Source organism: Phaseolus vulgaris, chromosome 9 (assembly GCF_000499845.2).
Source record: "Phaseolus vulgaris cultivar G19833 chromosome 9, P. vulgaris v2.0, whole genome shotgun sequence".
In the NCBI taxonomy this organism is placed as follows: Eukaryota; Viridiplantae; Streptophyta; class Magnoliopsida; order Fabales; family Fabaceae; genus Phaseolus; species Phaseolus vulgaris.
In genome coordinates this window covers 16,361,650-16,505,828 of record NC_023751.2, presented here as the reverse complement: position 1 = coordinate 16,505,828, position 144,179 = coordinate 16,361,650, and the positions used below count along the sequence as shown (strand labels likewise).

At 29.3% G+C, this 144,179-nt stretch overlaps 10 protein-coding genes and 1 non-coding gene across 16 annotated transcripts; 6 read left to right on the top strand and 5 right to left on the bottom strand.

Moving 5' to 3' along the window:
- Positions 1–5,830: 5,830 nt before the first annotated feature.
- LOC137821000 (signal peptide peptidase) lies at positions 5,831–11,192 on the bottom strand. 2 transcript variants are annotated; one of them, XM_068625386.1, is made up of 12 exons: positions 11,028–11,192; positions 10,700–10,806; positions 10,295–10,410; positions 10,050–10,201; positions 9,856–9,941; positions 9,099–9,226; positions 8,760–8,810; positions 8,290–8,376; positions 8,085–8,154; positions 7,019–7,155; positions 6,753–6,830; positions 5,831–6,056 (listed from the first exon to the last, which is right to left on the bottom strand). In XM_068625386.1, exons 2-12 carry the CDS (start codon positions 10,737–10,739, stop codon positions 5,982–5,984), a joined length of 1,020 nt encoding a protein of 339 aa, XP_068481487.1. In that variant the 5' UTR covers positions 10,740–10,806; positions 11,028–11,192; the 3' UTR covers positions 5,831–5,981. The 2 variants fall into 2 exon arrangements, with proteins under 2 accessions (XP_068481487.1, XP_068481486.1); XM_068625385.1 differs by having other exon boundaries at positions 10,893–11,112.
- A 3,540-nt stretch (positions 11,193–14,732) lies between these two features.
- LOC137822266 (uncharacterized) lies at positions 14,733–15,793 on the top strand. Its single transcript, XM_068627154.1, has 2 exons — positions 14,733–15,348; positions 15,765–15,793. Exons 1-2 carry the CDS (start codon positions 14,733–14,735, stop codon positions 15,791–15,793), a joined length of 645 nt encoding a protein of 214 aa, XP_068483255.1.
- Positions 15,794–24,574: 8,781 nt separating this feature from the next.
- On the bottom strand, positions 24,575–29,578 carry LOC137821576 (proline-rich receptor-like protein kinase PERK15). Its single transcript, XM_068626233.1, has 8 exons — positions 28,101–29,578; positions 27,326–27,757; positions 27,053–27,139; positions 26,844–26,914; positions 26,315–26,400; positions 25,823–25,967; positions 25,505–25,663; positions 24,575–24,932 (listed from the first exon to the last, which is right to left on the bottom strand). The coding sequence occupies exons 1-8, from the start codon at positions 28,852–28,854 to the stop codon at positions 24,672–24,674; spliced, it is 1,995 nt and encodes a 664-aa protein (XP_068482334.1). The 5' UTR covers positions 28,855–29,578; the 3' UTR covers positions 24,575–24,671.
- An 11,947-nt stretch (positions 29,579–41,525) lies between these two features.
- On the top strand, positions 41,526–47,385 carry LOC137820714 (uncharacterized). Its single transcript, XM_068624929.1, has 13 exons — positions 41,526–41,828; positions 41,928–42,001; positions 42,109–42,195; positions 42,313–42,444; positions 42,569–42,655; positions 43,289–43,342; positions 45,091–45,181; positions 45,262–45,332; positions 45,418–45,487; positions 45,935–45,987; positions 46,114–46,207; positions 46,461–46,558; positions 47,113–47,385. Exons 1-13 carry the CDS (start codon positions 41,549–41,551, stop codon positions 47,200–47,202), a joined length of 1,281 nt encoding a protein of 426 aa, XP_068481030.1. The 5' UTR covers positions 41,526–41,548; the 3' UTR covers positions 47,203–47,385.
- Positions 47,386–58,321: 10,936 nt separating this feature from the next.
- Positions 58,322–61,339, bottom strand: LOC137821536 (glutathione S-transferase F9-like). The gene is made up of 3 exons (XM_068626175.1): positions 61,175–61,339; positions 59,572–59,620; positions 58,322–58,845 (listed from the first exon to the last, which is right to left on the bottom strand). Exons 1-3 carry the CDS (start codon positions 61,316–61,318, stop codon positions 58,388–58,390), a joined length of 651 nt encoding a protein of 216 aa, XP_068482276.1. The 5' UTR covers positions 61,319–61,339; the 3' UTR covers positions 58,322–58,387.
- Positions 61,340–73,248: 11,909 nt separating this feature from the next.
- Positions 73,249–80,566, top strand: LOC137820138 (uncharacterized). Its single transcript, XM_068623988.1, has 15 exons — positions 73,249–73,336; positions 73,771–73,962; positions 74,055–74,152; positions 74,233–74,331; positions 74,441–74,470; positions 74,563–74,712; positions 74,802–74,888; positions 76,969–77,022; positions 78,334–78,427; positions 78,503–78,573; positions 78,665–78,734; positions 78,927–78,979; positions 79,107–79,200; positions 79,355–79,452; positions 80,276–80,566. Exons 2-15 carry the CDS (start codon positions 73,872–73,874, stop codon positions 80,363–80,365), a joined length of 1,179 nt encoding a protein of 392 aa, XP_068480089.1. The 5' UTR covers positions 73,249–73,336; positions 73,771–73,871; the 3' UTR covers positions 80,366–80,566.
- Positions 80,567–83,250: 2,684 nt separating this feature from the next.
- Positions 83,251–92,870, bottom strand: LOC137820137 (beta-adaptin-like protein A). Of its 3 annotated transcripts, none has more exons than XM_068623983.1 (12): positions 92,679–92,870; positions 92,350–92,479; positions 91,081–91,597; positions 90,098–90,222; positions 88,520–88,718; positions 87,111–87,339; positions 86,801–86,967; positions 86,430–86,639; positions 85,612–85,722; positions 85,338–85,514; positions 84,308–84,772; positions 83,251–83,979 (listed from the first exon to the last, which is right to left on the bottom strand). In XM_068623983.1, exons 1-12 carry the CDS (start codon positions 92,749–92,751, stop codon positions 83,689–83,691), a joined length of 2,694 nt encoding a protein of 897 aa, XP_068480084.1. In that variant the 5' UTR covers positions 92,752–92,870; the 3' UTR covers positions 83,251–83,688. The 3 variants fall into 3 exon arrangements, with proteins under 3 accessions (XP_068480084.1, XP_068480085.1, XP_068480086.1); XM_068623984.1 differs by having other exon boundaries at positions 92,350–92,529; positions 92,679–92,804; XM_068623985.1 differs by lacking the exons at positions 92,350–92,479; positions 92,679–92,870 and adding an exon at positions 91,898–92,079.
- A 1,178-nt stretch (positions 92,871–94,048) lies between these two features.
- On the top strand, positions 94,049–97,881 carry LOC137821241 (GTP-binding protein At2g22870). Of its 2 annotated transcripts, none has more exons than XM_068625741.1 (5): positions 94,049–94,610; positions 95,424–95,493; positions 95,795–95,957; positions 96,752–96,999; positions 97,253–97,881. In XM_068625741.1, the coding sequence occupies exons 1-4, from the start codon at positions 94,166–94,168 to the stop codon at positions 96,968–96,970; spliced, it is 897 nt and encodes a 298-aa protein (XP_068481842.1). In that variant the 5' UTR covers positions 94,049–94,165; the 3' UTR covers positions 96,971–96,999; positions 97,253–97,881. The 2 variants fall into 2 exon arrangements, with proteins under 2 accessions (XP_068481842.1, XP_068481841.1); XM_068625740.1 differs by having other exon boundaries at positions 97,161–97,881.
- A 3,135-nt stretch (positions 97,882–101,016) lies between these two features.
- Positions 101,017–106,121, top strand: LOC137820418 (uncharacterized). 2 transcript variants are annotated; one of them, XM_068624501.1, is made up of 8 exons: positions 101,017–101,185; positions 101,307–102,335; positions 103,620–103,670; positions 103,756–103,863; positions 105,077–105,172; positions 105,360–105,458; positions 105,532–105,591; positions 105,689–106,121. In XM_068624501.1, exons 2-8 carry the CDS (start codon positions 101,331–101,333, stop codon positions 105,752–105,754), a joined length of 1,485 nt encoding a protein of 494 aa, XP_068480602.1. In that variant the 5' UTR covers positions 101,017–101,185; positions 101,307–101,330; the 3' UTR covers positions 105,755–106,121. The 2 variants fall into 2 exon arrangements, with proteins under 2 accessions (XP_068480602.1, XP_068480603.1); XM_068624502.1 differs by having other exon boundaries at positions 101,055–101,185; positions 101,284–102,335.
- A 2,387-nt stretch (positions 106,122–108,508) lies between these two features.
- TRNAF-GAA (transfer RNA phenylalanine (anticodon GAA)) lies at positions 108,509–108,581 on the top strand. Its single transcript has one exon. It is a non-coding gene; the product is annotated as a tRNA-Phe (tRNA).
- Positions 108,582–121,631: 13,050 nt separating this feature from the next.
- Positions 121,632–125,402, bottom strand: LOC137821997 (indole-3-pyruvate monooxygenase YUCCA6-like). Its single transcript, XM_068626836.1, has 4 exons — positions 124,174–125,402; positions 123,089–123,337; positions 122,680–122,802; positions 121,632–122,571 (listed from the first exon to the last, which is right to left on the bottom strand). Exons 1-4 carry the CDS (start codon positions 124,864–124,866, stop codon positions 122,347–122,349), a joined length of 1,290 nt encoding a protein of 429 aa, XP_068482937.1. The 5' UTR covers positions 124,867–125,402; the 3' UTR covers positions 121,632–122,346.
- Between the last annotated feature and the right edge of the window lie 18,777 nt (positions 125,403–144,179).

Here is a 144,179-nt window from a genome sequence, read left to right as displayed (position 1 = left end):
TACCAAAATGACAATCACTTTTTCTTAGGGTTATAAAAAGCTCATGCGAGGTGTAAGAAGAGCTTTCATCTAAAAGGTTTTGGGGTGCCCAAGGATACAAGGTTTTGTAGTCCATTGCAAGTTATATCTAGAACACAAAAACACAAACGCAAAGCAGATACAAACATTGTTCAGACTAGCAATATGAGCAAGTTAAGAATAAAATAAGAGCATGTTCTAAGTTCCTACAATGCAATCAACAAGTAAGCAATAATCACCAACAGAAAATGGTGAATCCAGAAAAAATCCCAACCCAGGCAGTATAATCGGTAAATGAATGCTCGATGATAGAGAATGGTAAAGAGGAAATACTTGTTATGATAAGTGGGTGAGAGAAAGAAGTTTTCTTTATTGTAGAAGATCTTGATGGTGCAAGAGGAAAAGGAAAGGCTCTAGAAAGAAGTTTGAGAGTGCGAGGAGTTTTCTAAAGAGTGAAAGATTGCATGAGGAAGAAGACAGGAGGAGAGCGTTTTAGAGATTTTTGGGGAAATGGAATAGTGGAGTAGGAGTGGGAATTTCAAAGGAAAATGGAATATTGACAATGCTTTCCCACCGTTGATGGAGGTGCCACATGTACGCTTGGGATTTAGTGTGGTTAGACGTCAATTCATAAACGCTTCGTATACTGCGCCACACCTACCCACTGAGAAACTGTCAAGTCAGCCACCAAAGCACTTGAAAGCCTTTTCGCTTACCCAAGCTCAGCTCGAGCCTGGGGGCTTGTGTACTTGGCAGGAATGCTCGGGATCTCGGAACCTCGGTCTAGGCATGTAGGTATTTATCTTATTTTCATAAGCTCTCACTGACTTGATCGTCGGAGTGTGATCAATAGGTAGGGCCTCTCTGTCCCAACAGAGTCATGTTCCAGTGCAACAAGAAGACGCAGAACAAAATCCTGAGGAGACAAGTTAGGAGCAAAGCTTTCCACTCAAGTCAACCTATAAAAAAGTCAACCAGCAAGAACAATATTTATTGTATAGATGAATTAAAGATTAAAAAATATATATTTTATAATTGTTATTGCTTTTAATATATATGAGTGTGTTTTGATGTTAAAATGTTTAGCTGTTAATGTAACTATTAAAAAAATATTACAAATCACCAGGCTAGTTTAAAATGAGATTGTGAAGTAATTATTAAATATCAAAACATATTTTTTATGAAATTAAGACCTAAAGATAAATGTGCTTTATTAAAACCCAGAACTCAAAACATCCAACACAACCATTGAATTAATGTTTTTTCTTGCATTCATATTTGTCTTTTAACATTAACAATTTTGATCACATATTACATACTTCAATGTGACGTATAACTAAAGCTTATTTTTTTAACCTTATCCTGAAGAAGGTTTCAAAAGATATTAACCATTGGTGTATGAGTTAAGTTTGCAACGGAAATATGATGATGTCAATAACTTTCACATCTAAACTTTTCATAGCATAAAAAAAAATCCCAACTATACATTGTGAATAACGCGGATAATGCACAATCCACGATTTCCACGTGATTGGTAAAAGTTATACATTATTGAAAATTTCATGATTTTATATTGTGTTTTGACTTGAACAAATTTAAACTTTACTTTTATAGTTAGGACGGTAATAGAATTTTTTTCTTTTTTTGCAACAATTGTGGTGAAAGAGAAATTTTAACTTCTGTTATTTCAATTTTAACTTAAAACATATTTTTGTTATATATATTAGCAAAAATACATATAATATTACGTATGTGTATTTGCTTTTTTCTCTTCTTCTTAAAATTTACAATAATAAAAATTTAACATACAAATTTACAAAGTTTTTTCTTTCTTTCAATTGTTACCCTAAAATAAAAAATAAAAAATGAGTAGAACATTAGTTTGCATATAAAATTGTCCCTTAATATTAATTTAAAAAATTAAAAAAATAGTTTTACTTTTAAATAATTCATATAAAATAACAAAATATTCAATTATATTAATAAAATAATAAAATAATAAAATAAAAAATTAGAAAAAATCAGAAAAAAAATTGTATACACCACAATACGAGTATGAAAAAGAATATATATATATATATATATATAATACTTTACTTTTTAATTTTTTTAAATTATTTCCATTATTTTAATATGTAAAATATGTTTACGTTTACAGCAAATAGTACGGACACTCACTTTGGGACTTCATATTTTAATTAAACTTTCTTTAAGAACATGAATTAAGAAAAATATATTGTAAAAGCTATAAGATTTCCAAAATTTATTCCATGGGAAAAAAAAATAAAATAGCTAAATAATTGAAGAAACAAATGAACTCAAGAACAATAAATGATGATATTAATATAATATTTTTTAACAGAAAAAATATCATAAATTTTCTTGATTTTAATAAAATAATGGCATATTTTCCTATTTTACTTATTTCTCTCCTTATATAGCATTGTAAATACTCTTCTTCTGATTTTTTAAGTGTTGTTTAAAGTTATTTTCTGATAAAATATCTATAATTTTTTATTTTATTCTTTTCCTATTTACATAACAATATGATAATTAAATAAAATATTTTTGAAAATATAACATTTTAAAAGATAAGAGGTAACATCATAACATTTATATTGCCGTTGACAACAAAGTACTTTTGTTGCGTCCTCCCCAAGATTCACATTATAATAATGTGCTGACGCATGTACTAAAATTATTACTTTTCATTATTGTGTTCAAGTTTGCAATCCTTGAACAATGAAAAAATAATTGTAACTTTAACATGTGTCATTAATTCCACAGATATTTATAATTAGAATGGAAAACGGATTCTTAGATGATCATTAAGAAATTAATCAAAAACTAAAATTCATGTTAGAGAGATATTAAATTACAAAAAAGTGCTTTTTTTGTCCTTACGGTTAACATTTATCTTATACCTAATATCTTCCATTTTAAATACTTTCTGTCTAATCATTGGTATTTTTTTAGACTATGAGGTGTTTGGTTCATGCAAACAGACATATTTTAATAAATTGAGTAATTTTACTTAAGGTGACAAATATAATATATATATATGTAAACCATATACGTATAATCTTAAACATTATTATTTGGAAACTTTATATTATCAATATATATAATGTTTTAACTTTACTCTCTCATAGTCTATGTGTTACCGACACAAATACGGACACGGACACATATCTATATATTATATAATTATAAATTATATAAATTGACAATAAATATTTATGTGCACAAGTATATTTCAGATGTTTTTTTTGGAAGGAAGATGTTTTTTATGACTGATTCAAAAGAAATTGTTCTTTATTTTTATAATCATAATAAAAATTTATACAATAAGTTTAAGTTTTTAGAAAATCATTGTATTTATATTTTTAAAATTGTGTTAGAACCGTGTTAGAATTTTCATAAATGCAATAAATATTTTTTTGAATTGAATACTTCACCAATAAGTGTTTTACGAGTCTCATACGAGTGTCGACACCGATACGTATGTCCAACACAGACATGCCATTTAAGAGAAGTGTCTGAGCCTCATAGTTCATAGTTATTTCTAAAGTATCACAACTATTATTTGAGTAATATCATTTGTTATAGAACTCTTCATGTTCCAAAATAACTTCCAAAAAAACTCCAACTTTTCATTGTTTGCTTCAAAAGTAACAATAAAACAATAAATATCTCATTTTAACTTTTTTTTTTATCAGCTTTAGTAAGTTTAAACACATCACATTCAAATCATTTTTAACTTCGTTTTGTTGAAAAAACCTCTCAAACTAATTATTACTACTTCAAACTCACAATTTAGCAACAATTAGTGTAATATGAATGGATGCATTCTAGCATAATTTCAAATATTTCAACCTCAATCAATACAAAATCAACTCTTCAACATTACAACACATTTCTAACACATCTAACTAAAATAATAGAAAAAAAATGTAAATTATTAAATCCTCTTATATATAAGTAACTTGCTTTATAAGAACAACAACCTTAGTATCCAAAAACTCCAAGTAAGGTAATAGAACCTCCAAATTTCAACATGCACTACCAATATCACTTGTTCAAATTATCACTACATTCCTATTTTTCAATAGATGAAGACACATGGAGTTTGTATAGCTTCCCAAGCTAAAAAAAAAGAGAAGAAAGGGGATAGGATTGTCGATAAGGAAAACAAGAACGTATTCTGATTAAAATTTAATCATTCTATCTTGATTTACTCAGTCATTCTATCTTAATTTACTCATTGCTACCTACTTTGTAGTGTAGTTGATTGTGAAAAATTATCCATTAAAAAACTTATATATAAAGTAGATTATTTAGAAGTTTAGAAATGAGGCAGAGTAATTAGAAGGTTAGAAAGATAAAAATAAAATAAAATTGGGGAACAATAAATTATTTTTAAAATTATTTATGAACATTTTTTTTCAAAAGATACACTAATTTTCCATTTAACGAGATCTCGTAACATAAATAAACTGGGTCTTACATTTCATTAAAGTTTGTTTAAGGAAATAATAAGACAATGTATATAAAATACTTTTATATAATTCTATATTGACAGAATTAGCGAACTACCTTAATAATTTTAATCATCCCCACTCGTTAAAAATGAAATTCAACTAATAATTATAATTTCATACATTAATCTATTTTATAATTAAAAAATAAAATATATTTTTAAACCAAATTTAATTTAGTCAAACATAAAAATCATTAAATAATATATTTCAATTATATCTCTATACTGATAACACTTTAAAACAATTTGTTGCTTACTACTAATTTCTACTGACATTTGTTAAAAAATTATATGAAAATTCTTTTAAATTTAACAAAGTAAGCTCTTTTTTATATATAAGTATAAGTAGTATACATTACATTTAAACTGAATTAAACAATAGATGGTGATGATATTTTGAAGAAAAATAAGTTGTGAGAAAGGAGACAAATTCATTTATAATACTTGTTTGCACAATAAAAAATAACATTTGTAATCATATTTTTAAGACATATTTGACAGCTCTTAAAGCACATTTTCACAAATTTTTTTTTCTGAAAAATCTTATTTTAGAAAAATCACTAGATTTGCAAACTCAGCCTGAAATTGAAATTTATCTTACACTTAAATTAAAACTTTAAATTCAATCATGAACTTAATTGTTGAGAAAGGAACTGAATAAAGAGATGGAGTAAATTAACAAAGATGGTGAAAGCAGACAAACTAGAAATGTCAACGAAATTAACTGATATGTGTCAGCATATAAGGAATTCTTTGACCGCGAATTGCAAATATTTCTTTAGTTGCAAGACTTATTTAACGGCTTAGGAAGTAACAACTTCCAACTGCTAAAACTTCAACCTTAATCTGTGAACAAACGCGTCCTAGTTAATAAATCATCTAAGCCTGAAATAGTTTGACTAATATGCGGTAGAAGCCACGTCTAATTAAACATGGTGTATGCACTATACAAGATTATTTTGTACGCTTCATACGTATAAAATTATTACAAGTAAACAAACTAATGCGAAATAAACTAAAAACTGCAGATCCTACAGAATATAACTAGACATTGGATTTCAGAATTATTTACAGAACACCACTAAAACTGTCATTTTCATTCTTAGGCTAATTTTTTTTGTAATGGATGCAATTTAGATAAAGATAAACATTAAATTGGTTAATAAGTTTTCCAGAAAAACACGGCAGAAGCATAGGAATAACATGCAATACTTAACACAGAATCAAAAAACATAATGCATGTGGGTACCGAGAACAGAAGCAAAATACCAATTTGAAAAATAAAACTAATATATTTTTTTAAAATCACAATCAGTTACAGAGGGGTGCTGCTGAATAAGTTAGCTTTTAATGTAACGGTGTTTTCAGAAGAAAAAAAAAACAGTATTTCTTCTCTGACTAGGAAGTATTGGTAAGCTTCAACTTATTCAACCTTTTTGCTAGACTTGTCATCCTCTTCAGGTGAATTGGCAGCCTTTGACTCATCGAACTCCAACAACTACATTGATAGAGTATGAAAAACTGTTAGAATACATGTTACGCATAAATCCTAACCATCTTCAAGTCTTAACTCGTAACTATTTAAAATAAAAAATCATATATCCATGACTTCCAAAACAAAGTCATAATCCATTGCAACAAAAGATATTGCATGAATCTTTTAAAACTGTTCATAACAAAGCGAAGTTCTTTTAGAAGGTAGAAAACAGAAGTTCATCTTGTGCATCCATGTATCTTCAGTTTTCTTAAATTGCTGGTATTCATAAACTAAACATGGACAGCTTTAAATGTGAAAACGGTTGTTCAACAAACTAGTTAAAGGTATATATAGTTAGTGGAAAACAGGTGCTAACGATCATGTCAATTAATATTCTAAAGGATTTAAGTTTTAGTCTATTGTCAATGACTAAATCCACAATATTAGTGACTTTCACGGCTCCTCCTAATAAAAAATTCTCAATAGTTTTACAGAAATATTAATGGTCATCCTATGATACATTGATGGGGTAAAGAGTTCAAAAAGTGATAAATCAAATTTGCATATTTTCATTATACATGGTAGGTATGTAATACAAGTGAAGTAGCGTTATACTCGAGCGAAACTAATAATGAAACACACTTGACCGATAAAAAAGGATGGGTTAACATTGATATGAGAACGAAGAAACAGAAAATATAAGCAAAGAAAACAAACCTGTTTGACATCACCATTCCATATGCAATGAGCAGCCAAGAATCCAATTACAGAAGGTACAATATACAAAAGAGCAGGCTACCAAAAGGAAAACAATTAAGGACAAAAATCAGTATAGGAGTTTCATCACCAAAAATCCATGGTAGTACAAGTTCAGCCAGCCATGTATTAGAAATTAGAATAGTAATTGGCATTAGTGACTAGTTAGTACAACACACATCCCCCAAACCTATAAAAGAAAAAATTACATGAAACAGATCAGTTACCTGTGCAGCCTGAAACCAGTTCATCACAATAATTGTAAGGACCAAGCCAACAGTGTATCCTACAAATGCACTCTTGAAATATTGGGGCTGTTTGCCTCTGGACACATCAAACCGCAAAGCCAGTGCTACAAAAATACCTGAAGGAAAAAAATACGTAGTGCAAAACCAAATAAATAGAAGTAACAAGTAACAACCAAATTATTATAGAGAAACTTTTTCTTCTTTATTGTCAAAGATGTTCATACAGCTAGGGATAATATTTATTTATCACTCTAATTCAAAGTTGTAACTGTAAACTAATAACAAGCAAAAACACGAAGTTGTGTCTACTATATCTGACCTACCATTTAAACATGGTATTTGGATTTATGAATGCAACAAATATGTAAAAAACACTCTTAATCAGTTAGGCAAACTCAACAAATTTAAGAGTTTAGAGCAACAAAGAAGTTATTCATAATAATGGGAAAAATAAGGATCAGAACAATGTCACTTAACTATAACGCCAACAAGACATTTGATATAATAGGGGAGTGGGATAATTACACCACAAGTGTTTTTTATTTTGAAATTTAGCTTCAAGTCTCCTTATAAGGAAGCTTAAAAATTCGTGTAGGGGAAGAGAAAACCTGAAAGAGCTACACCCTCAAACTCTCACTTTCTGTTCCTCCACAAATAGGGGGGGTTATAATAATAAAATTTAACACTCATGACCTTTAATATTCCTCTATCTTCGCTCATCTAATCAACCAAGAAGGAGGAACATGGGAGTTAATCTCTATTCCATTCTATGGCATCCATTTATTTTAGTAATATTACAGGCTCTAGAGCACCACACAGTTTAAACATGTTTTTCCACACTAAGCCCAGAAAATTCACTTGAGTTGCAACATGACTGCAAAGTGAAATGCAGACTTACTTTACATGCGTCAAAATCATTTAGTCCTTTATCTTTTCCAAACCATTTTCTCAAAATCTTCTAAACATACGTTACAAAATCTGGTACAAGATATAAATTAAAAACTGAACTGTATTATATCAATACATAAATGAAGAGTCATCCTACCAGGGATAACAATATCACCAAGTCCAAGCATTGAAAATGGCCTTACAGAATCTGCTGTGGGGAACAAAAGCTGCAAAATAATTTGAATGACAATATTATGAAGAAATTTATTATAATTTTTGTCTAATATCGAACTAAATACACAATTAAAACTCAAACAAATATGCACAAAGAAATTTCAATTTCATTCAGCTAACGTTTTAACCTTTATTGGAGCATCAAATGATTTTGCAACGCTGACCATAACTGGCGTGAAGAAAACCCAGAATATGTCATATACAAATAGACCAGCCTGTAAAATACAAGAGTATAAGAAAGTAAATGACCATATTTTAAAAAAAAAAACTGTACAACAAAAAAATGTCTTCTATCTTTTGGAAAGTAAGACTAAACTATTATATCTGTAGGGAATAAAATATAATTTCTCTCAGGCATTTTACGAGCTTGCATTAATTAAAAAGGTCAAAAAGAAGCTAAAGAAATCAGAGGATAGAGCAAGTCAAGGTCCAAAGGCCTTTTAATTGTACTTTATTACAACCAAAAAGGGTAAATGTTTCTCTTCAAAAACGATACAGACATATGATCTGGTTTATCCACAGCAAAAGGATTGTTCGTATATAATTCTTAAATTAACGCTTTGAGCACCATTAATTACAAGAGAAAGAAAACACCAACCAAGAGAATAGCACCAGTCTTGAAAGACCCAAGAGAAAGCATTTCAATTCCCTGCAAGTGATAAAATGTAGTCATTGGTGTCAATTACAGTTTACTAATCAAAAACTGATTCAGAATTCTACACCTTTATAGCTTTAAATAATAGAATGGTTTAATTTATTTATCAAAATTCATTTTCTAAGCAATAAGCTTAATTCACACAAGATATTAGTTCAAACCACAGGAGTGGATACCACAAATTTTGTATAAAAAATATAATAAATTGATAGGTTCTGTGGATAAAAACTGTATTATAAAAAATAGTTGATAGAAACATTTATATATAGAATATTAACAAACCTGAATACAGAAAGCAAGACCCAATATATTATTTGCCAGCCAATGCTTCCGCAAAGCATACCAAGCACAAAAAAATGTCCCAGGGATTCCAGCAACGACCTGTGACCTTGTAAACTCAATCTCCAAAGCTGTATGAGAAAAGTGTAAGAAAAAAGAAATTGATATTCTGCATAATGGAGGAAGGTCAACTTGATCAAGTGAAAATAACTAACAACTCAAACAATTCAAATCAAGAGGATAATCATGTAATGATAATAAATAAAGAATTAAAAAGCCAACAAGACACATAGTAAAGCATAATAATTAAACAAAGACATTAGAGATGATAGTTGATCAAGAGAACTTAAAACTTAAGTCAAATCATATAATTAGTGAGAGTAGCTAGAACCACCAACAGGTCAACAGATTTCACAGTAATCCGAAAATGACTCCCCTTTTGATAATTGTGACAAGCCATATGGGTCCATGAGGTAAGAATATTTATCTTTATTTTGTGTTCTAATGGGTTGAATTTCTAATCCCTTCTCTAGAAAATAGTTCAAAATCAGGTTAAAATTTACATATAACTAAAAAAAGTAAAGTAAATCAATTGTCAATAAATAAAGACCTCGAGCATTTTTTATATTTCATTGGGCACATGACAACTAGTACAAGTGCCCAGAGGCTGTATTAGTTGGACTTTAACTAGATACACCGCAGTCCAAAGAAAAAATATTGTCATCAACAATAAGAAAAAAGTAGCAAGGATGTCACATACATCGGAAATATGGAAATCGCCAGACTATGGTGTCCTCATTCCAATTCTTTGGCAGAAAACGTTTAATAAACGGTAATATTGTTGCCCTGTAGACAATTGAAAAGAAAGTGTTTGATAAAATACAAAGAATGTTAAGAAAAAAAGATTTTATTGACACTATGACAAGCACATTCAACATGAGGAAAATAACATACGAAAGCGCAACAATCCCAAGTACAAAGAAGTAGCCTGTCAATACAGTGTTCACCAAGTCCTTGGATAGAAACTTGAAGAGTAAGAAAAGTGACAATAACATCGCACTCCCAACAAAGGGAAAACGCATGGCATGTTCATTCGACATTGTCTCCTGCAAAATCATTTGCAACAGAATTCACAGAAATCAGATTAACCACGAAAAAACACAAATATAAATAAGATCATAAGCAGATTAACTACTCACAGTTGGTGGGGTTGGTTTGACAGAGCGGTAACATCCCACGAACACAGTGAGGCAAGCAGTCAGAATAACATTTAAATTCGGATCTACTTTCACAACAAGCGGTGCTAAGGTTAAACCTGAGATAACAAATAAAATTGCAATAATATTGAGAAAATGAGGAACAAAAAGAAACTCACTCACGCATTGATATTCTTAAGATTATTATTAAACAATGCCCAGATACGAAAATTAAATACCCTAAAATTTCAGAATTTAGAACCAAATTTCAATTCAATCCATTTGAAAATGAATGATACAGCAACTACATTCTACTAGAATGCCGAAAAAACTCTTTATGAATAACACTGTAACTCGAAGGTTTCTCAATAAGAGTATCAACCGGAGCATGAAACAGGATAAACATACCTGTTAAAGCCAAATTCGCAATTCGTTCGGTTTTCTTCATCCTCCTTGACCTCTTTTCTGAACAATTTTGGATCTAATGAACTCAGATGTTGCGATAATGGCCTCCACTGCGATTAAAAACCAGCACGAATCACAAAAAATGAAAACGAAAATCAAAATCATGGATCAATCTTGAAAAGGGAAAGAGGGAAACCTCCAATCGCAAAAGGGAATTGCAGGAGCGGTTGGCCCCAGTACCAAAGCAGATCGAAGAAAGATAGACAGAGAAATTGATCTGGGAAATGGAAATAAAAAAGTATTGCAGAAGGGTTAGGGTTTTAAGATTTACCGTGAGAATGGGAGAGAGAAGTTACAGAGGTCAGAACCAAAATCAAGGTATCTTGGCAAACGGTAAATTGACGGTGATTGTTATTGCTTTGTGTTCTCAGGAATCAATTGGATTTTGCCGTTACTGTGACGACGATGTGAAACGTGACTCTGCTAAACACGACCCACGTAATTTGAGCTCTCTCACCCAATCAAATATTTCTGAATTGCCACGTAGGATTTCAGAATTTATGTCTGTCAAATCCGTATTAAAAAGGAAAAAATTAGATATAATTATGATAAAACGTTTATTTTTTTAATAAAATCTTTATTTTCTTAGCTCATTAGGGTAAGGAAACGTTTTTTTGTAAAATCTGAAATTAAATATATTCGTTCCTTACATTTTAGTTATGTTTTTCCCAAAAGTATGCAATGAAAGATATCATAATTTAATTTTTATTGATCTGAAAATAGCATGTTATTTATTAATTATTTAATGTGATAAATAATTAAAATTTTATAATAAAGTATAATGCTACCTTTAATTCTCATAAAGTTATATAAGAGAACATAAATATCAAATTTTTATATAAATAAGTTATAATTATGTATTTTTTAAGACAAGTAAATAATAATTAAAAAGTATATTTACATAGACAACAACCTAAAGATATTCTTTAAAGACTGGATATTACAATTAATCAACAATTTTACTTATTATTAAAAAAAACTTCATATACTTTAGAGTCAAGAGTTTCATATGTTTATAAAAAATAGTTTATACATTTATCATAAATTTTCTAGAGAAAAAATATTAATTATACTGTAAAAATATATTAAATCGGAGTGAGTAACGACGCTATAACTCTTACCGTAGTCAAAATTATTAGAAATATTTACTTTCGTATTGTTAAGACTTAAAAGAAAATCTAAAAAGTTATCCTTTGAATAGGATAAAATGAGAATATATATATTTAAAATGTATTTCACACAAAGCGAAAATAATAGTTATTAAAATTTAATATTTTTTATTTTACAAAGGAATGCAAATCATACTTTTTTAGTGATGTAACTCTTAGATAAAAAAAAAAGTTGTGAAAAACTGATTTATAAATCTAGATAAGAAAGTCTAAGTTGAAATTAGTATTTTATTATTCAGATTATAAATTTATACATAATATAATATAAAAAAATTATTATTTTTTAAAATATTTGATTTTTTAACTCTATAAAATATTTACTTTTTTCAAAATTTACAAGGTCAGTTTTTTTATCATAACACAGTGTAGAAGACAATAAAAGTTATGATAATCTAAATTAATTATATTTTTAATAAGTTTTTTTTTCAATATCTAGTTTATTGTTTTTTTCTTTAAATGTATGTATGGTTTAGTATGTGACACGTGTGATTTTGATTGAAGATATCTTTTTATATTAATATGGTTTTATAGTAATATGTTTACTTTTTTCGATCAAACCTCTTCAAAGTAAGCTATGACTTATCTAATTTAAAAGGCAATGAAATTTATGAAACTTAAATTGAATAGTCTTTTTCTTATAGTTTTTTTCCTTTTCTTTCAAATATCTACTTCATTATTTTTCTCTTCAAACGTATGTATTTAGTTTTTTAACTTATTGGAAGTAAAATATAACTTATATGTTTTATTAATTTTTAATTTAATTTTTTATTAATAATATATACTAATTTAAATATTTTTTTAAATTATATATAATTTAGTTAATATAATAATTAATTATTTTTAATATCTAAAATTGATTTTTTTTAGTAATTTTCTTTTGAATATATCATCATATTTCGATTTATTAATTTGGAAAAAAATATTAACTTTTAATGAATTAAGAAAAAACACATTTTTTCCATATGTATATTCACATTTTTATTATATTAATATATATTTTTATTTTTATCATGTTTACATATAATTAATTGAAAAATAAAATAATACAATTTAATATATACAATTTTATAAAAATAATTAAATAATTTCAAAATAAAGATAAATTATTTATTTTATTAAATAAATAAATAATTTATTTCTTGTTTATTAAAAAGTAAAATTGTCTTATTACAAAATAACGTAAAAGAAAGTGACTGTATCTTTTTATATAAAAAGTATAATATTGCATTTAATATTTATTGGTAGCTTGACCATGTCACTTCATATAATCCGCAGTGAATATTAAATTTAATACAAACGTGAAAACATACGTGGCATCTACTAAATGTATTAAATAACTGTTTTAATACATATTTATTATTACAAATAAATGTTTAAGTTCTTTAAATATTCACATAGTAATCAAAATGAAACCTCATTCTTATTTCAGACAACTAATTCTTTATTTATTTTTTTATTGATTACTTCAACCTTTTTTATTATTTTATTGTTATGTTTCTATTGTTTTTACAAACGTGATGCAGTAACATCTTTAAATATAACATTAAATAACATACGAACATATCAATTTATATTCATATTATTTACAAAATCTTTTAGATATTATATTTAAAATCAAAGGAAGGTTTTCTAAAACATTTTAGAGACATAAATATTTAAACAATCCTTAAAAAAATTAAATGTTCGATATTGTATCAATTATTTGCTCCTGTACGCTAAAAGATAATATAAATCACACATGTTAAATAAATTATATACAAAATAAATAATTATTTAAATACATTTCATCATTAATATTTATGAAACTCTTTCCATCAATTAAAAAAATTCATATAGATTATATTGTCTTTTAATATATATGTGAAAAATGTTAATTTATTTTTGTTAGTTTATTCTATGGATTATATTTTTTTAATATTATTCTATCTACTGTATTATTTTTTAATATATTTTGGTTATTGCTAACACGTAAAGAATTTGTTCATATACTTACGTTTTAAAAAAAAATTGAAAAAATATTATATTGTACCATTTTTTTACTTTAAACAATAATTAAAAATATATTGTCTAAAATTTAAAAATGTGGCATAAATGATTGACTGTGATTTTTCAAGAGTAAAGCATGTAATATAGGGAGTTGCTTAAAGACAATTATATGATCACGTGATTTTACAAAAAAATTGTTATTTTAGATCGATATAATAATTCATGTTTTACTACCAATCTTACACCATTTAAACGACAACGAATAACTATTGTGTTTATGTATAGACTGTAATCTTTTAAGTTGTAAATTTTTAACACTTGTAATTGCATTTATATAATTTTAAGTAACACTTTTACAAATATAATTTATTATTTTGAATTTACATATTACATAACAATTATAATAAAATCAGGTGAGTAATGTAACAATTAAAAGATATATATAGTTAGTTTTTTTTATATTTCTTTACTCTTCTTACCATTTTATTTTCTTTTTCTAAAGTTATATCTTTCCATTTGTAACATCCCTAAATTTATATATATATATATATAATAAGCAATATCTAGATAACATATGAATATATACAATTATCTCATAATTGTATCTAAAAAAGATATCTCCTTTCATAGGGATTTTAATATATACACAAAAGCTTTAAAACAAAACAAAGCACTCAAATTAAAAGCATATCCTCCTCTAGATGCTCACTGATGAGCTTTATTACATGCAACTTCATTTGCTCCTGTGTAATTACACGAGCATAGGATTACCTGATATGGTCCAACAAACTTATAATAATAGTTATCATGCCATTAATGGGATGACACCATATGAAGCTCTATATGGGAGGAAGTACAGAACTCCTTTATGTTGGTATCAAGATGGTGAAACAGTTTTGGTTGGGCCAGAGTTAATTCAACAGACCACTAAGAAAGTGAAGCAGATACAAGAAAGAATGAAAGCTTATGAAAGTAGACAAAAATCCTATGCAGATAAGAGGAGAAAACCTTTGGAGTTTGCAACTGAAGACCATGTGTTCATGAGAGTAACACCAACCAAGGGTGTAGGACGAGTTATTAAATTGGGGAAGTTATCTCCTGAGTTTGTTGAACCATATCAGATCCTAAGGAGGATAGGTCCTGTGGCTTATGAGATTGCTATACCTTCTCAATTAGCAAACCTGCATAATGTCTTTCATGTTTCACAACTAAGAAAGTATATCCCAAACCCTAGTCACGTGTTGGAAGTGGATAATGTGCAAATCAAGGATAACTTATCTTTTGAAGCAAAACCAGTTAGGATTGAAGATCATCAGAGTAAACAACTCAAAGGAAAGACTATCAATACGGTGAAGGTGGTGTGGGATGATAAATTTGGTGATTCAACTTGGGAATTAGAAGAAACCATTAGAGAAACCTATCCCTATCTCTTTTTTGGTAAGTCAATTTTCGGAGACGGAAATTTTTCTTGTTGGGGAGAATGTAAAGATCTAGAAAATTACCTTAGAGTAGAAGTGGTATATTTTAAATGACACCTGATATTTTATTATTAAAAATGAAAAGAACATATAAATAGAAAATCCAGTTATTCAGGTTTCATTTCAAAAGAACCATCATCTCTCTAGAAGTTCCTTTTTTCCTTTCCTATCCCTTCTCTCTAAGATTTTAACCTCTTCACTCATCAATTTGATGACCAAAGTCCGTCATTAGACTCCTGGTAGCGAGATCTACAAGAATGCTCGATCAGAATCTCTGATAGAGTAAGTTCAATTTTTCTCTTCTCTTTGAGTCAAATTTTGAACTTATAGATCTGTTTCAATCTAAGTTTACGCATGTGACCCTTTTTGCTTTAGGATTAGTCTTTGTTAGCTCAGAGTCATAGTGAGATAGTTAGATTTTTTATCAGGACTTTGTGGTGCAGGTTAATCTACTCTTAAAGTTTTTGGTAGGTTTGGAGCTTAGTGAGCATCTGCTCAAGTAAAGGTAATGGAAGCTAGCCTTAATTTCCAATAAAACACTAGGCTAGAAGATTTGGATGTGAGGGTGACTTGATCACCAGTCTCAAACTTTCTTGCAGAATTGTTTGTTTTAAGTATATTAGAAATTGATTGAGATTTGAATGTGAAATTTGATACATGGTAGATGTTATAAAATTATATTGCTGATTTGAATAAGTAAATGAATGTATTTAAATAGTTTGATGAATCACTTAAAGGATAATGTTGTTGAGTATTGGTTGTTTGAGGTTGATTTAGAGTAATTATTCAATTATAGTAGGGACTTTGTTATTTTGGTGCACTCTGGTGTATTTTAACTCACACTAAAATATTTTCGTTCAAGTCAAAAAGTCCTGAGTGCACTCTGGTGTATTTTAGCTCACACTAAAATCTTTAGCTCAAACCAATAATATATATATATATATATATAATTTACTATTATTATTTTAGCACGATTTATTTTGGATTATTATTGTTAAATAAATTTTTGAGATATTTGGATTGTTTAGAAAAGTTTAAAATATGATGTTATTGAATGGTGCATTGATGTGTTACATGAGATGTGGAATGGTGTAATAGTGTGATCAAGACATAGTATTTTCAGGAAAGGAAATATTGTGTTGAGATCGGTGTTAGGTTGTATTGATTTGTGAGTATCTTGTGAATGAGACGATCATGACTCTACTGATATAATGTAATTACATAGATGAAGTTATTCAATAAGTGAGAGTCGAAGGAGATTCATTTGGCTGAGTCTGATGTTTGAAAGAACTTATCAGAGCAAATCAAATGGATTTACCCTGTCATATGAAATGATGAGATGACGAGATATTGAGATGTTTATGCGCATAATTGTGTGGATTTCATAGCGAGTAGTATGACATGTGCAGGTCTCTGAATGCTAATTTCAATACACGAGTCAGTAGAAATCTGACATGTGAAAGATGAATTATAATTTTTTTTAGACATTGGATGATTTGAGAAATTGTATGAGACTTAATGAAATATGTTCATTAATTTGAAATTGAAATTTTATAGAATTTTTTATATAGCTAGCTTACCCTGTTTTTTGTGTGTGTTTGTTTCCTTTAATCTATGATGATTGTATAATTACACGGGAGCAAATGAGGTAGCAGGTAATAGAGCTCATTAGTGAGCATCTAGAGGAGGAGATGTTTTTAATTTGAGTGCTTTGTTTTGTTTTAAAGTTTTTGTATATATATTAAAATTCCTACGAAGAAGGATATCTTTTTAAGATACAATTATGAGATAGTTGTACATATTTTTATATGCTAATTAGATATCACTTATTTTACTTTTATTATATATATATATATATATAAATATATAAATTTAGGAATGTTACACACTTCAAACATTTTTTTTAAATTTCTCACTTTTAATTCTTATATTTTTAAAATCACATTCTACCTGGTGTAAGTGACAAGTACAACATCATTTCTATTTGGACATCTTTGATTTTAGAGTAAGTGTTTTTTTTTTCTCTAAAAATCTCTTAATCCCTTTTTTTTTGTTAGTAATTAAGTTTAATATTAGTTAGGTTAGTTGTGAAAAGTAATCATATTAGACAATATAGTTTTTTACTAAAAGTTGGATTTGTTATTATATTATTTTGGTGCATTTTTCATCTTTCTTAACCATTATTTGGAGTACACGTAATTTTTAGGTGAGAAAAGTTATCCTTAATACATTATGACACTTTGAGTCCATCTAAAAATTGATATGAATGTTGATTTATGATGTGCTATGTGTAGGCTTAAATTGAAATTGAAAAAAACTTTATACGAGTTATGGATATTCAATTGATAAATGACTTATTATTTGTGCATGTTAAAATAGAAAATCTTTGTTGATGGTTTAAAATTGGGTAGATGAATTAGATTTAGTTGCAATTGACGTATATAAAGTTTATGTGTTTAAGAATTTATAATGATTTTGAAATGGATAATGACTTGCAATGGTCAAAATGAGTGCTGTTAGTTTTCTCGAGTAAAGTGTGTTTTTGATAAGTATAAAACCATGTTTTAAATTTGTTACAATAATTGTTTTTGCTAAAATAGATTTTCAATTGAGTTTGGTTAGTCCTGGAGTTAAGTAGATTTTTTTTCGCATATTGTAACATCTAATATTTTTCATACACCATGTATTAAAATTATATTATTTATAAATATTTTATTTTAAGATTTGAATTGAAGAATAATAATAAGTGTTAATTTTAAAATAGTAATAATAAAAATAATAAATAAGTGTTAATTTTAAAGAAAAATAATAATAATATTACTTTTAAATGATAATAACAATAATAAGTATTAATTTAAAAAAAGTAATAATAATAATAAGTATTATTTTTAAAAATAATAATGATAAAAATAATAAAAGTATTAACTTTAAAGGAAAAATAATAATATCAATAATAAGTATTAATTTTCAAATACTAGTAATAATAACAAGTATTAATTTTAAAATAAAAATAATAATAATAATAATAAAAGGTGTTAATTTAATAAATAAATAAAATAAATTTAATGAAAACAAAGTAAGATAAGACGCTTACCTTTTAGAAGAGGATAAGCTTTGTTGAGAAGATAAGACTGCATTGAATGCAGTAAAAGACGCTTATTTGAGTAACATTGATCTATTTTTATTTATTTTATGGTTTCATTTTATTAATTTATATTATTTATATTCCATTAGGTACTGATTTATTTTAATTAATTATATTTATATTAATCATGTTATCTTAATAACATGTATTTTTTGAATTGTAATTTTTATTATTTCTTTTATTCAATAAATTAATATGATAGAAAAAAATTAGAAAGAAAAAATTTATTGTACAAATATAATAAATTTAATAATAAATAAAATTTTGAAGACATTGTAAATGAAGGTTTGATCTTGAGAATTTAAATGAGTAAATATTATTCAAAATGAGATAATTTTTTTTAGGATAATCATAATAAAATTCATTTATTCCAACTTACCACTACAAAAATAATTTAATATTTTTTATAAAAAAAATATATTATCGGGTAAAAAAAGATTTTACATTTTTTTTATTAAGATATTATTTTACATTATATTTATTCTTACTTTCCTATTTGAATTTTGATGCATGAAAATAAAATACATACATTTGAAAATATTAAATAAATAGATGAAGACTACAAATTATCCCAGCTTCATTCTCGTTGTCATTATCGTCGTTTTTTTAAGAACAAGTTGGAACATGAATATGATAGACAATTAAGTTACCTTTTGTGGGACGAAATTCTCCACCTTGACATTTGTAACATAGATGGATGCTTCGACCATACTAGAGGGACCATCATAATCACTTTTTACATCGTCTACTCTTTACATTAACCCTCTGATGAATATGTTTTCCCCACCACTATAAAAAAAAATAAAGTAGTACAAAAGGAAGAATTTATTGATAAATAAAACTCATTCTTTCTCTTTAAGGATCAAGAAATTAAACATGTAAAATAGAAAAAAAAATATAAAATGTAAAAATTGTAACACACAAATAGGACATAAATCTTTATATCATATATTTCTCTTACTATGATTTAATCTTTAGAAAAATAAATTACCTATATATATATATAGAGAGAGAGAGAGAGATAGATAGATAGATAGATATATACACACACTTATTAATATGTTAACAAAAGAGAGAGCCAAAAAATATAATGTTACACATATCTTATTTGAGCACTAAATTGTTGCTAGAGAGACATTTAAACGTGTGAGAAGACAATGACTACCCCTCTTTTATGAAGAATCCTCACTCAGGTGATTTCTAATCGCTCAAGCAACCTATTGTAGTTTGAGCAAAGAGGTACCCAAAAACACACTTGAGAAAAATCACTAGGTTTAAGTAAGGGTATTATTGCTTAAGTGTTAGCCAACTCTTGTTTAAGTGAAATATTTTTCTCAAGTGATACAAGCTTTCTCTCAAGTGATACAAGTTATCGCTCAAGCAACATCACATAACATGAGCGAGAAAATTCTAGTAACATTGACTTTAAAGTATCTATATGTAAGTCGCTTAAGTGTCTTGTTCTTGCTCAAATAATATTTTTAGAATTTAGTTTACTATTCAATTCAAATGTTTAATGTAAATAAAGAAATTCTAAGATTTATTTGTGATATTCTACTAATTAAAACTCTTATATGGATGATAATATTTTTTCAATTGAGCTCACAAACCCGAGATAAAAACGTGAACCCTTGTTTAAATATATGTAAAGTACAAACACATGTTTAACAGAGATATTTTAATTTTACTAAATATTTAAATTATGTGAATTAAGACCTCAAGTGGTGAGAAACTAATAAAGAGTTTATTATACATATAAAACCCATACATGTGTCTAGATGATGGATGTCTTTTTCCTCAACCTTTGAAACCTAGGATTATAGACCTAATGAGTTTAAAATATGTCATGTATTAATCTCTAGTAAAAGATACTTTATACGAGTTTTCATTTGAAAGATGCTAATAAATATTCATTATGAAATATTAATTATGTGTTGATATATGATGAATGATTGAAAGTTTGAATTATTTATATTACATGCATATGATGTGGTTTATGTTTTAAATTATGAATATTATTATCTTTATTTTTTATGATTTACTATTTTTTTATATCCATAAACTTTTCTAACTGTACCTGATACATAAGTAGATGTGATGATGATGTGTGTGTGGAAAAGTAGGTAATTTCATGTTATGGGAGGTGTGTTACATACTTGGATTATTTCCATGACTATGAGATGTCTAAGGGAAATTCTTTACTTTTAAAAAATGATTAAAAATATATTCCTAATCCTCTTTAATATTGGATATGAACGAAAAGTAAAAGCTTCTCCTCTTTTGAGGGCTATGACAACTTCTTTCATTTCTCCTTTCCACCATTCCTTCTCATCTTTTGTCGTCCCTCCTTTCATCATTTCTATCGTCTCTTCTTTCAAACCATTCTTCCCTCCTTTCAACATACCCTTTACCTCTCGGCTCTTGCTCTAGACTTTGTCTGATCCTTAACAAAGCGTTTGCCCAACTTGAATCAGTTTTTCAATTAGATCTTTCAAAGCTACGCACTCTTCTATATGATGACCATGATTCTTATGGTATTAAAATGTTTGCTTTGATCAAGTTGATCTGGTGTTCTTGCTTTCCTTGGTGGCAGAATTACTTTGGTTGCCATCGTCTCTTGTAATATTCGTGCTCTGGTGGCGCTTAGTGATGTATAATGCTGAAATATTAGACCATGAGGTTCCTTTCTTACTCTTCTATTTTGATATCCTCCTTCTATTTCATTTGTCTTCTTCTCAATTCCTACATCCACCCTCACTTGATTTCGAAACTCCTTCAACTCCTCCATCTTCATAAACTTCGTTGCACGCTGCCTTAACTCATCAAGATTTGTTGTCGGTTGTTTACAAAGGCTATTGGCTAATGGTCCCAACCTCAATGTTGTAATCATGTGATGTATAGTGACCTCCGGACTAAGATTTCGGATACTCAATGCTACTTTTCCAAAGTGCTCCATGAATATTTTTAATGATTTTCCCTTTTCATGTCTTATATTCACCAAGGCAATTGACGTCAGATGATGTGATCGGCTCGTAACAAATTGAGCTCTAAACTTCTCCACTAAAGTGTCAAAATAATCGATAGATAACGGTGGCAACTGAGTAAACCAACTCATAGTCGCTCCCTTCAAATTTTTGGGAATACTCGACACAGAATGGCGTCATTCCATTATACAAACTTATATGTGTTGTATGTACTGCAATGTGTTCATCAAGATTTTTACTTCCATCATACTTCTCCATGGTTGAATTCTTCCAATTTTTGAGTAGTGGGGTTTCTATAATGACTTCAGAGAATGGATGTATCCTAACAGACATTCCGACAAACGTACCAGAAGTCTCTGGTAATCTCTTCCTTGTAACTTCAAAGCTCTCCTCATTATGTACCCTATGGTGGATATGTGTTCTTGGCTGAATAGTTTCAAATGATGTGTTTAAAACCGTCTCTTCATTCAACTTCCTCTTCATGTACGCATGTTTATCCCTTAACATACTTAACTTTTCTTCATTGCTCTTCTTTAGTGTTTCAAACTCTATTTGTAGCTGGATGAACATAGCCATTGACATGACATTTTGATTATCTCCCTACTCCCCATACTGCTCTCCTCTTATACTCATCTTTGCTTACTTCCTCATCCAAATTCTCGGTCCCACGGTGGATGCCAAAATGTTCATGCAAGGGCTTAGAAACAATCTTCTTTCTTATGATGTTGTTGACGTGTCATTCTTTTATCTCGGTTTGGGCTTTCGGTTTGTTACTTTTCTATCTTGAGCTTGTGTTTAGGCTTGTGCTTGGGCTTAGATATGACTTGTAGACTCTCACTTCTCTAGGCTAGGTCAACTGGATCTCTCAGTCTTTGATCTCAGTATCCTCTCACAGATGGGTGTGTGTACTTGAAAGAAGCTTTGATGATAAAGTCATAATCAGTTTAATTAATGATCAGATAAAATTCACCCCCCTTACCTCTTGGGTTGATCACCTATTTATAACACTTTCTTATTGAACTTAACCTAGTTGGACTTTTAATCTTTGCACTTGATCTTCTTTAACACACCATTTATGTTTTGGGCTTTTTAAATGAGCTATGTCAGTATAACTATTTATTTATTCGTTTCTTATTTTTTTATTTGATTTCTATTTTTCAGCTAACCTTTCAATTTACCTTTGGGTCAACCTTTCCGTTAACTTCTCGACCTAGATTGTACAAAAATGAAATTAATTACGATACTTGTTTGAATAATAATTAATTAAATTACTAAAAAAGTAGTTTGTGTCATTATTAATTCAATTTTTAATTAAAAAGGTAGTTTATATCACAAAATTATATCCCACTTAGCTCATTACTATTAGAAAAGTATTTTTAACAGGATTTGTATCACAATTAATTTAATTTTCATTGAAAAGTGTAGCTTATATTGTAATCAATTAAATTTGAATTAAGAAATTTGGTTTTTAAAAAATAATTTGTGTAGATAGTCAATCACGGAAACATATTTGTATAGTATATTTTCAAAGTATTTTGTTTCAAATATACAATGAAATACATTCATATTACTTTTTAAAAATTAAAGAGTAGTCTTGACATCCACTAAATAAAAAACATTCACAATAAAAAAATAATAATATTTTAATTAGATTTATTTTATCTTTTAATTAAAAAATTTAATTTATATTATTATATTATTAAAATGAGTTGTAATTAAGATGAATGTATTTTTTTAAGAATATTAAAGGATTAATTTTCAAAATTAAAGTAGCAAAAACAAGTTTTCATCAAGTTTTGTTTTGTCAAAAATGCATTTTTGAAAAAGTTGGAGCTAAATAACAAGAGAAGATGAGAATGGCATTTTTTTAAAGTGAGTCTTCACACTTTTTCAAGCAAAAGAAATGCTAAACCTAATAAGTACATCTATCAAAAAAATACATTCGCTTGACAACTAATTTAATAATATAATAATCTATATATAAAATTAAAAATTAAAACAAATTTAATTAAAGTATTAATATTTTAAATTGTATAATAAATATATTTTATTTTATGAGTGTGAAAGTATCATCGTTTCTATTTTAAAAACGATATACACTAGTTTGATAAAGAATAGTGATGAATACTGATAGGTTCGCACCTTATTTTCCTGTATAGAACAATTTAACAATTTTCTTTATTAATATAATAATAATAACAGTAAACATGAATAAACATAAAATTTTATAGATTTTATTAATATTTATTATTATGTTAATAAAATAAAATGTTAAATGATGATATTTTGAAAAGAAGTTGATATATTTTTTCTTTGATAAACTAACATATTCTGTTTAGAAACTAATTAAAGAAAATAGGTTGTAGAAACGGATTGAAATTCACGAGGTTGGAAAACAGTTACTGATTCTTTTATTTTAATTTACTTCAATAATATATATAATAAAATTAGAATTACTGAAAGTTATAAAATAGAAATACTAATAACAATAAATAAATAATTTAAGAGTAATAAAATCAAAATTAATAACCAACATTTAAGACTAATAAAATCTGAATTAATAAACAACATTATTTTGATCTATCTAATATTTTGCCACATTTTTATTTTTAAGTTATTCAACTATAGAAGTTTTTAAAATAAGGATTATAATAAAGAGGTGAAATGAATTACATGGTTTCAACCTCTATATTAAATGTCCATAGATGCCTCTATCTAGCCATTACGATTTTATATATATATAGATTAATATAGAGGTTGAACAAAAAAAAGGCTCTAAGTTTAGGAATTCTCCAACTTATCAAAATGTATTGGTGCTGCTGTCATGTGGTGTTTTCTTTATCAGGACTGTCATATAGTGTTGACTCAGAAAAAAAGAACTTAAATTTCTTGCAAGTGCTTTTGTGTGCCTGTTAGTGTGTTTATGGACCACACTTAGAAGTGTCAATCAACATCATTCTGCGTAGACCATCTCTAATTACGTTTTGAAATCTTTAGTCCAGTGAGTTGAGGTACCTTTTTTTGAATAAAAAGTGGTTAAAAAATTTGAAAACCAATTAAGAATTTGAACGAGCTTTACCATCTTGAGTAGAACATAATTACCATAGTTCTGAATTCCAAGTTCACAATACAATTCACCATCTTAAACCTCTTTTATATTATGTCTCGAAATGATTGGTGAGCCTCACTACCTGAGCCTGATGAGTAAAGGCCACAAGCACTAGTTGTTTCAATGTACCCACTGGAGCTGTATTTCTGAGATGATAATGCCAAATCGAAACTTCTGAAGTCCTTCTGGTCTTGGTTGGCACCATAATCTAAATAATCTGACCAATTGTGTACTGTGGTATGTCCCGGTGTAACATCTCCAACAAGATCAGAAAGAGAAACCACTCCTTCTAAGACTCCAACAATCTGTTACAAATTGTGAACTTATTGGTCAGAGGCTCATATGTACTTATACTACAACAACATACCATGTTTATCACAGCTGGATAAAATTTTAACTAAGGAAATCTAGATACTAAGAATAAATTGTCTAGTTGTATGTCCTAAATGAAAGTTGAAATATCAATACTGTTTTTAATTATGTAACTGTGCCTATCTATTTAGGAAGGTTGAAGCAATCTAAAGGATTTGCCCAAGATTTTTATATATTGACAAAACATCAGTCACTTGAGTGTTTTTCATTGTTATTTTCCATCATAATTAGAGTTTATTTTGATTATATGTTAACCAGTAATACAAGCTTTTATTAGCCATTACTAAAGTAAAACTTTAAATGCCCCTAAAAACGTCCTAAGATTTTTTCTAAAAAGAATTTTTCTTTAGTTTATTTCCATATTTTTCTATAATCATCATACTTTCAGAATCACTGTCCTGATCTAGTGACGGATTGACGGAAAAAGTGCTAATTAGCTTAATTTTCCATCTTTCTGTCCTTATGAGATGCTGATGAAAATGAAACACAATGAACAGATGATTACTTGGCTCATACGAGGTCGAAGGGTGGATGACTGGCGCACACAAGCAGCTGCACATGTAATCATTCTAACCATCCCATCAGCATCGTAATTTTTCTGCAACCTTGGATCAACAAGGTCGAAGTTATCATCTTGTAGTGCTCGAGAAAGCAATGGCCTAGCCTGTAGAGCCAATACACAAACATATTCGCAAGGTCATTTTAATACTCTGAGGGTCAGGATCAAAAGAAATTTGTCCCTCAAATTTACTATTACTTTGAGTTGAAAAAACATCTAGTATCATCCTTAGATATGTTATTGGAAAGAAATCAGTCAACTCACCCAGTCAACCAAGCTCTCATTCCCTGATCCTGCTGCAGTGATTGGTGGACGTCCGGTTATAAGTTCTAAAAGCATGATGCCGTAGGAATATACGTCTGATTTATCTGTCAATTTACCACTTGATGCATACTCCGGAGCCAGATATCTGCAACGAAACTTTTGGCTTTGAAATTCTATACTTGGCTAAAGCTGATCTTGACATATGTTATAGACAGCTTTGACAACACATGATCGATGTACAAAAACATAAGAAGTGTGTTTTTTCAACCGTTTTTTTCTGTTACTTGGAAGGAGGGCGCTGCTTATTTACTGAAGAGCTAAAATGACCAATGTTTACTTTGTGATGCTTCCTTAATGGGAGAACAAAAATTCAATGTTTACTTAAAATGCGTTTTAAGGAATTAACATCACTTTCTATTTCAAGAAAACGACGAGGCTAATGTCAAGTAGTGCACATACAATACGTGCAGTAAGATGGAAAAGTGTCCTTACCCAAAGGTTCCCATCACTCGGGTGGTGAGGTGACTAATGCGACTATCGGTGTTTGGTAAGATTTTTGCCAGGCCAAAGTCAGAAACCTGATACAAACAGAAGCTCAGCATCAATATGTCTCGAGAGAAAGGTCTCAGATCATCAGTTATTAACATAGGAACACTTCATGTGCTGTATGATGCACTGGGAACAAAATCAGGAAGTGATTTGAAAAAAACAGAGTAAATATAGGAGACAGTTTTGTTTAAAAGAGTAATAAGCAATATGAATAAGAAACATAGGTGAATCAATAGAGGGGAGAAAGGCATCTTCAATTAACTTAGCATTCTGATTTTCTGAAGGACGCATTTGATATTAACTATATTAAAAAATGCTCCTATTATTATCATCATCAATATTTCCTTTTAAGACTTGCATTTCATGAGAAAAAGGACACAGAAGATTATAACAAAAGGAAAGAATAAAAGACTGTATAAAAATTAATAATAACATCATCATATAATAATCAAGGGAACAAGATTAGACTTACCTTGGGTTCAAACTTAAAATCAAGAAGAATATTAGATGCTTTAATATCACGGTGAATAATTGCTGGATTACCTGTAAGCATGATAATCACGATTAAAAACCAATTACCATTTCCTATCCTTATATAAGATTTATGTAAAATGAAGGAATGATATATGTTAACAGCAAAATCCTGAATCAGATTCTAACTCGAAAGTGAAGAATTCTCACAATCTTCATGAAGATATGCCAGCCCTTTTGCAGATCCGAGGGCAATTTTAATTCTCGTTGTCCATCCTAAGAAGATATTCCCCTCCCCTGCAATACAAATTTATGTCATCTTCAGAACCATGCAACTGTTGTAGATAACCATTGAAAAACATGTCCATCTAGACAGGGCAAGACAAGGATACTTAAAAAATAACTTTTTCACGAGAAACCACCAGAACCATCAACAACAGTGAAGAAAAAGTTTCGGTGGATTACCATAAATGACAGACTTACCATGCAAGTGAAATTCCAATGTGTTATTTGGAACAAATTCATAAACAAGCATTCTCTCTGCCCCAATAACACAGTAGCCAACCAATTCAACAAGATGCTTATGATGCACTCGGCTAATTGTCTCAACCTCAGCTTGAAATTCTCTCTCTCCTTGTTGGCTTCCTGATTTTAGCTGCTTAACCGCAATTTGCTTTCCACACGGGAGAACTCCTTTGTACACATAGCCAAAACCACCTTCTCCAAGAAGGTTGGACTCAGAGAAACAACTAGTGGCCACCAATATTTCATCATACGTGAAAGTATCATTCCCGGGACCAAAGGCTGCCCTTGGAGCATGGTTTGGAATTGCTTTAACAGACACTGAATTAAAAGAACCTGAAGTGGGATGTGGTGGCAGCGTTGGATTTGATAGCACTCGAATGACATGAGATCCTAATGATGAGATCATGCAGTGTACAAGCAGATTAATAATTATCCAACAAATCAAATGAAACATGAAATGCATTGAATTGAACTCTATTATCCATCAATAGAAGAGATCATGTAAACTATTAAACTACGCCTTTACATTTAGAGGAAAAATTAGCTACTCCTTTGTTATTATTGAAGTTTCATTTCACTAAATATGCAATCAAGATTTGCATTGAGTTAGTATGAGTTATTAAAATGAAATTTTGATTTGATTAAGTGGCAAAAAGTACATAACTGATGTTAACTTTTGTCCCGAGAGATTTATCCCAAATTTAAAAAACAAAAAGAGGTAAGATTTTCTAACCCTTGGATTCAACGGACGGTGGTGATTCCTTAGAGCGACGCGTGCATAGATTCTTCTGTTTGTTTTTCTTCCTAATCCTGCATAGAACTAATCCAATACTAAAAACAAACACCAAAAGGATTGCTCCAATTACAAGCCCAAAAATGAGCCCACTTGACACGTGGAATGTTGACGCCTTCCGAAAATCCACAGCCACCGGCAAATTTACTTCCGGCGCAGATAACGGCAACACGGGGCTCCACGGCGTTGCCAAGGTTGGTTCCGTCGTGAACGAAGGAGGTAAAGGCGGTGGAGGAACAGTCGACGTCGTCACCGCTTCCGGTGCCAGAGGCATATCTGGCAATGCAGGTTGAAAATTGGCGGTCGGAGACGGAGGCGATGGCGCAACTGCAAACGGCGGAAACGACGTCGTTGAAGGCGCTGTGGCATATGGAAACGGCGGTGGCTGGGCTGCGGCGGTCGGAACCGGAGGCGATTGTGAAACTCCGAACGGCGGAAATGGCGGTGTGAGAGATTCCGGTGACGGAGACGGCAACAACGGCACCGTCAGAGGAATAGGCGTAACTGAAGATGGCGGTGGCGGCAAACCTTGGAAGAATAAAGTTTCCGGCGACGGCGAGGACGGGGCTGGAGGCGTCAGAAACATCGATGGTGACGGCGGGGAATGGAATGGGGGCGGTACTGGTTGCGGAAACGGCGGAGGGATGACGTCAACCGGCGTGGTCGCCGGAGAATATGGTGTAACTGCAAACATGATAGTATTCGTTTTCCTTTTCTTCGTGTAAAACAGTGGCTACGAGTTGCAAGGTGAAGACGAAACTCATGCACGTGAAGAAGCGAAGCAGCGCATATACGAATATTTTAGTGGTCGATTTGCAATGAAAATTGAAAAAGGAAACTATGACATAGCAACTCTATAAGCTCTAGCATGTAGCCACAAATGGCTAGTGCAAGTTAACACCTTTTTTTTATCAACCACATGTGTTCTTGTATTTCGATTTCGATAAGACAAAACTACCAAAAGGAAAGAAAAAAAAAATGGTTTCACCAACTATTAGGATAAATTTCATAATGAAACATTTGTAATTTTATGTTTGGTATAGTTGTAGAGAGAGTGAGGTGCATGTGGTGGTTGACCTTTTCGAAAAATTTAATGGTAATGGTCCCATAGAGTGACCTTTTTTCAGAATGTAAGATAGAAAAGAAGAGGCATACAGAAGAGTGGATGAGACTGAAAATAAATAAATGAAGGAATCATGGTTCTTTAGTGATGGAAAAAAGATCAATGGCAGAGTGGCAATGAAGCACTACCAACTTCAACATTAGCTGCTAAACACTCACTTCACTCGAGGACAACTGTGTTGCATATTTACTATTGAATAAAGCTGCATTTTGCATCATTAAGAATTAATATTCAATTTATTACATTAATTTTTTAAAAAATCAATTTAATTTCTATATTTTTTAAATATATCTAAATTAACTGTTAAATCTCATTTTACTTCGTCAAGTATTATTTATATAATAAAAAAAAAATTATATTACGATGATATGATATTGAAAATTATTATTATTAATAATAATAATAATAATTTTTAATCTTAGTTCTTCACACAAACATCTCTTTCTGCCACCACATAAACATTATATTTGATGCTGTAAGTGGAACACTTAACGAAAAAATTAATTTACATACATTTTAAAAAATATATAAAATAATTTTATTTTATTTTAAATTATTGTACGAATTTTGATTCAAATGTGAGAACAAATAAAATAATTAAAATATAAAAAAAAGCATATGTTCACAACTCATATTTTTTATATAATTATATTATAATTTTTAATATTATAATTTTAATTATTTTTCATATCATTTAATTTTAAATTTATCTTATATTATATATTTATTTATTTTTAAATTTATTATATTAAAAGTTATGTAAAACTCTAAGAATATCAAAGTATCATTTTCCTTACAAAAAAAACATAGAACAAACTCAGATGCAGACACTTAACAGCAGAGTCTATGTTTTCTTTTTTTCAGTTTGCCGATATGTCACATGTACCTCGTAACAGCCGCTAAAAGTAAAAATTCTAGCATCTAAAAAAATTCTTAGAAAATCCTACCCTATAATTTTATTTTACTTTTAAGTTTTCATATTTATTATATATTTTTAAGATTTTTTAAATTTTTTATTGTGGTGTACATATATAAAATCTATACTTATATTTTTTTTTGTAATTTTAAAAAAATAGTTTCATTAAATATTAATTTAACGCCATTGTAATCATATAAAAATATAATATTGTAAACAAATTAATTGTTATAATTAAATTTTAATTCAGTATTATTAAGCACAAATATAATATTTTTACTTGCATAAAAAATATATTTTATTTGGTATTGCTTATAGTTTTTATTGAATAGTATTTTATTTTCAAGACCTTGAGTTTTTACTTTCTTGAAATATTACATTGAAATGTTAAGTTTTTTATGAGCTATAGTCTTTAACTTAATGCCATTCTCAGAGGCAATTTAAAATATGTCATATTAACACAAGTGACTTTCTGACTTAGACATTTTTTTCAAAATTAAAGAAAATTCCTACTTACAAAAACAAACACACTTTTCACAATTTTGTTCAAAGCACATAACATCTGTAAGAAATTAATAAATCTTACTAATCAAACAATGTTCCCTCTAGAATACATGTTACACTTTTTACTTTTACAAATTTGTTCTATCGTCTAAATAACTGTATCAGGGTAAATTCCCTATCTAACACCATTTACATTTTTATTTCCCTAACTAGCATCTTTTCTATTTTATTTCCCTATCTAGCACCCTTTTATTTTTATTTCTCTATCTAACACCCTTTTATTTTTTATTTCCCTATTTAGCACCATTTCAAAAATAAATAAATAAATAATAAATTATTATTTTTTTAATAATTTTAATTTTGAATGCATTAAAAAATAAATATTTTTAATGTTTAAAATAGTTAGAAATATAATTAATGAATAAAGAAATGAGTTTTTATAAAATAAAAATAAAAATATAATAAATTTAAAATGTTTAGTTTAAAATTATTTTTTTAAGAATAAAGAAAATAAAAAATTAAACCCTATAACAACATAAAAGTTGAATCTATAAACATAAATTAGTATTTATTTTTATTATTATTGATGATGTAGTCATGTTAATTTCAAGTAAAAAATACATGACATAATTACAAAAAAATCAAAGTTAATTAGTATTAATTAATAGTGGACATACAAATAATATTGAAGTGTCTACCCTAAATGCAAAATCCTAAAAAAACTAATGCAAATGTTACAATTAATGCTTAAAAATGAGAAGAAAAAAATGAAAAAAAAGTCTAGAAAATAAAAACAACAACAATAAAAAAATATGGCAGAAAAAAAATAATAACTAAAAACATAAAAGATATAAAATAAAGACTAAACAAATTAAGATAAAGATAAAAGATATAAAAAAAATCCAAAATAAGATAAATATAAGAGATATAAGACGATACTAAATAAGTATATGTTGATCATAAAAATGAAAATAAATGAAAGATGATCATTTATTTAATATTTTCTTCAATGGTACATTAAATAGTTTGTGCGAAATGAAACATAATTAATGACGAGAAGTGCACAATCCAGTAATGTTGGGACATATTCTTTATGTTTGTCCTGGTGTTTGACAATATGAACAATTTTTTTGTTCGATCATATTGTTCTCTTACGTCCATATTAGTCCTTATTCAACTTGATTTTTTTTTTTATATTTATGTCCTGTATTTTTTACTTGAAATTAACATGATTACATCATCAATAATAATAAAAATAAATACTAATTTATGTTTATAAATTCAACTTTTATGTTGTTGTAGAGTTTAATTTTTTATTTTCTTCATTCTTAAAAAAATAATTTTTAAACTAAACATTTTAAATTTATTACTTTTTTATTTTTATTTTGTAAAAACTTATTTCTTTATTCATTAATTATATTTCTAACTATTTTAAACATTAAAAATATTTATTTTTTAATACATTCAAAATTAAAATTATCAAAAAAAAATTAATTTATTATTTTTAATTTATTTTTGAAATGGTGCTAGATAGGAAAATAAAAAATAAAAGGATGTTAGATAGGAAAATAAAAATAAAAGGGTGTTAGATAGAGAAATAAAGACAAAAAAATGCTATATGAAAAAATAAAAGTATAAATGGTGCTAGATAAGAAATTTACCCAATTGCATTCACTTCTATTCTACACTTTACTTGCATAGGTGAATTTACTAGTCAATGAAAGAAAAGTGAAACATCTTCAAACTAGTTTTGCTTTTTCTTCCCTTCTTTCTTACTTCCTTTTCACTATCTTACTTTCTTACTTTCTTCCTTTGACATGGTTCACTGTGCTGATTTGTTTGAGTGAACAACGTGGCATTGACTGACGATATTGGTTATTTACGTTATTGTGTTATATTACATAATAAAATAACAACAATAATATTAATAATAAATAATAATACAATGTTAAAAAAATAATGAAATAAAAAGTAGCTAAAAAAGTAATATACTAATAAAAACAATATAAATGTTAAAAATAAAAATAATAAATAATAAGATTATTATTTAATAATTAATTAAAATTAATTTATAATAACATAATAATTTGCTCATTCTATATTTCTCTTTTAAAAAATTATTATACCTATCAAGTTCAAACAATAACATTTTATGCTCTCCACTCCCTTTTTTTGTCTTTCCTTTCTTTTTCCACTCCTTTATTTATTCATTTACCATCTCAATCCAAACACACATGTAATACTAACATTATTCTTAGTAGATAATGATTACAATTTTGAGAAATGTAGGGGAAAGAAAATAATTTTTAATGCATTATAAATTTGCAAATCATACTTTATACTTTATCTAAAGAACTAGAAAATAACGTTATAATAGAAGTGTTATATTTTAAATGACATAAATATTTTGTTATTAAAGTAAAAAAAAATATTATATAGTAAATTCAGATATCATTTTAAAATAATCACTATCTCTCTAAACTTTTTTTTTTATTTTTTCTGTCTTCTTTTTAACCTTTTGAACCTCTATGTCATCAAAATGATGATTGAAGTCCATAATTGAATTCCTGACATCAAATACTACAATTGTCCTATCAGAATTTTAAACATAGTCAAGCTAACATTGAGCATTTGTAGGATTGAAACTCTTATTGAACACCTGCTCAAACCTAGGTAAGGGAAACTTGTTTAAAATTTTCAATAGACACTACAAAAAAATCATCAAATTGTAACTAATTTTAGAGACCAAAATAATTAGTTACTATTGCACTAAATTAGAGACTATTTTAAAGACTAAAAAAATTATTGGTATCCAAAGCAGTTTCTATTATTAATAAAAAATTATAAAGTAGTTTTTAAATTGGTATCTAACTATTGGCTACCAAGACTTTATGTACTAATATTTTAGATTCTAAATTAGTCTCTAAAAGACTAATTGAGACCAATTTAGAATCCAAAATTTTAGTAGCTAAAATCCTAATAGCAAATTTAGAAACCAATTTATAAATTTTATTAATAACAGAAATCACTTTAGATACAAATAATTTTTTAGTCTCTAAAATAGTATCTAATTTAGTTAATACAGTGACTAATTATTTTTTGTCTCTAATTTTGGTTACTATTTAATGAATTTTTTGTAGTGAGAACCCTAGGTTAGAAGATCTGGATGTGGGGGTGACATGATCATCAATTCCAAAAATTTTTTTGTAGGATTGTTTGATTTCGAGTAAAGTAGTGTCTTGATTGAACTTAAATTGTGAAATAGTTGATTTTGTATAGTGAAAGTTGTTTTTTTTTTTTTTATGAGAATAAGTATTGAATGTGTTTTGGTTTAGGAAGAAAAGTGTTGAATTGTTAGTATGAATGAGTGAATTGTATAATGATATAATTGATGTATAAGATATTCTAATTATTAATTGGTGTTGATTTTGAATGATTTTGATTTAGAGATGTTGGATATATATGGAATTATACATTTAAAGAGTGACTATATTAGAGTAATTATCCAACTCTAGTAGAAAATTGTTACTTTGGTTTGATATGTTTGATAACATAACAACATAAATGGATTTTTTCTTGTGTAAAATTGTAAAATATATAAGATTTTAGAAACTTTTCTTTTTGCATATCTCGGTTTAGCAAATATTTCTCTCTCAAGCGAGGGTAGAGTGAGAAATAGGATGTTTTCGGGGTCGTTTTCGCTTAATCCAAAAGGAATATCGCTCATACAAGACCCATTTTTGCTCAAGCGAGAGAAAATCTCGCTCAAGCGAAATGAGGTGCATTTTGGGTGCTCTCAAGTTGATTTTTGCTCAAGTGAGGAGACTTTCACTCAAGTGACCCCATTCTCGCTTAAGCTATATGAATTTTGCTCAAGCTAGCCTAAAAAATAACTTAAATTGTAAGATTTGCTTATGTATTTATGTTTTATTATTGTTCATTGTTTTTAATTAATTTCTATGTGAATTTTAATTATATGTTAATTGAGAGTCCTTTAGTTTTTATGTGTTTTATGTAAATTTTTGGGTTGTTTGTTTCCCAAGCTTTGGTGTGATTAAATGGTGTGAATTTTGGATAATGTGAGATGTGAAATATGAATTTTAATCAACACATAATATTTTTAGGAAAGGAAATATTGTGTTGTTGATATTGTTTAGGATGTACATTGACTAGGGATTTGTTTAGAATGAGGTATTCTGACTCTCCTGATATATCGGAATCACATAAATGAAGATTATCAGGGGTTGAGAGTCGAAGAAGGTTCATATGATTTTGTCTACGATTTGAAATATAATGTGGTCTTTTAGATCATATAAATTAACCTTGTCATACTGGATGATATGATATTGATATTATTTATGTAGACAGTTGTGTGAATTCACAAAGGGATAGTATGACATGTACAAATCTACGAGTCTAAGTTAATGCACAAGTCTTTCGGAAGTAGATGCACATTAGAAGTTTGACAAGAACAATATGAACGTTGAAGCATGATAGATACTTGGTTGTTGTGCAAAAAATTTATTAGTCGAAGAATTTATAATTGTTATCTAAAATTTAAATTTATATTTGAAATTTAAAAAATAGATAGCTTACCAGGTTGTTTGTATTGTATTTTATTTTCTTTATATGTGATGATCGTGTAATTACACGTGAGGAACAAATGATTTTGTAGGTGATAGGGTTTCACTCTGTCTTGATGGATGAATGTGTTTTGTTGAAATTTTTTATAGCCATGCAATTATTAAAAATCCTTGATAAAAAATATATTTTAAAATATTACATAACTTAAATGTAAATATTTAATTAATATTGTATGTGTATTATAGTATTCATAGGTAAAAAAATAAAAATATTACACTTTTAAGTTTTTTTTTCTCATTTATTTAAGAGAATATAGTCCTCTTTAGTGTCCTACCTTTTTCTTAAAGAAGTTGCAACATTCGAGTAGACGCTAGACAACACATTTGACTATTCTCATACATGGGTTTTGGGTTTCTTATGGTGTAGATCAACCAATTTTGATGATAGTTTGAACTAGAAAAATGTGAGATTTTCAACATTCATCAACCAAACATAAGGGTGGTAATACCACTAGATATATTATATTTTATTATGTTGCCCTTTTGCCTTACCAAAAATGGGTTGAGATAGATTCACCAATATAAAACCCGTGAATTGTTAAATCCTGTCTGTGAAGTATAATTGTGGATTTACCGATTAAACCCGGATAAATTTCAAAAGAAAATTTAAAAACTAATAGAAATTTTTTGTATTTATTTTAATTCCAAATTTAAGGATTTAATACAAGCATAAAAATAATTTATTATTTATTGAAAAATATATAAAAAATATATTAAAATAAACCATAAAATATATAATGTAATGAAATAACGAATAAAAATATTGAATTACATTTAACACATTAATAATAATATATTAAAAAGAAAAAAATGTGAGTTGTGAGATATACTTTAACTTCAATAAATTGCAGATTTTTGCTGAATTTTTCTTCTTTCACTTTTATTTTTTTCCATGTTTGTATGCTCCTTTTTTTTTTCTCAAATAACACTATTTTCACTTTTAAATATTTATAAAATTATAGAAATTTAAATATTTATAAAATTAAAATAAAAGCAAATCTAAAAATATAAAAATAAGTAATAGTATAAATAAAATTGTTTGGATATTTTATAAAAAAATATTAACTGAATGGTTTAAAAAATTATAAATAAAAATTAAGTTATTATGGATGTAATAATAAAAAAAATTAAGCGAATCAATTTATTATTAGATTTAATAAAAAAATAAATGTATAAATTATAATTTTAAAATAAAAATTTAAAATAAAGTTATATTTAAATTAAAAGATTACGTAAATAATGAGTTATATATAAATATATGTCATAAATTATAATAACAAATATGATTATATAATATTTCTTAATTTATAATTTATAATTTAGAATTTAGCGTTTAGAATTTAGGAGTTAGGATTTATGGTTTAGGATTTAGAATTTGTTATTTATGATTTAGGATTTAAGATTTATGTCGTAAGATTTAGAGTTTAAGATTTATGATTTAGGATTTATAATTATTTTACTCATAATAATTACTTACATCAAAATACCTATAAAATATTTTATTTCATTTTTTTATTAATATTTTTTCATAAATTTTTATATATTTAATTTTTGAATTTTTTTTGTTTCAATTTTATAAATATTTAAATTTACTATAATTTTATAAATATTTAAAAATAAAAATAATGTTTTTTGAGAAAAAAAACGATGTTCGATAGAAAAATAGAAATAAAAAGATAAGATGTGATGTGAATAAAGAAATAAAAATAAAAATAATGATATTTGAGAAAAAATAAGTCGATTTTACATAACAGACGTGTGCAATGAGAGTATCAAATATCCAACTCATCATACACTTTTTTTTTATTTATAATAAACGCATTACCATCCTCACCGCTACCCTCTTCTCCAAGGACGACATTCCACCCAAAAATGCAATAAAGTAAAATTACTTGTTTGTGTTTCTAAGATAAAATGTTTTTTATACTCTTCTCAGGAAGACTTTTTGCTCTTTATGCATGACACAAATTTTCTAAAACCACAACTAATTAATAAGGCTTATAGTCACCAGTTTGTCAAAACAAATACTATAATTTTTTATTAATAATTAAATTTAAAAATAAAAAATAATTAATCATTATATTAATTAAATTAAAATTTCAAAAACTAAAATTTTATTTATACATTATTAATAAAAATTTATAAACTAGTTTTCAAATTACTATATAAAAAGTTAACTACTAAAATTTTAAGCTATTGATATTTTAATTTTTTTCTATAAATTTTTTTATGTTAAATATTACTACGCAACTTGATATTTTAAATTCTAAATTAATATTTAAAAAATTAATAAAAATTAAATTTAATGTTTAAATATTAATTTATACATTTTTATTAATAATACAAACTTTTTTATATACTAATAATTTTTTTAGTTTATAATTTTTTTTTAATAAAAACTCTTATGTTAGGCATCACTATGAAATTTGGCATTTTAGTTGGGCTAACACATCAAGTAACAACAATCATCTGCTGCCACATGAAAAAAATATTATTAAAAAAAAAATAAAGGAAATACAAAAAATATATGGGGAGATTAGACCAAAACTTAAATAATTCTAAGAAAAGACTAGATGGAAGTCTATTATACTTTAGGGTGATGGGTCCTGGCCCGATTATGTCATAAGTGAATCAGTTTTCGAGTTGTTATACAAGATGACGTTAATTTGGCAGACGTTAGAGAATTTCGAGTTGAATAGTCCTAATGACTCAATCAAGACATAATCAGGAAGGATAAGGTGATTTTTATCAATATATACTAGAAGAGACATCATCAAGGAGGATCATCTATTACACATCAGCTAAGGGTGCACTCACTCTTGACTATCATTGGATGTTCTGGGCTTAAGGTCACCTTACCCTTTTGTCTAAAACATATACCAATGAAAATATTCTCTATAAATAAAGCCTAAGTTAGCAAGCTTATCAGCACATGCATTCCTTTTACGAAAAATGTGAGAAACCTTAAACCTAACAAACTAAGGCAAAATCACATTCAAGCCATAAACTAGTAAGACCCGTCAATAGCATGTATAACTCCATAAAACCCAGCAACCAAAATAGTATGAACATTAAGGAAATAATAGAAACCACTAATAAATTCTCTCATACTCCCACGAAAAATATCACCACAAGTAGCAAGACCGGGAGAGCCCCCAACAACACCATCACTGTTTATTTTAACCCAACCTGAAGAAGAAAACTCCATCGAACGAGAAGAGAAGATAGAACTTTACCACTACGAATATTAATATCAAACCAAAAAACTTAAGCACGTTGAAATCAAATATTATTAATATTGTTAATATTATTATTAAAAATAATAATAATAATAATAATAATAATTAATATTATTATTATTATTATTATTAATATTAATATTAATATTGTCATTAATATTAATAAAAAATTTATTATCAATATTATCATTAATATCAATATTATTATTATTACATTTATTAAAAATATTCGTATGTAATACTTTATTTACGGATACAATCCGTATGTAATTATTCCTGTTTTGTGGCGTCAAAATTACATAATGATTAAATCTATATGTAATCACTTTTGGTTTATATATGGAAAAATTCGTATGTAACGTCTAGACATACTGAATTAAATTCATATGTAAATATATGTATGCAATCACTTTTGACTTACATACGGAAAGATTCGTATGTAATCACTTTTATTTTGATATACGGAAAAATTCGTATGTAATCTATTTTATTATTACATATAGAAAAATCCGTATGTAATGGCTATTTACGAATTAAATCCACATATAAATATCTATATATAATGCTTACTTTATATACGAATTTGAATCTGTATGTAATAATCGGTATGTAAATACTTACTTTTTGTAGTATTAAAAATAGTTTTAAATTCATTCCAATTATGATTAAAAATAAATAAAAACTCATTAATCAATTTCAGTTACAACTCATTTGATATTTTTACTCATATTTACCATTCCTATTATTCTAAGATGTAATGACAATTATATATTCATTAACTAGAGGTATAGAAAGACAGATATAATTTATTTATTTTTGATAAAAGAGAGTCACTGAGTGGTTTAGAGTTGAGAATTGAAGAGTTATCGTAAAATTTGGTAAGATGATTGTGAAGAATTAAAGAGTCAACATGACATGGGAAAAAATAATAATAACATGTAAGGTGTATTGTTTTGTAGTTTAAAATTTACTACATATTTAAATACATTTCACTCACTCTTATTGATTTTTTTCACTGTCATTTATTGTTTCAATATCTCATATGACATATGACAACATCAACTGCACCCAATCAATTCCTTCCTGCACCGACAAACCTTTTAAAATCCCATTATTATCTTTTTTATTTTGAAAAATGATGTAGGTGCAGAGAAATGCATTACATATATCATTATCTGGAATTGGGTTTTATATTCCGGATGTGGACATGTAGAAATATATTTTTTGACTTATGGATTTCTATATCCAGAAGTTAAGTGATACTTTCTTTCCAGCATTCTCAATGGATACAGCTGACTCAGAGGAGAAATGCGAACGAAAGAATGATAAGACGACGCTGCCTGCTGCGTTCAGTGCGAAAACAAAGGCGGCGGTGACGGCTGTTGCGCGAAAACGAAGGCGGCGATGGTGACTACTGCGCAAACGAAAGGGTGCTGTGATCGGGTGCAGATTTCTCCCTTAACCTAATTTCAATTTCATTAAAGATATTTTCGTATTTTCACAAATTTCATTAAAAATATTTTGATATTTTTACAAACATGATTGGGTGCTCGTTTAAATTGATTAGCAATAAACAAACTTGTTGATAAACCTTAGTTAATTAAAGATACACTAAGTTTGATTTAGATAAACTTTTTTATATTCTTTCTCGATGGATGTGTTTAATTTTATTTTATTTTTTTTAACTGAAGTGTTTATTCTTTTTAAATTTCACACTTTCATTTGATTTCTTAAGAAACATTATTTATGTGTGTTTCTATACACAAAATAAACAAAACATTATTTTTTCAGACACTTTCTTTGAATCACAGTTGTTCATTATCGTAAACTTCAACAATAGTTGAGTTAGGTTGGATTTCAATCCAAATTCACAAATTGGGCTTCACCTGAGTTTCATATCTTAAAAGTTATATTTGACAACTTGACTCATCAAGTTAGTCAGTTATGAATTAATTATTCAGATTTAATTCATATTGGACCAAACTTTATTTAAAAAATAATTTAGTTTTATTTTAGTTTTGAATAAATAAAATAAATATACTGAACCTTTAGTAGATTTTTTTTATGTACTTTTAATAATTTTCTAATATGGGCTATACCTTTGTTTATTATTAAATTTCAACCAAAATTGTTCATATTAAAAATAAAATTAAAAGTTTCGACATACCTTTCAACTCAATTCCAACAAATATTTGGTAAGAAAAAACCATTTCGATAGGATCCGGTATGGACGAGTTTCAAAATTTAATCAAAACCCAACCATTAAATATGTTTAGATGATTTTTTATTCATTTATTTTAAAAAAAAACTTGCGGATTCAGACATGATCGATAATGAAAAACATGTTAATGCACAACTTAAAGTGTAAAGAACATGCCATTTTTTTATCAGCATTAATCTCCTTCTTTTTGACATCATTGTTAAACAATGTAAAGAATGAGGAAGTAATCTTTTGACACCCAAAATAATCACTTAAGAACATTTATAATTATAAAGAAAAAAGAACAAGAAACATAAAATAGTAATACTTCTTGAACAAATATGTTCTGAGTTCATTCTGACTATATATAACATTACTATATGAGAATAAGTATAAAAAATATAGGTACACTATAATAAGTCATGAGCTGAAACTTCGTCGTAGCTGCATGTTAATTTCACAAAAGATATTCGACAAAAAAGTGGTTGTTTCCTCACACGCCAACTTGTAGTAAACTGATAAACAATGTATTTTTCAGGATCAAAATGAATTTTATTCTTAACTACACGCATTCAAAAGAATTAACGTGACTTCAATCAAATCTAGAAACTATTCAATTAAATGAATATTTTAATTTATAACATTACCTTTTAATAAGCGTCATTTTAAATTATCTTTTAAAAAAAATGAAAAAAATGCCAATGGATAAGAAGAAACTAGAAGACTGTACGTACCACCGTAGCAGCTGGGTCAAGAAAGGAAAATGATGAAAGTAGCACCCGCGAGATCGCTCCCCACGCGGCACGTGCGAATTCTGTTGAGTCACACGTGTCTACAACATTTAATCATTTCAATCCAACTACCAAAGTCAGGTATTTATAAACGCGAAACGCATTTCACAAAGGGAAGTAGAACCATCGCTCAGACTCACTCTCACACTAAATCCCAAACAAAAATGGCGGAAAAAGAAGCCATTGTTGAAGCTCAGAGCAAGCTTCGATGCAAGTTCCTTCAAGTCCTTCGTAGTAGACGAGAGGATGAAGGTATAACAATCAAATCTCACTCATTAACTTTCACAGTCTCGCTATGTATTGCGCAACGATTCGTTTAACTGAAACTTGTTCTTATATATGATGCTTCAGTTCCGTTAACGGTCGAACCTGCGAAGCCAGTGGCGAATCCTTTGCATCAAAACTCTCCTCCAACGAAGGAAGAGGTATTGTCATTATTGACATTTGTAGCGTCTTTTAGTTGCTTTTATTATTTATTTATTTATTTTCGATGTCTACTTCATTGACTGGTTCAATCGTCTGAAAATAATAGATTGAGATAATGGAATCGTGTCCGAAGGCTGATACTGAGAACCTTGAAGAGTTGCTTCAGGAGGAAAACTTCTACTTGAATATAGAGGTAGGTGACTGATTAATTCGATTCCTCCGGAGTTGAATTTTGAATCGGTGGTATTTTTTTTTATTCTGATTTGATTTTGTACTTGGAAGATAAACTCATTGATTTTTTTTATCGCAGGAAGGAAAGCAAGGACGGTTGCCGGTGTTGATGTTGAAGTTGAAGGAAAGTGATAAGCAGAGAAAAAGGCCCGCGGTTGTTATTCTTCACAGTACGAACAAATACAAAGAGTTTGTGCGTCCATTGCTTAAGGTTACTACTGCGTCTTCTCTGTTTCTTCCATTTCGTCGGTTATTTTCATTTGCATTTGCACTGTGCTCATGTTTTATAAATTTATTATAATCGGGATTTGCTGATGTTATTCTTTCTGTTTTAGGCGTATGCTTCGCGGGGATATATAGCAATTTCAGTAGATTCTCGTTACCATGGAGAACGTGCCACGTGCACTACCACCTATCGAGATGTACGTGTTTATTTGTTTATTGCTTGCTTTACTCTGCCTTATTTTTAGGTTCAGACCTCAGAATGAATAACGCTAGGGAAAAAGTTTTAGCATCCGTACTTTAAAATTAAAATGTTTTGTTTGAAACAACAAATTTTAGGAATTGGTTTCCTTTTGAAATGACTTAATTTTAGGTTTTGTGTAACTCTTACTTTTGTTGGATGTGATTGCAATTCAGTTTGAAGTATTTAACTATGTTGCTCTTATGACTTTTACATTCAAAGTGATGGTAATAAATTGAAATTTAAAGTTACAACATAGAATTTGATATGTAAATAAATTCAAATAATATTTTAAATGTATTTCAAACATAGTTGGATTACTATATCAAATGAAATTCGTATTTCAGTGATTCTGGAAAGATAATTTGCCTTGAAGAATAATGATTAAACTTTAGAAGAACTAATTTTTCTAAAAGAATATTGTTTGTGTTTGTTGTGTTGTCATTATAGAGAGAAATGGACTCTATTTTTCAGACATATTTACCCAGGATCGCTCAGAAAGTTAAAAACAAGTCATCTGTATAAAATTCAAAACTGACCACGTTTTCTTTTACTTGTTTTGGCTGCAACCTACCGCAAAAAAAACACACAGGCACTTGTTGATGCGTGGAAAACCGGTCAAAAGATGCCATTCATTTATGACACGGTAATTTATTACTGACTTTAATGATCATACACAGTAGAATAACGTTATTAAAATTGCTGTACTGTATTGGTTAGTTTGAAATTGGATAATTATTCTATTACACTTGTTAGTTTATGATTAGATTAAATACAAACTATTTCCTTCTTATTATTTATCATGGAACATTACCATTTAGTTAAGAACTTCATTGAGGTTTTTGAGTCTAGAATATAGTTAAAGTTGAAGTCACTTTATTGAATTTTTTTGTGTCACACTAAATAATACTCCAGAATGAAAAAAGTAATCAAAATATTAAAGTTTATTAGAGCCTGTCGTCAACCATATTTGCTCTACAAATAGAATATTCACTAATCTGAATAGATGTGTAACTAGTTTATTTCTTGAATTGTTTTCTCCCTTTATGTTTATTGTTCCTTTTACTTTCCTTTCTCTACAAAAGAGTTATATAAAATTAGTATGGTATTAATGCTTTTAGGAGCTTTGGGCCATTTCATTTGCTCATCTAATCTACTCCTTATTCTTTCATTTTGGCAAGCCATACCCTAGACCATTTCACTAATTCCTCTAATCCATACTATCTTAGAACCAATGGAAATCTGACCATGGTTTCGTTCTCTCAATTACCAATGGAAATCCGACCATGGTTCTTGATCTCTCTTAATTACCTACGATCAAAGAGCAAGCTTTGACGAAAGTTTTTTGCCACCGTCCCTCACCGATCCTCTACACGAAACTTTTCCACCGTCCCTCACCGATCCTCTACACAAAACTTCAATTGTTATCTTTTTCTGATTTTAATTGGGGAACTTCAATTGTTATCTTTTTCTGATTTTAATTGGGGAACTTGCATTAATTCTAGATCTAGAACGTCTATTGTTTAATTCTACAACGTCTATTGTGTGTTTATAGAAAACTCTTTAATTTCATGGAAATCTAAAAAGCAGTTTACATTGTCTAGATCTTTTCTAAAGGTAGAATAGAGAGCACATACATGATTTGCATATTAATATTTTCGAATCTTTTATCATCATTTTGTGACAAGAGAGCACATACATGATTTGCATATTAATATTTTCGAATCTTTTATCATATTTTGTGACAACTTATCCAAACTCATCATCAAAGAAATACATGCTTATGTTTGTGGGGGCGGTATCAGAAATCTGATCTCATGAACTACAACTGCATATTTTTGCTCTATGCATCTTTTTTCTTTATATTTTCTTTATTTGGTCTATAAATAGAGTACTCAGGAATCTGGATAGATGTGTAACAAATTAATAAAGCTTTCTTGAATTCTTTTCTTTCTTTTCTTTTGTTTATTGTTCCTTTCTTTACAAATGAGATATATAAAACTAATAAAACTAATAAGCATCTCAAAAGTCACATATATATGTTTTTCTCTATATAAATTTATTCTTTTGGTCTGGGCCCGTGTTAGTGTTTTTTGGAGTTTTTTTTTTCCAGTTTAATCAATTCAAGTTGTATTTGACTGTGACTGTGATACCATCATGCTGTGACGGGTTATTGGCCTATCTACAAGTGGGACTTGAAAATATGTCTTTAAATCTTTAGATATAATCAACCTAGTTATAAAGTCTTTTAATTTGTTTTCATAAAACTAAAGTGGGACTTGCATTTTACCATGCACTTTATGCTACAAATTATTTGTTTCAAGTGTGATTGTGGCAGTTTAAGCTTATTATTTGTTCGATTCAGAAATGGTGTATTATTCAATGTTTTGGCAGGTCTGGGACTTGATTAAATTGGCAGATTATCTAACACAAAGAGAGGATATAGACCCTTCTAGAATAGGAATCACTGGAATATCACTTGGAGGTTGGTTGAGAGATGTAGAAAGGAATATGTTAGACTGGATGTTCAATATGATTCATCACTTGTATAATTCTTTGATGCAGGCATGCATGCATGGTTTGCTGCAGTTGCTGATACTCGCTATGCTGTGGTTGTTCCTCTGATTGGCGTTCAGGTATTGATTGAATGAAGTTCTTTTTTGTTTAGACAAATGTATTTCTGAAACAACGATTCGAAAACTTGTGTACTATATGTTTCAGGGATTTCGATGGGCCATAGACAACGATAAATGGAAGGGTCGAGTTGATAGTATAAAACCTCTTTTTGAGAGTAAGATAGTGTTAAATGATTTTTTGAAAATTCTTTCTTGTTTTACCTGTTTTCTTATCTTTGATTTAGTTACTGCTTCCTGTATTTAACTGTATAACATTTGAAATTATTATGAATGTTGTACTTGCCAGTTTATGTATGGAGCACATGCTGTATGATTTTTATAAGGAACATCTAATAAATTCTTAAATTTGATAAGGTATTTTACAGTTTTTTATTTAAAATAGATTGCCAATGGATTAAATTACACGGTGGTCCCTTCCGGAGATCACATAAAATTACATGTTGAAGTGAGAACGGTGTTTGAGTAAGACCTAGAAGGGAAAATATGACAGTACCCAATTGGGGTACTAATTCATTCAAGAAAGTGAACAGTGTACAACTGAAATATATTTTGAAGGTACTTTGGTATTTACATCCTCTAATGTCTTGGGTTCTTGGATGCAGCGGCTCGTGATGATTTGGGTAAGGACGTTATTGACAAAGAAGTAGTGGAGAAGGTCTGCAAAGTTTTTATTCACCCACCGGAAACAATTTCCATCTATAGCTTTAGTTATTATTTTGTTAAACTGTTGGCAGAGGATACTATACACTGATCACATAATTTTTTATTTATTTCTGATCAGGTATGGGACCGAATTGCTCCAGGTTTAGCTTCCGAATTTGATTCACCCTATTCAACTCTAGCTATAGCACCACGTCCGTTGCTTATTCTTAATGGTAAGACATTTATCATGTTCATTTCAATCTGGCTACCTTGTTCATATACAACTTCATGTATTGGCAATTCATAGTAACCACACTGCTGCAACATAAGGTTTTTGCTTCTTTAGTGTGTATGGAAATAGCATCGTAGACTTTTGCATCAATCCCTATTGTTTAGTCAATTTAGTTATTTCATTTATTTAGATTTTGTGAGTATTTCTATACTAAATTGTAATCGAAGCATTTGCTTGGGTTTTCGGAACTGTAGGTGCCGAAGATCCTCGGTGTCCCGTTGCAGGCTTGGAAGTTCCAATCTCAAAGGCAAGCCAGGCGTACGAGGAGTTTCAGTGTTTAGATAATTTAAAGGTATGAACTGGTGTTGGTTGGTCACTTCGGTGAGGAAATGATGTCTTCCCTTGTCAGTTTATCGATTTAGTTCCAACTTAATTTCCAAAAACTTACTGGCAGCGTAAAATTTGCATCCTTTTATATATTCTGTTTTAGTCATATTCTATTTTAGTCATTACGTAGGATTAAATAGTTGAGTGACCTCCTGGGAAAATACATGATATACCTAACACACCTTGTCAGAATAAATTGTAGGCACTCATTTCCTGCAAACCACAAATTTCTTATATCATCTCCAATTCATTTTGAAATAGTCTTTTCAAAATATAAAATTCCATTTTGGAGAGCTTATTCTAAAATATGAGAGATGGTGAAGAAATTTGTAGAAGTATAAGAAAAAAGAGCATTGTTTCTTAACTTCAGAATGTGGTTATGAGAACTCAGTGGGGCTGGGCATTCTGTTTGGAAATATGCATGGGAGGGAAAGAGAGAGAAATGTATTAACTCTATATTGAGGGGTGTTAATAATTGTTTTTTTTTTTGTCTTAGTAATTGGATGCTTTTACCTGCAGTTTATTACAGAAGCTGGAGTTGGACACCAATTAACGAGATTTCAAGTGAAAGAATCATCTGACTGGTTTGATAGATTTTTAAACCCTTAGCGGGTGCCCTAAGACGTGTTCATAAATTATAAATCAACTTGCTCTGCCTCACTGTTTCATTCTATTCTCTTTCTGCGGTTGTATCTGTCTTGACATGAACAAACCAAAATGCTATTTCCCTATGGAACTTATCTTTCAGTTCATGATAATTTTAATGCTATAAATGTTATGTTGCATACCTAAGTCCGATCCTTTTCTCGTGCCAAAGAGAAATCATTCTTGTGAACCATAGATATTCCATTTTGTTAGAAAAATATAGCTGACCTTGTGATTCAGGATATATAATTAAAATTTTTTTAGAGACTTAAATTAATTAAGTGATTTTTCATTTAATACTAATAAGGTAAATGTATATATTGCTTTTACTTTTACATTCAAGAATATTCTTTATTGAGAAAATTATATTTTACAAAGCCTATCAAAATATTAAATCGTTATAAAATGATTTTTTATGGATACTGAATAAAGGTTGTGTATCTAAAGATAAAAACGATAAAAATATATTAATTTTAAAAAATTATAATTTTAATAAATTAAAATTATATGTTGTATAAAATCACCATTATTCTTTTTTGTCCATTCCTATAAAATTTAAAATTTATAACCTAACTAACTTAATTCTTTTAAACCGTTATAATATTCACCTATTTTATTTTAGTATAGAAGATACTTTTAAATCTTTGATTTTTTTGTCATATCTAGTTTATATCATTAAATTTATAATTAAATGTATAAAATATAAATTAAAATAGTTTAATTAATTTTTATGCCCTATCTTAATTTATAATATTACTGTTATCTTAATTATATTAGTTAATATATTTTTAAAACTATTTATAGTTAAAAACCATGATTAAAAATGTCAGCTGTTATAAAAGATAATACTTTTGTAGGAAATAAAAGTAGATAATTTTTTTTTTTAATTAAAAGCATATTTGAAATTTTAAATATTATATTTTTTTTATGATAGTTGTTATCTCAACATGGTAAATCGGTTAAACTTTTAACTTAAAAAATTCAAATATGTTGTTTCCTAATTATAATTTTAAATTTTAATCTTAACAGTCTTTTAGTAAAATAAATGTCTGTAATTTTAATAATTATTTTTATAACAGACTATTGTTATATATAATTTATTACTATATTTCAATAAAAAATGATCATAAAAATATAATTAAAAATTTAAATATATTTTTTAGTTATATTTTAATAAAAGATAACATTGTTTCGGCCCGGTTGAATAGAAAAAATAATATTTTCATAGCGGTCATATTCTTTATTTTTCATGATTGTTAAACAAAGCAGAGAATAAATATGGAAGAACCATACTAAGATAAATCAGGACCGAATCTTAGTGCACAGTTGCCATTTTTTTTATTTCTCCAATTCAGACTTAATTTCCACAATTGCCACCATATCTCTTTAAACCAGACAAATAGAGCAGGTATATGGACACTAGACACATCAGAATGACACCACGGACTGTGGATGAGTTGAGGATTGCAGCTGAGATAGTGAAGTATCACTTTCTTCGTTCTCTTCAAAAGGAATTGATTTTCCACATGCATCCTTCCTGTGAATCAAAACAAGAAATTGGTAGGAAGGATGTTATAAATTATAATTGTTTAAAAGAAAATAACAAGCCGACTATAAATTACTCATACAAGTGAATATAGTTCAAGCACAACCCAAAGCTTAAATAGGAATGCATACCTTTGAGAGATGACACTCGCCTCAGATAATGTCTTTTCCAACCTCTCTTCAATTGGCCGTGCATGCCAATTCACTTTCTGATCCTGAAAAACAATCAGCAAACATTAGATGCAGAGACAATATAGAGAATAAATTTTTTTGCTCGGAAATAATGATCGCAAGTCATACTTCTTTATAACTATTGGTTGAATTTGGTAATGCCGTTACCATCCCACCACTTGGGAGGAGGAACTTGAGAATCCTCATTCTTGTTCCAGTGAGCTGCAACCATCCCAATGATAGGCCTATGGACAGGTGATTTTCGGCCATGAGTATAAGCAATCTGCATTCTCCTGTTTCTCTCTTCCAGAGACCGCCGCAAGCTTCAACCAGGAAGATTACATATGTTCTTTAACTCTTTAAACACCAGTTTTGGAATGGGAAATTTTAATCTTTAGAAAGTATTTTAGGTCACTTTTTCCCTCTCTTTCCAAGATCTTTAATGCGAGATCGTAATAGGCTGCATTTTTGTTAAATAATTTTCTGTAAATGATGAGTTATTATATCTTGTTTGTGAATAAAGTAATCCGCCTTGGACTATCAAAATAATGTAGATTTAGTCATGAGAAAATATATAAAATCATGTATTGATGACTGTTTGAGACCATTTATTGAGTTGACATACAATGTTATTCCCTTATCGATGTACTGGGTGACAAATTTATGTAAATAATTTCGTGCAATAAGTAAATGGTCTATAAAATGATCTTTAATTTAATCACTATAGCAATTAATTATTTTTTGTCTATAAAATTAGTTTCTATTTCATATTTTTCTTGTAGTAATATATATAAATATGTCATAAACACACAAAGATAATAAATAAAGAGGTATCGAATACGTATTTAAAAATCTTATAAACGTGCCAATTATCTTGAAAGTGAGATTGAGTGGGATACCTAAATAAACATAAGAAGAAATTTAAGTCACTCGCATATCTTTTGTACTTAATTGTCAAGACTATTGTTATAAATTATTCTTCAACAATATTTTTGGTTAGCTATTTCTTTAAGTGTTAATTTATAACTATTGGATTGTAATTATCAAATAGTTGATATTATAATAAGTGAGCTTCAACATGAATTTGAATTGCTTATTTAGTGGTTAAATTTTAATTATAATTATTGGGACAAATTTATTAGGATGTTTCTGTTTGAATATATCCACAATATCCACAATTTACAATGTAAGGATATTTCATCAAATTAAATAGAGAAAGAAGAAATTACATATCATTTGGTCATTTTGTTGTAGTCGCAAAAGATGTTTAGAAATTTGAAAATTTGAATCAACACAGTTTCATATCTATAAATAGGATTTATTGTCCTAATTTGATTGAATTAATGTTACTAAATCATTATCATTATCTATTTTAATTATAATTTTTAAATACACCATTCAAATTTATATCGATAGATAATATTTAATTGAGTGTCTAATTAATGTAAAAGAAGACTTTAGGCAAAAAAGTGTGAAGTCTTACTATTTGTGAGATTGTAAACTATTATTTGTAATGATTCAAAATTAGTGGAATTAAAATATGGAGAAGGCATTGAGAAAATTCATGGAAGGCGCCAAAGTCATATGGTAAGAATTCAATAGGCAGTTGTGGGTAAGATTTTAGCATTTTCAAAGTTACATTTGTCAGTTCAAACCATCCCACCATTTCAAAATTAACTTCTTTTAACAGTCTACAAAACTATTCACATAGGTTAAAGAGAGCATTGAGGTGCAGAAGGAGGGAGATGGAAGGTATATACGGAGAAGAGATGACCAAATATATGAGCTTTTATGCATCTTTCCAGCAACAAAACTCTATTTCACGAACACGGTTAGTTGAGGACATTAGAAGGAGTTTTAGAGAAAAGGAAGCAAAATTTATAAAATTAACTTAATAATTAAAAATTATTAAAAAATTAATTTAATTTATTTATCTATAAATTATAATTATTTTTAATTAAAATATTATTTTTAGTGATTGAAATATTATTTTGGGTAATATATTAGAACTATTTGATAAAAAAATATAAAAAAAATATTTAAATATTTATAATTATAAATATTTGATAATTTTTTTATATTAAATAATAATCTTATTTTTATTTTTTTATAATTAATATAATTATTACATAATTTTATTTTATTATACAAAAATGATTTGTTATTATAATTTTTAAAAAACGTACAGACTTTTTTCTTTTTTCTCTTAGTGTAAAAACGTACACACTTGTTTTTCTTAGTGTAAAAACTTACATAATTGTTCCTCTTAGTGTATGTGGTTGATGACCAAGATATAATAATTTGTATATATTATTTTTAGTTTTACATTCAAGAACTTATTTTAATATTGTATGATTATTAAGAAAATAATATTTTACTTAAAGCTTGTAACTTATTTTCATATCTTTATTTTCATTTTAAAATATTAAATTTTTATAAATTGATTTTTTTTTGTATAATAAATAAAAAAATTATATCTAAAGATAAAAACGATAAAATATATTTAGTTTTATAAATAATAGTTTTAATAAATTAAAATTATATGGAGTATAAAATAATTTTTTTGTCTATTCCTATACACTTTAAAGATTGAATGATTTATTTAAAAAAATAAAAATAATTGATTGTCTATTTTATGTAAGAGAAGACATTAGCTAAAAAATAGTGAAGTCTTACATTTTGTGAGATTGTAAACTATGCCCATGTAAGAATAATGAAACTCTCATGTTGGTACATGAGTTGATTCTTCAAAGTCAAGTTTTAACCATTACACCAATCAAGTTTTATTGTCATGTTGTAATTATTGTTGTACTTATTAGTATGATTATCAATATTAATATAATTAATAATATAAAAATTATTAATAATATTCATATATTTAATATTATTTATATTATTAATTTCATTAATATTATTATTATTCAGATTAAACATCTCACGAAAACAACTGCTTCAGTTTTAGATATTCACAAACATACAAACATGAGTCTTTGAGTAATGTTGAAGAGAGGTGTAATCTTAAAGTTACATATGTGATGAATCCATCTAAGAAGTACAAAATAACATTAGTTTCTAAAAATAGCTATACTACAAAAGATTACAAGTAAAATATGAATAAAAAATGTTAACTAGTTACCTCTGTTGAATGACTGCTAAGGGATGTTTTGGTTGCAAAATTTTGTTCCAATTTTGAACTTGCAAAGCCAGGGAGTACAAGAGGTCTAGCTGCTCTGTGAAAGGGAAGAAGACTTCTCATCATTGCTTAAAGATCCTAGAGTCTCACATACTCATTGCTCCTGCTAACTAGCCTTTTATCATCGTCTTCAACAAGTGAACTTATGTCAAAATCATCGTTATTCTTTTCCGGGTTCAACTTATGCTTATCTTGGAAAGCTTTATGTTGTTCCTTTCTCATCAATTCAAAAGAAGTTGGCAAAAATGTAGTCATCCATTTAGTAAATAATTCACTAAACATAAACTTAACAATGATCTTAATAAATAATTCACTAAACATAACCTTGAAAGACATAAATAATAAGAAAAAATACTGAAAACCGTAATATCTTCTAGAAAATAATAGTTTTTTCTTTCCTCTTCGGTCCTGTCCTCACTTGTATACTCCAAAGAACCAAATGCTTCATCATTATATGAGTCATTAGTCTCTCTCTGTGAGTGAGGTGCATGGAAAGCACCCAAAGCAAAAGCAACACCAGGCGTTGAAGTTAATAAAATTAAATGAGTATGGTCACATAATCGGTCAAATAGAATTAGATCACAAACTGATTATTGTTTTGGCAAGTGAAGGATCACAAACTACATATTAAATTTATTACACCGACAAAGCCATACATAATATTTGTTTCACAAATTAAAAACCACAATACATCAAAACGAAGTTAATATTGCTTGAAGAAGGTTGGTTGAGGACTTTGAAAGAAGTTTTAGAGAAAAAAACAAGCGAAGTTTACAAAATTAACCTTATATTTTAAAATTATTAACAAATTAATTAATTTATTTATCTATACATTATGATTATTGTTAATTAAAATATTATTTTTAGTGATTGAAATGTTATTTTGGGTAATACATTAGAACTATTTGATAAAAAATACAAAATATTATAAAAAAATATTTAAATATTTATAACTATAAATATTTGATAAAAAAATATTTTTATATTAACTAACTATTTTTTTATAAGTAATATAATTATAATTATAATTTTCTTTTATTTTTTATTATAAATAAATTATTTATTATTATTAATAATTATAATTTGTGTAAAAACTTACATATTTGTGCTTAAAAACGTTCACAATTATTCCTCTTAGTGTATATGATTGATTAGTGTATATGATTGATGACCAAGATGAAATAATTTGTATATATTATTTTTAGTTTTACATTCAAAAACTTATTTTAATATTATATTTTTATTAAGAAAATTATATTTTATTTAAAGTCTGTAACTTATTTTCATATCTGAATTTTCATTTCAAAATATTAAATTGTTATAAATTGAATTTGTTTTATTAGAACTATTTGATAAAAAATACAAAATATAATAAAATATAATAAAAAATATATTTAAATATTATAATTAAATATTTGATAAAAATTATTTTTATATTAAATAAAATTATTATTATTTTCAGTTTATAATAAATAAAATTATTATATAATTTTATTTTTTATTGTAAAAACTTATTTATTATTATTAATAATTATAATTTGTGTAAAAACGTACGAACTTGTTCCTCTTAGTGTAAAAATGTACATACTTCTTCCTCTTAGTTTAAAAACATACACAACCATACATTCAGATGAGCCAATGAGAAGATTTCATAATGATCAATCACTCCTTCCTTGAAAATATGTTTATTTCTATGGCGTCAAATTTACTAATCAAAGCAATCCAAAATTTCCAAAAGCTAAGTTTACAGTAGTAGGAGCGTCAATCAAGTTAAAACGCAAGAAATGTGAAGCAGGTTCAAGAAGATCAACCGACTTCACCCCTATCCAATCATAGCACAAATTTCATACTAGTCAAACAACTCCACATTCAAAGAACAAATGACTTGTAGTCTCCTCTTTCTCCCTACAAAAGCAACAAACCGTATTATCAACCGAAACTCCACATCTTGCCAGATTGACCTTAGTAGCGATCTTATTCTCCAGGACCCTAGAAACAGTAATGTGAGTTGAAGGCAAAACCTTAATTTTCCAAAAAAAGTTATACAAACTTGAAAACTCCTCGTCAAACGCACCCTTTAAAAACCATAAGTTGAGTTAACATAATATTCAACACAATCTCCATCCTTCCAGACCTATTTATCCTCGGAATCCAAAGAGGGCTCGAAAGGTGAACAATCCCAAGGAGTTGAGTAACTTGTTCTGATTCCCCCAAAAAAAATACTCCTTCTCCAGGACAGATCTCACACTCAAACATTATTAACCCAAGCCCCACACATAGAGATCTTAGCATCTTTTGATACTGACAATGAAAACAACCTTAAAAACAAGTCTTTCAAACAACCAGAACCCAACCAATTATCTTCCAAGAATTATATTATATCTAAAGATAAAAACGATAAAATATATTTATTGTTAGAAATAATAATTGTAATAAATTAAAATTATATTATAAAATAATTTTTTTGTCTATTCCTATACAATTTAAAATTTACTAAAGAACTAACTTAAAAAAAGTGCTAAACCCTTGTAATATTCACCTATTTTATTTTTGTATAACAGATCTCATTACCTTTAAATATTTTAATTTTTTTATTGTCATATCTGATTTATATTATTAAATTTAATATTAAATATAAAAATGTTAATTAAAATAGTTTAATTATTTTTCAGTGCACAATCTTAATTTATAATATTACCTGTTATCTTAATTATATTAGTTCTTTTTTATTTATTTTAGATGTTAAACTAATTATAGTTAAAAATAATAATTAAAAATGTGAGATATTAAAAATAATATTTTTGTAGGAAATAAAAGTAGATAAATTAATACTTTTTGAAACTAAAAATATATTTGAAATTTTAAATATTATACTTTGTGATGATATTTTTTTTTATCTTAAACTCGTGAATCGATTAAGCTTTAGATTTAGGATGTTTTTGCTTTTTGGAGTGACACTGTAGTTGCAGATAGATTAGAGGGTGCACTCCTGTTTACTTCTGTGAGAGGGGAGGTTGAAGGTGAATGGAAAGATATGGGGTATTGAGGGTGCTCTCATAATTGAAGAGAAAGGAGAGTGAAATGAGATGAAAATTACGTAGCATGTATGCAAATACCAATGTGCCCTTACTTTCTCACGGTTTTGAACTTACACACTGCCATTACAGCTTTGCATGGGAGCGACAGTGCACAATAGTGGCCAATCTGCACATTAGATTCCTGACTTTAGTTTAGGAATCTCTTTGACCAAGTTCAATGCCAATTGAATGCATCATTGAGTTGGTAAGAGAGTAACTGCATCATAATTGTGATGCACGAGTATAAAAGTAGGTTGTGCGAAGCTAAGCAAGCGCACAACATTTTCAAATCTTCCTACACAGTTTTGGATTGGTTTAGGGTGTTTGGAGAGAGTAATCAATAAGCATAGAGGTAGGAGAGTGAGTTTGGTTGTTCATCTTTGACCTCAAATTACGTTTCTTTGATTTTAGTTTCATGCATAACCAATTATCATTGAAAAACAACGCACTACATAATCGATTATGTAGTTAAAAATAGTGGATACTCGATTATGGTTGTGACAATTGATTATCTGATATTTTTTGCTTAGCATAATCGATTATGGGGGCTGTGTAATTATGATCTTAATTGATTATCTTGAAGTATAATCGATTATGTTGGATTTTTAACTGCAAGAAAAGTCGATTATGCCTCTTAAATATTTGGATAATCGATTATGTGGTTTTTTAAATGCAACTGATAATCGGTTATGTTCATGGTTTTCATGATTTTTTTTTTCAGACATAGTTTGATATTGCTGACAGTTGCATTGTCTTGTGATTTTGAAGTATGTGTGGTTTTTATAAAAATGTTTGTTTTATTTATGTTTAAATTGTGTTGGGATGTTTATTGTTTTTTGAATTAAAATTGTTTAAATTATTTTAAAGAAGTTATTTATGTTAATTAGTTTGTAATTTTAGATTTTAATATTTAAGAGAAATTTATTAATTATATTATTAAATTAATTATTGTGTTAAATTTTTATGTAATTGTATATTCGAAGGAATTTTTTTTTATGAAATATCAATATTTATTTTATGTGACACGAATTGAAATTATAAATATGAATATGTATTTTAAAAATATTATATTAAAAAATTATAAAACATTGTAGTAATTAAAAAAAGGTAAAAAAGTTTAGAGAAGAAATTTGAATTTTTAATAATATGTACAGATACTTATTATTTTTTAAACATTTAACTGTTTATAATAAATAAATTTAATCATTTAAAATGAATATTTTTATAGAATGGAAATAGAAATTTGTAATGTTTAGGGTTTTATTTTTAGTTTTTACATAAATTTTTAATGTTATAAAAAAGGTTGTAGTAATTAAACAAAAAGCAGAAAAAGTTTAGAGAAAAAATTTGAATTTTTAATAATATGTGTAGATACTTATTATTTTTTGAACATTTAACTGTTTATAAGAAATAGGTTATTTTATTTAAATTTAATATTTTTACAGAATGAAAAACGGAATTTTTAATGTTTAGGGTTATTTTTTTAGATTTTACATAAATTATTAATGTTATAATTAAAAAGATTATAAAAAATTTGTAGTAATTAGAAAAAAAGTGAAAAAGTTTAGATAAGAAATTTGATTTTTTAATAATATGTGTAGATACTTATTATTTTTTGAACATTTAAATTTTTATAAGAAATAAATTATTTTATTTAACATTAATATATTTACAAAATGGAAAACAAAATTTTAAATGTTTAAGTTTTTTTTAGATTTTACATAAATTATTAATGTTATAATTAAAAAATTATAAAAAAGGTTGTAGTAATTAAAAAAGGCAGAAAATTTTAGAGAAGAAATTTGAACTTTTAGTAATATGTGTAGATACTTATTATTTTTTGAACATTTAACTGTTTATAATAAATAAATTTAATTATTTAAAATGAATATTTTTATAGAATGGAAATAGAAATTTTTAATGTTTAGGGTTTTATTTTTAGAATTTACATAAATTATTAATGTTATAATTAAAAAGATTATAAAAAAGGTTGTAGTAATTAAAAAAAAAAAGCAGAAAAAGTTTAGAGAAAAAATTTGAATTTTTAATAATATGTGTAGATATTTATTATTTTTTGAACATTTAACTGTTTATAAGGAATAAATTATTTTATTTAATATTAAAATTTCTACAGAATGGAAAACTAAATTTGTAATGTTTAGGGTTTTTTCTTTTACATGAATTGTTAATGTCACAATAAAAAAATTATAAAAAATGTTGTAGTAATTAAAAAAATAGAAAAAGTTTAGAGAAGAAATTTGAATTTTTAATAATATGTGTACATAGTTATTATTTTTTTTGAACATTTAACTGTTTATAAAAAATAGATTTATTTATTTAAAATTAATATTTTTACAGAATTGAAATAGAAATTTTGATTGTTTAAATTTTTTTCTTTTACATTTTACATTAATATTTGATATTTGAATATTTGTAATTGTTAATTTAATTTTAATTTTAATTTAATTTGATACATGAATATTATAGTTATTTAATTTTATGTAATTGTTAATTTTGTTTGTTTATATTTATTTTTTCTTTGATTAAATTATAATATTGAAAAATTGAATTTATGTAATTTTTGTTATATTACATAAATAAGTGGCATTAAAATATGCAGAAGGCATTGGAGCCAATTTATGTAACACGCCAAAGCCATAGGATATGAATTCAATGGACAGTTGAAGGTATGATTTCACCATTTCCAAAGTCACATCGGTTAGCTCAAACCATCAAACCATTTCACAATTAACTTTTTTTTAACAATTTACCAAAGAGATTAAGATGCTTATTTTCCTTATTAAATATATGAGCTTTTATGCATCTTTCCAGTAGCAAAACTCTATTGCATAAATACTGGTAATCGAGAACATCGAAAAGAGTTTTAGAGAAAAGCATGGAAAATTTACAAAATTAACCTTATATTTAAAAATTATTAAAAAGTTAATTTAACTTATTTATCTATAAATTATAATTATTTTCAATTAAAATATCATTTGTAGTGATTGAAATATTTCTTTGGGTAATATATTAGAACTATTTGATAAAAAATACAAAATAGTTTAATACCAAAGTTCCATCATGTAGTGAAAAGTTCAAATATGAGGAAAATGTAACATTATTCTGAAGGTGATAGAAAACCCTAGTTCATCTAGTTAAGCAACTAAAAAGGGTATTTGTATAGTTGAAGAACCTTCTTCCAAGATGGCCTGTTGCTAATATCATCCCACCAAGCACTCACATGCTTCCTTTCTCTAACCATGTACTCTTTTTTCATAGAAGTCATCAAATAATGAGTAAATGGAAGATGACTAAGGTCAGCAAGGCTAAAGAAATCCCCTGCAAGGTACTTTGTCTTTGAAAGCCTCTCCTCATAAATGTCAAGCACCTTACATAACTTTTCTTCATTTTCTTCACTAACCTTTGGATCTGATGCTTCACCTTTTACTATTGGCAAAATCAAAATATTCATCACCAAGTTGTAGATTGGTGGGTAATAGTTGTGAGCTTCAACTTCTAGCCATTGCTCCACAAGACCCCTCTCTTCTATTGTGTTTCCCAACAAAGCACTCCCTTGATTTTTGTACTTTTCTGAATAGTATCTAAGTATTGCCCTAGATTCTACATAATCAAAAAATTACTCATGAAGTGAACAAAATTTAATATGTTTTCATTCCTGAATATTTTATTAATTAGGCTTTAAGTTTATTTTATAGAAAAAAATATTTCATTTTATATTTCAAAAAATTAAAATTTCATTTTTATCTCTACTATATGATATGTATTAATTAATAAATTATGTCATTGATCAGCCAACACACTTCCTAAAATTCATTGATATATATGTAAGTGCATTGATATCTTAAAAAATTATAATAAATAAATAATTATTTGATAACTAGTTATATTAATATGTAAATAGTATTTTTTTTCTATTTTTTAAATTGAATTATTAATTCATATTGTTTTACTATTAAAATAAAGTTGTCTACTGAGTGCCTATTTAATAGAAGTGTCAAAAGATACTCTTAAAAAAAATGTATCGGTAATATTAATTTTAATTATGTAACTTAAAACAAATTTGAGGGGCCAAAAGTTTTGATTTTAGATTTTAGAAAAATTATAATTAATTTTTCTACAAATATAATTAAAATTAATTCATTTATATGAACTGAAACTAATAGCTTTAAACATTCAATAGATGAAATAGATAATTCTTTTTATATGAGTAAAATGAAACCACATTAACATTCTTAGGATGAAAAAATAATTAAAAATAAATCAATGTCATTTATTTTAAACTTAGACCTATATAAACAATATGTGAAAATAAGTAAAGGGGCTAACCATAAAGGATGTAGTCACCATCTTTAACAACAGGAAGTAATCCAAAGGGCTGCAAATTATAAGCAACAAGTATATTATATTTGACAAAATATTAAAACACCGTTTTTGTTTTAGGTTTAATTAATAGTGAAGTTATCCCAGAACTATTTTTTATTCACAAAATAATTTTTTCTCATGAAAGATTTTCTAGAAAAAGGCACATGAACATAATGAAAAAACAATATTTTGGTTTTTTTCTTCTATTTTTTTCAATTAAATATATGTCTAAGAGAATTTCTGTTTTTATTATGCTGACCTATTTGTTCTTCAATTCATAAATAAAGATTGTAATACATACTGTTATTCTTTATTTTCATTTTACAATCATTATTGTTTTAGTCCTTCTTTAAATCTTTTAAACTTAATAAAATTCATTTTAATGCTTTTCAGTTAGAACTTAGGAATGCTAATGAAACTTACACAATAGTTAATAAATAATTAGTTGGTTATTAAAGTTTTCTGATGGTTTTTAAATTAGTTTTTGAAGGTTAATAAATTAAAAAAGTTCTAAAAATAATTTCTGTCCATTTATATTAAAGAGTTCAAAATATCACTACAAAAATCATTAAATAGAAATTAATACTAAAATTAAAAAATAATTAGTCATTATATTAATTAAATCAAATACAATTTTAGATGCTAAAAAAATATTGGTATCTAAAATAGTTTCTATTATTAATAAATAGTTTTTAAATTAGTATCTAATTGTAGCTACACTTTTGATAATTAATTAGATATCAATTTACAAATTATTTATTAATAACAAAAATTATTTTATATATCAATAATTTTTTATTTTTTAAAATAATATCTATTTTAATCAATATAATTAATTAATTTCTTTCTTTAAAATGAGTTTTAATTAATTATTTGGTAGTAGTGTACGATTTTAGTTTTACAAAAATATTCAAAATTTAATTTTTATGAAATATAAAAAATGTTCCTTTTTATCTCTCTTGCATCATCTTTTATTAGTCAATGAAAAATTATTTTTGTTTTTACTTTTAATTACAAAATAATAATTTTGTTTCAAAAAATTGTAAAATAAAGAGATCAAACAAAAGTATAAAATGAAAATTTAGTTTCACTAAAATATTTAAAACGAACACAACTAAAACATATCTTACTAAAAAGATCACTATTTCCTATAAGTTGGTATGCCCTTTTTTTAAGGTAATACATAAAGAAGTGAAGTGTGTGTAAAGCTGAATTTGTTTGGATGGGTCTGGGATGATCTCTTTTTTATTGTTTGTCTTATAAGCCTAAGTCCATTGTTGATAAGGTTTTTTTGATTTTTTTTTATACGGGTTGAGATATTTTTTATTTTTTTTATTCATTACATTCTTTAATGATTAAAAAATTATTTCCTATACAAATCCTTAGAAACAAAAGTAAATTGAAAATGAAAACTAAAAACACTTTCCCCTACTAAATCGGTCCTAAAATCACACATAAATTCAGAAATGCTCAATTATTGTTGAGTTCAACTATATAAGATGTGACATATATGTTACTGTTGAGATTGGAAACCTAAAAATACAGGAAGAAAGAAAGAAAAAAGAACCTGCAACTTGAGGTACTCAGGCTGTTTATGCTCTCCATTAATGCCATCAACATGCACTGTTTCAAATTCAACTTGCTTCTCAATCAGACACACTATCACCTTCTTAGGGTTAGCATAATCTGGACCATAAACCTTCACCACCATTGCAACAGAGAATGAAGTAAGATTATTGGGAGATTTTGATTGAGGAATGGAGGCTAACCTTGCTGCTTCTTATAGTGCTAACCTGATACAAAAAAACAATGAAATTTCAAAACTGGTAATGAATTCAAATCAACTCAATTAATGAATAATCCTTAAAGTAATCAGAATATTAATTAATATATTAAATGTATTGGTATGGGTCGAAAGGTCAATTCCATGTCTTAGCTCCCACAATCGGGTTGACCGAACGTCTCACGTCCGTGTGGGTCGACCGACACCTTCGGTCCAATTACGTTCAATCAAGGTCAGTGAAGCTAAGCCATCATTAAGAATTTGGTAATACACCTCTAAACACGATCCATCTCATTAATCCAACCCAACAAGGTATGACCATTAAAATAATATAAATAGCGCACATTCCAAGAAGCAGTACGTCATTTATTACTATGTTCTGACAACCAAATATCGAACCCTCTTTGCTGACTTGGGTGTTAGAGTGTCTTCTGCAGCCGAAATCAACAAAAGGAGTAGCAAGAAGTTTGGATCGATCGCAAGGAAAAAAATAAAGTTTCTCAATAGTTCTTTAGGTCTTATCTCCTTAGCAGGAACATTAAATAAGTTAAGTATTATATTTAATAAATATGACAATTAATACTAATTAATATTGGTAGAATACTACATTAATATCATTAAATAAATACATTGATTAATACAAAACATTAAATAAATAGATTAATATCATTAAATATATATATATATATATATATTAAAAATAGTATAATTAATTACCTCTCCCCCTTAATTTAATGTAAAATGTTGTTCACATAAATTAAAACACACAATAAATATATTAATTTTATTGAAATTAATCCATTGAAAATTAACAAAAAAACTATATAATTTTGGATCGAATGAGATAATATAATTAAGTTTAATAGCATATCATTTACAACATTAACAGCGATTATATTTATAATTTTGAGTTTAAGCATCTTTTACAATTTTACTTTATATGTTTTGTAACTATTTTTTATAATTTTTATAAAAATAATTAACTTTGTAGATTTTATGACCGATAAAAGAATTATCTACAATGCTAAAATTTATTTTTCATGAATTTGATATAAATTTTAGTTATATTTCATTAATAGAAAATCATTAAATGAAAATTAATTTAAAGATAAAAAATAATTAGTTACTAAATTGACTATATTAGATACTATTTTATATACTAGCAAAATTCTTAGTATATAAAGTAATTTTTATTATTGATAAATAATTTCTAAATTGGTATCTAATTAGAAACCAATTTAGAAACTATTTATCAATAATAGGAACTACTTTATATACTAAAAATATTTTAGTCTATAAGATAGTATCAAATTTTGTTAATATATCAACTGAGCATTTTTTATGTATAAAATTAATTTCTATTTAATGATTTTTTTAATAGTAATATTTTTGTACATGATAAATATATAGTAAAATTATTTTCTCACGACAGACATTTAATTATTAATTTCATTTACACCATAAGAAAAATTAACTTTAGTATCAATCAAAATCAAACATAACACAAAAAATCGTATTTAGCGTTAATTGTGTCAATTAAGAAACACACTCTCCACTAGTGAGATATTTTTTGTATCGACAATAGAAAATATAATAAATGGAAGTATTTGAGGGATACTCCAACCCTATTACATATATATCATAAGTGATCTAAAAAAATAGTTTTAGAACCATCCAAAAATAACATCCCACGTGACCCTCCTCAACTTGAAGGTTCCTTACAAACATATAAGAAGGAGGGTCTAAACAAAGATATAAAGAGTTGGACCTAACGCGAGTATTTGCATATATGAATTTTTACAATTTGTATAACCATACAAACCCTTGCCAAAGCTCTACGAGCTCTGAACAAAATCCTTCCGTAGACTTGCGCATCATACATCGACAACTGCCATAAGGTGTTCTACATTAAACACTTGTGCCTTATACTTTGAACCTTTACAATTCTTTTACTAATCAGAATGTCACATCATGCCTATGTTTCATGTGGTCGCCTTTTCCAACGAGACTTGCATTAGGCTTTGATCCCTAACGAGCTGCAAAAAAAGCTTTTATCTGAGCTTATAAATTATGATGTTTAGTTTAACAGTTGAATACAAATGATAGGATTTAGACACCAGTCAGAATAAGAAGAAAAAAAAAAAGTCAAAGGGAACTTAGTTGTAATCCAAACCCAAGATTTTAATTGCACCATCATGTTGTTCATATGGGATTTTATTATTAAAAATTGTATTGTTTTTCATATTCCAAATATTTCAAACTACAACTATCCAAATAATCTCCAAGATATATATTTTTTTTTTTCATTAAAACTCATGAAATCAAGTCCAAAAAAGTGTACCTTTGTAGTTATATGATATGTGTTTACAAGTCCTAACCAGAGAAATCCACTTATATATGAGATGTTACTAGCGTCGATTAAATCCATATTAAGTTAAACTTATATTAATTAATTATTAGATGTTAATGGCAGTTTAATCAACACATAAGAAAAGAAATTAAATATTATTAAAAGTTAGCATCAGTCTGTGTTAAATTTTAAAAATATTTCATATTAAAACATAGACACTTATGAGTATTAATTACTAAAATAAGTATAAAATAACCCCTAATTTATAAATTTATATTTTTTTACATATTTTTTTATTTATAATTGAATAGAAACGATTTATTCTCAAATTTGGTATTAATTTCAAGATTCTATGGGAGAATGGAGGTGGTTAGATAAAAGGAAAATATATAAAACTAAAAAGAGAGAGTTGGAATGCATCAACACTCACCAAAGCTGTCCAAATTCAGTTTTGAAATTTTTTTAATTCCAAAATCTTTCTAGGTGCAAACAATAATTTTCAGTGGTGTGAATAGCAATTAAGATTTCTTTTTCAAATTTTATGAAATTTTTGTTGCGCCCTACACTGTGTTCATTTCTTGCTTGAATTCTAGTGCATTTTTGATACAAAACTTCATGAACAAGTTTCTACGTTGATGAATTGAAGAATTGGACTGCAATTCATTGTGAAACAATGCAAATGGAGTGAAACAGTACCTTTGCGTTTATGGGTTTGGCAAATTTTCAATGTGAACTGAATTTAAAGCAATTTATTTTGCGTGAACAAGAAATTATTCGAGTAATTGAAGTCGAAAGCGGTGAATTCAGTGAATCTGTTGTGTTTCCATTTTTTATTAAATTCACCTGAACCACAACCAGCACAATTGAAAAAAAAAACTTAGGTCAATATGTTTCTCATTTTTATGAATGATCTTGAAATCACTCAAAGAAAGTTCCAACCTTTTCTAACTTAGTAATAACTCTCAATATTTTAGCGTTTCTGTTTTGTACTGGATTGGGCCGAACCCTTTTGGGCTGAGCCTCTATCCTCCTTAGCTCACGTGTATATATATATATTAGTTAGCTCAGATTGTACATAAAAAAAAGTGCCACTAGCATGCACGTGCAACATGGCCATGCAGAATAAAACAATTAGAGCAATATACTCTGATTCTCTCTTCTTCTATCTTTTACACTGTTCATCGTCTTCTTCCTCCACTCACACATTTCAGACAGCCATGAAACATATGCAGAACGTCAAAATGGTATCAGAGCGGGTCTGACCCGCTCTGCTCTCCGCTGCGACTGGTTCTCTTCTATCCCTACGCTCTTATCTTTCATTCCTTTTTTCCCGCTTTATCTCCCTTTGCTTTGTTCTCTTGAAAATGGCTGTCAATGAACAAGACCCATCCAAGAATGACCAACAAAACCCCACCAGTGCATATTACCTTCATCCTGGAGAAAACCCAGGTATGGTATTGGTTACGCCACATCTTGATGGAACAAACTACCACTCGTGGAGCAGAGCAATGAAGCGTGCGCTGTTGTCAAAGAACAAATACAAGTTCGTCAACGGTGAAATCCTTGAACCCCCGCGAAGTGATGCCAAGTACGAGGCTTGGGAAAGATGCAATGTTACAGTAGTTTCTTGGATTACACGAAGCCTTACTCCACAGATCGCTCAAAGCACGGTGTACATTGATGATGCAAGGGACTTATGGAAAGATCTTGAAGAAAGATTCTCAAAGGGGAGTCATTTTCGTGTTTCAGACCTTCTGCAAGAAATCAACTCCATCAAACAAGGTGAAAGGAGCATCAACGAATACTATACTGATTCTAAAACTCTGTGGGAAGAGCTGGATTCACTGCATCCGCTGCCCACCTGCACTTGCAAATCAAAGTGTACGTGCAATGTGATAAAGATCATAGCGGGATACAGGGAGTCAGAAAGGGTCATGTGTTTTCTAAAAGGACTGGGAGAAAATTACAATACTGTAAAGACGCAAGTTCTGCTAATGGATCCTTTGCCAGGGGTTAATCGTGTTTTTTCCTTGGTTCAACAACAAGAAAGACACTTAACTGAAAGTGCAGTAGTGGATACAAAGATTCTCATTAACAATGCTAATCAATATGGTCAAAAGGTGAATGTGAAGAACAATGGGAGCAACCCTTCCTGGCGCAACTACGGAAGGGGAAGAGGAAAGAACTATGGTAAGCAATGTTCTTTTTGCAATAAGATGAATCACACGGCTGATGAGTGTTATTCAAAGCACGGGTATCCTCCTTGGATCAAGCAAAGAACGAGTTATGCTGCGAACACTATGAAAAGTGAGGAAACCAGTGAAACAGAGGGAGAAAAGGGCGCACACAATGATGCTCATAATGACCAAATTTTGAGAAATCTTGACGCTGAACAATTTCAACAGCTTATGAACATGATTCAGGGGTGCAAAGAAAAACAGAGAGTGGTAAATAACAGCATAGGAAACTCTTTGAAATCAAATAACACAGGTAAAGAAGGTAAAAATCTCTGGATCCTTGACACTGGGGCCACGGATCATGTAACGTGCTCCATTACCTCCTTCACTAGCTTTTACGAGATAAAACCAGTAAAAGTCAAATTGCCAAATAATCATAATGTCATTGCTACCCATGCTGGCACTGTTACTTTAACTCACAAAATTACCCTTCATAACGTGCTATATATACCTGCTTTCACCCTGAACATTCTATCTGTACAAAGGTTGATAAGTTCTTTAAAATGTAAGCTTGTTTTCACTGATAATGTTTGTCAGATACAGGAGAAATATACTTCGAAGATGATTGGTCAAGCTGATATTGTGAATGGTCTATACCATCTCCACATTGATGAAAAAGAAAGCCAGATCTGCTCCCTGCGTGAACAAGAAAGTTTTGAAGCTGTCAAGGGGTTAAATATATGGCACTGTAGAATGGGTCATCCATCAAAAAGGGTGTTAGAAAAACTTGCCAAACAATACACGGATATACACTCTACTGACATTGATGTATGTACTCCTTGTCACCTTGCTAAACAACATAAGCTTCCCTTTCCTTTAAACAAAACTAGTAGCGATCATGTTTTTGATTTGGTTCACATGGATATATGGGGACCTTTAAATGTACACTCTTTGCATGGGCACAAATGTTTTCTCACTGTTGTTGACGATCACAGTAGATATACTTGGATTCATTTAATGAAAAGTAAGAATGAAACTAGAGATTACATGCAACGTTTTGTCACTCACGTTAAAAACCAATTCAACAAAAGTGTAAAAGCTATTAGAACCGATAATGGAAAAGAGTTTTGCTGGAAAAATTTCTACGATGAACATGGTATAATTCATCAAACTTCCTGTAATGAAACTCCCGAACAAAACTCCACTGTGGAAAGAAAGCACCAGCACATTCTTAACATCGCTCGCTGCATTCTGTATCAGTCAAACTTGCCAAAAATTTTCTAGTCTTATGCTGTTCTTCATTCTGTGCATCTCATAAACCGGCTTCCTTCCCCTGTTATTCAAAACGAATGTCCATATAAACTAATGCATGGTATGGCTCCTGATATTTACAATATCAAAGTATTTGGATGTCTCTGTTTTGCTTCTACCCTTGAGCAAAACAGACACAAGCTTGACCCCAGGGCACGCAAATGTATCTTCCTTGGCTTCAAGCATGGTACTAAAGGCTATGTGGTTATGGATGTCCATACCAGAGAGATACTTGTGTCAAGAAATGTGATATTCTATGAAACCCACTTTTGTAACTCAAAAAGGGAAAACAGTGACGAGACCACTTTTGAAGACACTGAGTTTGCGATGGGTGAGGCTGCCATTCCCATACCTACTGTGACAGAGGAAAACGCTGAACAAGAAGAACTCAGGCGATCTTCAAGAGCTAAGAGACCACCAGCTTACTTGGAAGATTACCATCACAGCATGATGACCTCACCATGCAACAATGCAACACAGAAAACCAAGGTGTTGTATCCTCTTAGCTCTGTTATATCTTACAAGAATTTGGCAGAACATCACTTAAAATATGCTTTGTCAATTTCATGCCAAAATGAACCTCAAAACTATGAGGAAGCCAAGCAACATCCAGAATGAAGGGAAGCCATGAAAACTGAAATAAAGGCCCTCGAAGAAAATGAAACTTGGAAGATTACGGAACTTCCACCAAACAAGACAGCCATTGGGTGCAAGTGGGTATTCAGAATCAAACGAAAAGCTAACGGAGACATAGAAAGATACAAAGCAAGGCTTGTGGCAAAGGGATACACACAGCGTGAAGGCATTGATTACATGGAAACCTATTCACCGGTGGCCAGACTCACGACGATTCGCACCATCCTTGCAGTGGCCTCCGCCATGGACTGGCATCTTGAACAGCTCGACGTGAACAACGCTTTCTTGCACGGTGACCTAGAAGAAGAAGTCTACATGGAAATCCCACCAGGTATTGCTTCCAACAAAACACATCAGGTATGCCGATTAATGAAATCTCTCTACGGTCTAAAACAGGCAAGCAAACGATGGTATGACAAGCTCACTTCCTTTCTCTATTCCATCAACTTTACTCGCTCTAAAGCTGACAATTCCCTTTTTATAAGAAACACTGAAGGCTCTTTCATTGCTTTACTTGTATACGTTGATGACATCCTTATTGCTGGAAATAACGCCAATGAAATTAATACAGTAAAGAGTTCCTTAGATGCAGCCTTCAAAATAAAAGACTTAGGTCATTTAAAGTTCTTCCTAGGACTCAAGATAGCTAGAACTAGGGAGGGAATCCACATTTGTCAACGTAAATATGCTCTTGAGATTTTGGCTGATGCAGGAATGCTAGGTGCAAAACCAGCGGCCACACCCATGGCGCAAAAGAATGAAAAACTGTTTGACAGAAATACAAAAGTTCATGATATATCTTTGTATAGAAGAATCATTGGAAGGCTGCTCTACTTAGTAAACACTCAACCAGACATTAGCTTTGCTGTGCAATTCCTTAGCCAGTTTGTTGAATCCCCTGCGAAGGCACATCACCAAGCTGCACAGAGGATCCTTCGTTATATAAAGACTTCTCCAGCACAAGGCCTTTTTTATCCCAAGGATACCAGTTTGCAAATCAAGGCATTCAGCGACTCAGACTGGGCATCATGCATTACAACGCGGCGCTCCACCACAGGATTCTGTATCTTCCTTGGAGAATCCTTAGTATCATGGAGAACCAAGAAACAGAGCACCATATCCCGCTCCTCATCTGAAGCTGAATACCGAGCTCTTGCAGCCACAAGTTGCGAGATACAATGGTTGACTTTCTTGCTTGAAGATCTTCACGTAACCACCAATGGAGTTGCTAGCTTATTCTGTGATAACCAGTCAGCGAGACACATAGCGCAAAATAACAGCTTCCATGAACGGACCAAGCACATAGAGATAGATTGCCATGTGGTAAGGGAGAAGCTTCATGGAGGTCTCTTTCACTTACTACCAATCAGCACTGAGGATCAACCTGCAGACCTTTTTACCAAGTCTCTTAACAGAGAGATGTTTTACAGATTTCTCTCCAAGCTAGGTGTGTTAAACATTCACCCACCAGCTTGAGGGGGCGTTTTAGCGTTTCTGTTTTGTACTGGATTGGGCCGAACCCTTTTGGGCTGAGCCTCTATCCTCCTTAGCTCACGTGTATATATATATATTAGTTAGCTCAGATTGTACATAAAAAAAAGTGCCACTAGCATGCACGTGCAACATGGCCATGCAGAATAAAACAATTAGAGCAATATACTCTGATTCTCTCTTCTTCTATCTTTTACACTGTTCATCGTCTTCTTCCTCCACTCACACATTTCAGACAGCCATGAAACATATGCAGAACGTCAAAACAATATTAAAAATATTTTTGAAATGATAACGTAATCGATTAAAATGTCTTTGCAAGCATTTTAGACTATAAATCAAAATATTTTAATGCATTAATCTATATTTAATCCATATTCAATTAAATGAATTGGATTTAAAATCCAAAAATATAAATTTTAAATCCATTTAAATGGATTAAAATTAATATGAATTTGGATAATCATATAATACCATGCTAATATTGAAAATGCTTTGCTAATATTGAAAATACAAAGCATTGCAATTATTCAAATTACCTTACCGATTGGTATTGTTGTTCCTAAAATAAAATTAAAATCCTAAAATAAAATTAAAAATCCAATTCCATCAAAGTGTCAAATTCAATTAACAGAGTAGCACAACAGAAGCAAATTTCTAATACTATAGGTAAAAAATCTTTTTCTATTTACACAGAAAACAATAACAATAGGTAACAATTCGTTTTCTAATTCTCACTGTAATTTGTTTCGACAATGGAGCTAGTACCTCATGAATTGACCATTAAAATAATAATATTTGAAAAATATTATCAATACGAAGCAAAACACTTTACACATCTAATTTCTATCAACAACTCAATGATTGTGTTTACCAGTGTTCTCTTCTAATTTATCAAATCATTTGTTCTAATTTACTGTAAAGCTAATACAACACTATTTCACAGAGGGAAAAAGAGACCAACATAGTACTATCCGAAGAATATGTACAAGTTGCATCCATCCTTCTCGATAATCTATCCTTAAAACAAGACCAAAGAATAAAGAAGAATGTATTTGGAAGCATTTATATCCCCTCTCTCAACTAAAATTAAGGGTGGGCAAAAAATCTAAATTACAAAATCTAATCCATAATGATCCAAATCCATATTAGTTTTAATCCATTTAAATGAATTTATCTTAAATCCAAATCCATATTTTTGGATTTTAAAGCCAATCCATTTAATTGGATATAGATTAGATATGGATTGGATACATTTTTGGATTATCCAAATTGCATTTTTGGTTGGGTTTTGACTTGGCACGATCCAAGTTGAGCCAAGACAATTCGGGCTGATGTTGAGCAGAGCAGGCCGGAATCGATGTCGAGTAGTTCGGACCCGGGTCGTTGTCGAGTGTCTGGGCCCGGACCGATGTCAAGTCGTCCGGGCCGAGGCCGATTTCGAGCTGAGCGGGCCAAGGCCGATATTGAGATGAGTGAGCCCAGACTGATGTCAAGTCTAGCGGGGTTGGGCCGTTGTCGAGTCCAGCGAGCTCAGGTCGTTGTCACAGACCCAGACTGATGTTGAGTCGAGCGGGCCCGGGCCGATGTCGAGTCGTACGGGCCCAGGCCAATGTCGAGTCGCACGGACCCGGGCCGATGTCGAGTCGTACGAGCTCGGACCGATGTCGAGCCGTACGGGCCCGAGACTATGTCGATTCGTACGGGCCTGAGCCGATGTCGAGTCGTCCGGGCTCGGGCCGATGTCCAGTCGTACGGACCCAGACTGATGTTGAGTCGAGCGGGCCCGGGCCGATGTCAAGTCGTACGGGCCGGGCCGAGGTCGAGTTGTACAGGCCCGGGCCGATGTCGAGTCGTACGGGCCCAGGCCGATGTCGAGTCGTACAGGTCCGGGACGATGTCGATTCGTTCCGGCCCGGGTCGATTTCGAGTCGTACGGGCCCGGGCCGATGTCGAGTCGTACGGGCCCGGGCAGATGTCGAGTCGTACGTGCCCGGGCAGATGTGGAGTCGTACGGGCCCGGGCCGATGTGGAGTCGTACGGGCCCGGGCCAATGTGGAGTCGTACGGGCCCGAACCGATGTGGAGTCGTACGGGCCCGGGCCAATGTGGAGTCGTACGGGCCCGGGCCGATGTCGAGTCGTACGGGCCTGGACCGTTGTCGAGTCGTACGGGCCCGGGCCGATGTCGAGTCGTACGGGCCCGGGCCGATGTCGAGTCGTACGGGCCCGGGCCGATGTCGAGTCGTACGGGCCCGGGCCGATGTCGAGTCGTACGGGCCCGGGCTGATGTCGAGTCGTACGGGCCCGAGCCGATGTCGAGTCGTACGGGCCCGGGCCGATGTCGAGTCGTACAGGTCCGGGCCGATGTCGAGTCGTACGGGCCCAGACCGATGTCGAGTCGTACGGGCCCGGGTCGAAGTCGAGTCATACGGGCCCGGGCCGATGTTGTTATAGTGACTAAATTAGATATCATTTTAGAAACTAAAAAAAAAAATTTCTAAATTAGTTTATATTATTGTTAAATAGTTTATAAATTGGTATCTAATTAGCTACCAAAGTTTTAACTACCAATTATTTCGATTCTAAATTTAGTAGCAAAAACTTTAGTGACTAATTAGATACCAATTTAAAAACAATATAATAATAATAGAAATTAATTTAAAAACCAAAAATATTTTTAATCTTTAAAATAATCTATAATTTAATTATTATAACAATTAATTATTATTTTTATAAAATTAATTTTTATTTCATGATTTTTTTTTAGTGAATATTTTTTCCGTCCGACACTTAATTGGTTAACAAAAATGCATATCTCTTTCAATAATTAGTGTATAAATGTACAAATGTTTCTAGAAATCATTTGGTTTAGAATCTTGGAATATTCGACAGAATTCTTACTTTTGGGTGCATTTACTACTGGTGAGAAATTTATAACAGAGATTTTTTTTTATTAAGTCGACGCATGATTTAAACTTATTTTTTTGAGATCAATATAATAGGGTAAATTTAAAATCTACCATAGAAAAAAAAAAGTTTCCAATCAACTGACATCATATACTATTCTTTTAAGCAGAAACATGTTCATACAAAAATATCATGATCACTGACACTAACAAAAACTAGTAATATCTGTTTAAAATCGTATGAAGGGATATTGCAAAAGACAAATAATTTGTGCGTATAAAATCTTGTGGAAGTGAACAATTTTTTCAGTATCATTGGAGGATTTCCGAACGTGTAAAGGAGATTGGATCTGTTTTGAGGTTGACACGTTGTCCTTTTCTATCCAGGATCATGGTCGCCACAATCAAGAATGTTAACTTCTTTTCTTTCACTGTGTTTCTTCTTTTCTAGTAGGTCTTCTCCACATTTTCTGTGGTCTTTTCCGTTTCCTGTAGTCAGAATTTGGGACAGTTCTGTTTTCTTGGTCATTAGATATGGAGTAATTTCATATATATATTTATATTTTTTAGTGGTGTTGCTCTTTCTCCATCTATAAATGTGGTTTTCTTTTGTTCCTAAATCATATCGCCCACAACTTCCTCTATTTCCCACATTTCCGGTGGTGTCTTCGCTTTCGGTGATCGGCACTTGGGGCAGTTTTGTTTTCTTGGTCGTTGAATATGAAGCAGTTTCATATCTTTGCTGTGGGTTGTTTCACTTTCTCCATTTATAAATATGTGTCTTCTCTTTGTTTCAAAATTATCTCACCTACGGCTTTCTCTATTCCTTTTCACTTATTTATTCTTTTCTCTTAATTTCAAATTTTTCAGTATTTTTGAATTCTTAGTCCAGAGGAGTTTACTTGTTAGTTATGATTCCCAAAAAATTCCTATTATATTCTGAAAAATTTTCTTACAGACAATGATCATTCACATATCAGGAAACCAATATTTTCATGTTTTTTACAGTTCACAACAGTAAATTATAAAATCACCGTGCAGACTAGCAAGCAACAACATTAGAGGCATTTACAGGTATCAACTGTTTCAACATTGTTTCGGTTCGGTTGAATAGAAAAAAAATTATTTTCATAGCAGTCAAATTCTTTTTTTTTCGTGATTGTTAAGCAAAGCAGAGAATAAATATGCAATAACAATACTACCGTGAATCTTATATTGATATTTTTTTGACACAAAAGAAAATGACTGTTCATATTCTCAGGACAACTTATACGTGTATTTTTTCTTGTCAAAGTGATTCTGGAAAGCAAGGAATAATAAAAGTCTCTGTAGTATTATTTATTACTCTTCTATACGTTACAAAGAAGAAAAAGCTTGAGTATTATTTATTACATACAACTCTGATAATTTTCACACCTCTCTCCATAAAAAAAAAATGTAGAAATGGTAATGATAATTTTGAGGGTTTGAATAATTATTTTTGGTTGAATCCATATTATTTGGATCAGGTGACAGATGGTACTCGTGAATTTAAACATTGTAACTATAAAGGCACAGGCCAGGTAGAAGCATCTCTGAAACTCACTCTCACCCTGAATCCCAAACAAAAATGGCGCAAAAAGAAGCCCTTCAAGAAGCTCACGCCAAGCTTCGATCCAAGTTCTATAAAGTCCTTAGGAGTCATCGAGAAGAAGAACGTGGTATGAGAATCAAATTTCGCTCGTTAACTTTCACAATCTCGCTATGTATTGCTTAACGATTTGTTAATTGGATCCCGTTCTTATGTATCAAGACTCACTTCCGATCAGGATCCTACACGCGGAGCGCGTGGTGAATCCTTTTGCAACCTGTCCTCCAACGAAGGAAGAGGCGTTGTCAAAATTGAAATTTGTAACGTCTTCTGCTTGTTTTTTATTTGTTAATTTTGAATGTCTACTCAATTGACTGGTTCAATCACCTGAAAATTATAGACGGAGGTAATGGAATCGTGTCCGAAGGCTGATATAGAGAACCTTGAAGAGTTGCTTGAGGAGGAGGAGGAACTCTGCTTGTATATATCTCAGTATTGGGTAGGTGACTAATTGATTCGACTTCTGCGGTGCTGAATTTGAATAGGTATTTTCTTATTTTAATTTGATTTTGTGATTGAGAAATAAACTCATTGATTTTGTGCTTCAGGATATCCCTGAGGAGGAGGAGGAGGAGGATGTAGGTTAATTCGAAGTTGAATTTGAATCGATATTTTGTTTTTCTGATTGATTTTTTTCTTGAGAGATGAACTCGTTGATTTGGGATGCCAGCAAGAAACACTTCCTGAGTGGAAAACGAATAGACGGATACCGTTGTTGATTTGGAAGTTGAAAGAAAGCGACAAGCAAAGAAAAAGGCCTGCGGTTATTTTTCTTCATGGCTTGGACCAAAACAAAGAGGACTTGCGTCCATGGCTTAAGGTGTTTCTTCCATTCCATTAATATTATTGTAAATTTATTATGATAGCTGATTTTCTTTCCCACTTCAGCTGTTCTTCTTCTTGTTTTAGGCCTATGCTTCTCGGGGATACATAGCAATTTCCATGGATACTATTCACCATGGAGAACGTGCCAAGAGCGTAAGTGCCTTCCGAAATGTAAGTGATTTTGCAAATCAAAAAACATATTCTTACACTTTCTTTTTAAAACAGACACCTAATTAACCAGCTTCTTCATTTTTTTTATATAAATATTCTATTGCTAATCACGACAGAGTGTAAACAAATAACTCCCTGCTTAGGCGCCTAACAAGATTTATCTAACTCAAAACAATAGCATAACAATTACAGCAAAACTTTATCAACGCTGGACTACCAACCAATGTCACTAAATACCTCCATCTAGCTAAACCATTAGCACTAAACATCGCAGCTTTTGAATTCCTAAACAAAACAAACAGCACTAAATCTGACAGAGTAAGAGTTATCCTACCAAACACATTTGATTGCTACCTCGATCATCATCTCCTCCACCAATCTTAATAAATCTACACCATACTGCCAAAAAGCAGAGCCTCTATGCTATAAACACCCCTTGACAGCACTAAAGCACCACGTAGAGAGAAAGAATGATGTTGTCCAAGCCTTCTCCCTTAAGGGGCATGAGGTGCAACCTTATTGCTAAGAGCAACTAACACTGCAGAGTAGCACTCCTCATAAAATCCTCTCTTCCTTTCTTCATAATTTCCTCAATCCTTCCTCAAATAAGCCAATCAGGGTGCGCCTTCTTTTGTCTCTGCTTCCCACTTAACCAACAAACATTCCCAAGACTTAGTCTATGCAGCTTCCTTTGCCATAGCTTATGCATTGCACCCTAAACCCTAAACCAGCTTCTTCATTAATAAGGGTGAATACGCACGAGATTTGTCTATATTTTTTTATGATAATAACAAATGAAATAAATAAAGATTAACTATTATTATAATAATTAATCAAAGGTATTATCATAACTTATATTCAAATTGTAAAAAATATGTTAATTTAAAAAGATAAATCAATTTTATTCTTTTTTATAATTTTATTATGAGTAATTTTTATAAATAATAAATTAATTGAGTTTAAAAGAGTAAAAAAGCGTATATATAGAATCATTATAAGACATAAAAAGGTGAAATAGTAAAGGATTATGTAAAAAAATAGCTAGAAAGCAAATTCCTTAATAGTAAATAGTAAAGTATTATGTAAAAAAATATTTAGAAAGCAAATTCCTTTTATTAATAGTATAGAGAATAATAATAAAAATTTTAAAGTTATTATATATAATCTATAACATTAATAAAAAAGAATTCTCCCTTTTAACTATGTTTTAAGCACATAATTTTTTTATTATTTTAATAAAAAATCACTTACACTGAAATTGTAAAATTATTTATTTTTATAATTCAATAATATTTTATATTTTTATAAATATTATAATAATAATATTTTTACTTTTTGTTATCATTGAACACATGCCTCTACCCATATGTGTTTCCACTTATATTGATAAAAGACTTGTTAAGGGAAAATGTTATTTTGAAAGACAGTTGTCGGTAACATTACGGGTTTGATTGCTTTGGTGCACTCTGTCTTACTTGTTGGTTCATAACCCTTGATGAATAACCTAACTTTATTTAGGGAAAAGTTTTAGCATAAACTCAGTATTTTAAAATTTAGATTCTTTGTTTGAAAAAATATAAATTTTATAAATTGGTATGCTTTTGAAATAGCAACTCTAATTTTGTTGAATGTGGTTGCAATCCAGTTTAAAATATTTAACTATACTGTTCTGATCACGTTTACATTTAAAGTAATGGTAATAAAGTGTAATTTCACAAAATAGGAAGCTGAAGTTACAACACAGAATTTGGTTTGTAAATTAATTTTTAATAACTTTTTAAAAGAATTCCAAACATAATAGTTGGACTACTATATCAAATGGAATTAGTATTTGAGTGATTCTAAATGGATAATTTGCCTTGAAGAATAAGAATGGTTTAAACCTAGGAGACCTAATTTGATACTGTTTTTTTCTGTTATTGTTATGTGGTTATAGAGATAAATGAACTCTCTTTTGCTTACATGTTTACCCAAGATCGCTAGGAAAGTTTAAAACCAGTCATCTATATAAAATTCAAAACTGACCATGTTTTCTTTTACTTGTTTTGGCTGCAACCTACCCTACAAAATAAATACTCAGGGACTTGTTGTGGCGTGGGCATTAGGTGAAACGATGCCATTCATATATGATACGGTAATTTCTTAATGACTTAACTGATTTCTTATTGACTTTAATGATTATACACACTCAGATAACATAATTAAAAGGTATAATTACGCTTCTTATATTCAACATTTTTAAAAAGTATTCGATTCCTTTTGTTAAGGGCAAGAAAAGTAAGATTCATGTTGTGTGAAGTGTGTGAAATGGATTGATTGGTTAGTGAAAAATCAATTGAAGATTAGGATTTTTTAATTACAATGAGCAGACTAGCCAGCAGACTATTCTAGCAGCAGACTATCCAATTGGAAAAAGATTTTTTTAACACCCAAAAATTAAAATACATACACTTTACAAACCATTATAATAATATAATAATATGTTAAATTAAAAAATAAATAAATATAATTAAAATATTAATTTATTGGTATGTGAAGTGTATGTATTTTATTGTTAATGGTGTTAACATATCACCCACTTGAGAAACTTTCTTGCTATGTTTTCATTTAGGGTAAATATTTAACTGTGGTTTTTAAAATTATTGAACTGTTAGTTTGAGTTTAAATAATAATTATCATATTACAGTTATTAGTTTGTGATTATATTACTAGATAAATCTGTTTTATATTATAATTATAATCTATTTTCTTTATCAATAAAAAAATACATCATGTGTGATAATTTAACACCTTTCAAAATTTATGTTATCATTACAGAGCATTTATTTTTTATTTAATAATTTAATATATGTTTTAATTAAATAATTTAATTTAATATTTTATTATTATTTATAGTTGTTAAACGGTCGTCTAAATCCTTTTTTTTTTTCTTACCATTTAGTTAAGAAATTCACTAAAAGTTTTTGGGTCATTCTTTTTCCGAAATATAGTTAAAGATAGAGTCACTTTATTGGAATTTTCTGAGCCACTCTTTTTCTAGAATGTAAAAATGATACTATGGAATGAAAAAAGTAGTCAAAATTGAACCCCGACAACCATCTAACTTATGAGCTTGTAGTTAAGAGTATCTCAAAAGCCACATATTTGTCTGTTTTTCTCTCTATGTTTTTCTTTTGGTCTCTGTTTGGTGTTTAGTGTTTTCTGGATACCTTTTTTTTTCCTCAGTTGGATTAATTCAAGATTTATTGGACTGTGATTGTGATACCATCATTCTGTGACGGGTTATTGGCCTGTCTTTAATTTGTTTTTCATAAAACTGAAGTAGACTTGTATTTACCAACACACTTTATGCTCCAAAGATTTTGTTTCACGTGTGATTGTAGCAGTTTAAGCATATGATATGTTCGGTTCCGAAATAATGGTGTATTAATCCATGTTCTGGCAGGCCTATGACTTGATTAAATTGGCAGATTATCTAACAGCAAAAAGAGAGGATATAGACCCTTCTAGAATAGGAATCACAGGAATAGGACTCGGAGGTTGGTTGAGAGATATGTTGAAAAGAATATGTTAGGTTCAATTTGATTCATCACTTGTATAATTCTTTCACGCAGGAATGCATGCATGGTTTGCTGCATTTGCTGATACTCGTTATGCTGTGGCTGTTCCTCTGGTTGGCGTTCAGGTGACACTGAATGAATGATTGAATGAAGCTTTTGTTAGTGAAATGTGTTTATGAAACAACGACTCAAAAACTCAAGTGCTTTATGTTGCAGGAATTTCGATGGATCATTGACAACGAGAAATGGATGGATCAGTATGATAGTGTGAAGCATTTTTTTGATGGTATGATAAATTCAAAGGAGTTTTTGAAAATTCTTCCATGTTTTACCTGTTTTTTTTATCTTTGATTTAGTTGTCGCTTCCTGTATTTCATTTTGGATTAATATCATATGAAACACGTAGAAAGGGCATTTAAAGATGTTTTTTGGAAGTGGCACGGAAGGAATGACCAATTTCTTGGGTTCTTGGATGCAGTGGCTCGTCATAATTTGAGTAAAGATGTTATTGACAAAGAAGCAGTGGAGAAGGTCAATTCCGATTCTGTCTCCATATGAATTGCTTTATGCTTTGATTTATTGCTTTAACAAAACGTGATTGAGAATGGTTGGCAACATGATACTACATACTGATCACATAATTTTTCATTCTGATCAGGCATGGGAGCGAATTGCTCCAGGTTTAACATCCGAATTTGATTCACCCAATTCAATTCCAGCTATAGCACCACGCCCATTGCTTATTATAAATGGTAAGGCATTTATCATTATACATATGTATGTGTGAGTAAATAACACCTTAGACCTATTGTTTAGTCAATTTAATTATTTGGTTCATTTAGATTTTGTGAAAATTTCTAAACTGACAAGTAATTGAAGCATTTGCTTGGGCTTTCGGAACTCTAGGTGCGGAAGATCGTCGTTGTCCCGTTGCAAGCTTGGAAGTTCCAAGGTCAAAGGCTATTGAGGCATACGAAGCGTTTCAGTGTTCAGATCATTTTAAGGTATGATCTGGAGTTTGTTGGTCACTTCGGTGAGGAAATTATACATTGTCTTCCCTTATCACTTTATTAAGAATGGGTTTCACAGTTGGTATCACCCTGCGATTTTCATTGTACATAAGTGGGTGCAAACTTCACCTATGAGTTGATTTTATGGGATTGAGTTAGGCTTAAAGTTCACTTTGTAATATGATATCAGAGTCATTTAAAATCTATCCGAGTGTTTCTTAGACCTATCGTGTCACTCGTTATCGGATCGTTATCGAACTACCCATAATATGTTGTCTCACTCACGGACCTCTTCCCCATGAACCGATTATGTTTAAGTCCAGTTTTTTTTTATCAGCAATAAAAAAATAAATAAATACGAATCACTTTTCAACCCTTATACATACACAATAAATACCAATTTCATACGATTACCAACAACTAACTAAAAACCAACCTTGCCCAAACCAAACCCTGAAAAAACAAACTTCAAGACATCATCCTCATACATGTTATAGGTTCCAAACACCAATTAGAAAAGGAATACAAAGCAGAGCGAATTTTAACTGAAATCCAAGACCACACATTTACTTGCACCATAGCAAACACCTCAGACACATCAACCACACCCCTTTTAAAAATAATAAATATGCTCATCATTTACCAACCCAACCCAAATTGTATTTCACACGTCATTTTACCAAATCTGACGATATGCTCATCCTCAAAGTTTGACTTGCGTCAACTTCTTAATACTAAGAATGTGGGTGTGGGGTATGACAATATTAATTCTATACTGAGGGATTGTTAATAATTGGCTTTTTTTTTTTACGTGCAGTGTATTATAGAACCTGGAGTTGGACACGAAGTAACAAAATTTCAACTGAAAGAATCAGCTGAGTGGTTTGATAGATTTTTAAAGCCTTAGCCGGTGCCCTCATACGTGTTCATAAATGATAGTGTTTCATTCTATTCTCTTTCTGTGGTTGTATCAGTCATGACATGAACAAACCAAAATCCTTTTTTTTTCCTATCCAACATATATTCTAGTTCATCACAATGTTAATCGCTATAAATGTTATGTTGCACCTATGTCCGATCTTTCTTCGTCTCCAATAAATCATTCTTATCAATCCATTTTGTTACAAAAATTTACCTCACCTTGTGATTCAGGATAAATAATTAATATAATTAGGAAAAACAATATTTAAATTAAGGTAATTAGTTGTTTTAGATACTTAATTTTTTATTTAATATAAATAAGGTAATTTGTATATATTATTTTACTTTTACATTCAAGAATTTATTTTAATATTGTATTTTTATTAATAAAATTATATTTTACTTAAAGCTTGTAACTTATTTTCATATCTTAATTTTCATACCAAAATATTAAATCGTTATAAATTGAATTTTTTTTTATGTATAATGAATAAAGGTTTTATATCTAAAGATAAAAACGATCAAATATATTATTTTTTAGAAATAATAATTGTAATAAATTAAAATTATATGTAATATAAAATAATTTTTGTTGTCTATTCCTATACAATTTAAAATTTACAAAATAACTAACTTAAAAATGTGTTAAACCCTTATAATATTCACCTATTTTATTTTTTATAACAGATCTCATTATCTTTAAATCTTTGAATTTTTTTTTCATATCTGGTTTATATTATTAAATTTAATATTAAATATAAAATTTTAATTAAAATAGTTTAATTATTTTTCAGTGCACTATCTTAATTTATAATATTACTTGTTATCTTAACTATATATTATTTATTTTTTATTTATTTTGGAAGTTAAATTAATTATGGTTAAAAATAATAATTAAAAATGTCATATATTAAAAAATAATATTTTTGTAGGAAATAAAAGTAGATAAATTAGTACTTTTCAGAATTAAAAACAAATTTGAAATTCTAAATATTATATTTTGTGATGATATTTTCTTATCTTAAACTCGTAAATGAGTTAAGCTTTTGATTTGAGAAAAATCAAATATATTTCCTAATTTTTATTTGTCGTCTCTTCCATCATATATTCAATAAACGAACTGATTTCATCCCTTCTTTGTATGACTATAAAAGCTTATAATCATGCAATTCACAAGCAAAGCCCCTTCTATTAAAAGAGTATTTCAAAGCCCCTCCACAGACTAATTAAAATGCTTGATACTCAAATTAAATAGTGTACAATAATTTATAAAAAAAATCATATATAACTCTAATAAAAAAACTTATAGATATGAAATAAAAAATTATATATAGTTTAGTTAAAGAAAAAAATGGAATTTTTTAACTTAAGAATTTTTCAATCATACATTAAATGGGTTAATAAATGGAAACAGATGAACGTTTGATTTATAGGTCAGGAGTTAATCCTATATTTCTATATATCAGTGAAATCTGATTTATTTCTATATGGAGTCAGTTGGGTTTTTCTAAAGTTTAATATACACTTACAATAAAAAGTTTATTAGAGTTCCATAATTCTATTATCTTTACAGAAAAGGTGTAAACTGTCACCCTTAATGAAAAAATCATATTTTTCCAAATTATGTTGACTTATGTTAAAATAAACAAATATATGTTTGAGATTATAATTTTTTTTAATAATAACTAGAATAAAATGTGTTATATTCTTTATTTGATTTTAAAATATAGACTAGCATCAGTATGACTCGTGAGGAGAGGATGCATGTACTAGTTACTTACACAAATGTGTTTTAGGTTTGGTTTAGTTTTAATACCAAAATAATCATAAAAAGCACTTGCCCATTAGTTTGAATAAGTTTAAGAATAATAATAAAGTAGTATTTTAAATTATTTATTGTGGATAATAAATATTCATTTATATAATTAAATTAATAGTTACCTTTGTTTTCTAACTATAAGACATTCTTTTAAATATTTTTTGTTCCTTTTAAATTATATTTTGCATTCGAATATACTTAAAACTTATAAACTAAGTAAATATATTTGAATTTATCAATTATTCTTTATATTTATAATAAATAATTTAAATGGAGATATAATGTTTTCTAACTATTAAAGTTTTTTTGCTATAAAAATCCCGTCGATAACTTATTCTAAAAAATATTCTAGGAAATTCAAATGAGACAGAGATAAAAGAAAAGGATGAATTAAAATAGATAGGTGACTAAGAAAATCAAATACAAGTAAACATAAATATGTTAGTTTGAGAGAATTCAAAGAATTTTCTTATTATTAGAAAAATATTATGTGAAAATCAATTCTAAAAGACAATAAAATATTAGATAATGATAAAAATGAGAAACTCACTTTATAAATTAAGCATTATGATTTATAATATAAGAAGAAAAAATTGAACAGACTAATTATCTTTTTGCACTTTGAAGTAGTTGGATATTTCGTCCTACACTTAATTTGTTAACAAAAATGCATCTCTCTTTCAATAATTAGTGTACAAAATATACCAAATGTTACTAGAAATCATTTGGTTGAGAATCTTAAAATATTCAACAGAATTCTTACTTTTGGGTGCATCTGCTACTACTGAGAAATTTATAGCAGAGAAATTTTTTTTATTAAGTCGATGCATAATTTAAACTTCATTTTTTGAGATCAATATAATAGGGGGTAAATTTAAAATCTACCATAGAAAAAAACAACGTTTCCATTCAACCGACATCATATACTATTCTTTTAAGCAGAAACATGTTCATACAAAAATGATCATGTTCACGATCACTAACACTAACAAAAACCAGTACTTCACAGCAGTAAATTAAAAAATCACCATGCAGACTAGCAAGCAACAACATTACAGGCATCAAGTATCAACTGTGTATTAAGCAATCAACCGATAAAGGATCCAGATTCACATTTCAGTAGCAACCTGGCACTGAAATTAACCATTAGTCAACCAATGTCAATAATGACCTAGAACACAATGAACACTTGAATAGACGTCAGAAAAGCAACATAAAACAAAACCTCTACAAACTTACAACCCAGACTATGTTTTCTACAACTGAATATATGTTGTGTTGACTCGAATACAAACAACTACAAAATCTTTTAGCCAATGGAATCCCCCGGGCATTTTTGCCTGTTATACACCGATCTGATTACTTTCTAAGAAACTTTTTGCGCGTGGTTATGGAGTCGATATCCTCTCTTATCTTATATATTCAATCTAAGACTCCAAAATTCGTCACTGCCCATCGCATACTCTGTCTGAAGGGTGCAACATAAAGTTTCAGGGTAAACCAAATTTTGATAAGGCTGATTGAAATAATGTTGAGAATGCCTGGGATGAACTTTGGTCATCAGCTTTTACTTTAATCTGTGACTTGGCTGAGGATGTGTTGATTATACACTCTACAAGATATATTGATGCTGCTTCTGCTTTCTGAGCAAAGAAAAAGAACTTAAAGTTGGGAGACTGACCGCCGGATGCAATGCAGTGTATTGAATGACTTTGCATGTGCCGCAGGAGTGCATTGGGAGTTGTCAAGGATGCGATTCCCTGAGGACTTAGAGAATATTCCTGTACCAGTATATACACAACATAAGAATGTTTGACATTTTTTGTTTGTTTGGGGAGGCAAAAAATAGAGAAAAGATAGAGCACACACTAGAACATTTCCATAATTTGATTTTGAAGTTTTGATGAATTATCAATGAAAAAATGTAAGAGTTTCACAACCATCCAATTATTAGGTGCTATATATCCTGTAATAAGCTTAACAATTTATAAGATGTCATATTCATTAAATGATGCGGCAACAATTCATTGGCTGACATTGCAAAACTTTCTTATTGTAATAGTTCGTTCAAACCTCTGATATAGATACTGATATAATTTAAAAACAAACCTCTGATATAGATATTGGCAGTTGACGCCATTTCTGCTGAAATGTGCCAGGATCCAGTACAGCCTTGGGGTTTAGGTTCAACGGAGGAGGTGGAGGAGGTGAAGGTGTGGCTGCAGTTCCAACTGCAAAATCTAAACCAAGTAGATCATCAATAGCTAAGCTAGAAGCTGATGCTTGACCTGATATGCCAGTACTTGGAAATGCCAAATCTGCAAGTGGTTGTGAAGTTGTAGAAGGCGCAGATGAACCATTGTAGGAAGGAGCATTGTAGGCTGAACCATTGCTACCAGGTTCTCTTCCTTCATCCTTTTCTGAAGTACTTAGAAGCAGATCCTTATCATTTGCTTCCACTCTTTGAGCTGGAACAACAGACTCTCCAGATTCTGCAGTAATAGATAGATTTCCAAGTTCATCTGCAAACTCAAATGTCCCTCGATGTTCCTTATCAGTGAACATATAAGAAGGCTGCATGAATTTGCAATTGTTAGTTTGACAAATTTAAAAATACAAAAGGATCACACTAATATAAACATGATTCGACTATCAAGTAATGTTAATATTAGATAGGTGTTTAATTAACCTATCTCAGAAGAAGCTAAACATGTTGACACTTTCAAGAAATGTTAATATTTAGATAGGTGTTTAATTAACCTATGTTTAATTAATCTATCATAGAAGAAGCTGCAACCTTCAACGTGTTCAGGAACAAAGTTTGGCCATACAATATTTATATTTTTAAAATGTAAAAATGAATTCTAATTGAAATAACTATTGCAGCATATTATTTAGAATATCTCAGGTGAAACATTAAAAAGTCAGACACATTTTACAGGGAATAATTCAAGCAACAAAAAACACACTTTAAATGGTAACGTGAATTATTTATTATTTTTTCTCCATTTTATCTTTAAATTTGCTTAAAATAGCAACATAATTTATCAAACTTAGAAATGGCGCCAAGTACCTAAAATTGGTCCAAACTCAACAAACTGTTTCAATAAAGCCTCTGGGAGGAGAATAGTTTGGCTACCTTTTGATATACAACAGACAGACTGTTAAATTCATCAAATATGCGATCTTTGATTTCACTGCTCTGGGTATCAGCAAAGACGGAAACAGCTTGCTTTGGAGGGTTAACCACACTCTCTGCCACAGATACATTGTATTGCAGAAGCCTGTAATAAAATAAGGCCCTGTCATGAACATCCTGCAATCAACAAAAGGCTCATTTAATATACCACTGCAATCCAATCAATTCATTGTTTTGACAATTAAAAATAGAAACCAATAACAAAATTTCAAACCTGGTGAAGATCAGCAAGTCCAGCAGCCAATGCAGCACCTAATGCCTTTTTAGTTTCAGGTGGGCGCTTAAAGAAACACTTCATAACTGCAGTAAGAAGATGCAAGCGAACCTGCATCATGAGATGAGAAAGCAGTTGTTTAAAATATAATTAAGTAAACATAAATACAAGCTAATACTCTATTCATGGCAATACTGCTAAATGACTTCTTACCTTTCTCTGGTAAACAATGGTTGTGATTACATGCAATTGCCAGGGGAGGGATATCATGTTTTTATCATTATTATATGACAATCAAATTAAAAACTCCCTCAATCCAAACCCAACAATAGTTAGTGTTTTGTACTATATTGTTTCTGCTCAGGCATGGAGGAATTATTGAAGTAGGGGAGATTCTCAAGTTTCAGAAGAACAATACCCAATGCTTGTGGTGAGCCATTTGCATAAAATTAGCAGGCACAAGAATTGTAGCTTAGGCACAAAGTGAGACAGGTTGAACTACAAGGTTCTTGCCAAACCCACTCAACCAATATTGTTTAATCAAACCTAAAAGCTAAATTTAGGCTAAATTGCAATTTTGGTTCCCTTCAATTCTTGATCCACAATTTTGGTCTAATTTGCATACATAATTTTCTTTTATATTTTGGTCCAGATTGCTAAAATGTCAAAGCTTGATATGCGAATGAACAAGGTTGAATCCTATCCATAACTAAGATTAAACTGCCCCATGTGTTGGGCCGGGCAAAACATGGCATTCACTAGGAAATCTAAATCTCAGATGCAGAAATTGCAAGATTGTAAAGCATAAAAAGTACTACCTCAGCGGAATGCTCCTCATCCCAATTTTCAACTAAACTCTCCAAGACATATGGAGCATCGTGCATGTCCTGAGAATATTCTCCCAACATCCATATAAGAGCTGCCTTAGCCTTGGGTTCTTGCACATTTTTGCTACTTATGTTTCCAACAACAGCAATACAATCCTGACTCCATTGTGGATATTTTCTTAACAGATCTTTCACAAGCACCTGTATAAATGAACTTTCAAAATTTGCATTAGTCTACCCTACAATAACTTAGGCAAATCAAAATGCCATACTTTACACACATGTTTGCTTAATAATATGAAACGATGTGATACTACTAGGCACAAGTTACAGGGTATCTAGCAGGCACTTGTAATGTTTACCAAAGCTTCAGAAGTAACATAGTCCTTTTCCATCTCAAGAAACTGGAGAAGTCGATCAACAATAGCATTGACATCATACTGCTGCAATGCTATCTTCCCAACAGCTCGAATTGATTCCCTTGCAATGGGAATGTCAACATTTGCAGCATATTCACATAGTTCTGTCACTGAAACGAGATCCAAGAAATTCATGAATAAGTCATTAGAACGAGGGCCTCAGACCAAGGAATAGACATCACATTCAATCATCTTACATCAATTACTCCCTCTTCCTAACCCTTGCTCTCGATAGCAGTTTGGTGTAACTTACCTATCTCATAGGTGTTGCTTTCATTTGCAACTGCAGTCAGCATTTCAAGCTTCAACTTTTTAACATATGATGGCTCATTGTACTGGCAATAGAAGTGTTTATAGTCCGAGGAAAATATATAAGGTGCACGCAAGACCAAAAGATGCAGGTGACTTAAAACTGCATAAGATTGTTCTGGACTTCCTGAGCTCACTTGAGTCAACAGAGGGGCTTTGATACGCTCATATACCTAAAAAACAATAATTGGCAACAAAAATCATAGATAAGCAATCAAAGCTGACAAAGCCAAAATAACTTTAAAATAAAAACAAAGTATAAGTAATAACAATGACAGCTTAAATAAGTATGTAATCAAGCCAAGCTGAGTGGCCATGACATACACAAACACAGATAAAACCTAAGATTGAGGCTGAGCTTCAATTTAGGATTTACAAGAACTATATCAGTCACCTAAAATTGAGGACACGGAATAATGACATGAAATCAAAACCTGAAACTGACACAATGCTTCAAAAATACGGGCACAATATAATGGATAGACATAAAAGGAGATTGCTATGACTGAAGGTGATGTAACATGTTGATATAAAGGGAAAAAGTGGGATCATATAGGCTATAACAAATTTGCATAAGTGACAACAAGTGTGGGAAGCATTGGGATAATTTTGGGTGCTGTACCACAGGGAATACAAGAATACCTTCTCTAATATTTTTCTTTTTCATAGATTTCCTTTTTTTCTCTACTGTAATCAGAGCAGTTCTCTGAATTTTCTCTATAATTCCTAGTCATAGTGAATTTCAGATCCAATCAGAATAATACAAAATATAAAAATAGCAAGGACTAAAAATCAAAACACATTCAACTACGTGTACCTTGGAGGCACATGTACATATCTTTAGTATATAGCTATGTTAGAAAGTTTGTTAACAAAACAATGCAAATCATTTACAGAAACAAGATAGCAAAACACAACAAAACAAAGCCCATGAAAATATTAGAAATTGAGCTGTTCATGAGAAGCCTAGCATCAAAGTTAGATGAATTAATATCCTGCTCAAGATTATTCATAAATTAAAGAAGTCACGATGTACACAACCAAGTTCGGTCAAACCCAAAAGTCAAAATAACTTAGTCGTAACACTTAACCCATTGCATCCCCAAGTTTACAGTAATAACACACAATTATATTTGTTGGTACATGAATTACAAAAGCCTAATCTTGCAGTTAAAAAAACTAAATATCAAATATATATGTATTATGTGAGTCATTCAGTCAGATAGTAGTTAAAAGTCATTACTAAATATAAAGCAGGTAAAAGAATAACACGTACAAAGAAATGTCACAATGAAAAACAAGGAGATCAAATGTGATGTTTTCACACACAGACAGACAAAAATCAATGCATACCTGCTGATGAACATCAGCCATAGACAAAGTCAACTGTAGAAATAATTTAACAGTTGCCAAGACAACAGCACCATTTGCATGCTGGAGTCTATCTTCAAGGAGATTCATCATATCAAATATTTCACTGCTATCTGCCGGAATGTACTTGCTCACAAATTCTAGTACAAGACATTGTGCCCATTCACTGAACTCCTTAATGCTGCAGGTGAAACAATAAGGAACTGATAAGTTTTATCACAATTGGTATTTTTGCAAGATATTATAGATGCTTTCTCTTTATCTCTAATATGGCTGCTATAAGTATCAACACATTTTATAGTCTAATGGGGCCACAGTAGCACATATTATAAGGTAATAAACATTCTTGTTCACATTTGTGAAAATACCATTCGGTCAACCATTTACTCCCACAATCAAACCACATATTATTAATTTATATAATGCACACAAGGACAGAGAAACTAAGATACTGGCAGATTATACAATAACTCTATGAGCCTTTTTCCCAACAAGAAATGGGAAGACACAAAACACCATTGAAAGGAAATCCCACAGGAGGGTTGTACAGAAGATTCAGTTTATCGGGTGTGTTATCGTAAAAGCTGGTTTCACCTTAAAAAAAGGGTTAATGAAAGTCTTGAAGAAAAGTGATTTAGGCTTTGTTAGATATTATTAGATATAATTATATATTATTTGATATTATGAGATATTATAGATATTGTTAGATATCTCATATTTATGTAATGAGCTTAGTCCATATGTTTCTTTTCCTATATAAACATAACCCTATGTGTTCAATATACACAAGGGATTTATCCTATTCTTTCTTTTCCTTCAATATGGTATCAGAGCCATTTCGATCCTATCCTAACGAGTATTTGTTGGGTTTATCAGGCCACCACCCATAATATGATATCAGAGTCATTTCGATCTTATCCTAGCGAGTATTTGTTGGGTTTATCAAGCCACCACCCATAATATGTTATCCCACGCACGAGCTTCTATCTATCACTCTCGGCGTGAGGGGGTGTTGGAGATCCCACATCGACTAGAGATTAGAGTCTTTCATGGGGTTGAGTTAGGCTTAAAGTCCACTTCGTAACATGGTATCAGAGCCATTTCGATCCTATCCTAGCGAGTATTTGTTGGGTTTATCAGGCCACCACCCATAACAAATTCAATTCCACGAAACCAACTTGTATGGTATTATCCTTATATATTATATTTTGACACTATCTCTAGTCAATGTGGAACTTCAGTTTTTCCTAATACACCCTCTCACATCCAGCACTATTTGGCATGGTATGTGTATAACATAGTGAGTGGCCTTTCTAATGGATTTAGAAAGTAATTTAGGCTTAACTCAATCTTGTAAAAATGGCTTGTAAGGTGAAGATTACCTACCCTAATATATTGTATTTTAGCACTGTTTCTAGTCAATGTGAGACTAAGATTTTTCTCAATGGAAAGAATGCAACAGTCCTGTCCATTCAGATAAGATAACTTGAGCACCACAACTTTCCCAAACAGAGTTCATCAAACTATCAACAAACAAGGAATTACTAGAGAAAAGGTTACCGATTCAGAAGGTGATATACGACTGGCTTGCTAAGTAGAGTTTCTCTCTCCCTGGCTGCTTCCTCTGATGTGGATGACTCTAAGGTCCAAATTTCTTGTAAAGCAGACAAACAATTTGCGACTACCTGATCAAGAAAAAATGACGATATATAAATATATATACATAATGTACAATTTATTTGATGACTGCTGATGTCTTAATTTTTGAAACAGGAAGACTTGTCATTCTGATATATAGGTGAACAACAATTGAAAAAAAACAAGAACAAAAAATTAATACATACACTCACACACATACACAGATATAGTTGCAGGGTTTGATGATAATAATAATAATGCTCAAAACAGCAGGCATTTACTTCATAACAAAGCCTTTTAACTAGAAAATTTAAACAAAATTAATTGATTTTTTAATAGGGTACAACCACAAGTATTATACCAAAAATCACACAATTAACTTCTTGAGCAAACAAAAAATCATTAAAATGAGACCTCTAAATTTACTGTTTTCAAACAGAAAACAATCAAAACACTGGTTTGAAAAAAATTGACACAATAAAAAAGTCATAATTCAACAGAACTTATTATTGGGGTATTTATTATTGCACAGGTTTCCTAATCAAATTATGATGAGTGCCATACAAGCTCTTATTATTTAGTTACAAGTTTCATGTATGTTTCTCTTACCAGCATGACATACTCACTTGTAAACGCAAAAATAGATCATCCGGGTACACTTAAATAAGTCAAGCTAATAATTATTTGGAAAACAGAAAAGGAATGAAAGAAACTAAATCAAGATCAAGCACAATAATTTTTTTGTTTTTAAACAGCCTATTCGCTTGCAATTCATTTATAATTGGGCAATTTAGATTAGCTTGATTCTCTAAGTGAAACTCTTGATTCTTTACAAAATTTAAACAGCACTGATATGATTTATCATAGGTTGAGAATGAAATTTCCATAAAAAATGGAATCCTCACCTGAGTATCAGGGTCATTAAGCATCAAATGCTTCAGTGTTGCTAGAAAATCTGCATCAATACAGGTGGAAGCCGATATATGGTACAGTTTCAAAACCCCAATAACTGCCACCATCCTGACATAACTATTATTGTCCTTCAACCCAGACCCTAATGGCCCAACCAAATATTCCACCAGATTTGCCACCCGGAGAGAACACAAACTCCTCAATGCTAGTCCCCGTATCATTGGATCCTCATCTTTGCAATCTCTTTGCAGAAAATTAATCGTCAAAAGTGCAAGATCAGGATTGACCTTTGCATAGTTCCCAACATATAAATAGCACATTTTTTTAAGAACAATGTCTGATGTTGCAGAGCACATTACCATCTCGCCAAAGAGAGACGACACATCAATACCAATAGTCATATTGGAAATCACCTTCTTAAAGAGATCCCTCTTAGAATCATCAGCACCCGGAGCTCGGCTCCCAGCAAGCTGCCGGAGCTGTGATTTTAGATCGGAGACTTCACTCTTCCTGATTAAATTAAACATTAGGTCAGTACTTGAAGTGAAATATATCACACCACAGCCAAAAAATAATCAAACTGACAGAAAATAATTGGGATATTAACAAGGACAATACTTAAATACAATTTCTTACGTTTTTTGCAGTTAATATTAGAATTTCAACTCCATAATATACACAATAAAGGTTTGCATTAAATATCAACATAGATTACTGATTCGAAACTTCAATTTTGAATGGAAAACAACACAAAAAACTCGCTTGAGGTTAAAAATAAAAAATAAAAAAGGGCATGAAAAGACAATGCACCAACTCAATGTAGTTAACGTAGCCCCTTTAGCCATTCCAGAAACAACTTTCTGAAATGAAAAGATAACGAAAGTGGATGAATCCACCTGAAACTATGCCATGCGTGCTATCGAGCTCGGTATACTTAACTTAACTCAACTACTTAAGTAATATCGTATGGACACATTATATTTCACAAATATACGCCAAATAGGACAAAACTACACGGCATTGGATCTCTAATGTTAATGACAATCAAGCAAAGTGCGCATTCAAACATTTGAAGGCGTGTTGCGAGATAAAAACCAAAACATACGAAATTTCGTATTAATCTGAAACCAAACCGCGGCAATTGCGATGCAGTTGCTTCCGTAGATGAGTCCAAATCGAGTTTTGTGCAACATTCGAATAAAGAAAGAGAAAGTTAGAAAGAAAGAAAATAAGACGCAGGGAAGGTGGATCAGGGAACTGACCCTGACGGTTGTGACGGAGACGGCGATCGATGAGACTGCGGCGGCGGAGGAGCCATGGCCACTGAAAGTTGAGTAGAACGACGACGGAGACGGTTAGATCGCCCCTTTGTTTCTTCTGAGAAAGTGAGATCTAAACGAAGAAGATACAAGAGTGATTGGTAATTGTAGCTGCTGATTGAGCTTGTGAAAAAAAAAATTAATCAAAAATTGGAATTGGGATTTGGTGACATGAAAATTAGAAAGTATTACTAGTACAACAGACGGTACCCAGAAAAAAATAAAAAATAAAAAATAATAATATTAATAATAGATGAATAAATAAATTGCACCTGAGGGATAAACTTTCGACGTATGAGAAGCTGAAGTGGCGAGACCTGATTGCCTTGGTCTTCTCTCTTTCATTTCTATGGCATGCTTTCTGAGTAAGAAAAATAAAATAAAATTGCAATTATGCTAAAAAATATTAGTAATTATAATGAATAAATAAAATTGATTTTTTAATATGTTGTATATGTTGATGTGACGCTTCAGGCAGGCACTCTTGTCTTAATATTTTTTTATTAAATATCAGGTTAATAAAAAGACCAAACGTGTTAAATATGAAAATTAAATTCGCAAGAGAAACAATAATTATACTTTTATCCATTCTTATTTTAAACTTAGATAAAAGATGGCGTTAGTTTTTTTTGTAAAATTCAATCTAAGTTTTCCTATATCAAATTTTTTACTAAATATCCCTAGTTAAAAAAAAATATTATATCGGTAATTATCGTATGATTGATATCATATCTCGATCATTGTTAGTGGGCCGACCGAGATCGTGGTCCACATTAATGGTCGATAAAAGCACAAATCCAGTTACGCTTAAACAGATTTAGTAAAGTTAATCCGTGATTAGAAATTAGGTAATGCATCCCTAAACGCAGCCCAATTCTCTAATCTGACTCAATAAGAAAAGTCTATCAAAGATAATATAAATAACACACATTTTAAGGTTCAAGTACACCATCATCTACATTATTCTCACAATTGAGTGACAAACACTTTTATTGACAATCGAGTGTCAAACACTTTCTGCAGGTACCTTCCGAGAAGACTAAAAAGTGAGACGAGTAAGAAAGACTGAAGAGCTTATGAGAAAGGAAATGGAAATACAGTCCGATCAACCAAAAGTAAAAGAAGAATCCTCTCAATAATTTTCTCGACCCAACTCTATTTGAGAACTGTTGGAGATCCCACATCAACTAGAGATTAGAGTTTTTCATTGTATATAAGTGGGTACAAACCTCAACCTCATGAGCTGATTTTATAGGGTTGAGTTAGGCTTAAAGTCCACTTCGTAATAAGAAAAGTGTATTATGATAAATAATTAGAAAAAAATAGAGTAACACTAACTACAAGATTAGTTTTAAAGGAAACATAAGTTTAAGATAAAATTTTATTTTAAATTAGAAAAAACACCTTCTCTTGATCTTAACAATTGCATAATTGAGTCTTGTAAAAAAGTGAATTGTCCTTCATTAAGCTAAAAAAATATTACTTTTAGTTATAAAAAAAACTAGTCTTAATTAATTAAGACATAAGAAATTTAATATATCCCTCTTTTTTTGTGTGTTATCTATGTGTGATGCTGATTAATAATATTTGTGTTTTTTTTTTCAAATAAACGTGTTTGTTTGAAAACAAAACGACGTTTTTTGAGTAACCATAGTGTCGTTTATTCGTGTGGCAAGATATTTTGATTATTTTTCCTTTTTCCGTTGAGTCCATAACTCGCACACTCTCTGCGCCAACGCGATAACGAAAAAACAGTGAAATGGTCCTTCTTCTGCACCTCCCAAGGTTCCCTCTCTACTTCATAACCTCATCTCACTCCCTTCCTCTCCGAGCCCTCTCCACTTCCCCTAAAACCACCCTCTTACGCCCACCCAAATCCACTATCACCACCTCAGAACCCGTGACCGTAACAAACCCTTCCGCAACAGAACTATCCCTCGAGAAGCTCTTCGTTCCGCCGGAGACCACCGTGTCTCTCGACACTGCCAGAGTGTTGAACGGTTCCAACATTCTGCTCAGCAAATACGCCAACGACGCTCTGATAACGCAGGCCGAATTCGTGAAAAGCAGTGTGAAAACCGAGGACTGCCCCTCCGATGGCCTCCCTGAGTTTGCTCTCGTTGGCCGCTCCAATGTCGGAAAATCCTCGCTCCTCAACTCTCTCGTGCGCCGCAAGAAGCTCGCCTTAACTTCCAAGAAGCCTGGTCCGCTGTTCTTCTATTAAATCACTGTTTTCTATATTTAATAAATAGAAAAACTGTGTTCTCTATGTTAGACATGTGTTTATAACGTGTTAGATTTGATATTTACATGTGTTTATAATGTGTTAGATTTGAGATTTACATGTGTTTAGGCATTTGAACCTTTGGTGAGAGAGGGCATTTGTTGTGATGCAGTTCAGCAGAGTGTTTGAGATATCCTAGATTAGGGTTAGGGTATTTTGAGGGATGAAGTTATACGGTATGTTTGGATTTCAGTTTAAAAAATGTTGTATTTTTTATGTATTATTCTATAAGTCAAAAGTCTCAAACTGTTTATATATCAACATGATACTTATAAACTTAACAAGAGTTGTATTGTAGGGTTTGCGGGCCTCGTTTGGGTTTTTTTAAGGTTCAAAATACTGTAGATTTTCACCTGCTTGTCCAATGCCTTTTTTTCATAAGCTTCATTTTTTTTCCTTCTTATCTTTTATTCCCATATATTTCATTTCATTATCCGATTTTTGCTATATGACCGATGGACTATCTGGTTTTCTTGTTTTTTTGGGATACTTGACCTTGCACGTGTATGTCTGGGGTATGCAAACATTGCTTTTAGCTTATATTCGAATAGGTCCAATACAAAGGATCAAGTAATGGATGTTAAGGTGCTGTATATAGTATATAACAGTTGTGCATTCCCAGTGAGAGTTGAGACGTGATAGCAGGATTTTTCACTTATTGCTAATTGACCTTTTCTTTCTCAGTGCATTTATTTACAATACAGTATTGAATTGTATGCTTTCTATTTTGCAGGCAAAACGCAATGCATTAACCATTTTCGGATTAATGATAGCTGGTACCTGGTTGATTTGCCTGGATATGGGTATGACTTTAGATGATGTGTACTCACTTCTGCTCTACACTCAAAGTTTTGTTTTATTTTGAAGATGCTGGACTTTATTGAATGTCATCGATTGGAAATGGATTTTGATAATATGCTTGATATCAACAGGACTAGCATGCTATGCGAATTTTATTGAAATGCTCAAGTTGTATTATAACATTTCTTTTGTGTTTAGGCCAGATTTGTTTAAATTGTAGTTTATAATGTTGATTAATAATTTGATCCTGTTCACAATTCTCAAGTCAATGACAATTATTTGCCATCATGTTCTTTTAATTAGGTATGCATCTGCTCCGCATGAACTTAGAATGGACTGGGAAAAATTCACCAAGGACTATTTCCTTAACCGCTCAACATTAGTTTCAGTATTCCTTCTAATAGATGCTAGCATTCCTGCTAAAAAAATTGATCTTGACTATGCCAGTTGGTTGGGTCAGAATCAGGTAACGTGTCAAATTTTCTTCATTACCAAGTAATTTAATGAAGCTATATGCTTTAGGTTTACATACCTTCAATCCTGCATATACTACCTGATTTGATGGTTATGGTACCTTGTGTGAAAGTTTGGCTCATTTTTGTCTTCCTGGATTTTTTCTGTATAGTTGCCGCTACAAACTACATATTTACTGGTAGAATTTCTTGTAAATGATAATTGGCTAGCGTATCGGAGTTACCGTCATTTAGGTAATGTGCTTGTGAGTATATAACTGAAACGTATTAGTTAGATAATTAATAATATCTGCAAGGGGTCTGTCTTTAGTCAGCTAACACTTGGTCATCTATATGGAGGACACAAAAAAATCAGTAACAACTTATATTAAGAACTCATCTATATAAAATGAGGACAAATAAGAATACGGTTACAAATTAAATTAGTTATTACAATTTAGCTATTGTCAAGATAGAAAATATTCTACTGAAGATAGAAAATGCCAAGCTGTCAAGAGCCGGGTTTTTATTGAAGAGGAAGGGTAATAATACACCCTCTAAGATGAACATCCAAGCTCTAGTATCACTTGATGTGCTAGAGAGAGATAGAGTCATATATTAAAGGTCGGGTAATTAAACAGGGAGAGCCTCTAGCCCTCTCTACCTCTATCGGGAGCATCATAACGTAGTTCTAGTTTCATGTCTGACATCTGGCCATATGGGACTTGTGCTGCTAGATTAAGATAACTGAGTTAATAATTTTTTTTCAGTAGCAAGAGTGGGTTTTTATATATAGTTCTTCTTTCAGATACCAATGACAATAATCTTTACTAAATGTGACAAGCGGAAGAAGAAAAAAAATGGCGGCCAAAGACCAGAGGAAAATGTTGATGATTTTCAGGACCTGATTCGAGGTTTCTTCCAATCAGTGCCTCCATGGATCATGACCAGTAGTGTCACCAATCAGGGTCGTGATGAAATACTCCTCCATATGGCCCAGCTACGGAACTATTGGCTTAAGCACTAATTCTGAGAAATATGGCTTCGTCAGAGCTAGTACGTCAATTTTGAATATACATAATTCCTTTATGTTATAGCTGGTATTTAAATTCTAAATTCATCCCATATCCCAAGTTTATAGTAATGGCGAAACAGCTTTAAATTTATTAACATTTTATATTGTGCCAAAAATAAAACGAAAATATTTATCATTGCAGATACTTGTTTCCAGATAGACTTGCTTGATCGTTTACCCCATAATTTCATTTATCTATATTTTCCATGGTGTGCCTTCTCTGTATTGCCCAAGTACCTACAGCTCTACAAGGCCTAAAGCTAGTGACATGAAAGCTGGATAAAGAATCTAGAACAAAGCTCGTTATTGTACAACACCATGCCCGCGTGAGGTTCTAACGAAGTTTGGTTTGTATTTTTACAAATGGTTATTGTTTATCACCCTAAAAATACAAATGATATTTTCATTCAAATACCTGGATGCTTCCAAAATTCTCGTCATTGTCTGTCTCCCGATATAACATTTCATGGAAAACGATAACTTTCCATGAATGCCCAGCATGCCCACTGCATATTCTTTTTCTTGTGGCCGGAGACGAGCTGAAGAATAACAATGTATGCAAGGATGCACCGGTAAACAGAATCCTTGTAGAAACATGTAAATTGTTTCTCTTTATGACAGTGAGACGAATGAGATCTCATTTTCAATTTCTGGTGTTTCTCAAATGTATTCTTGTTGTCTATATTTCCGTGACACAAAACTGCATATAGCCATTAATCATGCTGAACAGCAGTGACACTAAAGTGTGTGCTGGGGTCGTAAAAGAGTGTCTTTGGTTAAGTAACGTTCGATGTGATGACTTTATCAACTCTTGTTTTATACCTTCTCTAATGTGATAACTTTCATATATTCTTGTTTCATAATCTGTTTTGAAAGCAAACCTTCTTATATCTAATTCTTAAAGATCAAATTTGTCGTGTTTTGTGACAAGTTTTCTAACACATTTATTCTGTCTTTTCCATTGTGTTATTGTTTTTTATCATGTGTTTATGTTCTTGTTCTACTCTTAGATGCAAATTTACACACTTCTATATTTCACGAATTAAATTTGTGTATAGAGGTTAATATAGTCGTCTTTCTTAATTCCTTAAAAATAGAAACTAGTTAAAGTTCTTACACTAATGAAGTTAACTAAAATTAGACATTCGTCGTGATGGAATTATATATTTGAGTTAACTTTCTTTCGATTAGGAAGGGGAGATTGAGTGAATAGAAAAGGAATAAGCCAAAGAGAAATAAAGTGAAAAGTAATATTATTTGAATTAAAAAAGAAGAAGGAAGAAAGAGAAAATTTGAGTTATTTGATTGATGTGATAAAATGAAAATTGTAATAATTAAATAATTTATAAAATTATCAAAATATCAATGTTTAATGTAATTAGTAAATATACTTACCAAAGCATTTTGAGAAATACTTCAATTTTCTTCTCTTATGTTTTGTTTTTGTTTGGATTATGGAGTGAATTGAGATTATTTGAAGGAAAAGTGTGAAGAAAGTTAGGTGTTTGGATTAAAGTAAATAGAGTGAAAAATGTATGAAGAGTTCCTGTATTTAAAAAATTAGTTTGATTGATTATTTGTGAATTATAATTGTTTTAATTTAAAATATTATTTTCAATCATTTAAACATTATTTTTGGTAATATGTTAAAGTTAACTTTGAAAAAATATAAATTATGTAAAAATTTTGGACCATATTTATGATTGTCCAAAAAAAATTATTTAAAAAAAGGTTGTAATTATGGATTATTTAATTATGAATTATAGTTGTATGCAATTAAAAGATTATTTTTAGTATTGGGTTAGAACAAATTTTTTCAATATTGTGTTAGAACTATAATTTGATAAAGGAACAAAAGAAATAAATATTAATGCAGTGAATTGTAATTTATTAAGAAAATATTATGAATAAAGTTTGTGCATAACAAATATTAAACGTACATATATAAAAGAAACATGAAATAAATAATAATAATAATAATAATAATGTTCTGAAAAATGATATGAATTATACATTAAAATATGTATCACTCAAAAGAGTTATAGAGGTTTTTAATTTGTTTTTTCATCTCATTAATGAAGTCATGAATCCTGTCGAAACATCTATTCATGTTGAGGTTCATAGTCCGATTGAATTTTTGCAATGCTTCGAATCCACTCAAATTTTGTGGTGACATTGTAGAGTGATCCTGCATTGGAACCTGAGGCACGCTACCATCAACATGTTCCTTTGTAATGGTTGGGTCAGCTTCATCTTCATCATCTTCGTCATCCTCTTGTTCATTCTTTCCATGTTGTTACATATCATGTGCCTTATGGATATTTAACTCATTCATTGATTTTTTTTTTCCAAAGTGACACCATTCGAGATTCATACATGATTTCAACGATTAATCGATATCACATGTTGTCATAAACCATGAGATCAACATGACAAATGGAAAAAACATGTTGTTGTCCTTGCATTTGACTATGTGTTGAGTTATGTAATGTGGCCAATTAATCGGGATATTATTCTTTATTGTCCGTAGCATGAAAATATTTTCATGTTGCAACTGAAAACAATTACTACATCAAGGACACAAAATGTGAACAAACGTGTAGTGAAGTAGTCTGTTATTCACTGAGAGAACACCAACATGCCTAAGATTATGAGCCTCCATCCTAGCCTCAACATGCATGTTAATGTCGTGTCACAATCGTAGTTTAGGTGTTCAGGAGGGATTGCATAATTCATTTGAAGTCTTTGATAATTCAATTTAACCAAAGACAACCAATCTGGAGGTTGTATAATAATCATCTTACGATTGACCTCTGAACCTCCAAGGACCTCTTCACCAAGCTCAAACTCTTCACAACATACCAAACTCCTCCCTCAACTCAATGCATTCAAAACATACACCTCCCTTCACTCCCCTCCCACTGTTTATTACTCCATTCACTCATCAATCACCACAGTCAAACATGTTTATGATACTTAAAGCACGATAAGGGAATCTCTACTACATGAAAATCTTTATGTGCATGGAATATTATATTTGCATGACACGATTTATTTAAAAAAGCAAAGAATAAGATGGTAATATAACCTTTTTGTTATACTCTTTCTCTGCAAATCACCTCACCTCGCTGGAAAATCCAAAATTGTATTTATGCGTCTTTCTTCGTCATCCATTCTTCATGAATTATGGGATACAAACAAAAAAAAACATTTATTTTTCTTTTCGAGTGAACAATAACCATTAGAATACAAACAATGCATTAATCAACATAAATAAACTACTTTTAACATGATATCTTCCTGCTTAAAACAATACTTAAAACAAACGAAGACTTAATTTTCAGAATATCTCAACTACAAGTTATTTATTAAAAAAATATTACTTTAATTTAAATATTAAAAACATAAATAATTATATTGATATTACAAACATAAAATAGTAAAAAACTATCTTAAATCATGTTTAATATAGTTATATTGATTTTGTTTGTTTTAAATTATGTTTATTGTATCTTATCGTACTACTGTTAACCAATTAGTTAATTTACCAATATTAGGAAATTCTCCAAATAAAATATTAAAATATGTAAAACTTTATAATTATAATGTAAAATTAATCATAAAAGTGGTGTAAAATTTATTTTTAACTCCTATACTCTTATAATTAAAGTAAGAATAGATTGAATAACCAATTTAAAATTTAATTACTTGAAAGCAAGATACTGCAAAAATACATACTAATTCCCTCGAAAAGCAAACATTAAATAATTTGCATACATATATCCAATAAGAAACATATTTTTACTCATCAGCATAATAAGACTTTAAGATACATTTTTATTGAATATACACTATCAATCTAAAAATATTTTATACCAACAATACACACATAAATTAAATAGGGTAAATAAATTTCCTTACACCAATTATTTATTTATTTATTTATTTATTTATTTTCTTCAGGAGTTATTGTTAGCGTTAGTGTCACCGAAATATACACGAAATTACTTAAATATCCAAATACAAAAAAAAAAGTAAAAACCCTGAAGGCACTTCCTTAACCCTCTTCCTCTGTTGGCAGCGTGCTACAGAGCGGAGAATCCACAGAAGAGTAGTTCAGTGGCGCCATTGAAGCCACCACAAATTGCATTCCTTCTTACTTCTGAGGTATGTCAAACAAATGATATCGTAATTTCTCATTCTGCACTTTCGTTTTTTATTTTTCCGACGATTTAATGTATATTGCATTTCTCTCCTCAACCAAGCAACTGCAATTCATTTGTCTCAGAGAAAGAGTGATACGTCACTCTGAATGGGTTACATCCACTATGGAAGAAACGGTCTCCGGAACATATTCAGATTCAAATCCGCCACCGGCGCCGTCACAAACTTCGTCAGATCGCAACCGAGGTCACACGCTCCTGTGCTCGGAAACGTTCCGTTCTCCACCACTTCCGACTCCAGAATCGTGCAGGACCTTCTAGCGGAGGTGGAGCGCGACAGACTCAGGGAGCGAAATGAGCGATTGAGACTCGGTTTGGACACAGCCGACATTGACGCGGAGTCCGAGCAGGACTACATGGGCGTGGGGCCGCTAATAGCGAAGCTCGAGAAGGAGAAGCAGAAGGAATCGGCGGAATTGCACCGCTACGAGGAGCCCACGGACTCCGATGACGATTCCGACGAGGAAACCAAGGACGAGGTGGACAAACGCTGCAGCGACTTCGAGCGCAAGTACAAACGCCACCAGGACCTCCTCCATAGCTTCACCGAAGCTGAAACCCTCGACGACGCCTTCAAGTGGATGACTAAAATTGACAAGTTCGAGCACAAGCATTTCCGCCTACGTCCAGAATATAGGGTTATCGGCGAGCTCGTGAACCGGCTCAAGGTGGCGACGGAGCAGAAGGATAGGTTTGTTCTGCAGAATAAGCTTAATAGGGCGTTGAGGTTGGTGCAGTGGAAGGAGGCTTATGATCCTGATAACCCTGCCAATTATGGCGTGATTCAGCGTGAGCAGCCGGATGCTGCGGCCGCCGCGGATGCGCGGGAAGAAGCTGAGTTGGAGATGGAGAAGCTGATTGGGGAAGGGGATAATGCTGGTGATGATGATGAGGAGGAGTTTGATGACATGAAGGAGAAGGATAATATATTGCTGGCTAAACTTGAGGCTATTGATAGGAAGCTTGAGGAGAAGTTGGCGGAGCTTGAATATACGTTTGGGAGGAAGGGTAAGGCACTGGAGGAAGAGATCAAGGATCTTGCTGAAGAGAGAAATGAATTGACTGAGCAGAAGAGAAAGCCGCTTTACCGGAAGGTAGCTTTTTTGTACTTGCATACTTCTCTGATTTTTTAGTGTGTGTGGTAACAAGTTGAGATGTAAGAAATCATGTTTGGAGGTTGTTTTGTGCATAATTCTCTGGTTTTTAGTGTGTTTGGTGACCTGTTGAGAAGTAAGAAACCATGTTTAGGATGTGGAAGCTATAATTATTATTATAAAAGTAATTATGAAAAACCATATCTTGGATGTGGAGCAAAACACAATATTTGGCTTGGCATTTTGACCCACACCATGTTTACCTTATTATGTATCGTGTTCAATTACTGGACTTTTTCACTCTCTTAGTGCCATCAATCTGTGCATCGATTGTTGAATTCTAGTGGGTTAAGATAGCAATGCACCAAGGTTGAATACACCCTTACCGGCTCATTTTAGAGACGAATTCACTGAATACGAGCTTACTCTTTTAGATACATTTAACCACTGCAAAACTTTTATCACTGCCTTTTGTTTTACGTATTAGCTCAATAACTTTTTTATTGCACTCCGCATAGAAAGAAAAAAATCTTTTATCTGTTTGCTTTGTAAGTGAGAGTATGAAACAAAGTTTTTGAGGCGCTTCCTACCTTCACTTGATCAAGTAAGAACAATTTCTTGGTATAGTGAATAATTTAGTTGTCTTCATGTTATATTCGGTTTTGGAATCATTTTGTGGAAGGAATTGGATGGGATGAATTGATAGTAAAATAAATTGATATTCTTGACAATCCAACTTTGTAAGGATCTTCTGAGTTTGAATGAGTGACGAAAAAGCCCAGTAAGGATCTTCAAGTCATTAAAATCTCCTAAAAAGTAAAAACAAAAAACGTATATAATTTTGACTGGCTTAGTTCTATTTATTTTATTCACTTTTCTGCCTCCTTAATAATTTATCAGAGTGTCCAGTTTACGAAGTAAGAGGTCTGTCTGTATGTGAGGCACGTTATGCATTCATGTTGAGACAACTGCCTGTTCAAATTTACTGTCTTGTTTTTCCTCCAAATCTTATTAGTTTTGATTTCAATTTGTATTGTATGTATTTGGATGCCTTCTTTGATTGTTCATGGAATTTGCTTCACTTTTATTAAGCGCAAATTAATATTTTGATCTTTTTACCGAAGATATTGCATCCTTGTAGTTTGATATTTTTTGAAGTTCGGATTCATTCTTATGTTGTGCATTTCAATTGCCCTGCTTGTTTACATAAACTTTGTTATTTCTCCCATGTTCTTATTATGCTTATAATAAAACTGAATTATGTTTTTTTTTTCTATATACCAGGGTTTTGATACAAGATTGATAGACATGAACCGAACTTGTAAAGTCACCAAGGTAATTTATAAATTTGTGCTTCCTGCTGTGCTTTTCCCCCTTTGTTTTCTGTCTGTTCTTAGTTGGTTTGAATTTTTTGATCTAGGGAGGACAAGTTGTGAAGTATACTGCTATGGTAGCTTGTGGAAACTATAATGGTGTTATTGGTTTTGCAAAAGCCAAAGGCCCTGCAGTCCCCGTTGCCCTTCAGAAGGTATTCACAGTGTCTTATTAGGTCTTTCAGGCTCTCCTTAAAATGGTTTAGCACTGGATTTTTGTTTCCAATTAGCCTGTGTTCAGTGTAGAAAAGATTTGCAATTTGATACCCGACATAGATGATATAGATTTGCTTTTGTTTTAATTAATAGTGGTAGTTTCAAGAATATTGAAGATTTGATTTATGCACTGTTAAGATTCCAAGTGTGAGTTTGCCCCACATTTTGTAGGAATGTGCCTGAAGAGCAGTATATATGAAAGAAGATCCACATACCTAATGCCTTAAGGTTTTGGGTTGGAAGTGGTGTCTTGACTTTCTTATATGAAATGCTCATAGTTCATTGGTGCTGAATCACCCCGGTGTTTTATCACAGAAAGAAAACCCAACATGTCCCAAATCTTTCGTGATTCTTTTTGTTGACATTTATCCTGAGATATTTGGGTCAAAATTAGTGGGAGGAGCTGGGATTGGTGGTTGTGACTTCTGTTTTGTCATAAGAGATCTTCAAATAGAAAACATTTGTAATGATTCCACAAACCTTGCATCTCTTATTCATCATCCATCATATAGAATTTTTTAAAGTTTTCTGTGTTTTAACCGGCTTGATACTAATTTCATAACATATCTGTTTTGATTATTCTCAAGAGTATAAAAATAATTCCAATTTTTTCATTTGACATTGTTCCTAGGAGTTGGAGTTGCTAGAAGGTGCATTAACTGGTTTTGTATTCAGATTATTGATTTAGTAATCCTTTAGATCAAAATGGGATTATAATTGAGGAACTGGATTAGATTTGATACTAATTTGAGTTATATTTGATTTGATTGTTCTAAAGATTGTCCAAATGTCTTTTTTTAATTCCAATTAAAAAGAGAACTGGTTTTCACATCCTTCCATTCTAACTGAAAACCAGATATTGGCCCGTTGTTATTGTACATTTTCTATTTACTATGTAATAATTGTTTTTTATTGGTTTCTTAAGTGTATTTACTTTACCAAGCTATAATCTGAAATCTAATTTTGAATACTTTAAATTTTGCATTGACACTGTTCTTGAGTATAGCTTTAAAACATTGCTAAAACAAATCAGCATAAAATTACATTTATTTATCTAGAAATAAAAAACTTGTGTGCATTATCTTTAACGCAGTTTAGTATTTTAGACTACTGATAGCATTCCGAATTGATGTTTAATTTGACTACAACCAGGCCTACGAGAAATGCTTTCAGAATTTGCATTATGTAGAGCGACATGAGGAGCATACAATTGCCCATGCAATTCAAACGTCGTTTAAAAAGACCAAGGTAGTGAATTTCTTATCCTTCTTCTAGTAGTACTTCCCCCATTTATGAGCATGAAAGTTCGTCTTCTATTAGAAAAGTTGAAATGTTTTGTTTTAATTGTCTTAGATGAGTACTGGCTGAGTTTATCTTGCCTGTATAATTATATAGATATAGATGCAGATTTCATGTCTTCTGCATTATTTCACAGGTGTATCTCTGGCCTGCTCCAACTACAACTGGTATGAAAGCTGGCAGAACAGTCGAATCAATACTTCACTTGGCTGGTTTAAAGAATGTCAAGTCCAAGGTAATGTCTAGAAAAATGGAGCTTGGTTATTTATTTTAGTGTTTGCTTGCTCTAATTTCGATTGTCTTAATAGGTCATTGGTTCCAGAAATCCTCATAATACAGTTAAGGCTGTCTTCAAAGCACTTAATGCGGTTAGTGATTCATCTTACTAATGTAGCAATTCATATATTCCAAACAACTTTTCCCTGTGATTCATCTTACTAATGTGGCATTTCTTGTCTGTTCCAGATTGAAACACCAAGGGATGTTCAAGAGAAGTTTGGCAGGACTGTGGTTGAGAAGTATCTGTTGTGATGGATATGGCGATGTGGTGAGTTCAGTCTTGGTTTGTCTTCCATTGAATCTCTTAGTTCTACTTTTTAATCACGTGCATTTACCAAGAATGGAAGGGAGTTTCCGAACGAATTACTTGTGAACATTAGCTATGGAATTTTGGCTGTGTAACTTTTCTTTCGCTAACGCAAAGGAACAATGGTTTAGGAAATGTTCCTTTTGATTTATGTGTGTTTGTCCTCGCATTTTGAGGCATTCTACCCACACTTCTTTTAGCCACATTCAATTTACAATCTCATACACAACTCAATGAATGATGTTTGACAAAATACAAATGCTCTTTCATCTACCAAGATATATGGAAACTTGGTTTAACTTTTTATTAGAAGATCTGCTTATTCACGTTGTTGCTTTGGCTTTCTAGCTTTAAAATACACATTTCCTACAATATCTTTATACCTTGAACTTTATCAATTTTCTTCTAGTTTAACCTTTTTATTAGAAATATTTTTTCACTTCAAAAACCTAATTAAATTCTTAGATTTAACACAGACGCATAATTGAATCTTATCTCGGTTTCAATATTTAGTGTAAACATACACAGAATTTGGCTTCAGAAATTATTTTTGCTTTCACGTTATTTCTTATTTTTGAATATTTTATGGTGAAAATAAAAATGAAAGAGTTTACTTTCTTTGTATAGACTTAGTAGTGAACCGGGAAACCAGAAAAAGAAAAAACGATTTCTAAAATCAATAGGTTTCTAATATATAGTAGTTATAATAGAATAAATACCAGGACAAGGACTTTCGAAAAGATGTTTCTGAAAAGCAGCATAAAATCAAGGCAATTTATTCCTGCTTTCTTATATTTTCCTGGCTCAAAAAAATGCAATATTGAATACATTGAAAAGTTTAAGTTACACGTTCTAGAAACATCTTGAAACATATAACAACTGTTATGGAATGTATAATCAATTCCAGATTGATAATTTGGAATACTTCATAACAATTTGTTTTTATTACGGAATCATGTGTTTTGAAGTAATGTATTTATATTTCAGACTGTTTGTTCTGAAAACTTAAAATCTAAAATCTTCAGAAAGATTTTAAAACATTCCAAAAAAAACTTGTTCCTGAAAGTGCATTTGTGGGATCACTGCAACACATCTTAGAGTCAATTTCGCAGCCTCCAAATCAAAGTATTATTGAGGTTTGCATGTCATTCCAATAACGACTGACTGCAGACATCTTGTAAGTTTTCAGTGTACAACAAAAAGGCAAGGATTTATTTCATATAGCTGAAACCAAGAGAGAATAGAAAAAGAATAACACAGTGAACTGCACCTCTGCAAAGTTAAGTTGTGTTGGTCTAATTACAGACTTTCGTGTACAACTCCTTTAAGGTCCTAAATAGAACTAAAAAGTTTTGGTGGGAAGCTAAAACATCTGATAATTGAAGTTATGTCTAGCCAGAGGAGTCATTAAATTGGCATGTCAAAAAATAGGATTTGCCTTAATAAGAATGTTAAAATCTTGAAATTGCATAGATGCCAAACATTAAGATAGCTTATAGCATGTGCAGCAAAAAGCAATGCATGTTGATAATGCCTCTCAAAGAAAACTACAATTCCATAACATTTTTTTTATAAATGTTAAACTGCGTTAAAAGATAACTTAGACAAATCATTTTGAAGATATGACTTGCTTAGGAAATTAAAAGTCATTAGACAAAACATATTGCTATACATGGGAGTTTATTAAGATAATCAAAATGAGCAATGAAAAAGATAAATAACAGGACATGAAATTTCAAGTGAACTATTGTAGGGTGGTTCACAACAACTTTTTTTTAATTACTTTAATCTAAAATAAATAAAAAATATATAAAATTGTTCTGGATAAGCTATTCAAAAATTTATGATTGGAATGTACTTTTTTAAAATAGTTGAGAATTGTCAACTTTATAATTATGGTTTATACTTCTTGGAATCTAGTTTTTACATTATGAATCGTATCCTCTAGAAGCTTTGCTAAACACTTCTGAAGAGCTTAGTCCAGAAAATAACACTAAAAAATAGAAATAACAAAAAAATGTAAAATGTAAGAAAAAAAATCAACATAAAAGGAATTAAAAAAAAAGAGAAGTGAAAATAATTAAATAAAGGGTACTGATATATTAACAACCTTAACAGTATAAACATATACATCATACCTTAATAAATAATATTTTATTATTTTTAATTTTTTTTTAATCTAAAATTATTATTATTATATTATTATAATCCGTGTCAAATATATATTATTCACGGTTTACCGTGTTAACAAAACTTTTCTCTTAAATAAAATCGGATTAGTCTTTCACAACTATTCATTGAAGGACATAACCTTGAAAATAGTTTTCACGAATTAAAAAAAAAAGCATTTTCTTCATATATTATCAACGCTAAATTCACCAAATATTCCACATCAAGTTATTTTGACAAATTTTAAAAGAAGGAAACATTCTATACTATTTTGTTTTCTATAAATTTTAGGGTAAAAACTTTGCATTTTCATGCTCATATATTATCCATTGATTTAATCAAATTTATAGCAATTTCCCCATATAATCTACTTCGTATTTTACTTTAGCAGAGTTAAACGTGATTTTGTTAGAAAACAAAAATGTTTGTCAGATTTTCTTTCTTTTGTTCCAAACTTTTTCTGTATTATTAATATAATTTTGCAAGAATTAGCATGTATATATAAACTAAAGTGCACAACAAAATCATCAGCGGGGATAGCTCAGTTGGGAGAGCGTCAGACTGAAGATCTGAAGGTCACGTGTTCGATCCACGTTCACCGCATAAATATCATTTTAATTTTTTTCGAGTTTTTGACTTATTTTTTGTTCCTGGTTCATTCCTTTCTGAAGCGAAAGAGCAATGATTGAAAAAGAGAAAAAATTGATGCAATGGAAGTGCATGTCAATGGTTGTTGCATCTTGCAATAGCGTCAGAGATGGTACGAAAAGCATTAATACTTTTTCTTTAACGTTTCTTGAGATCTTGTTAGATTCATATGCAACAGGGTCACAAATTGTACTAAAAGGAAATTAAAAAACTGCAAAGAAAATTGTGTATAGATTCAGTGTGTTAGTGGAGGCAGCAATAGAAAGGTTATCATAATTATTAACCACAACACAACTAGTGTTTTTTTCTTTTCTTTTTCATGTCTTTTTTTGTCCTCAACAACCCCAAAGCTTTCACTGTTTGTTCCATGTTTCACTGGATTTCACATTATCTCACTCCTATTACCATAACTTTGCTTTCTCTGCTGTCCTTCAAAATCTCATCCAAGCACAATTCTGACCACAAAAACATAACTCCATAGAACAACCTCATACATCAAAAAAACAATAAAGAATATAAGAACTAGTGTTTTTTTTTTAATGGAAATGTGCTTTCAACAAACAATTATTTGAATATTGATTACAATTATATGAGTTGACACTCGTATACTTTAGATTAATAATATAACTCATGTCATCTATTCAACTTAATAATTCTTCTAATATGTTTTATTATCATCATCTTGAAGTCCAAGTTTGGATTTTAACTAAATCACATAAAACGAATTAATACTTTTTTATACACTTTTTTTTTATTTCGTTGTATTATTAGTTTATATAATATCTCTATCAATTATTATACTCCAATCTTATAGGGTTGTTGTGTATTTTTTTCCGAACTTTTTATAAAAAAAATAAAATAAGTAATAATTATTTTTCTTTTTTAAAAATATTACATCAATTAAAAGTAAAATCAAATTATAATATAAGAGTGAGATGTAATATTTACCTATTTTATGAAGTTAAATTAAATATAAATTCAACTATTAATATAATAATATACCGATTTGAATGTTTGGTTTCATAATTCCATCCAAAATTGTGTATTTTATAAATATTATAAATTATGTACTTTAAAATATAATTTCATTAAAGACTGATTTTGTTTTTCCTCAGAGTGAAAGAAAAAAATTATAAGACGCAGAAAGAAAAAAAAAAACCCTAAAATAAAGTCTTTGATCGTTATCCATTATATTACATTTTGGACTTCGATTAGTCCACAATTTTAAATCACATATAAAACAAAACATATAAACCATGTTGATGAGAATATCTATATCGTGTGTTCAAGATTTTATTAGCATTAATTGTTGTTTTCCACAATAGACAATCAACCTGAAATTATAGTTACTGAAAGGGAGTGAAATTATATTAAGTTATGGATATTTGTTGTTCATTTTGTAAACTTTTTTTCTGAAAAATTCTATTTATATTAAAAAAAGCTACCTAATTCACTTTTAAAATATAATCTAAAATAATTTCTGAACAAAAATAAATTAAAAGTTATTATCAGGATTTTTTTTTTAAAGAAAACTATTGAATATTAAAAGCAAAAATTAATAACTTATTAGGGAAAAAAAAAAAAAAATATATATATATATATATATATATATATATATACTCAGTTAATGAATTATTACGAGGTGAACTTTAAGCCTAACTCAACTTTATAAAACCGGTGTGCGTGGGATAACATATTATGAGTGATACGATAACGGTTCGATAGCGAATGGCCGGATAAGTCCAACAAACATTCACTAGGATAAGCTTTAAATGACTCTGATACCATATTAAGAAGTGAATTTAAAGTGTAACTCAACTTCATAAAACCGGCTCATGGAGTAAGGCTTGCACCCACTTATATACAATGAAATAATATAATCTCTAGTCGACGTGAGATCTCCAACATCAATGTTTCAATTACTTTATAATTATTTAAATTTAATTTTAATAAAAAAATATTTATTGCATATTGTAACTTCATTTGACCTAATAATTTGAGGTAGTCAAGTTAGCGGGTTAAGTTGTCCCTGTTCTGTAGGCAAGTGACATGGGTTGGCCTGCGAAAGCCACCCTTATGCCATCTCTAATTTCATTTCAATTTGTATTAAATACATAAACTCATACAAATCAACCATTTTCACTACATTTTAATCATTAATACCCTCTTTAATATCTTTCATACAACAAACTTAATTAATCTTTGCTTTAATAAGAGTTTCTATTGAATACTTCCTTGACTCATAAATATTTCCTTTCTCTTTTTGGCATTTCTTATTCTTTCACCTTCATTTATTAGTTAATACAGATGTTAAACAACTCATAAGATTTTTCCACAAATAAGTTGCATATCCCATAGCATAATATCTTCTCCTTCACATTTATTATCTTCTCTTCCATGTTTAATGATCAATGCAAATGTTGATCAATGTATAAGAAATAAATATGTGCTTCTTTTGTTCAAATATAAATAACTTCAAAATCATGTTTGGCCAAAAAAGTTATAAACAATCCACATAATATACTAAGTAATTTCGATTTGTGCTCTAAATTACTAACATGTAACATGCCATGTTGAGAGATATTGTTCATTGTTTTTATCAAATTAATTTAATAAGTTTAATATGCATTTGGGTAAAGAAAGTTAAGAATATTTTATTTGATTTTTAAGGTGTAAATAATATATAATTTGGGTGAAAAGTAATTAAGAAAAAGATTTTGATATATTGACATCTAACTCTTTTTCTACATTAATTTTATAATCAACAATATTGTTATTTAATCTTTTTTATCATTTAATTATAAATTTATTTTTTATTATATATTTTTTTCTAAAATCATCAAAATTATACAATAACTAACAATATTGTTATTTTAATAACTTTTCATATCAATTAATTATAAATTTATTATCACTAAAAAAATCATGAAATAAAAATCAATTTTAAAAAAAATAAATTAGTTTATATAATGACTAAATTAGAGATCATTTTAGAAACTGAATAATTTTTTTTTTAGTTTCTATTATTGTTAAATGGTTTCTAAATTAATATATAATTAGCAACCAAAGTTTTTGCTACCAAATTTAGAATCTAAATAATTGGTAGTTAAAACCTTGGTTGCTAATTAGATACCAATTTAAAAACTATTTAACAATAATAAAAACTAATTTAGATTTTTTTTTTTAATTTTTAAAATAGTCTCTAATTTAGTTTCTATTGCAACTAATTATTTTGGTTTCTAAAAAATGATTTCTATTTGATGATTTTTTTTATAATATATTTATTATATTTTTTTTTAAATCATCACATTAAAAATGGTATATGTGAGTTGCATAGAACTCCCAATGCTTTAATATGGATGTGAAAACATAATTTTCCTTAAGAAAATTGATTTTTTATTTACTTGATCTGCATACAATTAATTCTTTCCAATACAATCATTAAAATATTTAGTTTAAAAAATTGTTTATGCCACAAGTGGAATTTGGCCAAACAAAATATAAGGGAAAAGTTAGTGAGTTTTGTAAGAAGTAAACATTGGGAGTTTGAAAAGAAAGTGATGGACCTAATTTTTGAAATAAAAAAAGAAAAGTATCTAAGATTATATATTGGGAACTTGAATAATAGGTGATTTTCCTTGACAAACATTCCAAGAAAAACCAATCATTTGATCGAACCCTAATGATAGATTTGGACTATTGATAGATGACCTTTTGGTTGACCAATAATTATATTGCTTACCCTCTCTCACTTGATGCTGACTGTTTCCAATCACCATTCTTTCTCTCTTCCATCTTCTCTCTCCATTCATATCACACACTTCCAATTAACATGTTCCACCAATTAAATTTTAAAGAACAATAAAGTGCTTCTTTGTTTCACAGTCCATTTAGCTCAACCAGGGAAAGGAAAGAGAATTTCAAATTCCTCCATTTATGTTCATTCAAGAGAAGCAAAGGAAAGAGAACAAAAGCTACCTATTATCCTTTCCCAAGGAAGGAATAAAGCTATACTGCTCTATTACACTATAAATAATAATGAAAGATGACATAGTTTTTCAATTAATTTAGTTTCCACAATTTATAAAAAAAGTGTATTAATTATAACCACTCTTATAAAATCAATTTATAATTTGATGTTTGTATCTATTTATATAATATAAAATATTTTTATTTTAAGTTGATGTAGGATTTTCAATATTTTTCCTACCCTCCAATTGTGTGTTTGACTATATATTTATAGATAATTCAAAAGTGACTTGATAGTGGATAACATAATAAGCCCAACACTCTTTCGTTAGGATTTTGATATCATATTAAGATGTGAACTTTAAATTTAACTCAACTTTATAAAACCGAACTTATATAGTAAAATTTGCACCCACTTATATCACTACGAGAAAAATATGAAATAGAACCAATTTTAGAAAAAAAAATAATTAGTTGCTATAGTAACTAAATTAGATACCAATTTAGAAATCATTTAATAATATAAAAATTAATTTAGAAACCAACATTTTTTAAGTCTCTAAAATAGTTTCTAATTTAGTCACTATATAAACTAATTATTTTTTGTCACTAAAAAATAGTTTTTATTTCATGGTTTTATATTATAAATTATTTTTATCTTTAGTTTATATAGGATCTTCAATAACTTTAAAATTATGTTATTTTACTGTACTTTGAAATCTATCCAAATTATGTTATTTTACTGTACTTTGAAATCTCTCCAAATTAAGAGAAACAAATAGAAATAGAAAATAATATGTTTTAATTTATCTATTTTTCACAATTTTCCTTCCAAAACTTTAAACTATTAGAAAGGAAAAAATCTTCTATTCATCTTTTTCCAATCAAGGAAATTGTTTTTAAATATTAAAGAAACTAAGATGGGCAGCTATTAATCCTAAACCTACTTTATTATAATGTGGTTAATGAAGAAGAGAAATTGGTGTTATTAAGAAGGTCCCTATGAAAATAAAAGGAAATTAGTTGCTAAGAATAAAGAAGTTGGAAAAGAATATAATATATGGTCCATATATAGAGCAAAATCCGGTTTAAGACGTATTCGTCACAAACGTTAGAATGATGAATAATTTGAAGTTTTGGACCACACACTATTAAGTCATTTTTAAACCTTGAAAAACCACTATGGTCCTCAATCTTCATTGAACTGATAAAACTTCCATGTGCACCATGTGTCTCTACATTTTTAATTGCCCTATCATGCATTACTCTACACCTTAGTAGGACCATCTTATTTTCAATAAATTATTAGGTTTAGTATAACCCATTTTAAATTCTTTAAACTAGTTTTAAATTTGGATTTTGTCAATAAAAAAGCTTCAAATGTAAGAGTTTTTGTTTACAAAATATAATTAGTCAAATGTTTTATGCTAATAATATAATTATAAAATAGGAATAAAAATTTGAACTAACATTTGTACTATTTTCAACAGAAAAGAAAACGTAAAATGCAAGTATCTGTATTAGCTGATTTGCAGAAGAGATGAATATGTGGGAGGCAATGATTTTCCCATATCCAATAATGAGAAGGAGAAAAAAAATTCAACTTTAACATAAATGTTTTACGTTTTTTACCTTATTATATTATATTATACAACGTAACATGATTTATTTAAAATTTATTATATTAACTAAAACATTTACAATTTTTTAATTTAATTTTATTGTTTTTTTAATTCAAATATTACATTTTTTTATTTTCTTTCCTCAATTTAAACAATAAAAGTGTAATTTCTATTTCAATTCCAATAAAAGAATTACTTCAAGCATGATAGCCCAAATAGGGATGACCCACTCCGCATAGGTCTGTCCTGTGTTTGGTCTGTAAAATGCAGGCTGGGTTGGTCCGACCCACATAGTCCACATAGACTGGTTTCTCTGTCCCATCCTGTATAAGGATCAGCGCGGGTCAACCGTGTACATTTTTTTTAAATAAATTCAATAAAAATATTTGCTACTGAAAAGTTGAATATAGAATAATTTAATCAAAATATTTGTTACTTTTTGCATTGCTACTGAAAAATTGAATAATTATAATTTTTTTGAATATAAATTGATTATAATTGAATAAAAATTGAACTCATGTTTTTTACTGATATAAAATATCATACATCAATATTCTTCTTCCATTTCAAACATAGTCAAACATCACTAATTTAATTAAGTTAAACATCAAACACCGTCCAGTTTAAAACATACACAAATATCAAACACCTATATACCACTACATTAAACATAGTCAATTCTAAAACATCAATATTCTTCTATTTGGATGTAGGTTAGTACATTCCTCATCCATTCTAATCCAATTTAAAAATTAAGATTTTGGTGAAAAATATATAATAAACATATAAATAAAATCAATGGTTCAACCAATGTGGTATCGTACAAAATAAAATATGATTATACTCCCACAATGATGATGAGTTCAACTAGTTCAGTCCAATTTGAAGAAATATTATTGTTCTCTTTTTCTTTCTACTCCACAATTAATTCATTGTCAACCATTCAATATATACTACCAAGACCTTATGCATCACAAGTAAATCCGATTTTGTTTTGATAAGCAATGATAGCACAAGGTTATATTTTCAACTATGTAAATTAAAATTAATGGTTCAACCAATATGATTATCATATAAAATAAAATATGATTATACTCTCACAATACACGGAGAAAAAATATGGTTCAACTAATTCAGTCTAATTTGAAAAAATATTATTGGTCAGTTTCTCTTTCTATATTTTGAATGTATTCAAACATAGGTGTTTGATGTAAGTACACAATTTTACCTTTTTTGTGGCGGGTCAGTGGGTCAACCCGTTCCGCTCAATTGACCCATGTAGATTTTGCGTAATGGACTTAAACGAATCGATTGGTTAAATTACTGAGTCCGCATCGCATAATGTCATCCCTAAACACAAATCTCAATTGCATTTTACTTTATTGAAACTGAAGTAGATTCCAACTTACACATCCAAGACCAATTTTTTTTGAATTAAATTTAATTTAGTAATAAAAAAATTAAAACTATTCAATGTTTTAAAAGTTAAAAAAAAAATTTATAAAACATTTTTAAATAATGGTTTATAAATATATTGTTATTACTGTATAAAAGGGAAATTGTTATATTATTTCTACACTAATATCTTATAAAGTGTTATATAATTTGATTGTATTTCGTTTCTACAAGACCTATATATAATATGTTAAATGCTGAGTTTGTATACAAAAAAAATGTAACATTGTGAGTAATTATTTTTTCTAGCATATCAAATAATTTTATCATTAAACTTTTAAAATATTGAATGTTAAATTTTAATATTTCAAATTATTTTTATTGTGAATGAAATAATTTTATATGACTAAACTAAAATTCTTTTAATAGTTACATTGTTAAAATGAATATTTATTTATCTTAAATATTACATACAATTAAGATTTTAACTTAATTCTAACTATCACTTACCTAACTAACTTCAGTTTGAGTGATGTAATTTACCATTTGAGTAATACTTAAAAATTAATTTAGGATTTATTCGTGAAGGGAATGCGTGTGTTGATAAGTTGGCTAATTTAAGATTTATTAATAGAGAATCCTTTAATTGGTATAATAGACTTTCATCTAGTCTGTTCTTAAAATTATTTATTAATAGGTATAATCTACCTATGTATCGTTTTTGTTAACATACAGGTTTTGGTCTAGTTCCCCTATATATTTGTATTTTCTTTCTTTTTCATTTTTTTAATAATATTTTTTTCATGTGATGACAAATGATTGTTGTTACTTGAGGTGTCAACCTAGCTGAGATGTCAAGTAGCATAGTGATGTCTACCATGAAAGTTTTTTATAAAAAAAAATTGATAATTTTTTTTTTAAACCAACAAACCAATATTTGGGTGTGGAAAGAAAATCAACTCTAAATCTCCAATACTAAAACATTGGACCAACTTTTTATGGACATAACTTAATGCAACAAATGACTAAATCCTAAAATCTTCTCCGTAACACATTGCTTTATCCTAACTTCAGTCACGTGTGTTTATCAACAAAATTTATATGGTGTTTCTCTGACTCAACCTTCGATCCATTATTGGAGTAAAGAGTTTTATTGCTTCAACGATCAATTAAAAATGATGGTACTTTATATATGCAACAAAAATGTTACTTGAGTGTATAGCCTAAAAAAATTAAATTAAAATAGTTAATTTAAAGATACAGTACTTGTATGTTATTTTTTTAATAAAAAAACCCATCTTACTCTTTTATGATTAAGTTAAAATAAAACGAATTCTTAAAAAATAATATATATTATCTTTTGGTATTAAAAACTTTAGAAAGATATTTCAATTAAACTGCGATTTATATTGCCATGATATATACTGTCATACCGTGGATAATTATATTAAATTTGACAAAAGATTCTCTTAAATTTTAATATACATTCAATTTCTATTAAACTATAAAAAAATTAAAGAAAAATATTTAATTAGCATTATCATTGTTATATGAAATAGTTAATATTATTACCCTATATTTATTTATTGGTGTACTAAATCCTAAAACTTGTATGAGATTTTTTTTTTACTTATATGAGTTGGTTATGTAGAAGTTAAAAGGATATAATACTGAACTTGGATAAGTTTCTCTTATTAAATTTTTATGATTTGACTGCGTCTATTACTAATTTTAAGTTTGTCTGCTTTCTATTATACACAAAACAAGGTACACCTTGTATCATATTTTATCATATATATATATATAATGTATAATTGTAGGAAAAAATATAAAATTATTTATAACCAATTAATAAAACTACCGGTACATATACATATCATAATAATTTAATTTAGAGATAAATATGCTTTTCATTATTATACACAACTTTTCGTTTTTAGTACAAACTTTAGATATTATAAATATCTTAAGAAAATTATGAAATAAAAACTAATTTTTAGAGAAAAAAAATAATTAATTAATATAGTGACTAAATTAGAGATCATTATAAAGACCAAGAAAATTTTGATTTTTAAATTAGTTTCTATTATTGTTAGATGATTTTTTGGTGTCTATTTAGCAACCAAGGTTTTTGCTACCAAATTTAGAATCTAAATAATTGGTAGCAAAAATCTTGGTTACTAATTAGATATCAATTTAGAAACCATTTAACAATAATAAAAACTAATTTATAAATCAAATTTGTTTTAGTATCTAAAATGGTATTTAATTTAGTCACTACAATAACTAATTATTTTTTTTATCTCTAAAAATTGATTTCTATTTCATGATTTTCTTGTTGTAGTGTAATATAAAGATTGACGAAAAATATATTTAATATTTTGATTTAATAAATAAGTTTAGCATATAAAAAGGATGGAAGCATTGAGATATGTTACTAATTAATTAGGAGCTTAGTTGAGAGATGAAAGTGTTTGGGAGAGAGAGTTGTGTTGTTGAATTGGTGGCATTGGCATGTACAGTAGTGGAAGACAAGGACTAGGAGAAATGGGTAAGGTACGTATAAATTCTGCAACTCCTCTGTACCAATTGTTGATTTTGTTTTTGGTCATTAATTAATGCGTAGAAATAAAAGTATAAGTTTGAGTCCTTTATAATTAATTTTGTCTGTTAGTGAAATAGAAGTTTGAAATACGAAGGTGATTAAAATAGTTTATAGTATGAAGAATAATAAATTAAAAATAGAAGATGGTGTAAAGAATGATAAGGGGGAGTGTAAGAAATGATAAGAGAGTGAGGAATGGGAAAGGACAAGGAATGGGCCCAATAGAAGATGGCTCCATGATTTTTTAGGCAACATGTCAATTGGTATTTGGTAACCTCTCTTTTTCTCTTTTTTATTTTCTTTTTTTGGCTGAATCACTTCTTCTGTTTGTTTTGATTAAACATAAATATGCACATATGTCTTCCATGTCTGCATCTGTCACACAATTATACCTTTCCCATTTTTTCAAACATTAAAAAACCTCAACTCAACTCAACACACAATACCCATATCAAACACCTCTATGCATTGTCAAATTCTCGGACATTCTTCTTCTTCATTATTAGTACACATCATTCTTCTCTCTCTCTCTCTCTCTCTCTATATATATATATACACATATACATATATGTATGCGTGTACCATTGCCCACTTCACAGTTGTTGCATGCATGCATCACTTCATGAATCACCCATCATCAAAATTTATCAGCATTTTCATGTGGGCAACTAGGTAACATTCAATCCCAGAAATTTCTAAAGATTCTTTTCACAATTTTAATATAATTTTAACACAAGACATTTTTTATTATAAAAACTGTAGTCTTTGGATTTTTTTTAGTTTTTATCTATCAAAGTGACACGGAAATAAAAGACGGATTTCACAAAAGAATTATTTTATGTTTTAAGAGAATGTTTCACTTATTAAATCCCTGATATAATAAAGAAATGTTTGGGGAATTATTACGCTATAAGAAAATTATAAAATAGTAAATAATATTAGAAACAAAAAGTAATTAGTTAGTATAGTGGTTAAATTAAAAAAAATTTAGGACTAAATTTTTTAAAAAAAATTAATTTATATTATTATTAAATGATTTATAAATTGGTATCCAATTATCTACTAATGGTTTAACTATAAATTATTTAGATTCTAATTAGATACTAATTTAGAAATAATCTAATAATAATAAAAAAACTAATTTAGAAACCATTTTTTTTCAATCTTTAAAATTTTTGTCTCTAGAATTAATTTCTATTTCATGATTTACTTGTAGTATAGTCACAAAAGAGAATATTTATTACAAAATTAATTGTATAATAAACAATTTTTTTTCACAAATATTGCCAGAATACTGGTACTATACTAAATCAGTAGACTTATATGTCACGATTTGTGAATAAGTTATTTTATTACTTTCCTGAATTTTAAAAGATTATATTTTGAAAGGGGATAAATATTAGCTTTTATTTATCCCTATAATTACTGGAACATTAATCCTGTTTTTACCCAGTCGTAATTAAATGCTCCCACATGAATTATTGACTTATGTTTAAGAAATTCCATGCATGAATCTTTCCCTTTATTTTGGTTATCTTTTTCCTGTTTGTTAAGGATGTTATAACTCTATGAAAGATATTTTTTATCCAAAACTCCAGCATTGACTTTTGACTGATTTCAAGGTTGTTAAATCAGATCACCCGTACTCTAAAAGGAGAAAATTATGTTGAAAACCCAATTTTGTTTATATCAATCCGACTCAACACATATTTCTCTTAAATAACGTGTCGGTTGGAGATACTCATATTGGATACCGACACTCGTATAACACTTGTAAGACACATATCCGTGAAATATTCAATTAAAAGGTATTTGTCAAATTTTTAACAATTTTAATACGGTTCTAACACAATTTTAAAAATAAAAAATACATTAATTTTCTAAAAACTCAAACTTATTGTATAAATTTTTATTATGATTATGAAAATAAGAAACAAATTCTTTTGAACCAGTCATGAAAAATATATTTCTGCTAAAAAAATAATCTGGAACATACTTATGGACATAAATCTTTATTGTCAATTTATATAATTCATAATTATATAATATATAAATTCGTGTCTCCGTATATTTTAGATATTATATGTATCTTCACGTCCGTGTATCAGTGTCCGTTTACGTGTATGTGCTACATATTATATATCTAAAAAATTAAACTAGAGAATACTAAATATAAAAAATTAAAGTTTTTAAATGATTTAATATTTTTCTTTTTGCATATTCAACTTTCTAAGTAATATCAGACCTACACTCCTACATAACTCCTAATATTATTTAAGAATAGTAGCCAAAGTTAAAAAAAAAGATAATTTCTATGAAAAATGTTTAAAAAAATTCTGTGGTGGTTTATTTATATTTTTTAAAAATGGTTTGATTCCTTTTGAGCATTATGAGGCAGGTGTGATGAATTATGGGAGTGATGTGGGTTCCTCATAATGGTGAAATAACAGTAAGATTACTGGAGAAGAAAAGGGAAAGCAAGGATATGAAATGACTCTTCCTTTTTGTGATGAGGGGGTCATGTTGAGATCACAAGTGTTGTGCTAAATTTGGACTAAAATCACACATCTCTTGTATAATTAACGGTAGCTTCTTTAGAAGAATCAATTTGGGCATTATCTATCTATCTATCAATCACCCATTCCTCAAAGGAATCACAAACAAACACAATCATCCATTTCCACTCTAACCTCCCACAATTGACACTTTGACACTACAATGACGTTGACCCTCCATACCCTGTTACACTTTTTTCTTTTTCAGGATCCATTTTTCCCTTTTTCTTATTATCATTACAACAATCACTCAGATCATATCAAATCAATGTGACTACCTATAGTTTTATCTACTCAACTTGCATATAAACAGGTAGGGTTGTGTCACCCTCTAGTACACTGCACAATTTCTGACAAACCAACCTATTCCCATATGAAAATCAAACACCTTTTACAAAAACAAAAACAAAATGTTACTGTATTGTCAATTTCAGTTACACAGTAACAATTTAATGAGTATTTATTTGCTGGAACTCGCATTTTAAATGTATGTGGAGTATGGAGTATGATTGTGGTGGAGTTGATGAATTCAAAATCAAACATATTCATATATTGTAAAAGGGTGGTTGCTTGTGATTGATGGAAAAAGCCAGCACCACATATGGCTTGTTGCATTCACTTCTCGATGCTTGAATTGTTTATGGGAGTGTGAATTTAATGAAGTTGGTGAGTTGGTAATAAATGTGATAACAAATTCTACAGCAATTCTCTGAAATTAATTGTTTCTGGCTGTTTCCAAACGCACATTCTCAAGCTTCTGCTCAAAAGCGAGAGTGGTCCTGATTCCTACTTGGAATGAAATCATTTCGACAATGAAATTGCATGGAAGTGGTAATCAAAATGGTACACAATCTAGCACTTCATCCCAAGCTAAAACTTTTTTCCCCCTCTCATTTCATTAACTTTTGCTCTTTTTCTCCAAACTTTACTTACAAAATACAGAAAGATAACCCCAAGCCAAACTTTTAAGCGTCCAGAGAGAAAAACAACACAAAATCTCATACTCTATTTTCCTAAGAAAAAGGGAAAGAAAAAAAAGAAGGAAATATTGGTTAAACTGAAATTTCAGCCTTTTCAACCATGTCCTTTTACTCTGTTTCTCTCACTCTCTCTCTCTCTCTCTTGTAAGTCAAACCTACTTAAGAAAAAAAAAATTGCAATGTACAAAACGTACATAGAACCGAGGACCTAATCTAGGTCCCCCCCCCAAAGAAAAATCCACCCTCTTTCTTTCCTTCAAATTCAATTCAATATCTTCTTCTCTCAACTCCAAACGATTCCATCAAAATTAGGTTGAAGGGCATCAAAGTAAAATCCAAATTTTGCATTTTGCCCTCTTCACCCATGCATGGGCTATTGGAGGAGCATCATTTTGGAATTAGCATTGAACACATATGATAGCGTAATACCACCAAAAACCTCCGTTCCCATTTATCTACCACCTTCAATCTCCTCCTCAAAAAATGTCTTCTCTTTTTGCCTCTTAGCCAAAACCCAAACATCATTTATGATTTTCTTTCTTCGATGGAGCTCTTCTCTCGTAACTTAGCCAAAACCAAACTAAGCAGCAGCCACTATGAATTTGTTTGCGGCAAGTGTGAGCGTGCAAAAGCAGTTCTATGATTTGCCTCAGCTTCCCAACACTTTTCAATTTCTTGAGCTATTCTCTTTGCGTCCATGGATGCACCAAGTAGTCCCTTTTTGGTAAACCCCACAGCATAAAGACCATTTTTACCTTTCCACCCGTTTGGAAATGGCATCATAGGGTACCCATCTTCCTTAGAGAACATATCTTCTTCCTACACAATTTCCAACAATTTAAAATTTTCAGAATTTTCGAGTCACTGAAAAAACAAACATGTTGTATTTAATACAAGAAGAAGAACGGGTAAGTGTCATGTGTCAACCTTAAGCCAATAGGGCACATTGCTTTTGTAACCAGTCGCCAATATGATTGCATCATAATTCTCTGTCCTTCCATCCACAAATTCCACTGTGTGACGTTTAAGCCGCTTAATGCCTGGACGTACCTACACCAATTTTCAGTTTCACACACACTCAGATTTCATTTCTGTCTTTGATTTCAAACAACCAGGAAAGCAATTAACCCCACCAAACGTGATCAAAACAGTGATTAGAGATTGTTTATGCAGCAGTTGATGAAAAGCAAAGGAAAAAAATTAGGTAGCAGCAGCATTTAGAAAAGAGGTAACTATGTGTGTGGTGTAGGTAAGTAAGTAAATAAGATGTTTGCTGTGGTGTGAGGATTGAGATTAAAAAGGAAAGTTGAAATTGATTTGATAAAAAGGGAAGTACCTTAATGTCTCCACCTTTAATCTTGGCAAGGGTACCCACATCTAGCACAGGGGTCTTTCCTGACATGTTTTTGAGTTCGAGGGGACCCAAACACGGTCGATCCAATCCCAATTCAGAAGTGTCACCAAGCATAAGCCATGACACCATTAGCAAGAATCGATCGACAAGTCGCATGGGTAACCACTTCAGCAACCACATGGACAACCCGAAAGTTGATTTTCCCAGCATCTCTCGTGGTAGGACGTGTACCTTAACCAAACCAAACACACCATTTTTATTAACCAACACTTTTTTTATTCTAGTTACCACCACAGTAAGAAAATCAAAAAATATGTAAAAGGAATCAACTTCACTCTTTAGCTTCAAAAAACAAAAGGTGGGAGTTCATACACCACGCCTTTCAGCTATTGATTTTTTTGGGAAAGCCATTAGAAATTAATATAGAAATAGGAGAAAAAGAATTTGGTGCTCCAAATAATGAAAAAATCACTCATCACACTCACACCTATGGTGCGCGTGCTTAATTAAAAAAATAAAAAAACCAGGAAAGTGCAAGATCAAGTTTTAAAGGCTTGTGTTCATCAAAAGAATAATAGTATTTGTTTTTTAGCAAACCATTGGAACTTGAAGCCGGGTGATGCAGGAACGAAAGTGTTGTAGAAAACCCAAATTTGTGGACTGATTAATTAAGTTTTTATTGTTTCAGAACGACACGGCGCTTGCAAACTCGTTTTTCTGATTGCAGCGAGTGATGTGAGAGTTTATATAGGAACCGTGAGCATTATATTATATGGAATTTTTTGCATGAGAAAAAGAGAAAGAAAAATAAAAAGACCCCATCTAAGGTTTTGCAAGCGAAACATGACAAAAGTCACAACACAACAACACAACGCGATTAAAAAAGCGGAAATCAGAAAAGTTAGCGTCTTGTTGTGAAATAAATCAGAAAGTTTCTCATATTAAATCAGAAATTATTCTAAGTAAGGAGGGACATGAACTTTGGGAAAGAAAAAAAAAAAAGAGAGAGAAAAGCTTGTACATTTTTATTTTTTATTTTGAGAGGCAAAGAGATTCGGAGTTCTTACTGTGTCTCTGACGACAAGTGAAGGAGTAGCATTATGGTTGCAAAGATCTAAGCAAACTTCCATTCCAGAATTTCCACACCCCACCACCAAAACCCTTTTCCCTCTGAACTCTTCTCCACTCTTATACAAACTCGTGTGTCTTATGGGCGCACCAAACTCTTCCACACCTTCTATATCCGGCACCACCGCCTCGGCATTCTCGCCGGTGGCCACGATCAGCCACCGGCACATGTACTCCGTGGTGTTCTCCGCCTTGTCGACGGTCTTCACCCTCCACAGCGCGAGTTTCGCGTCAAACTCTGCATGCTGCACCGTCTCATTGAAGCTTGGCTTAATTTTGAACCTTTGCGCGTAAGTTTCCAAGTACTCCACGAACTGTTGCTTGGAAGGGTATGTGGGGAAGTGAGAAGGGAAGGGCATGAAGGGAAGCTCGCAGAATTGCTTTGGTAGGTGAAGGCGTAGGCGATCATAGGTCTTGAGCTGCCACAGAGAAGCTATGCAATTGGATCTTTCTAGAATCACACTTTCGATGTTCTTCTCTCTCAGACATGCTGCTGCTGCAAGCCCTGAGGGCCCAGCTCCTACTATCACAGGCCCTTCCACCCACACCGTTGTAGAAGAAGAAGACGATGACTTGTTGAACAAAGGGTCATGTGCTTGCTTTCCCTCTATTTCTCTCATGCAATAGTCCATCAAGAATGCAATGAACAACAACCAAAAACCAACCAACCAACCAAACAAAACCACAATTCTCTTCTATACCAGTATCCCCAAGGACTAAACTTCTCGAGACTCAGAAATGGAAAAAAAAAGTGTATGTAACTGAGTATTTCCAAGAATTAGTCTTTCTGACCCAAGAGTCAGGTGAAGTTTGAGAGACACAAAGAAATGGGTAACAAGAAAGCTCTTTCTTTCTCTCTCTATAACTCTTTCTAGTCTTGGTGTGTAGAAGAATTAGGGTGAGGGAAGTGGTAATTTTTGGAGGCTTATCTAAAGGAGGATTAGGCTTGTGTGAAAACAATTCCCGTGAAAATTGGAGTGGATTAAGAGGGTGTTATCCTGTAGCAAGAATGATAATTTCTTCTCTCACTACGTTATAGAGTGTGTGTGAGTTATATGGTTGAATATGAAGGAGAGTTAAGCGGGAGGATGAGCACCAACTACGGGGCTAAATCAGCATTCATCACAGAGAGAGAGACTGAGAAGGATGTATATATATATATATCTATCTATATATATATATATTGTATTGCATGATAGAAGGAATTTATATGGACGAAATCCAAGTGGTAAAAACAGAAGCAACTATGGTAGGGACATTTTTTATATAATAGTTAAGTGTATGTGTTGTTGTTGATTTTAAGTAAATAAATGCACATAGTTTTGGTGGCAAATTAAAGTTGGAAGAGCAATTTACAGATTTAACCTCGCATCATCATGAAGAGGTACGTCACTGTGTTCGTCAATATTGATTAGGGGAGATTGATTAACAGTAAGTGGATTGAAGAGAATGATTATTCGGTGTGAATTTGTTAGCAAATATATGAGCTTCAGTTGAACGAGTTGGTTTTGTTTTAGCAGAGAAAAATCTAGAAATAATAGCTTGCGGAATGTGGAGTGACTCAGCTTCACCTCGCTCGTTTCTAAATTCTATCCCACATCTAACCACGCACAATACCCTCAAACTTTTAATTTTCATTATTTTTTAATTATAATATTGCTTTTAAAAGAATTATACAATTTTATGATAAACCATTTTAACTTGTAAATATTGTTTATTCTCATTACTTTTAAAGGTCCAAACAAATTTAACGTATTTATAATGTAGCATAGACATTAAAACTACGGACACGAAAATACGTATAATTTCTATTCGGAGACACAAATTTATATATTATATAATTATAAATTATATAAATTGACAATAAATATTTATATACATAAGTATGTTCTAGATTATTTTTTGAAACAGAAAAATGTTTTTCATAACTGATTCAAAATGATTTGTTTCTTATTTTTATAATTATAATAAAAATGTATACAATAAGTTTAAGTTTTTAGAAAATTAATGTATTTTTCCTTTTTAAGATTGTGTTAAAATCGTATTAGAATTATAAAAAATTCAACAAATACTTTTTGAATTGGATACTCCACGGATATGTGTCATGTCCTATAAGTGTCATAGAAGTGTCGGTGTCCGACACAAGTATTGGACACTGACACGCCATTTAAGAAGAGTATCTCAATTTCATAATATTTATGTTAAAAAAAAATGGAAAGACCTTTGCGAAGAAAAGCTATAACAGAAGTAACTTAATATAAATGTTTTTTTACATTTATTATCATGTGATCACTTAAAAATTCTTTTATGAAACTAATGAATACACTACAGTAAATTTTGGGTCTATTGTCAATAAAAAACCCAACTTAAATGATAAATAGTCGACTCTAATTTGTAGTTAACGTTTATTTTTGTGTTGGTTAAAAAAACAACTTTTCACAAAATTATGACTTTTGCATCGATTTCTCAAAGTGGATACTATTAGTATTAACTAAATTTCCGTGAAGATAGACATTATATATTAAAATTAAATAATTATGAAAACACAATGTAAATTTGACCGATTTAAAAGTTATAAAATTATTTATTTATTAACAAATAGTGTTAGTTAAGATAATGCTAAATAAAATATATTTTTAATATTAATATAATTTGTATTAGTTTGAATGACAGTTATTTTTTAAAAAAAAAACTTATATAATGTCTCAATTTTTAACAAAATAAAAATAGAAAAAAGTTATAGTGAATGAATGAAATGATAACAAAATATGTATATGAAAGATACAGGGATGAGTGAGAGATGAGGGTGTATGAAGAAGATGATTGTGGATGTATGAGATGAGTGTGAATGAATAAAATGATTGTAGACGGAAGAGACGAGATTTATATAAAAAAATGAGAAAAAAACATTATGAGTGAGGAGATTTATTATTTTTAAATATGAATTTTTAGATTAAAAATAATATATATTTTACATACACATTTATAGCATATAAACTATTATTGTTTTAGTTATAAATTATTATTGTTTTAGTTGAGACTAACTTAAATAAATATTAAAAATACATTATATTAACATTAATTAATGAGTATAAATATAATAGTGTCTACTTAACCAACGTTAACACATATTTTTTTTAGTTAAAATTAACATATTTAATATTATTCTAGTTTATTAAGTGGAGTCTATTTTTTTAAAAAAATATTTAATATTATTAGAGTTGGTTAAGTCGAATCTAATATTTTTTTCAACATATTTATAATTATTAAAATATATTTTAATATTATTATAGTCGACTGACTCTGAGTATGTGAATTCTAATATTTTTTTAATATTAAAATATATTTAATATTGTTAAATTTGACTTAATAAAGTTTAATATTATTATTTTTTTAATATTTTGACATATCATTAAAATTTGTAATAATTTTATACATTATAAAAAATATAATAATTTTTCATATTATAATCGATTTAACAAAATTCTAATAATGTCTCATATTAGTCAATGTCAAATTTTAGAAGCTATCTTTGTGTTTTTTATATAGGGATATATTCATCATAAAATCAAATAGTTAAATCACAAATAGAAAGATTCAATTCATTAAAAAAAATATGATGAGAATATGGTGATATAATTATGAAAATTTTATTATGTTAATTATTGACATAATATATACTTATTTTAATATATGTAAATCTTTTTTTTCACTCAAAATTATTTTTAATGTTCTTTTTAAATCTCAATTAAAGTAATCAATATTCTCATTGTTTATTTTTCTAATCAATAGCATCTTGCATTCTTCCTTTAAGCTCCATGTGGCATAATATGTGTCGTTTTTGTTTAAATCACCACTCCCCTAATAATTTATTTTATAACTCTTTTATAGGCAACTTCCTCAACAATGATTTTTTCATGATGTTGTTTTGTTATTATAAAATAGAACAGAGATCATTAAAAGAGTGAAAGGAAGACAAAGGATATGACACTGAATATCTCTTCTCTTATTCACTTGAAATCAAAACAAATAGTCTGAATATATACAAGCAGTACACTCATTTTAGATCTAGGTAAAGAGAGAAATAATCAATCAATAAAGTGGATGTATTATGATTTGCAACTCATGTGTTTTGAGTATAATAGGTTAGGGTTGTAATTGTAAGGCATTGGGTGGTGAGAAAGCTAATCTAGAAAAAAAAAATCTTGTATTGTAGATGGTGGTCCCTTGAGGTAAAGTTTAAACTTTTGTTTATCTCTCATTCATTGTGGTCTATTTTCCATTGGCTTTATTGAATGTTGCATTGTGGTGGAAGCACATGATGACATTATACAAAGAATAATATACATTTATTTTACGAGTTTGACATTACAAGTTTACCAAGGGTTAAATTGATGCACAACTTGGGGAGAAATATATCAGGGAAGAGATAACTCTTGTTGTGAATAATATAGACCCAAACAAGTGGTTTTACTTGAAGTTATTGCATATGATAAAAGAATACTTACAATGTGTTGAATTTTATTTGAAGAAATAGAGGAGGTGTGAGCAGAAAGAAATGATAGTTTGTTGATGTGGAGGTTGATAAGAAAGGAAAAAATGTCTTTCCTAAAATAAAGGTTGAAGATACATGTGACAGTATAGGTGGTGAAAATGGTGAAAATATATTTCCAATATTTAAAACAGAGTATTTGAATCAATATTTTGAATTCAAACTAGAGATAGTTTTGCATCAGTTGTAGAATTTAAAGATGCTATAGTAGAACCTGCATTTTTAAATAATAGAGATGTTAAGTTTAAGCGTGATGATAGAAGAAGTGTTAGGATCCAGTACAAACAAATAGTTCATAGTTTTTTTTTATATATTGTAGAATATAGGAGTTCAACTTATAGTATCAAGATCGAGCATTCATGTGGTTGGGTAAAAATGCACATTTTAAGTGGGTTGTCAAACTTGCAACTAAAAAAACGATAATGATGTTACATGGGAGAGCTAGAAAAAATGATAAAGTAAGGGTAGATGGCAAGCGGATCATTTATGATGAAGAGGATGAGTTTTAAGAGAATATTCAGATGTTGTGTTGGATATCCCACATCGATTAGAGATTAGAGTCTTTTATTGTATATAAGTGAGTGCAAACTTCAATCTTATGAGCTGATTTTATGAGATTGAGTTAGACTTAAAGTCAAAAAAAACACTTCAAGAAAATCATGAAATAAAAATCAATTTTCTATTGTTGTTAAATAGTTTTAAAATTATTTATGATTTTTTTTTAGTGAAATACTCATTATTAATTTCTTATATGGAAGAGTTATTATGTATTAACAATTAAGACACCAACAAGCTTAAGTTAAAAAAGACTAAAAGGATTATTATTAACCCATTTTCGAAGTTCTTACATGAATCTAGAGGGTTGCAAAATTGCATTCAAGACTGCATGTAGACCTATGTAACTCTTAACCGGTATCACTTAAAAAATGATTATGATGGACAATTTTCTATGTTGCTGTAAGAGATCCTAATGACTAGTATCTGCCTTTAACAGTTTTTTGTAGTTTAAATTGAAAGAAAGAAACATGAAAATGGATTTTAGAATCGCTCTTAATTGATATTAGTAATATTATAGAGAATGTTGAATATTTACAAGTAATCAACAACAATACTATAGAAAACTCATTGTTTTTATTTGTTTTAAATTTGATCGTCAATCTCACCGGTGCATACCTTCATATATCATATTACTTTCCTTTATCTTCCTTTATCGATAAAGGAAAATATAAGAAAATAAATTAGCATTATATTAAGAATGTTTGGATCCTTATATATAAACATATTAGTTCATAGCACATGCGGAAGAAATAAATAAATAATAAAAAATAGAATAAATAGAAAAATGAGACAAATAATTTTTTACGTAGGAAAACTTTTCTCAACTTGAAAAATAAAATCCACATACAGAAAATTTCTCCTTCAGGATAACACTTAATTTTATCTAATAAGGATGAAATACAACATCTCTCTAGCATCTCACTAGAATTTCTAATTTTACCATTATGGTGAATATCTACTCTCTCTTTTTCTCTCTGAGTTGCTCTTTTCACTCTTCATTGTTTTTTGCTCCATTGTAGATACAGATCTTGTGCATCATGTACCCATTGTAGATACAAAATGTTGTTTGCCACTGTCTTGTTGCCATTTTTCAAAAAATGAATTAATAAGTCGTTCCAAGTTCCAGATATGCAGTAAAATAAGCCACCCTTTTACATAGCCAAGTCTCTTTTACAGTGGTGAAACTCCTAAAATGCCTAATTGTAGTAGACATTCCTCTATATACCCCTGGTTTTTATAATATCAACTCTATAATCCTCTAAGAAGGAATATACAAAAAAACAGGTTGTATCACACACTCATTGATTGATAAAGGGCCATCATACACCGTACATGATTTAAAAAAACACCAGGCTAGCATAAAACACCATCCCAATAATGTCATACCTGAAACTCCTGCACTTTGTGCTAAAACAAATACTAGCCAAAACATCAGTTAAAGCATAAATAAGAACTGTGACAGCAAGAATAGTGTACCTTATTTCACTTACCCCAAGTTTTTGACACATTCAATTAGGTTTACGTACCAGTTTGATATGTGAACCTATAGATATAGTGTGTTTATTCCTAATCCATGCACAGATTGATGGTTACATCTGAATCCTTCTCCTCTCCTTTTCACCAAAGTTGATTGGAAAGTGTGAGAAGAAGAAGGAAGTTCCATGATCCCTTTGCATCTTGCTCCAACTATTCCCAGCCCCACGTTATTTTGTGTTAGCCACGTGATGCACAGATTGTGTTAGCCCAAGTTAACTAGTCAACTTAACTGGGTACAAATGACATTTATTTATCTACCAAAACTTCATGAAAGTTTGTTGAAGGAACTCACTCACAAATCTTATCGGTTCTCGAACAGGTTTGGAACCTAGAGAATGATTGCTCCTGCTTCCACCTTCGGTTGGTCTACGTTGCTTCAAGATCTCTACTAATCCTTCCTTCTCTCGATCGTCCTGCTCCACAAGCGGGGGTGACACCTGTAGAAGGCACTCCAAAGCTCAAATCAGTGGGGGTGTCAGCACTCAAATGTCAAAGTACTGTAGATAATGATGTACCTTTCTCCTTGAAATGCGTGTTATTTATATTACTTTGATGAACCTTCATTGGTAGGCCTGATTAAGGAATTGACTCGTGTTTAGGATTGTGTTAAACAACTCTTAACCACAGATTAATCCAACTGACTTAGTCGGTCGGTCACACGACCCTCCTACAATGGTCTAGGTGGAAATTCGGTACGAGTTCTGACCGACTCACTGAGTCGTCCACCATACCGGTACATTATCTTATAGTAATAAGAACTTCCAAAACTGACAACTACAAAACACTTTCAAAATATGATATCCATATTAACATATATATTAATGAAACAACTTATGAATAGTTAAAAGTAGTGCTTCTTATAAGTATTTCTTTCTCAAAAACCTAAACGTAATAATGGTTAAAGATGTTTGCATTTTCGATTTCAAATACATCTTGTATATTTTCATGAAAGTTTTATTTATTTATAGTTAATTTTTTGGATGATACCATAATCATCATTTTTAAATTTATTTCTTGTAGACAATGTTTATATTAATAAAGATCGTTATTGTTTTCTATATAGTCCACTATTATTCCAAGAAAGTATGACCAAAACATTGAATTAAAGAGGATTTTACTTGTACACCTACTTAATTATTAAAATCTAGAAGATTTTAAAAGCGATATTCATAAGTTTAAAGTTATTTATTGTAATTGTATAGATAAAGCGAACATAGATAATATATGAGATTGGTTATAATAATTGTTGTGGTTGTCCTTAGTTCGTTTCTTGCTCCTCAGTGTTTCACTCTTTCAGATTTCAAGACTCCTACTCCTTAATTTTTCAACACTCGATTGGGAGTTAACCTGTGTGAAAGGTTCTCCAACTATCAAGTAAGTATTATGTGTTAAGAGTGTATGGTGGAACTGATCAAAAGCGTACTTTACTCCTTGTAAAGAGTTTATTTATAGTGTTTACTCAGGGTCCCTTTGTTGTGATGGACCGAATCTATCAAATATCAGTGTTAACTGATTTTTAGGGAAATTTCCTAATTTATAGGGAGATATATTTGGAGAATATCTCCAATAAATAAGTGTTAACGGATTACTTGAGGGTATCATCTGAATTTGATGGAATATGTAGAGAGTTTCCAAAACTATCGCAATTGTCATTGACTGAGTAACTTACATGTATTTTAATACAGTCGTCGGTCATCGAGATCGAGTGACTAGACTGTAAGTAAGTTTTACAAAAAATTAATTGAGATAAATCTAAACACTAATTTTTTTTTAACCATTAATACACATTTTATATATATATATATATATATATATATATATATATATATATTCTCATAAAACCATTAAAAAACTAAAAGAGAAAGTTAGAATACCGAGATGAAGAGAATTTACTCGCTGATTTTTTTAATTAGCGTATGATAACAAAAAGCTTGACTATATAAACTATATTTATTAATTAAAAAAACGTGACTTGTACAAAAAATAAAACTCTATTATTTTAAAATATATAAATTTAAAAAAAGTGATAAAAATAATAATCCAACCTTATGGAGAGGGTAAACTGATAATATTATTGTTACAATTTAACTCATGCTCATTCAAACTATTATAAAATTTAGGGTAGGCTGTTTAAGTTTTATTACGTTTACTTTTTTTTTAATGTAAAACAATTTCACTTAAAAAAAATTATTAAATAAAAACTAGTTTTAGTGATAAAAATAATTAAGTACTATATTAACTAAATTAAATACTATTTTAAAAACTAATAAAAAATTTTGTTTTTAAATTAATTTTTGTTATTATTAAATAATTTTTAAATTGATATATAATTATCTATCAAAGTTTTAACTATCAATTATTTAAATTTTAAATTTGGTAGAAAAATTTTGGTAGCTAATTAGATATTAATTTATAAACTATTTTAATAATAATATAAAATAATTTAGCAATTAATTTTTTTTTAGTTTATAAAGTGATCTTTAATTTAGTTAATATAATAATTAATTATTTTTTTTCTCTAAATTAGTTTTTATGATTTTGTTGTAGTGATTGTTTTTATTTAAAGGTAAGTTTAAATAGCGTCAATTATTATATTTTTAATCATGTCCTTTTGTCACCTAATAAATAATTTTTTACTGCTACTTCCTCTTGTTGCCTTGATTAATAGTGTAATCTTCTTAGATAATTCAAAATATATCTATCCATTTTATCTTCACTAAGTGAGATTCAAAAAAATCCACAAAGATTCTATTTAGTCCAATTTATTAATTATTTTAACTTCATTTTTTATATTTATATATTTAAATTTTATATATTTACATTTTAATTAGAAGGGATTAAGCTTGGTATAAGATAAGTTGGTTCATTAAGACCGTATTTACTTCTCAGGAAAGAAATAAAGATGATGAAAATATACAAGAAATAAGTTGAGAGAAAAAAATAGATAAAAAAACAAAATTAAACATTTAATTGTTTGGTAAAGTACAAATATGTAAGGAACAACTTTGACGTGTAAATTGAATCAAACAGGTCGAAAAAGGTTTAAATTTTCAAAATAATCTAATGATTTTTTTAAAAAAATTCCTTAGAAAATTAAAGTATTATTTGTCATTTTATTTTAAAAATTATTATATATTTGACTTTTTTTTGTATATTTTGAATGTTAAAAACTTATATACATAAATTTTTTAATTTTTTTAGTATTATTCATTATTTCTATTATTTTATTAATATCGACTCGACTAGTGAACCTCTTGAAGTAGAGTGTTTTGACTGGTTCAATAATCATTACAATTTTCAAAACGTAGATAAATAAAAATAAAATATTTTAAATTTTGTGTAGTTTAATTGATTTAATATAAAATAAGAAATAAAATAAATGAATGAATATAAATATAAAAGATTCTAAGTTAACTCTTTTACTTTCTATTTTCTTTTATTCTTCAACTAAACAAATAAAAATAATTTTCTTCCTCTCATCCTCTCTTCTTCATCTAACATCGGGTAAAAACTCAATTGAAAGAAAATGTGAGTCGGTTTAATTTACCTTAATATTTTCCTATCTTTTTATTGAACCGGAAAATCACTCATTTTGTTATGTTTACCAAATATAAAATAAAATATAATCTTAATTAATTTTTTATAGGAAAAATGCACATGAGCAACACACAGTCACGAATCAACGGTAGAAAATAAACAATACAAATTTAACGTGGTTCGGTCGTCAATTGCAACCTACATCCACACGACCAACTCTTAAGTTTTATTTGTCTCCTGCGTACAAAATTATAAGCACAATGATCTCTTTAAATAGAGATAAGAAGTTCACCCACTAAACATGATGTCTAGTCCCAACAATTTTATCTCATTTTAATAAATTATTTATATAGTATATTTTAAGAGATGTTTTCTTTTTAATGTAAATTTTTAGAAAGAAAGTTATTCTTAACAAAATTAGTAATTTGAATAATATTAGTTAAAGTAAATATTCTTTTATTCGTCTTATATTTTAGAGTGGAAAAGGTATACAGAATAAAAATTGACTAGAAGAAGTATATGTTATGAGGACAAATTAATGGTTTTAGCATTTAAGGTATATTTAGTATTCTTTAACTAATATCTTCTTATTAGTTAACATAATTTGCTGTCGATATATATATATAAATATTACAATTTTGAATGCATGTTATTTATATTCAGCTGACATGAATTACTCACGAGTAAATAGGTTTTACACATAAACTATCTATATATTAAAAGAATGAAGATAAACATGATTTAGTCAAAGAAATTAAATTAAAACACATTAAAAATGGGAGTGTTAGCATTAATGGCATAGTTTTGTTGAGAGTAGAGAGTAGGTGAGAGAGAGAGAGAGAGAGAGGGTTTCTCCGTAGTCCTTTGAGGTTGACAATTCTGAGCCAAAATATTCTCATACTTTACTCTTCAATTCAGCTTTCCAATTAATTAGTTCTGCCATTTTTTTAGGGTAGGCCAATTACTTGTGCTATTAATCAACTCTTCACTTCTTCAGAAATTCTTAGATCATCCATTTTTGGAAAAACTATCATTTCTTCTCCTGTCATTGCCTCAACTTTAATGTCTTGTGGTAAATGTCGTTACACTGCAATTCAATGTGCTTCAAAGCTTTTCTATACCATACAGATTCTCTTCTATTTTTACACCAAGTTTTAAGAGCCTAATTTTATTTTATTTTTTAAAATGAAGCGTTTTATGATAAAATATTTTATTTAGGTAAGAAATTTAAAGAAATTTAAAGGAATTAAAATTTTAAATTTTCATTATATTAGAGTAATTAGATTGTTTAAAATTAGGGTTTAGGATATTTGAGTATTTGTCTTGGTTAAATTAAAGGTTTGGTCGTGGATTACTTCCAAAATCACATACTCAGTGTATTTTTTCTTTTTTGACTGTGTCTTTATCTTTTGATTTGTATGAGGTTGGTTTTTTTTTATGTATTATTTCAGGTGTCTTGATCCTTTTATTTGTATGAGTGTTTTTAAAGGTGTTTGTTGGGTTACTAAAGGTGTCAACCTAACTAAGATATCAAGTTGCATAATAATGTCTAACATAAACGTTTTATATATAAAAAAAGGTGTTTGTTGGAGCGTTTTGGTCTGGTTGGAGAGGCTAAGGGTAATTGTTTTGTATAAGGATTGGATCATCTTGAAGTAGTTTATATTTATTTATTTTTTCTTGTCAAAAGATAAAGATATTATTTAAAATTAGAGAATTTTAAATTTGAAAAAAAAATAAAACATTTAAATTTTTCATATTCTCAAATTCATGTTTTTGTAAGTTTTCATTAACTCAATTTTAATTTGAGTAACACCGAAATATCAGAATAATTTAAGTTAATATTGACTACATTTATTTTATTAATTAATAAGAATTATTTTGTAATTTAAGTTGTTAGAAATTTTTCTTATGAATCACTATTATTTCTTACTTATTAATTAAAATTTTATTGATCAATATCGTGGAAAAAAATTCTACCAACCCTACAAGGAAATCATCAAATAAAAACCAATTTTTAAAAACAAAAATAATTAGTTGCAATAGTAACTAAATTAAAGATATTTTAAGGTTTCTATTATTGTTAAATGGTTTCTAGATTGGTTAGCAACCAAAATTTTTCTACCAAATTTATAATCTAAATAATTGGTAGTTAAAACCTTGGTAATTAATTAGATACTAATTTAGAAACTATTTAATAATAATAGAAACTAATGTAGAAATATATTTTTTTTAGTTTCTAAAATGTTTTTTAATTTAGTTACTATTACAACTAATAATTTTAATTTATAAAAATTGGCTTCTATTTAATGATTTAATGATTTTATTGTAGTGATTACAAATATGAATTATATATTTTTTTTAATAAATCTTTGTCATAATTATTTCTTTATTCATACCTGTTCTTTTTATCGTGAAAAAAAAATGTTATTCTTTGTTAATAGTTTACTAAGATTTATTTTTATGTTAATAAAAAACTTTCATCCAATAAATTCGAAAATTTGTTAATCAATATTAAAAAATAAGTTGATAAGAAAAATCTCCAATTATCAACATTGTAAAATTGTAAAAATAACATTCACCAATATTGATCTATATAATTGTAATCAAACTGAAAATAATCTTGATTAATGTCCATTAAGAAAATAAATTATAAATATTAAATAAAAAAAATCATGAACTTTAATCAAAGAATAACATCAATCAGGATGAACTATAAAAATGTTCAATATTCATATTTTTATATTTTTAATAATTACTTTATATTTAAATAATTTTTGGATTTGGTGTTAAAGGAAATATTTTATCCAAATAAAATTTCCTGAAGTTGAATTATCTTATCTAAATAAAGTATTTTAAAAAATAAAAAATCAATTCAAATTTAATGTATTTAAATATATCAAAATTTATAAAATTCTCTGTCCAATCATGATATATAATTAAAATTAAAAAAAATTGTGAAATTCAATATAAATGGATGGGATTCATTCTTGACAAATTAGTGTTTTCTGAATTGGGTTTGGTTTTATCATTTGTCTTTCTCGAATATATTGATTTGATGTTTAACCTTTGAATTAATGAACCTTTTTCAAATAAATGAACAAGTGATGAATATTTCATAAGCAAATTATTGGTACCCACCTAACAGATTTTTTAAAATAATTGAAAGTATTACACTATGTTTTCTGACAAATGACACATCGTTGGAAGTTATGCTAACTTTAATTTTAGCATTTTTTTTTCTTATTAGATATATACCAATACAGGTAGAAGGGTACCAACAAGTACCCATACTATAATTTCAACATTTTCAGATATTCATTTATTCTTATAAGAATTCTTATATACCAATATTCTACTGTGACACTAAAAGTAACTATCAACGCTGAATCACACTTTTAAAAACCAAGAAATTATAAAAAAGTAAAAAACAATTGAAAATTGAATATTAAAAACTTAAACGATCGAAAAAAACACAAACAACTATATAAGGTCATAAATTTCTTTCTTTTGACCAAATTTATAAAACCTTCGTTGCCGTATTATTTTGTTAGGTTTCCTTCCTAATAAATTTAAACGCAGTCTTTCTTTAGAAATTTGATGAAATTTAAGTTTAACTCAACTTCATAAAATCGATTTCTCATCGATTTTTAGTTGGGATCTCTAATATACATTCCTCATGTCGAGAGTGACAGCTCGTGCGTGGGACAACATATTATAGGTGATTAAATAATCGTCTGAGGGTGACATGATAAGTCCAACAAACACTCGTTAAAATAGACTTTAAATGCCTCTGATAACATATTACAAAGTGAACTTTAAGTATAACTCAATTCCATAAAACTGGTTAGGGAGATAAGATTTGCACTCACTTATATACAATGAAATATTTTTAAATCAATACAATAGTTAGGATTTTTCTTAGCAATGTTGAGACGACTAATTTTCTATTGATATCAAATGAGTTATTTTATTGATGTTAATATGAGTATTTTTTATTTATATTATTAATATTTGTTATTATTGTTGTAAATTACAGTTAAGCACATTACACCCTAATTAGGTTGATTTTCTATGTGAAGAGTGCAGTGAATACCATGGAACAGTCTACCATTCTGTTTAGAGATTTTTATCATTTTCCAAAAAAAAAAAATATTAAATTTAAATTACTTTTATTGTAATGTGTTTTTTTTTATATAAGGTAATTTATTTTTTAAAATTTAAATTCCTTTTAAATAAAATATTTCAATTATCACTTAATACAAAATTACCAAATCAACATTTTAGATGAAAAAAAGAAACTTTGACTGAAAAATTTGTTGATATTCACTACTTAGAGAATTTTACCATTTAAAAAAATATATTAAATTTAAATTATTTTTATTGTAATGTGTTTAATTCTTTATAAGGTAATTTTTTTCTAAATTTTAAAGTATTTCAATTATCACTGACTACAAAAATTACCAAATCAACATTTTAAATATAAGAACACAATTGTTATAAATTTTAACCGATAAATTTGGTTGATATTCACATAGAAATAGTCTCACTCACTGATATTAGTTGGAAAAAATCAAACAGATATCAATCGATAAAAATAGTTGAGTTATGTAGTCAAATAAATAATCTTAAGAATGTTAGTTAGAAAACAATTCATATCAATATTAACTAAAAAATCTAACTTACATTACATTAGTTAAAGAATTGTTTTATTAGTGTTGATACAAAATCCTAAGTAAAATCGCTCAAACAATAGTTTTATCAATGTTAATAAAAAAAATCATGATTAATATTTGTATTAATCCATATTTTAAGGGGTGTTGGTTAAAAATAACCCCGAATTACATAAACTAAATACATGTTTACTATAAAAAAAAAAATTGATATCAACTAAAAATATTGTTAATGTGGAAGAAAAATTACAACTGATGTGATTTAAGAAATATAATTAGTTTATATATGCAAAGAGAGAAAAAATGATTCCTAGTTGAAAAATAGTTACAATGTGAAATAAACATCAATCAAAGTATATAAAAATAATAATAATATTACTCATTAACGTTTAATTTAAGTTGAGTTCACAATATCTCAATCAAATCAAATCAATAATATCTTAATTGAAATAAGTTAAATAGAAAACATGAAGATAAGAAAAAGTTTCAATTTAGTCTGTTTTTAGAATTCTTATGAATACCAATATATAGTTTTTGTTAATATATGAGTTTTGGTCTAGTCTCTTCATATTTTTGATTTTTTTTTCTTTTTTTAATAATATTTTTTTCATGTGATGGCAAATGATTGTTGTTACTTGAGGTGTCAGTCTAGCTGAGATGTCAAATTGCATACAAAAACATAAATTAGAAAGAAAATAGAGTACAAATTTTTCAAATACTTACTTTTTTTAGATGAATTTTAAAATTTTATAATTTTAAATATTCAAATTAATCTACACTTTCAAATTCTTTTAAATTTTTCTATTTAAAATAATATATTTTTATAACATATTTCAAATATTTTATAAAAAATGTCACCCTATGAAAAATGTTGCTCTAAGCTTAAGAAACTCAAAATAAAATGATAAAGCATGTGAATATTACACACATAAGTATACAGAGATGACAAAGTGGGTTGAGTCTCACGGGTCAACTTGTCAACCCGCCATCATTTAAGCAAGATGAGTTAATCTTTTGAATTTGCTAGTCTCTATTGAATTGGTATGCCTAATCCACCAATTTGTTGGGCAAAGACAAGGTGAGACCCTCCTTTATTTTTGGTATTTTTAAATAGGGATGTCATGTTTTTGAATGAAAATTAATTGTTGCCAATATTTTATATAAAACTTTATTTACACTAATTTATTTATTCATCATTTGATTTATTGGAGTATTGTTGATGTTTACTTTGTTTGGTTAGACATTAAACATTTTTTTGTTAGAATATTAAAGTTTGATTCGATTTTATTTTTCTCCCTTAAACTTTTATTGTCCAAAAGTAATAACAAGCACTATAATCAAATAAATAAGTCCAAAACAAAACAAAAATACACAAAAAATTAAAAATTAAAAAATATTATAAAGTAACGGTCCTAATCTGTCAATCCATCCTATCACGAAGCAGTTTACCAATTCCAACTCTTTATAACGTAGATTGGTCTATCCAACCCATCTCGTTTTTAGCAAGCTAAAAGTGGATCGGGTAAAAATGAATCATACTTACTTCGTCATTTTTTGCATAAAAGTTTTTATGTTAGACATCATTATGCAACTTGACATCTCAGCTAGGTCAATCAACAACAATCATCTCTCATCACAAGAAAAAAATATTATTAAAAAAAGAAAAAAGAAAGAAAATACAAAAATATGGGGTCACTATAATAAAACTCATATGCTAACAAAAACGATACATAGATAGACTATATCTATTCATAAAGAATTCTAAGAAGATACTAGATGGAAGTCTATTATACAATTTTCATAATCTTATATACAATATGCTTTTATTTATATAATTATTTTTTTTACCTGGTATCATTGATTAAAAAAGGTACAAAAAGTGTTTTTTAATAGATCTCTTCAATATATGCACATGCCCTTTCATAAAACCAAAACTAGTTGGATAGATAAGGCGATAATGACATGTTTAAAATTATATATATATATATATATATATATTTAAATAATAATTATAATTTTAAATGTTAGATTAGCATTAAAAATATCAAAAGGTCGTAATCAATTAAAATTTAAATAATTTATTTTTCTACAATTGATTCTTCTTTCTTATGTTACAGTTGCATACACTCTCTTCGTGATTTTTATTATGATAACAAAACCAAATCACTCATTTCATTTTTTTTTCTCCACATCCAGTAATAATTATATTTTCTTCTCTTTTTTCTCACATTTAATCATTTTCATATTCATTGTTAAATATCAAATTCCTAACATTACAATTTGTATGAATTCCTTCTTTTTCTCTCCTTCTTATGTACCTTACTCTAAACTATCTCCTTCTTATACTAATAGAATGTTTAGTAACATGGAGACTAATTAAACCTCATAAACTAAACCCCATGCAAGCAAGTTTGAAAAGGAGAAAGTTAATACAGTGTTTAATAACAGGAATTAGTCCATTTCAAATGAGAACTAATGAACCCTAATCTTCTAGAAACATTTTTATTCTCAAATATTCTATTAATGTGGAAGATTTTTCTAATTCTTAGTGAATTGGTTAGGGGAAAAGATGAAGAGGGGGTGTTAGCTTCTACGGTGGGGCCCATGAAAAGTTAGATCCAAAAGCCCAAATCAAGCATTGGGCTTCCTCGACCATGCGGGCTACCAGGTGGGCTCCAACAGAACTCAATCGGTAAAATTTTATTTACGCCAACTCTAGCGCGTGCGAGTCTATACTCTATAAATGATTGCTACATGTAAAAAGATGCTCAATTAAAATATTAAAAAAATAAATAGAATATGTATGATTAACGTAGATGTTACATCATAACTTATTATAGCCTTTGACTAATTTATTTTTATAATAATTACTTTAAAAGTCGTATCTAACGTTATTTTGTTTTTTATTGTTTGTGGAAGATTTTTACCGTTGATGCCACGCACACGTTGAAAATCATAAAAATAAATAAAAAAGAGTTGTAAAAAAATAGAATTGAATTGCATTAAAAATGAGAAGAAAAATATGATTCGATTTTTTGAGTTTTATGAGAAGTGGATGACGCGTATTAGCATTTAAGAAAATAAAAATCTGTCTTACCTGAACTAATGATTGTTTAATTAAATATTTTGCGCCTACTTTACCTAAGAACAATTAATATTGTCGCGTTAAGTTTATTTATTTACAAGAATTTGGTAGGTTTATTACAACATAGTCCACATAAAATAGAGTGCAGAGAGGGGCTTAAAAAAATGATTAATTTTCATACGCAACCTTTTTAGGTGACTGCAGAGAATGCATATCCAGATACATAGTACACACTTAATGGTGTTAATAAGCTATAATGACTTAGAACGTTCATGCGGGTAATTGTTGCACTCATATCCAACAAAAAATATTTAATTAGGTTTAGGTCCAGCACCATTTTTCAATTCAACCCACCTAATTCTAGTTTTTGCCTTTCGTTCCACTGCATTTGACGTCATAATAAATGTAATTATTGCATGTGTTTAAGAGGTTAAAAGTGATTGCGCCCATAATTATATATGCAAATCAAATCAGCGTGCGCATACTTGTACTTTAAGAGGGTTTAAGTAAATTTTATATTGCTGTTGCCTTCAACTTCACTTTGCTTATGCATTAAAAACCGAAAGCACAAGGAGATTATTATCCTAAATACTATTTAATATCTTAATTAGTAGTGAAACATCATACCAAATTGCATCTAATCATCATACAATTTAGTGGGGACGTGAGCAAAGGTGGTGATTATCTAAAGCTTGGTGGCTGCAGAAAGTCGCACATCAAAACGGGTCTGACCACTTTAATATTTAATCACCTAAACTATATCATTTTATTATTATTTTTCTTTTAATTTAGTCATTCTAATAATAGTTGAAAAAAATTATATTTTAAAAAAAATTTACATATCGAATAAAGATAAAGACGTCTCATAATATATAAATGAGTGATAACTTTACTGTATAAATTGATTTTACAAGGTTGAGATGTAGGCAGAGAAGCTATTAGGCTATTCACTACAAGAAAATCATAAAATAGAAACTAATTTTAGAGACAAAAAATAATTAGTTGTTATAGTAACTAAATTAGAGACCATTATAGAAACTTAAAAAACTTTTGGTTTCTAAATTTGTATCTAATTAGCTATCAAGTTTTTTGCTACCAAATTTAGAATCTAAATAATTAGTAATTAAAACTTTGATAGCTAATTAGATACTAATTTATAAACTATTTAACAATAATAGAAACTAATTTAGAAACCAACAACTTTTTTAGTTTCTAAAATGGTCTCTAATTTAGTCATTATAACAACTAATTATTTTTTATCTCTAAAATTTGTTTCTATTTCATGATTTTCTTGTAGTAATTAGACTACTTATAAATATATAATTTCACGTACAAGTTGAAAGATCTCCATGTGAGAGAGATATTTGAGTTTCAGAGATAATGACTTAAAGTTCACTTCTTAATAACATCAATCTAATAAATATTTATTTTAATTTTTCTTTGTCTCACTCAAGTTTCATCTAAACTTCACTAACTATCGTATCCAAAGTCTCAACTTCACTAATTATGTTTCTTTCTTTGATTTGACCTTTTTTTCTTAAACCAAGCATGCTATAAGCATAAAGATAAGAAAAAGTTTGAAGCAATGTTATTTAAGAGAGAAGATCTGGCGTCAACTGTAACAAGCATGCATACGCGACGAAAGTAATAACTTCATTCTGAAGTTTCTTAATTAAGGATCACTTTGTAGCACTAATGATATTTTTGTTATTCGTGATTATTATGATTATTAATAATGAGTTGTTTTGTAAAGGTTTTAGAAGATGCTGTTAGAGGGAAAGTAGAAGGAAGGAACATTTGATTTTGATATTTGATTGAGTTAAGAAAGATGAAATGAAAGGTACAATATGTCGTTTTTAAAATTCATGTGTGGTGAGTATTGTTTAAGGCACAAAGAAATCAAATATCTTGTTATTGCTTAGTCTTTTTCCTTTTCCATGCTTTTCCATTTTCACTTTTTAAATTATTTTTGGGAGATGAACGTGTTGGCATCTAAGTGTGGAA

What these genes read in the sequence shown, in the direction of transcription:
- LOC137822266 (XM_068627154.1), top strand. Translation starts at nt 14,733, where the DNA reads ATGACACCATATGAAGCTCTATATGGGAGGAAGTACAGAACTCCTTTA. An exon ending in CTATCCCTATCTCTTTTTTG is followed by an intron (nt 15,349 to 15,764) that starts GTAAGTCAATTT and finishes TTTTTGCTTTAG; the next exon opens with GATTAGTCTTTGTTAGCTCA.
- LOC137820714 (XM_068624929.1), top strand. Translation starts at nt 41,549, where the DNA reads ATGATGAAAGTAGCACCCGCGAGATCGCTCCCCACGCGGCACGTGCGA. An exon ending in TTGTGCGTCCATTGCTTAAG is followed by an intron (nt 42,445 to 42,568) that starts GTTACTACTGCG and finishes TTTCTGTTTTAG; the next exon opens with GCGTATGCTTCGCGGGGATA. An exon ending in TGCCATTCATTTATGACACG is followed by an intron (nt 43,343 to 45,090) that starts GTAATTTATTAC and finishes ATGTTTTGGCAG; the next exon opens with GTCTGGGACTTGATTAAATT.
- LOC137821000 (XM_068625386.1), bottom strand. Translation starts at nt 10,739, where the DNA reads ATGAAGAAAACCGAACGAATTGCGAATTTGGCTTTAACAG. An exon ending in CTTGGGATTGTTGCGCTTTC is followed by an intron (nt 9,942 to 10,049) that starts GTATGTTATTTT and finishes AATTGTCTACAG; the next exon opens with GGCAACAATATTACCGTTTA. An exon ending in AGACTGGTGCTATTCTCTTG is followed by an intron (nt 8,377 to 8,759) that starts GTTGGTGTTTTC and finishes TGTATTTTACAG; the next exon opens with GCTGGTCTATTTGTATATGA.
- LOC137820418 (XM_068624501.1), top strand. Translation starts at nt 101,331, where the DNA reads ATGGGTTACATCCACTATGGAAGAAACGGTCTCCGGAACATATTCAGA. An exon ending in TAAAGAATGTCAAGTCCAAG is followed by an intron (nt 105,459 to 105,531) that starts GTAATGTCTAGA and finishes TTGTCTTAATAG; the next exon opens with GTCATTGGTTCCAGAAATCC. An exon ending in TCTTCAAAGCACTTAATGCG is followed by an intron (nt 105,592 to 105,688) that starts GTTAGTGATTCA and finishes TGTCTGTTCCAG; the next exon opens with ATTGAAACACCAAGGGATGT.
- LOC137820138 (XM_068623988.1), top strand. Translation starts at nt 73,872, where the DNA reads ATGGCGCAAAAAGAAGCCCTTCAAGAAGCTCACGCCAAGCTTCGATCC. An exon ending in CGTTGTCAAAATTGAAATTT is followed by an intron (nt 74,153 to 74,232) that starts GTAACGTCTTCT and finishes TGAAAATTATAG; the next exon opens with ACGGAGGTAATGGAATCGTG. An exon ending in TGCCATTCATATATGATACG is followed by an intron (nt 77,023 to 78,333) that starts GTAATTTCTTAA and finishes ATGTTCTGGCAG; the next exon opens with GCCTATGACTTGATTAAATT.
- LOC137821997 (XM_068626836.1), bottom strand. Translation starts at nt 124,866, where the DNA reads ATGGACTATTGCATGAGAGAAATAGAGGGAAAGCAAGCACATGACCCT. An exon ending in TTAAAGGTGGAGACATTAAG is followed by an intron (nt 122,803 to 123,088) that starts GTACTTCCCTTT and finishes AAATTGGTGTAG; the next exon opens with GTACGTCCAGGCATTAAGCG. An exon ending in ATGTGCCCTATTGGCTTAAG is followed by an intron (nt 122,572 to 122,679) that starts GTTGACACATGA and finishes GAAATTGTGTAG; the next exon opens with GAAGAAGATATGTTCTCTAA.
- LOC137821576 (XM_068626233.1), bottom strand. Translation starts at nt 28,854, where the DNA reads ATGTTTGCAGTTACACCATATTCTCCGGCGACCACGCCGGTTGACGTC. An exon ending in ACCGTCCGTTGAATCCAAGG is followed by an intron (nt 27,758 to 28,100) that starts GTTAGAAAATCT and finishes TCTCATCATTAG; the next exon opens with GATCTCATGTCATTCGAGTG. An exon ending in ATTGGAATTTCACTTGCATG is followed by an intron (nt 27,140 to 27,325) that starts GTAAGTCTGTCA and finishes TTTGTATTGCAG; the next exon opens with GGGAGGGGAATATCTTCTTA.
- LOC137820137 (XM_068623983.1), bottom strand. Translation starts at nt 92,751, where the DNA reads ATGAAAGAGAGAAGACCAAGGCAATCAGGTCTCGCCACTTCAGCTTCT. An exon ending in AAGCAACACCTATGAGATAG is followed by an intron (nt 86,968 to 87,110) that starts GTAAGTTACACC and finishes ATCTCGTTTCAG; the next exon opens with TGACAGAACTATGTGAATAT. An exon ending in ATGAGGAGCATTCCGCTGAG is followed by an intron (nt 85,723 to 86,429) that starts GTAGTACTTTTT and finishes CTCATGATGCAG; the next exon opens with GTTCGCTTGCATCTTCTTAC.
- LOC137821241 (XM_068625741.1), top strand. Translation starts at nt 94,166, where the DNA reads ATGGTCCTTCTTCTGCACCTCCCAAGGTTCCCTCTCTACTTCATAACC. An exon ending in CTTAACTTCCAAGAAGCCTG is followed by an intron (nt 94,611 to 95,423) that starts GTCCGCTGTTCT and finishes TCTATTTTGCAG; the next exon opens with GCAAAACGCAATGCATTAAC. An exon ending in GTTGGTTGGGTCAGAATCAG is followed by an intron (nt 95,958 to 96,751) that starts GTAACGTGTCAA and finishes TTCTTCTTTCAG; the next exon opens with ATACCAATGACAATAATCTT.
- LOC137821536 (XM_068626175.1), bottom strand. Translation starts at nt 61,318, where the DNA reads ATGGTGGTGAAGGTTTATGGTCCAGATTATGCTAACCCTAAGAAGGTG. An exon ending in CTGAGTACCTCAAGTTGCAG is followed by an intron (nt 59,621 to 61,174) that starts GTTCTTTTTTCT and finishes TATAATTTGCAG; the next exon opens with CCCTTTGGATTACTTCCTGT. An exon ending in TGGTGACTACATCCTTTATG is followed by an intron (nt 58,846 to 59,571) that starts GTTAGCCCCTTT and finishes TTGATTATGTAG; the next exon opens with AATCTAGGGCAATACTTAGA.